At 45.9% G+C, this 143,024-nt stretch overlaps 2 protein-coding genes and 1 pseudogene across 9 annotated transcripts in view; 1 reads left to right on the forward strand and 2 right to left on the reverse strand.

Moving 5' to 3' along the window:
- The first annotated feature begins 10,648 nt into the window (after positions 1-10,648).
- COG7 (component of oligomeric golgi complex 7) lies at positions 10,649-92,433 on the forward strand. Of its 2 annotated transcripts, XM_070484683.1 has the most exons (17): positions 10,649-11,040; positions 15,267-15,415; positions 15,725-15,841; positions 19,552-19,720; positions 42,781-42,863; positions 43,623-43,745; positions 53,595-53,793; positions 57,755-57,882; positions 58,794-58,948; positions 63,439-63,555; positions 65,782-65,847; positions 71,255-71,441; positions 73,565-73,705; positions 78,597-78,680; positions 82,235-82,349; positions 89,275-89,418; positions 92,021-92,433. In XM_070484683.1, the coding sequence occupies exons 1-17, from the start codon at positions 10,872-10,874 to the stop codon at positions 92,185-92,187; spliced, it is 2,313 nt and encodes a 770-aa protein (XP_070340784.1). In that variant the 5' UTR covers positions 10,649-10,871; the 3' UTR covers positions 92,188-92,433. The 2 variants fall into 2 exon arrangements, with proteins under 2 accessions (XP_070340784.1, XP_070340785.1); XM_070484684.1 differs by lacking the exon at positions 15,267-15,415 and having other exon boundaries at positions 10,903-11,040.
- On the reverse strand, positions 37,715-37,829 carry LOC123277059 (U6atac minor spliceosomal RNA; annotated as a pseudogene).
- Positions 92,434-96,649: 4,216 nt separating the features above from the next.
- The window catches only part of SCNN1B (sodium channel epithelial 1 subunit beta), a 56,775-nt gene continuing 10,400 nt past the window's right edge, over positions 96,650-143,024 (reverse strand). For 3 of the 7 annotated variants that reach the window (XM_070484685.1, XM_014864744.3, XM_070484688.1), the window contains 12 exons: positions 119,921-120,239; positions 117,339-117,615; positions 115,062-115,252; positions 106,244-106,347; positions 104,295-104,458; positions 103,859-103,966; positions 101,433-101,550; positions 100,258-100,333; positions 100,102-100,159; positions 99,352-99,413; positions 98,068-98,143; positions 96,650-97,801 (listed from right to left, as the gene is read on the reverse strand). In XM_070484685.1, coding sequence (XP_070340786.1) covers positions 97,421-97,801; positions 98,068-98,143; positions 99,352-99,413; positions 100,102-100,159; positions 100,258-100,333; positions 101,433-101,550; positions 103,859-103,966; positions 104,295-104,458; positions 106,244-106,347; positions 115,062-115,252; positions 117,339-117,615; positions 119,921-120,231 — 1,926 coding nt within the window. In that variant the 5' untranslated portion in view covers positions 120,232-120,239 and the 3' untranslated portion in view covers positions 96,650-97,420. Of the gene's footprint in view, positions 97,802-98,067; positions 99,238-99,351; positions 99,414-99,761; positions 100,160-100,257; positions 100,334-101,432; positions 101,551-103,858; positions 103,967-104,294; positions 104,459-106,243; positions 106,348-115,061; positions 115,253-117,338; positions 117,616-119,890; positions 120,240-143,024 lie in introns of those variants that run through there. The other 4 variants (XM_014864743.3, XM_070484687.1, XR_011494225.1 and 1 more) reach the window with 3 other exon arrangements.

A 143,024-nucleotide genomic window follows, 5' to 3' on the forward strand; every position in this document is an offset into this window, starting at 1 on the left:
TTCTGATAGTTTCCGTGTATCTCCAGCCTCTGCCTCCCGTGGCTCCATTCCCATGGCCCAAGAATGTTGGCATCCTCCCTAGCAACCCTCCCCTGCCTCCTGCCTTGTTCCTGGCAGCCCTGCATGGTAGAGTGAAACAAGGATGGGCTTTGGAGTCAGGTTCAGTGTCTAGTTTTTTGCCACCTGTAGTATCTTGGGCAAGTTACTTAACTCTGGGCCTCTGTTTTTATGTTCTTAAATGGTGAAAGTGTTAAAAAATATATATATATACAGCATAGGTTTTGGTGAGGATTTAATGAGATCAACAAAATACCAGACACAATTGATACTCTATAATTATAGGTGCTGTTATTTCTCAAGTCGCCTCATCTGAGATTTCTCCTTTTTTATTTACCACCTTAACTGTGGTGACTTCTCTTTCGTCACTTTGTTCATTTCACAACCTCTCCTGTTGTTATGGAAACCAATAAAATTTTACTAAGGATACTAATAACCTAATATTTGCAGAGGCAGCACAAAGGTCAATGCTTTTGGTAAAATTAGACCATCCTCTGTGTTTGTTAAGGTTAGGATCAGCTGCAAGAAGTGGAAAAACACCCAAAGTAACAGTGGCTTAAACCAAAGATATTTATGTTTTTGTGTTAGTTTCCTGGGACTACTGTATCAAAGTACCACAAGGTGGGTGCCTTAAAACAACAGATTTATTGTCTTGCGGTTCTGGAGGCTAGAAGTCTGAAATCAAGGCCATTCTCACTCTGAAACCTGCAGGAGAATCTTGATGATTTGCAGCAGTCTTTGGCGTTCTCTGACTCGCAGCTGTGGAACTCCAGTCTCTGCCTTCATTGTCACGTGGCGTGCTCCCTGTGTGTGTCTTCACATGACCATCTTCTTATAAGGAAACTGATTATACTGGAGTAAGGGCCCACCCTACTTCAGTATGACCTCATCTTAACTAGTTACATCTGCAATGACGCTATTGCCAAATAAGGTCACATTCTGGGGGTCAGGGGGTTAGGACTTCATATCTTTTTTTGGAGGGACATGATTCATCCCATAACTCAATCCAAGATAGTAGAGGTAGTGAGATTAGGACTGGTATGCTGTCCATGATGTCAGGCACCTAGATACCTTCGATCTTGTTGCTCTGCCATGAGTGACTTCCATTCCTAAGAACACTTCATGGGTCAAAAATGGCAGTTGTAATTCCAGCCATCACGTCCACCTTGCGTCCATCAGGAAAGAAGAAGAGTGGCAGGGTATACCCCATCCTTTTAAGAAAACCTCCTTGAAGTCCCACATGAAAGTTCTGCTCACATCCCCATGGCCAGAACTTAAGTCACACAGACACACTTAACTAAAGAAGACTGGGAAATGTCTGTTCTGAGGCTGTGGACCCACTGGGGAGAACAGAAATCAGGAGATAACTAGCTGTGTCTGCCAACACTTCTGGTGCTTTCTTCTCCATGATTTTTTGACACTCTTCTGTTTCCTCCCCAGTTCTCTTTTTCCTCTAAAATTCCAAATATGGGCATTTGTAAAGGTTTTGTCCTCAACCTTCTTCCCTACTCTACTAATCTTCCTGCAGTACAATTCTGACCCTAGTACTCTAATCACAACTTTTTGATCATTTCTACTACCTTTTTTGATTAAGTAAAGCCAATTTCCCTAGCATTCAGGGTTCTCCAAAGTATAGTCTCATCTGAACCTCAGTTTCCTTTTTTGAAAAGAGAAATAATACCTGCCTTAGCTCCAAAGGCTGTGAGGATTAAAATGGAGGTGTAAGAGAAAGCAAGTTTTAATCTGTACAAGTCTGTAAACAGATGAAGAATCTAGTGCTCTATTCCTTCACGTCATTGGGCCCTATGCACTAGCCAGTCTGGACTCTTCCCTGACCTGTGAATCTGTCTAATAGAAATGAAGAGGGCTTCCACACAGCTTAGCTCTGAAGAGGAAGCCACTGTCTCTTCTAGCAAACCTGGTTTATGCCCATGACCGAGACATGCAGCTGCAACTTGAGTCTGATCACTGGCATTTTCATCAGATCTTGTCAGTTTTCAGCTGTTTCCTTCTGTCAAGTTCCTGTGCTCTGCTCATGGGACAGAAACACCTATTAGACAATAGTATTATACCTCTGGCAGTGGCTTTCGTGGTTTGTGCCATGTTATGATGTGCTGGCACACCTCTTCGTACATGGGATAGCAAGGAAATGAATTAACTGAATTCAAGAACCCCAGAGATAGTGAGACTAGGGCTGGTATGACAGTCCCAGATATTTGTGTCCTCTCCTTCCACTCCCAAAAGCCATTCCTACGTGTCCATAAGAGTTCCTCATGGGAGTCAGCCTGGTGGCGCAGCGGTTAAGTGCGCATGTTCCGCTTCAGTGGCCCAGGGTTCGCCAGTTCGGATCCCGGGTGTGGACATGGCACCAGTTGGCAAGCCATGCTGTGATAGGCGTCCCACATATAAAGTAGAGGAAGATGGGCATGGATGTTAGCTCAGGGCCAGTCTTCCTCAGCGAAAAGAGGAGGATTGGCAGCAGTTAGCTCAGGGCTAATCTTCCTCAAAAAAAAACAAAGTTCCTCATGGACAGGTGTGGTAAGAAGGAAAACTGTCCCACATGAAGCTAATCTGGGTGATCTGGACATGCATTAGGCCTGTGTAAGGAAGGGTAACTCACTTTTGGCATGTCTCAAAAAGTGTGGGCTCGGGGCAGAACTTTTGGCTATGGCCCAATAAAGAGATTGGCAAATCCTCTCTCCAAAAAGCAGCTATAAATATCAACAAATTTGACAAAAATAACCATTTCAGTGCCCTGGAAGTCAAACAAAGGCAGATGACAATCTGAAAAGCCACTGATGTTTGGGTAAGAACATTTGCAGTCTCTGTCGTTCTTCCCTGGGCTGATCCCAGCCTCTCCCTTGCCCCAACTCTGTAGGTGGCAACTTCTTTGTCATGATGTTAGTGGAAGTGACATTTGCAGCGGTCGCCAAGTGGAGAAGGGCCAACAGTTCTACTAGTTTGATGTTGTGGTCATTGTTAGAGAAAACATTCCTGGGTGAGGCTGTATACATTGTACACTGGGGACCAGGGAGAGGCTAACCACACAATCCTAGCTGATGCTGAGGCTGTATTCACATGCTGAGGAGATACAAAAGGGCACAGTGGGAAGGAAAAACTGGGACAGACTTGGCCAGAATTTTGAATGTGCTCCCTTACCCACACACACATCCATTGACAAGATTTACTGGCTCAAAATTTGTAGCACAACTTTAGTTTGATCATTAACTGCCACTAAGCTATGCAGACACAGGAAGTCAGGTTTTAAAATAAAAATGAATAAAAATCGGAGACATTAGCTACACACCATAAAGGAGGGAGATTCTATAAATGTAGCCCAGGCAAGCTACAAAAACAGGAACAACCTTCAGGAGGTTCAGAATCTAGAGGTGCTACAGTGTATTAACTAAAATATCTAGGTTTCAACAAAAAATTATGAGACATGCAAAGAAACAGGAAAGAATGATCCATACTGAGGGGAAAAGGCAGTAAATATAAAGTGATTATTTCCAGATGATGGATTTAGTGCACAGCCTTCAAAGTAGCTATTATATGTTCAAAGAACTAAAGTAAACCATGTTTAAAGAATTATAGGAAAGTAGGCAACAAATAGTGATTCTCAATAGCAAGACAGTATAGGGAAAAAAAGGAAATACTGGAGTTGAAAAGTACAATAAATTGAAATAAGTTCAGTAGAGCCACCCAGTGGCAGATTTGGGTTGGCAGAAGGAAAAGTCAGTGAACTTGAAGATGCATCAATGGAAATTATCCAATCTGAAGAATGGTGATGAAGAAGAAAAACAGAGCTGCAGAGACCTGTGAGACACCATCAGGTGTGTGCTGGCAATATGTACACCAACATACACACAGTGCTAGTCCCAGAGGGACGTGTGAGAGGAAGGGCAGGGAAATTATCTGAAGAGATAATGTCTGAAAACTTCCCAGATTTGCTCAAAAACATTAACCTACACATCCATAAAGCTCAACAAACTTCAAGTAGGATAAATACAAAGAAACTCACACCTGGACGTGTTATAGCCAAACTTAAAAGCCAAAGCCAAACTTAAAATCTTGAAAGCTTCCAGAGAAAAGTGACTCATTGTGTACAGGAGGCTCATAATAAGATTAATAGCTGATTTCTTATTAGAAACATTGGAGGCCAGAAGGCAGTGGGAGGAATATTCAATGATCTGAAAATGAGAAGAATTCTATATCCAGCAGAAGTGTCCTTCAAAAATGAAGGCAAAATAAAGACATTCCCAACTAAAGACATAATTCGATGCTAGCTAATCTGTCTTATGAGAAATATTAAAGGAAGTTCTTCAGGCTGAAAGGAGATGAATGATGTCTACATGAAGAAATAAGTACTGGTGAAGGCAATCATAATATAAATAGAATTTTCTTTTTAATTTAAAAGAATAGCATAAAACAATTAAAATCTTGTGTTTATAGCAAAAAAATAATATATACAACAATAACAGGGGAGGGAATAGAGCTATATACTGAAGCAAGGAGTTGATACCAAGTGGTACTCAAATCCACAAGCAGAAATGGAAGAGTATCAGAAATGATAAATATGTACGGTAATATAAAAGATTCAAATATATAAGATTGTGTAAAGCAATAATTATAACATTGTATTTTGGGGTTTATTATATATATGATAAAAGCACAAAGGTGAGAGAATGGAGCTATATTGGAGCAAAAATTTCATATTTTACTGGAATTACGTTATTATGCATATTGTAATCTCTAGATTAGCAACTAAGAAAATAAAAACTATAGTGTAAACAAGAAATCAACAAAGGAATAAAAAATCATACATTTAAAAATATTTAACTCAAGGCAGTAAAGGAAGAATGGACTAAAGGGCACATAGAAAACATAGCAAAATGCACATCTAACTGTATGAATAATTATATTAAATTTGAGTGATCTAAATACCCCAATCAAAAGGCAGACATTGTCAGACTGGATTAAAAGCAACAACGTCCAGACATATGCTGTCCACAAAAGACCCCCTTAAATCCAAAGACACAAATACATTGGGCAATAAAAGAATGAAAAAAGGGAGCCAGCCCTGGTGGCCTAGTGGTTGAGTTTAATGCGCTCTGCTTTGGTGGCCTGGGTTCAGTTCCTGGGTGTGGACTGACACTGCTCTGTTAGCAGCTGTGCTGTTCTGGCATCCCACATACTAAATAATAGAGGAAGATTGGCACAGATGTTAGCTCACTAGGGTGAATCTTCTTCAGTTAAAAAGAGAATGAAAACTGAGGCAGCGTCCCACATGCCACAACTAGAGGAACCCACAACGAAGAATACACAACTATGTACCGGGGGGCTTTGGGGAGAAAAAGGAAAAAATAAAATCTTAAAAAAAAAAAAAAAAAAAAGAATGAAAATGATAGGCCATGCAAACAGTAACCATAGGAAAGCTGGGGTGGCTATATATTAACATTAGCCAAAATAGACTTTAATAGGTTAAGAGGAAGGTTTAATGATAAAAGGGGAAATATATTAAGACATAACAATTATGTATGCACCTACCATCAGAGCCCCAAATACCTGAAGCAACAATTAACACAGTTGAACAGAAAAGTGGACAGTTCCACAATGATAGCTGGAGATTTCAGTACCTCACTTGAAATAATTGGTAGAACAACTACACGGAAATGAAAGATATGGAAGACTTAAACACTGTCAACCAACCTAACATACACAGAACTCTCCACCCAGTGACTGCAGGTACATATTATTCCCAAGTGCATCTGGAACATTCTCCAGGATAGACCAATGCTAGCCTATAAAAGAAGTCTCAATAAATTTAACAGGATTTAAATCATACCAAATACATTTTCCAACTACATGGAATTAAGTTAGAAATCAACAACAGGAAATCTTGGAAATACTCTAAGACATTTCTAAATAACCCCTGTGTTATAGAAGAAATCACAAGCGAAATTGGAAAACATTTTGAATTAAAACATCAGAATTTATGGGATTCAGGTAAAGCAGTGCTTAGGGGGAATATATAGTTTTAAATGCCTGCAGTATAAAAGAAGAATGGTTTTAAATGAATAACCAAAGATTCGACTTTAATATGCTAAATACAGAAAAGCAAAGTAAATTCCAAGCAAGCAGAAGAAAGGAAACTGATTAGTGGAGGAATCAGTGATAGAAAACAAACAAACAAAAAAAATAGAAAAGAAATCAAGTCAAAAGTTGGTTCTTTGAAAAAAAATCAAAATTAACAAACTTTAGCTAGACTGACCAACAACAACAAAAAGACAAATTACCAAAGTCAGGAAAGAAAGATGGAATTTCACTACTGATTCTACAGAAATTAGAGATGATAAGGGAATATTGTGAACAATTTTGTGCCAACAAATTTCACAACCCAGATGAAATGGACACATTTCTAGAAAGGCCTAAATCACCAACTGGTTTAAGAAGATGTAGAAAATCCGCATAGATCTATAACAAGTAAAGAAGTTGATTTAGTAATTTAAAATGTTCCCACAAAGAAATTTCATGGCCCAGATGGCTTCACTTCGAATTCTGTCTAACATTTAAAGAAGAGGCATTACCAATCCTTCACAAATTCAGAAAATAGAGAAGGAAGGATCACTTCCCAACTCATTCTATGAGACCAGTATTATTACCCTTAAAATTAGAGAAAGATCACCAATAAAGAATATTACAAACCAATTTCCCCTTTGAATAGACCAAAAATCCTCAACAAAATATTAGTAAAGCAAATCCAGTATAAAATCATTATACACCATGACCAAGTAGAATTTATCCCAGGAACGCAAGATTGGCTTACCATCCAAAGATCCATTACTATATAATATATATGAATAGAATAAAGGATAAAAAACACATGATTATCTCAATAGGCACAGAAAAGAACATTTATAAAACCCAACATTTTAACAAACTCAAACTAGGAATAGAAGCGAACTTCCTCAACTGAAAAAGGGCATTTATGAAAAATCTACAGCTAGCATTGAACTTAAAGACTAAATGCTAAAGACAGATGCTTATGATCTGGAAGAAGGCAAGGATGTCTGCTTTTGCCACCTCTATTCAACATCCTACTGAAGATTCTAAGTAGTGCAGCTGGTAGAGGGGAGAAAGAAAGGCATCCAAATTGGAGAGGAAAAAGGAAAAGGGTCTGTTTCACAAATGTCATGATCCTGTGTGTGTACAAATCCCAAGGAATACATAACGCACACATAAATATTAGAACTAATAAATTTAAATGTTCACAAGATAAATACACAAAAATCAATTGTATTTCTATAACAAGAAACTATGAAAATCAAGACAATTCCATTCACAATAGCATTAAAGTGAATACAATACTTTGGAATGAATTTAACAAAAGAAGCACAAGGCATTTACAATGTACATGTACAACTCCAAGATATTGCTGAGAGAAATTAGACAAGATCTAAATTAGAAGTTCTCAACCAGGGGTGATTGTTCCCACTAGGGGACATTTGGCAATGTGTGGAGACATTTTTGGTTGTCACAACTTGGGGGAGGAGATGTTATTGGCATCTAGTGGGTAGAGGCCAGGGATGCAGCTAAACATCGTACGATGCATAACATAGGACAGCCCCCACAGCAAAAAATTTTCCAGCCCCAAATGTCAATAGCACCAAGGTTGAAAATCCAGATCTAAATAAATGGAGAGGCATTTCATGTTCATAGACTGGAAGACTCAGTATTGTCAAGATGCCAATTCTCAAACTGATCTATAAATTCAACATAATTCCCATCCCAGCAATGTTTTCTTTTTGTAGAAATTGTTAAGCTGGTCTTAAGATGTATATGGAAATGCAAAGGGTCTGGAGTAACAACAATTTTTTAAAAGAACAAAGTGAGAGGAATTAACGCTACCAGATGTCAAAACTGACGATCAACTACAGTGATCAGGGCGGTTTGGGATTAGTACAAGAAGAGGCACGTGGGTAATGGAAGAGAATTAAGAGGCCAGAAACCCTTCCATTTATATTATTGGATTTTTGACAAAGATCTAAAGGCAATTCAGTGGAGAAAGGAAAGTCTTTTCAACAAATGGTCCTGGGATAATTGTATATCTGCATGCAAAAAACAAAAAAACATAGATCTTTACCTCACACCATACACCAAAAATGAACTCAAACTGGATCACAGACCTAAATGTAAGAGTTAAAACTTTAAAACATCTAGAAGAAAATTTAAGAAAAATTCGTGATCTTTTATTAGGCAAAGATTTCTTAGATACAACACCAAAAGTATGATCCGTAAAAGAGAAAAAGTGATAATGCACTTTATTGAAATTAAAAACTTTCGCACCTCAAAGACACCATTAAGAAAATGAAAATATTAGCTACAGATTTGGAGAAAATATTTGCAAGCCATATCTCTAATAAAGAAATTATATGTAGAATATGTAAAGAATTTTGACAGCTCAATAATATGAAGACAGGAAAGCCCATTTGAAAATGGGAAAAAGATTTGAATAGACATTTCACCAAAGAAGATGTAAGAATGGCTAGTACGCACATGAAAAGATGTTCAATTTCATTGGTTATTAAGAAAATGAGAAAGCAACAATGACTTATCACTACATATCAAATATTGGTGAGGCTATAGAGAAAGTGGAACCCTCATACGTTATTGATGGTAGTGTAAAATGGTAATAGGCACTCCAGAGGAGTTTGGTAGTTTCTTAAAAATTTAAACATAAATTTATCTTACAACTTAGCAATTCCACTTGTAGAAGTCTATTCAAAAGTAATGAAAACATGGGTCCACACAAAGACATAGCAGCATTATTCAGAATAGCCTTAAACTAGAAACAGCATAAATGTGCATCAGCTGGTGAATGCGTAAACAAAATGTGTCATATCCTCGCAAGGGAATGCTATTCAAGCAGCAAACTACTGATAACATGGTACAACATGGATGGGCCTCCAAAACATTGTGCTCAAGGAAAGAAGCCAGATGCAAAAGACTACATAGTGTATGATTCCATGTATCTGAACTGTCCAGAAAAGGTAAATTTATAGAAACAGCAGATTAGTGGTTTCCTAGGGCTGGGGGTGGAAGCAGAGATCAAATGCAAATAGACAGGAAGGAGCTTTTTTGGCTGATGGAAATGTGCTTGTGGAGATAGCACAACTCTCCAAATTTACTAAAAAACATTGACTTGTATGCTTACAAGGGGTGAATTTTATGTCCTATCAATTAATAATCAATAAAGCTGTTTTTAAAAAGTGTCAGCTGGGGCCGGCCCCATGGCTGAGTGGTTAAGTTCGTGTGCTCCACTTTGGTGGCCTAGGGTTTCGCTGGTTCGGATCCTGGGTGTGGACATGGCACTGCTGGTCAGGCCATGCTGAGGCAGCATCCCACATAAGCACAACCAGAGCACTCACAACTAGAAGATACAACTATGTACTGGAGGAGTTTGGGGAAAAGAAGAAGAAGAAGAAGAAGAAAAGATTGGCAACAGTTAGCTCAGGTGCCAATCTTAAAAAAAAAAAGTGTCAGCTAGTCGGGGAGGGGCAGGGCATGTCATAGGGGCACTTAAGGCTTTGAAGCATGCCACAGGACCTAATCAGTTTGCTCCTACCAAGGCTAGTATACTAGCTTTCCTAATTTGTGGATTTAAGTTCTTACATATATATTGTCTTCAAGAATTACCATATGCATTGAGTCAGAGTATGCCTAGGGTAAGAAAGAATGAAAGAATTATTCACGACTCTACACAAAGAATTTTTTTGTTTTTGTTTTGGTGAGGAAGACTAGCCCTGAGCTAACATCCGTTCCCTATCTTCCTCTTTTCTTGCTTGAGGAAGATCAGCCCTGAGCTAACATCTATGCCAACCTTCTACTTGTATGAGGGATGCCTCCAGAGCACAGCTGCTGAGTGGAGTAGGTCTGCGTCCGGGATCTGAACCTGTGGACCCAGGCTGGCAGGCAGAGCTAGGGAACTTGACCCACTCGGCCACAAGCCGGCCCCTGTTTTCGTTTTTCTAAATTTTGGCTCCTATGACAAAGGAGGCCCTCCCAGGTAGCCTCTCTTTTCTGAGGTGTCACGCTGTCTTAATCTAGGGGAAGCAGTAAGTGCAGACTGGAGATTGCCAGCGTGGCGCGTTTCGGGAAGGGACAGGAGGCCAGTGTGGCCAGAGCTTTGAGACAGGAGCAGGAAGAGCAGGGGGCAGAGGCCAGATCACGTAGATTCCTCTGCCCCCTGTAGCAGGGCAAGTATCAGAAAGAGTCAGGCTCCAGCGGCAGGCTTGCCTGCGTTCAGATCCCCACAGAGCCACTTTCTCGCTATGTGACTTTGAACCAGTTCTTCTTGACCTCAGTTCTTCATCTTTACGCTGGGGAGAACAATAGTACTCAGAGGACTGTGAGGACTAAGTGAGCTAATGTGCGTAAGGCCTTGGGAATAAGCACATATTTAAGCGCTCAACAAGCACCAAGGTTAGCATAAGAAGCGGGACGCTAGTACCGGCCTGCCGCTCCCAGCCCGGGGCGTTTCTCTAGAAGCTTGCTCCCCAGGGCGCCCGGAACGCCGGCGGTCGCCTCGGTAACGGCCACCTACTTCCGGGAGAAGTACGGCGCGCAGCGAGGGTCATTCCCAGCCGTATGCTTCAGCGAGTTGACGGAGGGGCCAGTTGCTGGTGCTGTGGACTCCGGTGTGCGCCCTCCCAGGCCAGCCCCGGTGCTCTTGCAGGGCCTCCGGAATCTGCAGTCTCGTTGCCGCCCGGAGACAGCCTTGAAGGCCTGGACGCCGAGGCTGAAGCGGGGCGGCCATGGACTTCTCCAAGTTCTTGGCCGAAGACTTCGACGTGAAGGAGTGGATCAACGCGGCCTTCAGGGCTGGCCCCAAGGAGGCGGCGGCCGGGAAGGCGGACGGCCACGCGGCCACCCTGGTGATGAAGCTGCAGCTGTTCATCCAGGAGGTGAACCACGCCGTGGAGGGTGAGCGGAGCGGGGCCGAGCGCCCCGACGGGGCCGGGGGCGCACGGAGTGGGCCGGTCAGTGTCACGCTTCCGGGGGTCAGGGGAGCCGCGGGCCGCGTCTCCTCAGTCCTGGGGACGCGCCGAGCAGGGCTAGTCTGCTGCTTGGCGGTCTGCAACGCTCGCTGATTCGGGATCTCGCTTTTCCACCTCTGGCGGTGCCATCAAGTTTCCTTTTATAAACCTAAGCTAAAAGAGTGAATTTTAAGAACAAATAAATAATAGTCGATTGATCCTTACATTTGGCAGAAGCATATTGAAGGTATATGAGAATGACACAAATCTGGGAAACATTGTTTAAGTGGATTTTCATGTCGGGGAGGAAGGTGGGCTGGTCTGAACGGAGACTTTAACCGTCTTTTAAGGACAGTTAATTATAAAAAATAATGCACGCCAGCAACCATTTCATTAACTCCTCGACTTGATTTTTATTCACTGTATGTTTATTCAGTACGTTCTGCACACCAGTCTCTCTGCTAGGCTCTGTGGGAAAGACGGGTCAGACAGACTGCATACTGGAAGCTTCTGGTCCAGTAAATGGAACTTTGTTTCATAGAGGTGTCCAGGGTTTAAGGAAAGGTGGTGGTGGTGGTGGGGTGTTGGTACGTGTCAGGCCCTGTTTTAAGTGCTTTATATGTATTAGCTAAGTAGTTCTCAACCAAGGGTGGTAATGCTGCCTCTCCTCCTCCCGAATATTTGGAAGTTGGTGGGAGTTTTTTAAGTTGTTGCAATGGTGGGGAATGTCACAGTGATGGACATTTAGTGGAAGGACCCAGTGATGCTTAGTGTCCTGCCATACTCAGCACAGCTGCACAGTGAAGAAATGTCCTGGCCCAAATGTTAATAGTGCCTCCTGTTTGGCATGATTATCTAATTTAAACCTGACCATCCGTAGAGGTAGGTACAGTTATTATTCCCACGTTATAGCTGTAGAAACTGCGGCTGAGGGAAGTGACTTCCCAACGTCACATTGCTAATGAAAGGGAGAGCCTGGATTTGAACCCACACAATTGGTTTCAGAGCCCAGGTTCTCATCCGTTATACTTTATTATATTCAAGTATTAACATAGTATTAAAGGGAGAGGGAACAACACACGCAGAGGCATGTGGTTATAAAAAGGCCTAGTCAGTCCAGAGGGAGGTGAGCTCAAACAGACCTTCATCAGTAGCATCAATAACTATTAATCATTGGTATTATTACTATGGGAGGATCACACTTTCATGGGGGGAAACTTCTGCTGGAGATAAGGCAGAAAAGCAGACTGGGATCACACTGTGAAAGGCCTTTTTGGCCATCCTGAGGAGTCTGGATTCCATCCCACAGGCAGTGAGAAGCCTTTGGAGGTTTAAAGCTTTATTTTTATGGAAGATGAGACAAGGGCCCAAGTCTGCAGTGAAAAGAAGTTATTGCAGAGGTTCAGGCAAGAGATGTTGAGGGCCGCAAATTAGAGGACTGATTTGTTCAGTCAGTCACTCAGCAAATATTTATTGGGCACAAACTGTTCTCCAGCGTGCAGAGAGACAGTGTTGAACAAGACCCAGTCTTAGGTTAGACAGGTCAGCAGGGGCCACATCATGCAGGGATTTTAACGTCACATTAAAGAATTTGGACTTGATTGAAAACAAGTGTAATGGGAAGGCACTGGAGGATTTTTTTTTGCTGAGGCGGATTTGCTCTGAGCTAACATCCTTGCCAATCTGCCTCCTCTTTTTTTTCTTTTCTCAAGAAAGATTAGCCCTGAGCCAACATCTGTGCCAGTCTTCCTCTGTTTTGTATGTGGGATGCCTCCACAACATGGCTGATGAGTGGAGTAGCTCTCCGCCGGGGATCTGAACCTGTGATCCCCTACCACCTAAGCAGAATACAGAACTTTAACCACTTGGCCATGGGGCCGGCCCCAGGCACTAGAGGATTTTTAAGTAGGGAAGTGATATAATTCAGTATGTCCCCATTCAGCAGGCTGTTGCTGTAGTCCATAAGGGAGATGATAGCAGCTTCAACCTGGGTCATGGCAGTGGAGTTGGTGATAAAGATACTTAAGATATCTTTAGGGGCCGGTCTGGTGGTGTCATGGATGTGTTCGCATGTTCTGCCTTGGCGGCCTGGGGTTCATGGGTTCAGATCCCTACCGCTCATCAAGCCACGCTGTGGCAGCATCCCATATACAAAATAGAGGAAGATCGGCACAGATGTTACCTCAAGGACAATCTTCCTCATCAAAAAAAAAAAAAAAACGAAAAAGGATAATTTTAGGAGGAGGAAAGGGGAGAACTTGCTGATGAATTGGAATGAAGGATGAGAGGGGGAGAAAGTCAAGACTGATGGCAAATTCTTGAACTGAGCAACTGTGGATGGAGCTGCCAAACATACAGTAATGTTGAGAAAATTTGTAGTGAACATCCATATACCCACCACTTAGATTTTACAGTTAACAATCTCTGGCTTTATCACAAATCTATTCATTTGTCCATCCCTCCTTCTTATTTTTTGATGTATTTCAAAATAAGTTGCAGACATCAGTATGCTTCCCCCCTAAACATTTGTTAGAACCCTGAACATTATAGAGTTCAATACTTGTTTACAGCTCTTTTTTTACTAGATAAAATCTGCATGAGGTGAAGTGCATAGATCTTATCTGATAAGTTTGATGAGTTTTGACAAATGTATACAGCTAGTATAAACTCAGACCTCCGTCAAGGTATAGAATTCTACCATCACCTAAGAAAGTGCCTCCATGCCCCTTTGCAGTGCAATCTGGCCCTTACCCTCCCAGAGGCAACCACTGCAAGTGATAGTTTTAAAATGGATGCAGGAGTGGACTAAATTTTGGGGGCTGTGGAGAAGGGAAAAGAGGTACACAGGGAACCAGCCAGGCCTGAAGAGTGACTCTGGGGGGCCAGCCTGGTGGTGTCACAGTTAAGTTCACGTGCTCCGCTTCAGCCACCCAGGGTTTACCAGTTTGGATCCTGGCCGCAGACCTACACAGGGCTCATCAAGCCGTGCTGTGACAGCATCCCACATAGAAGAACTAGAAGGACTTACAGCTAGGATATACAACTGTGTACTGGGGATTTGGGGAGAAAAAAAACAAAGAGGAAGATTGGCAACAGTGTTAGCTCAGGTCCAGTCTTCCTGACAAAAAAAAAAGAGAGTGACTCTGTGGTTTAGCAGGCGAGAGACCAGGCTGGGGCCATAGCAGCACTGTGTAAAGGCGGTGAAGTCTGCGCACTGAAGAAATCTTTGTGTGTTCTGCCTTTGTTTTCTTAATCTGAGAACCTTACCTGGAGTCAGTGCTGGAAACAGTGTTATTTTATGTAGAGCTGGACGAACAGGTTCCTGAAGCACATCTTCAAGATGTTAAGGTTCCATTCAGCACGCAGGTGGCGCAGAAGACTCTGGGCTTCTTTGGTCGATTCCCCAGTGAATTGCTCTTTAAAGGGTTATGCTGTTAACCCCCCCAATTCCAGATAACACATCCTGGTCTGCAAAGATTTTCAAATTTTATCCTACACTTGGAAAGTCTGTTAAAAAAAATGCAGATTCCTTGATCTTGCTTGATCTCCCACCAGACTTGCTAAATAAGAATCTCTGGCAGGTGGCCTAGGAACCTGCATTTTAACTGCACTCCACCTGGTGTTGGTGGTCTATGGACCACATTTTAAAAAGACCATGAAAAGCAGACTTTGGGTCCAGGCACATGTAAGACTTGATTTCAGTTCTGTGAAATCTTGGGCAAGTTACTTAACCTCTCTGAGCCTTAGTTTTCTTATCTGTAAGAGGTGGCTGCTAGCGATTGCCATGGACATGAAGTGATATAATGTACGTAAAGCACCTGGCACATAGCCGGCATTCACCCACTGTCAGATTCCTTCATTCTCCTTCCTCGAAAAAGGACTTCAGTTTAACTCAGTGGTGGAAAATGGTTGATGTTGGGTCAGGTTGATGGTTCATTCCTTGTTAAATCACAGGACCCTCACTGTCACTCTGGGGAGGACATGGTCCTGGCAGAGGCCACCTCCCCACTCCTCTCCCCTCCCACCTCCCATTTTTCACAGGCTTGGAAAACCGTGTGGTTGTAGTGCTTTGGGGAGAATTTCCTTCCTGTCTGATTTATTCATACTGTCCCCTGGTGACTGGTCTGATTTTCACGTTTGGTCCATGTTGCTCTTCTTGGGTTCTTGCTACAGAAACAAGTCACCAGGCCCTTCAGAACATGCCCAAGGTGCTCCGTGATGTGGAAGCCCTTAAACAGGAGGCGTCTTTTCTGAAAGAACAAATGATTCTTGTCAAGGAGGACATTAAAAAATTTGAACAAGACACGTCTCAGTCGATGCAGGTATTTTGGCCCCCAGCCTAAATGTCAATTCCTGTTTCTGGAAGATTTTCACTCACATAGTGGGAGGCCAGCCTTAACTCACAATCTGGCCAAGCACTCAAATGATGCTTTCGCTTAGTTCTCTCAGCTTGTTCATCTGTCTTCAGCACTCGCTGAACAAATGTGGCTCTGTGATTGGTGTTGTAAGGGGTACAGAGGCTCCCTGAAGTCAGGAACATGCCATAATACTTAGGTGTCAAGTCACGGGTGGAAGGTAGAGAAAATGGAACTGCCACTTCCTTCATTTTTCACCTCTCATTTTTTTCTTAGGTATTGGTAGAAATCGACCAGGTCAAGTCCAGAATGCAGCTGGCCGCAGAATCACTTCAAGAAGCAGACAAGTGGAGCACGTTGAGTGCTGATATTGAGGAGACATTTAAGACTCAAGTAGGTGTCTTGTTTAAGGGACGTGAAATCTTAACCAGGAATTTCAGCAGGAACTTGAGTTTTGGAGAAACAAATGAGAGAGCTATTCCACTCAAAATCATAAGGGGTAGTAAATAGGTGCGTATGGAAACATTCAGACTTGGGATAAGGAAGAGCTGAGGCTGCTCTGAGTATTTGCACCCTCTTCAGTTTGTACCTTCTGCTTGACCGAAGCCTTTTAGCCACGGAAAGTGAGTTCAGGAGAAGCCTCGATAAAAAGGCAGAGAAAACAGTCAGTGAGAGTGTGGAACATGGGCAGAGGGGCCTGACTCGCACTGGCACCTTGGCAAGTTACTTAACCCCTCCAAGGGCTGCAAAGTGGGGAAGGGAGTAATCCTTTTGATAACCAGTTATAAGAAGGAAATGAGATGATGTCTTATGAAAAACTCCTTTTCAATTGTAAAGCAAAATGAATTATCATCTTTTTTGCTATTTTTAAAAACTTTTAAAAGTTTTTAAAACATTTATAAATGGCGGCTGGCCCTGTGGCTGAGTCGTTGGGTTCTCGTGCTCCGCTTTGGTGGCCCAGGGTTTTGTAGGCGGGAATCCTCGGTGCGGACATGGCACCACTCATCAAGCCATCCTGAGGTGGCATCTCACATGCCACAACTAGAAGGACCTACAACTAAAAATACACAGCTATGTACCAGGGGGCTTTGGGAGAAAAAGGAAGGAAACAGACAAACAAAAGTTATAAATGCACATGGGAAAAATGTTAAGATTTTATTTTTCCTTTTTCTCCCCAAAGCCCCCTGGCACATAGTTGTATTTTTAGTTGTGGGTCCTTCTAGTTGTGGCATGTGGGACGCTGCTTCAGTATGGCTGGATGAGCTGTGCCATGTCCGTGCCCAGGATTCGAACCTGTGAAACCCTGGGCCGCTGAAGCAGAGCGTATGAACTTAACCACTAGACCACGGGGCCGGCCCCTAGGAAAAATTTTAAGAAAGAAGAATAAGTAGTGAAAAATAAATCTTTCTTGTAACCCTGACCCTCCCAATCCCCTAAATTCCCTTCTGCATGCCAACCCTTTTGTCATCTTTAAGCCTGTCCTTCCAGATGTATACACGCCTATATCAGGTATATGTTCCCTGCCCCTTTTATTCCACAAATGGTGGCACATTGTGAACACTGCTTTGACCTTTGACTTTTCACTCAACAATCCATCTATTATTATATATCAGTTATTGTTATCCTTAAGTACGATAGAGCCATACTCCTTCCCATTCCATTTCAGAGCCCCTCAGGGCACCTGACAAGTTTAATTGATCCAGGCTTCCTAGACGGAAGCTGTAAATTTTATTGAATTCCTGGCACATGTGTATGAGAGATTGGATTTAAATATGGTCTCTGATGTTAACAGGAGTAAGCTACTAATGTTAGTTAGCTAGAAGTTATTCATCTTGATTTTGTCCTCCCAGCTATCCTGATATTCAGAATTAACTGCCCACAAGACCACACGCATCCAGTGGACTCCCTCTAGGCACTTCAGACACTGAACTCCTTATTTCTGTCCAAAGCCACTCCCCATTTGCTCTTTCTTTTGGCCTCCCTCTCTTGGTTGGTGATGTCATTTTCCACGCTCTATCTAGGCTAGAAACCTCAGCAGTCCTTAACTGCTTGCTCTTCCCCATCTCTGCCATCTATCTCTTCAGTTATCTGTTCTTTGTATCCTTCTGCCACCACTCTAGTCATGCTTTCCAGTCCTTTTACTGCTAGACCATTGCAACAGCTGTCCATTGGTCTTCTTGCCGCTGAGTCCCTCCCACACTCTGGTTTATCCTGCACATGAGACCAGGGGGATCTTCTAAAGCATAGATTGGCAAATGGCATTTCCCTGTCCCTCGCCCTACTTTTTTTTTTTAAATATTGGCACCTGAGCTAACATCTGTTGCCAATCTCCTTTTTCTTCTTCTTCTTCTCCTTCTCCTAAAAGCCCCCTGGTACACAGTTGTGTATTCTAGTTCAGGTCCCTCTGGTTGTGTTATGTGGGACACCATCTCAGCATGGCTTGATGAGCGGTGCAAGTCCACACCGAGGATCTGAACTGGCGAAACCCTGGGCCGCTGAAGCAGAGCACCCGAACTTAACCACGTGGCCACGGGGCTGGCCCCTCGCCCTCCCATTTTAACCTTGACTGATTCCCCATTTTCTGCCGGATAAATTCTAAGCCTGCTCACAAAGCATAGCCATAGCCTGTCATTCACAACAGGGTTGTATGTGGCCTGCCTTTTCAGCTTTTTCTCTGGCCACTCCCTCCATGTGATTTCCACTTTGTGACTGCTCCAGACTGTTAACACACCATCCCCTTTCACGTCTTAGTTCTCTTCCGGAACCATCCTTCCTCTCCTTTATAGTATAGTACACTCATCCCTCAAGGTCCAGCTAAAGTGTCACCTCCTTTCATAGCGCTCCCTGCTGGCTCCTTGCCTCTCAGGCAAAATTAATTGCTCCCTCACCTGTGCTCCTGTAACACTTGAGCCATACTTCTTAAAATGTACGTGGTCTTTCTGTCCCGATACGTTGTAAACTCAAGCGCTGCGTTGTGATCTTCCTCCTCTCTGTGTCTCACACATTTAATACAGTGTGTGACACATCGCAGACACCTGTTGAATGCTGAAATGAAATAGTTATTACACTCAATTCTTTTTTAAAAGTAGCATTTATTTTTCTAATTATAAACATAATTTACATGTCTTAGAAGATTTGGAAAATTCAGAAAAATACAAGGAAGAAAAGAAAATGATCCTCATTCCTAATCCCTAGTAATGTGTTTTTAATGTCTGTTAGGTATTTTTCTATGTATTTGTATATATTTGTATGTATGTGTTTTGGATATATGCATATGTTACTGGTATGCATACATTTATATATATTCTAGCGTCTGTATGCTTTTTTATCTAGTTTATTTCACTTAATAGTAAGTTGTAAGTATTTTTAAAAACATCATTTTTTGTGGGTGCAGAATATTCCACTTGGCATTATGAGTGACCCATAATTCATATTTTATTTTTTATTATGGAACGTTTAGGTTGCTTTCAGGTTTTTGTTATTATAACACTAAAGTCATGTTAATTAATTATAGTACATTAATATCTCTCTGTCCCTCTGATTATTTCCTTAGGACAAATTTCTTGAAGAGGAAATACCAGGTCAAAAAATGTGAATATTTTTAAGGATCTTGATGCATATTGCTAAATTGCCTTCCAGAAAGACAGTATAAATTTATGGTACCAATAGACTTTTTCTTTGCACCCTCAGCAAGAATCGCTATTACCGTTTTTGAAAAGTTTTTCCAATTTGTTAGGAGGAAAATGGCACTTCCTTGTTTTAATTTACCGTTATTTGAATACCACTAATATTGAACATAATATGTTTATGGGACATTTTCTTAAGAATTGCTTTTTCATGTATTTTGTCCATTCTTTTTTTTCCCTCCACTTTTTTTTTTATTGAGTTAATGATAGGTTACAATCTTGTGAAATTTCAGTTGTACATTATTGTCTGTCAGTCATGTTGTAGGTGCAACCCTTCACCCTTTGTGCCCACCCCCGACCCCACCTTTCCTCTGGTAGCCACTAATCTGTTCTCTTTGTCCAAATTATTTTGTCCATTCTTAATTGAAGGAGTGGGGTCTTTTAAAATAAATATCCTCTATTCTGGTCTTTTTATAGGACATAGCTGTGATTTCTGCCAAGCTAACAGGTATGCAGAACAGCTTAATGATGCTTGTTGATACACCAGACTACTCAGAGAAGTGTGTGCACTTGGAGGCACTGAAGAACAGGCTAGAGGCCTTGGCCAGCCCCCAGATTGTAGCAGTGTTCAGCTCCCAGTCTATAGGTGAGTGATGGTCATTTCTCATCTCTGCGTCAACCTCTTTACAAAGATAGGGCTTTCTGAGTCTTCAATCTTTAGAATGTCTTAATGTTGATTAAAGTATATAGATTGGAAGTAAGTCTGTAACTTTACGGTAGTTGCCTTTTTATCGACAGTTTATATGATATTCTTCAAAATACAGAAAAGTGGAAATAGTTGTCCAGTGAACACACCATCTAGATCCTGGTGTTAGCATTTTGCCACATTTACTTTATCACCTATCTGCCCATTTACTCATCTCTCTGTCCATCCATCTTACTTTTTTGATGCATTTCAAACTAATGCAGACATCAGTACACTTCACTCCCGAACACTTTAGTATTCATATCCATAACTAGAGTTCAGTAGTGATTTATGATTTTTCCTTTTTTGAGGTAAAATTTACGTTTAGAGAGATATGAAACTCTTAAGTATACTATTTGATGCGTTTTGACCCTTATCAAGAACGTGATGGTGCTATGTTATTTTCCGGTGATTTTCCAATAGATACGTTTATCTAACTCTCCCTTTGCCTTTCATCACAAAACCATTGGTTAAATAGGAAGAGGCAGCTGTGCACCTGTTTTCTTACCTTCACAGCTGTTTATATTGGACAGAGTAGAGTCTGTCTCCACTGCTCCTGCTTCCTCCACTCCTGCTTGTATGTTATGCAAGCCCGTCTACTCTGGGTTTATATTCTCCTGAACCTGTTCTGTTGAAGGGCTCCAACAGCGTGTCATCACCACACTTGAAGTCCTGATACCGGTTTATACTGTTCTATTTCTCATTGTCAACAACAGTTCACGATGTTTTTACTCCGTCCTTTCTGGGAATGCTTTCTTCCTTTGGCTCCTGAAATGTAGCAGCACTTTTGTTTATATGATGTAAATTTCTGACGATGAAATGAAATCATAAGAAGTTCTGATATATAAAGAGTTCTGTTTGATGTTTTAATTTGTTTTAGGATGGGTGAGTGTGCTGAGGCCAGGCTTTAATAGTTTTTTTTTGGAAATCAAAGCTAGATAATTGTATATACGACTATGCAGACATATAAACATGTAAACTCTTGTGTGCATGTAAACTCTTACCACATGTATAAACATTATAAACTTTCAGTATACTGAGTGTGACCGTACCATTTATTATTAAACTAGGACACTTTTGAGAGGAAAAGAGAGTGCTTTTACTAATGAAGCTGGAATGAGTGTAAACCAAGACTGTCCTGGGCCAGCTGGTACAGATAGTCACTCCTGTACCCGTTAGTACGGAACCCTCACAGAATGACCCTCTGGATAGTAGAGTTTTCAGTGTGGGTGAGAGCAGCTTAACCTCCTCATGCCAAACACAGTAACACTATTCTCCCTCCAAAGATGATTTCTCCCCACTCCAGTTCTCTCCATAGTCAAGGCCTGCAAAGGTTTGGCCTCCCTTGCCCTGGTGGTGAAGCCACACCAAAATGGGGCCCCGTTGGAACTCAGCCCTGGAGAGCCGTGGACCTCTGCTCCCAGCAGAATCGTCTCTACTGTAATCTCTGAGCTGTTCGGTAACTCCAGAGGCGGGAACAGATCTCAGTCAGCACTCGATACTATCATGTTAGGTAATTTAAAAAAGACAAATATTATTGTCAAATTTTATTAAATGCCCTTTAGTGTCTATCAAGATTGAATGTATTACTTTTATTTCCTCTGATCTACTAATATGGCCCATCATATTAATAGCGTTCCTAATATTATTCTTGCAACTCAAGAACAAATCCTACTTGTTCATGGGTGTGTGTGTGTATGTATGTTAATGTACTGCTGGATATTTGTTGATATTTTATTTAGAATTTTTTCTTTGAGATCCTGTAAGTGAATATCTTTATCAGGTTTTAGTGTCACGATTGTTTTGGCTTCATAAAAACAGTTGGGCAGTTTTCTTTCTTTCTTTCTCCTCTATTAGGATTTAAGTAGCATTTTTATCAAAGACAGCCATGGCCCCGCTGAGTGCTTGCTGTCTGCAGTTCACCTTGGGTGTGACTATTACAACCTCTGCCTTCCTTTTTGTTTGTATTTGCTTTAGTGTGTTTTTGCCCATTTTCTTTCTGCCTTCAAACTTTCTGAGATGTTTTATTGTAGACTTCTCTACTGGAGATGGCATATAGTTGAATTTTGCTTTTGATCTAATCCATGTATTTCTTTTTTAATAAGTGACTTTATCCCATTTAGGTTTTTTTTTAACGGAAATTTTCAGTTTTGTATCTTTCTATTTGTATATTTTCTGCTTTATGTTTCTGTTTCTTTTGATCTTTGTATTTTGCTATATATGTTTTCTTTGTGTTTTTTTCTCACAGATAATTTAAAAGACGTAACTTGATTGTAGTTTATTAGTGATTTGTGACTTCAAATAATAAACTAAGCTTCTTTCTCAGTTTATCAACCTCATAGATGAAACAATATCTGACTCCCTCTGATTAGTGCATTCACACTCCTCTTCCTGCCTCCCACCCTTCCCCCCCACGCCACATTCTAGAATATTGCATAGTCCAGAATTTTTGTCACGATATACTATCAAATTATTAACTTTTTTATCATGTAGCTTTTCTCTCTAAACTTTTAAACATTATAAAATTTTCATATTTTATAATGGTTTTATTTACACATATACTTTTTTTTGAGTTCATAATATATGAGTTTACACAATACAATCAGTTTACATCACTGTGAAATTTCAGTTGTACATTATTTCTTGACTGTCACCACATAGGTGCTCCCCTTTACCCCCTGTACCCGCCCCCCACCCCCCTTCCCCTGGTAACCACTTACCTGTTGTCTTCGTCCATGTGCTTGTTTATATTCCACATATGAGTGGAATCATCTGATGTTTGTCTTTCTCAGTCTGTCTTGTTTCGCTAAGCATAATTCCCTCCAGGTCTTTCCATGTTGTTGCAAATGGGATGAATTTGTCTTTTTTTCTGGCTGAATAGTATTCCATTGTATATATACCACATCTTCTTTATTCAATCATCAGTCGATGGGCACTTGGGTTGTTTCCATGTCTTGGCTATTGTGAATATTGCTGCAAGGAACATAGGGGTGCATATGTTACTTTGGATTGTAGATTTCAAGTTGTTTGGGTAGATACCCAGTAGTGGGATAGATGGGACATAAGGTAGTTCTATTTTTAGTTTTTTGGGGCATCTCCATATTTCCATAGTGGCTGCAGCAGTTTGCATTCCCACCAGCAGTGTATGAGGGTTCCCTTCTCTCCACAGCCTCTCCAACATTTGTTATTTTTAGTCTTAGTGATTATAGTCATTTTAACAGGCATAAGGTGTTATCTTAGTGTAGCTTTGATTTGCATTTCCCTGGTGATTAGTGATGTTGAACATCTTTTCATGTGTTTATTGGCCATCTGTATATCTTCTTTGGAAAAATGTCTGTTCATGTCGTCTGCCTATTTTTTGATCGGGTTGTTTGGTTTTTTGTTGTTCAGTTGTGTGAGTTCCTTATATATTATGGAGATTAACCCCTTATCGGATATATGATTTGCAAAAATTTTCTCCCAATTGGTGGGTTGTCTTTTGGTTTTGATCCTAGCTTCTTTTGCCTTGCAGAAGTTCTTTAGTCTGATGAACTCCCACTTGTTTATTTTTTCCTTTTTTTTCCCTTGTCTGAGAAGACATGGTATTCGAAAAGATCCTTTTAAGTTCAATATCAAAGAGTATACTACCTGTGTTATCTTCCAGGAGTTTTATGGTTTCAGGACTTATCTTCAAGTCTTTGATCCATTTTGACTTTATTTTTGTGTATGGCGTGAGATAATGGTCTACTTTCATTCTTTTGCATGTGGCTGTCCAGTTTTCCCAACACCATTTATTGAAGAGACTGTCTTTTCTCCATTGTATGTTGTTTTTTTTCCTTCTTCTCTCCAAAGGCCTCCAATACATAGTTGTGTATTCTAGTTGTAGGGCCCTCTAGTTGTGGCATTTGGGATGCCACCTCAGCATGGCCCGATGAGCGGTACCATGTCTGTGCCCAGGATCCGAACTGGCGAAACTCTGCACTGCCAAAGCGGATCTCGCGAACTTAACCACTCGGCCATGGGGCCGGCCCCTCCACTGTATGTTCTTGGTACCTTTGTCGAAGATTAGCTGCCCGTATATGTGTAGTTTTGTTTCTGGGCTTTCAATTCTATTCCATTGATCTGTGTGCCTGTTTTTGTACCAGTACCATGCCGTTTTGATCACTGTGGCTTTGTAGTACATTTTGAAGTCAGGGATTGTGATGCCTCCAGCTTTGTTCTTTTTTCTCAGGATTGCCTTAGCAATTTGGGGTCTTTGGTTACCCCATATGAATTTTAGGATTCTTTGCTCTATTTCCGTGAAGAATGTCATTGGGATTCTGATTGGGATTGCATTGAATCTGTAGATTGCTTTGGGTAATATGGACATTTTAACTACGTTTATTCTTCCAACCCATGTGCATGGAATCTCTTTCCATCTCTTTATGTCATTATCTATTTCTTTCAATAATGTCTTATAGTTTGCATTGTATAAGTCCTTCGCCTCCTAAGTTAAATTTATTCCTAGGTACTTTATTCTTTTTTTTGCAGTTGTAAATGGAATTGTATTCTTGAGTTCTCTTTCTTTAAGTTCGTTGTTAGAGTACAGAAATGCAACTGATTTTTGTAAGTTGATTTTGTACCCCGCAACCTTACTGTAGTTGTTAATTATTTGTAATTGTTTTCCGATGGATTCTTTAGCTTTTTCTATATAAAAGATCGTGTCGTCTGCAAACAGCGAGAGTTTCACTTCTTCACTTCCTATTTGGATTCCTTTTATTCCTTTCTCTTGCCTAATTGCTCTGGCCAAAACCTCCAGTACTGTATTGAATAAGAGTGGTGAGAGTGGGTAACCTTGTCTTGTTCCTGTTCTCAGAAGGAACTGGTGTTCAGTTTTTCCCCGTTGAATATGATGTTGGCTGTGGGTTTGTCACATATGACCTTTATTATGTGGAGGTAATTTCCTTCTATCCCCATTTTTTTAAGAGTTTTTATCATAAATGGCTGTTTGATCTCGTCAAATGTTTTCTCTGTGTCTATTGAGATGATCATGTGGTTTTTATTCCTCATTTTGTTAATGTGGTGCATCACATTGATTGATTTGCAGATGTTGAACCATCCCTGTGTCCCTGGAATAAATCCCACTTGATTGTGATGTATGATCTTTTTGATGTATTGCTGTATTCAGGTTGTCAATATTTTGTTGAGGACTTCTGCATCTATGTTCATCAGCAATATTGGCCTATAGTTTTCCTTTTTTGTGTTATCCTTGTCAGGCTTTGGTATCAGAGTGATGCTGGCCTCGTAGAATGTGTTAGGAAGCGTTCCATCTTCCCTAATTTTTTGTTATAGCTTGAGAAGTGTAGGTATTAAATCCTCTCTGAAAGTTTGGTAGAATTCCCCAGGGGAGCTGTCTGGTCCTGGACTTTTATTCTTTGGGATGCTTTTGATTACTGTTTCAATCTGTTACTTGTGATTGGTCTATTCAGATTATCTGTTTCTTCTTGATTCAGCTTTGGGAGGTTGTAAGAGTCTAAGAATTTATCCATTTCCTCTAGATTTTCCATTTTATTGGCATATAGTTTTTTGTAGTATTCTCTTATAATCCATTGTATTTCTGTGGTATCTGTTGTTATTTCTCCTCTTTCATTTCAAATTTTATTTATCTGAGCTCTTTTTTTCTTTGTAAGTCTGGCTAGGGGTTTGTCAATTTTATTTATCTTCTCAAAGAACCAACTCTTTGTTTCATTGATCCTTTCTACTGCCTTTTTTGTTTCAATAGCATTTATTTATGCTCTGATTTTTATTTTTTCTCTTGTTCTGCTGACTTTGGGCTTTGTTTGTTTTTGTTTTCCTAATTCAATTAGGTGTAGTTTGAGATTGCTTATTTGGGTTTTTTTTGGTTTGTTAAGGTGTGCCTGTATTGTGACGAATTCCTTCTTAATACTATTTTTGCTGCATCCTATATGAGTTGGTATGGTATGTGATCATTTTCATTTGTCTCCAGATATTTTTTGATTTCTCCTTTAATTTTTTCAGTGATCCGTTGGTTGTTCAATAGCATGTTGTTTAGTTTCCACATCTTCGTCCTTTTCTCAGCTTTTTTCTTGTAATTAATTTCTAGCTTTATAGCACTGATGGGAAAAGAAGCTTATTGTTATTTCAGTCTTCTTAAATTTATTGAGGCTTGCCTTGTTTCCCAGCATATGGTCTATCCTTGAGAATGTTCCATATGCACTTGAGAAGAATGTGTATCTGCCGTTTTTGGATGGAGTGTTCTATATATGTCTATTAAGTCCATCTGGTCTAGCTTTTCAATTAATTTCACTGTTTCCTTGTTAGTTTTCTGTCTGGATGATCTGTCTATTGATGTGAGTAGACTAATAACACAACTATTATTGTGTTGTTGTTAATGTCTTCTTTTTTATTTTTTTTATTTTTTATTTTTTTATTTATTTATTTTTTAAAGATTTTATTTTTTCCTTTTTCTCCCCAAAGCCCCCCGGTACATAGTTGTATATTCTTTGCTGTGGGTCCTTCTAGTTGTGGCATGTGGGATGCTGCCTCAGCGTGGTTTGATGAGCAGTGCCATGTCCGCGCCCAGGATTCGAACCAACGAAACACTGGGCCGCCTGCAGCGGCGCACGCGGACCCAACCACTCGGCCAGGGGGCCAGCCCCGTTAATGTCTTCTTTTAGGTTTGTTAATAGTTGCTTTATGTACTTTGGTGCTCCTGTGTTGGGTGCATTGATATTTATAAGTGTTATTTCTTCTTGATGGAGTGTCCCTTTGATCATTATATGCTGCTCCTCTTTGTCTCTCTTTACCTGTCTTATCTTTTTTTTAAAATTAGAAGGTTTTATTTTATTTTATTTTTTTTGAGGAAGATTAGCCCTGAGCTAACTACTGCCAATCCTCCTCTTTTTGCTGAGGAAGACTGGCCCTGAGCTGACATCCATGCCCATCTTCCTCTACTTTATATGTGGGACGCCTACCATAGCATGGCTTTTGCCTAGCGGTGCCATGTCCACACCTGGGATCTGAACTGGCAAACTCCAAGCCGCTGAGAATCAGAACGTGTGAACTTAACCACTGCGCCACCAGGCCGGCCCCTACCTGTCTTATCTTGAAGTCTACTTTGTCCGATATAAGTAGTGCGACACCTGCTTTGTTTTGTTTACCATTAGCTTGGAGAATCGTCTTCCATCCCTTCACTCTGAGCCTGTGTTTGTCATTGGAACTGAGATGTGTTTCCTGGAGGCAGCATATTGTTGGGTCTTGTTCTTTAATCCATCTTGCCACTCTGTGTCTTTTTATTGGAGAATTCAATCCATTTATGTTTAGGGTGATTATTGATATATGAGGGCTTACTGCTGCCGTTTTATCACTCGTTTTCTGGTTCTCCTGCATTTCCTTTGTTTCTCGTCCTGTGTATGTTGGTCTACCAATCGAGTTATGTAGTTTTTTATATATTGTGTTTCTTTGTTTTCTCCTTATTTATTATTTGTGTCTCTATTCTGCTTTTTTGTTTAGTGGTTACCCCGAGGTTTGTATTCAAGATCTCATGGATAAGACAGTCCCTTTTCTGATGGCCTCTGATTTCCTTGGACTAAACCAATTCGGTCCCTTTCCTCTTCCCCTCCTAAGTTATGTTTCTCACATCTTATTCCATCTTGTGTTATGAGTTTGTGGTTAAAATGACAAGATTATCTTTGTTTTTGGTGTTTTCCTTCCCTTTGTCTTTAATGCTATACTTGAGTATTTGCTATCCTGCTCTGATTCTGTCTTGCCTATTTAACTCCTTACTCCATGCTTTGTAACCCCTTTCTCCGTTTTTTTTCCCGAAGTGTGAGGGCCTTCTTGAGAATTTCTTATAGGGCATGTCTCGTGGCTACATACTCCCTTAGCTTCTGTTTGTCTGGGAAAGTTTTTATTTTTCCGTCATATCCAAAGGATATTTTCACTGGATAGAGTATTCTTGGCTGAAAGTTTTTGTCCTTCAATGATTTGAATATGTCGTTCCACTCTCTCCTAGCCTGTAAGGTTTCTGCTGATAAATCTACTGAAAGCCCAATAGGGGTTCCTTTGTAGCTTATTTTCTTCTGCCTGGCTGCCCTTAGTACTCTTTCTTTGTCATTCAGTTTTGCCAATTTCACTACTATATGCCTTGCAGTAGGTCTTTTTACATTGACAGATCTGGCAACTTCTTCCACATGGATTTCCGTCTCCTTCCCTAGGTTTGGGAAGTTCTCTTCTATAATTTCTTTGAACAAGCTTTCTACTCCATTCTCTTTCTCTTCTCCTTCTGGAATACCTCTAATTCTTATGTTGCGTTTCCTGATTGAGTCAGATATTTCTTGGAGACTTTCTTCATTTCTTTTTAGTCTTAGATCTCTCTCCTCCTCTGTCCAGAGCATTTCAACATGTCTATCTTCGATTATGCTGATTCACTCCTCTATGATGTCTGTTCTGCTCGAGTGTTCAGGGAATCCGTATTTTGTTTTATTTCTTCCATTGTGTCTTTCATCTCTAATATTTCTATTGATTCTTCTTTATAGTTTGACTCTCTTCTGTGAAGTAGCTCCTGAACTTGTTGAATTGTTTCTCTACATTCTCTTTTACCTCATTGAGTTTTTTGATGATAGCTGTTTTGAATTCATTGTCGTTTAGTTTACTTATTTCTGCACCCTCAGGACTGAATTCTGGGTACTGGTCATTGTCTCTCTGGTCCGGACATCTAATATAGTGTTTGATATTGCTAGAAGGAGTTTTGTTCTTTTGCGTCCTGGCATTATTTGGTCACAGTTACCGCCTGTCACCACTGGGTGGGGGTCAAGAGCCAGGTATTCTGAGCCCTCTGCTTTCAGCCGAAATCCCTGGAGCCCCGCTGAGTGGGTGGGGGGAGGGGTGCTTTCTCCTGTGTGCTCTCCAGGCTTTCTGGCTCTGCTCTCACTCACCATCTGCTTTCCTGGGGTGTTGGCCTGATAAGGGCACCCCCTGTGAAAGCTTTTTCCCCCGTAGAGGGCTTCCCTCTAGGCTGCATGCAAGGATCCTTGGGAGTCCTTGATGTTCCTGTGAACTGCTGTCCCCTCCCCTCTTCCTTCCCTCTTGGGGGCCTCCCGGACCTGATGGCTGTCTTTAGGGGAGGGAGCGAAGATTTCTCTTACCTTCTTCCACCTCCTCCGAGGAGGGCTGCAGCCTCTCCGCCTTCCATCATATGGCTGTGTGGGTCTCTCTGATGTTTTTTGTGTTGTATTTGGATGTCCTCTTTGGATTATGGATGTTTTTTGGTTGTATATTGGAGGGGAAAGATTTCTGAGAGACCTCACTCTGCCATGATGCTGACATCACTCTATAATGTTTTGTTTTTATGTGACTATTTTATAATCAATAATTGCCATGATTATTTATGCTTAATATCATGTTTAAGTGAACTCAGTACTCACTTCCAGACTTTTCATCGTATATCTCCCCCATTTGTTAATCCTTTATTTTGAGGCTTTTCTTCATCAGTAGGATTTTGTTTTCAATTAGATTTTTTTTCCTTAGGAAGGGCTTGGGGATTATGTTTATATACTTGGTATTTATGTAGTAAAGAATGTCTTTCTGTTGTTTCATGTGAGGAAACCGCTAACTACTTTGGAATTCTTTTTTTTTTTTTAAAGATTTTATTTTTCCTTTTTCTCCCCAAAGCCCCTGTGGTACATAGTTGTGTATTTTTAGTTGTGGGTCCTTGTAGTTGTGGGATGTGGGATGTCACCTCAGCATGGCCTGACAAGTGGTGCCATGTCTGCGCCCAGGATCTGAACCAGCAAAACCCTGGGCCGCCAAAGCAGAGCACATGAACTTAACCACTCTTTGGAATTTGGAATTTGGCCCCTACTTTGGAATTCTTGGATCACACTCTTTTTCCTTCAGAATTCTAGAAACTTTGCATCATTGTTTTCTGCCATTTGTTTTCTGTTTAAATGTGTGACTGGCCTTGTAGGTATTCTGTGTCTTATCCTGGAATAGTTAAAACAGGAGTTGGGAAACATTTCCTGTAAAGGGCCAGATAGTAAATATTTTGGGCTTTGCAGGCCATATGGTCTCTCTCATAAATACCTAACCCTTCAGTTGTAGCATGAAAGCCCATATGTGAATGAGTGGGCATCACTGTGTTCTAATAAAACTTTGTATAAAAACAGATGGTAATGTGGCCAGCTGGCTCATGGTATGCTGACTTCTGGTTGATAAGATTCTTTCTTTTCCCTTGTAGTTTAGTTACTTCCCTAGGTTATTTTTCAGTTTTGAAAATTTTGATTTTTTTTTCTCTAACATAGTATGAACCCTTTTTATCTACTGGTTCATATCTTTCTTCATTTCTAGAAAATTTCTTTCTTAAAGATATTTTTTCTATTCCATTTGTCTTCTTTTCCATCATTGAAAACATCATCTATCTGTTCTTTAGCTCTCCTTTTTCCCCCCTTCATATATGTCATATTCTTGCTGGTCTGTTTTGGCTCTTTGCCAACTACCCCCGTACCCCGGTCTATGTTATTTTTCAAAAGTTTGTCTTCCAAAATGATCAATAGCATTTTCTAAAGTATCTAATCTACACTTTGTTCTTCTGATTTATTTTTTAATTTTTGTGCTATCATTATTTACTTCCTGGTTTTTTTCCCTTAGCTCTACCAGTCTCCCTTTATATCTCATTGTGATACTTTAGATCCTACTAAAGAAAAGATATACCTTGTGTAATTTCCTTGAGAGTGCGAAGCAGCTGTAGCCTAAAATTTTCTTCTCTTTCCTAGGGTAAATCTTTGAAGTGCTCTTTTAAAAAAAGTTTTTTAAAATTGTGGTAAAATACACCAAACAAAATTTACCATTTTAACCATTTCTAAGTGTACAGTTCAGTGGCAGGATGTACATTCACACTGTTGTGCAGCTGTAACCACCAGCCGTCTCCAGAACTCTTCTCATCTTCCTCAGTCGAACCTCTCTACCCACTGAACACTAGTTCCCAATTCCCCTCTCACCCTAGCTGCTGGCAACCACCATTCTACTTTCTGTCTCTATGAATTTGCCTACTTCAGGTATCTCATATAAGTGGGAATCATACAGTATTTGTCATTTTGTGATTGACTTATTTCATTAGCATGTTTCTTCAAGGTTCATCCATGTTGTGGCATGTCAGAAGTTCCTTTCTTTTCAAAACTGAATAATATTCCATTGTATGTACATACCACTGTTTGTTTATCCATCAATGGATGCTTGAGTTGCTTCCACCTTTTGACTATTGTGAATAATGATACTATGAACATGAATGTACAAATACCTGTCTGAATCCTAGCTTTCAATTCTTTTGGATGTATAGCCAGAAGTGGAATTCCTTTTTCGCAAGATAATTCTACTTTTAATTTTCTGAAGAACCATCATAATGTTTCCCACAGGAGTTGCACCATTTTCCATTCCCACCAGCAATGTACAAGAGTTCTAATTTCTCCACATCCTTTCCAACACATGTCATTTTCTGTTTTTTGATAATAGCTGTCCTAATGAGCATGTAGTAGTATCCCACTGTGATTTTGATTTATATTTCCCTAATGATTAATGATGTTGAACATATTTTCATATCCTTATTGGCCATTTGTATATCTTTGGAGAAATGTCTATTCAAGTTCTTTGCCCATTTTAAAATTGGGTTACACTTGTCCCTTGGTATCTATGGGGGATTGGTTGCAGGAACCCCATGAATACCAAAAGCTGTGGGTGCTCAAGCCCCTTACATAAAATGCTATAATACAGTGAATATAGTCGTCCCTTCCTATCCTTCATATGGAGGGCTGACTGTATGTGTTTTTTTGTTATTGAGTTGTAGGAGTTTGTTACATATTCTGGATATTAATCCCTGATCAGCTATATGATTTGCAAATATTTTCTCCCCTTCTGTGGGTTGTCTTTTTACTCTGTTGATAGTGTTTTTGATGCATAAGTTTTTCATTTTGATGTAGCCCAGTTTATCTGTTTTTTCTTTTGTTGCCTGTGCTTTTGGTTTCATACTTAAGAAACTATTGCCAAATCCAAGGTCATGAGGCTTTTCCCATTTTATCTCTTACATTTAGGTCTTCGATCTATTTTAAGTTAATTTTTGTACGTGGTGTAAGGTGAGAGTCCAAATTCTTTCTTTTGCATGTGGATATCCAGTTTTCTGAGAACCGTTTGTTGAAAAGAATGTCCTTTTCTCATTGAATGGTCTTGACACTCTTGTTTAAAATCATTTGACCACATATGTGAAGGTTTATTTTGCGGCTTTCTATCCTATTGCATCGGGCTATATGTCTGTCTTTATACCAGTACCACACTGTTTTGATTATTGTAGCTGTTAGTAAGTTTTGAAATCATGAAATGTGAGACTACCAATGTTCTTCTTTTTCAAGATTGTTTTGGCTATTTGAGGTCCCTTGAAATTCCATATGAATTTTGGGATGGATTTTTCTGTTTCTCCTGAAAACACCGTTGGGATTTTGATGGGGATTGCATTGAATCTGTAGGTTGCTTTCGGTAGTATTACCATCTTAACAATATTAATTCTTCTAATCCATGAACAGGAGATGTCTTTCCATTTGTTTGTGTCTTCTTTAATTTCTTTCAGCAGTGTTTTCTCATTTTCAGTGTATAAGATTTTAAGCTCTTTGGTTACATTTATTCGTAAGTATTTTATTCTTTTTGATGCTATTATAAATGGAATTGTTTTCTTAATTTCCTTTTCAGATTGTTCATTGTTAGTATATAGAAGCACAACTGATTTTTGTGTATTTATTTTGTATTCTGCAACTTGGCTGAATTTGCTTATTAGTTCTTTTGTGGAATCTTTAGAGTTTACTATATATAAGATTATCTCATCTGCAAACAAAGGTAATTTTACTTCCTTCTTTCCTGTTTGAATGCTCTTCATTTCTTTTTCTTGCCTAATTGCTCTGGCTAGGACTTCCAGTACTAAGTTGAATAGAACTGGCAAAAGTAGGCATCCTTGTCTTGTTCCTGATCTCAGAGGAAAAGTTTGAAATGGTCTTCTATCAGTTGGGGGCTTTTCATATATAGCCTTTATTATGTCTAAATAGTTTTTTTCTGTGCCTTGTTTGTTGAGTGTTTATATCATGAAAGTGTTGAATTTTATCAAATGCTTTTCTGCATCAATTGAGATGATCATGTGGATTTTTTCCTTCATTCTGTTAATGTGGTATATTATTATAATGATTCATTTTCATATGTTGAACCATCCTTGTATCCTAGGAATAAATCCTACTTGCTCATGGTGCATAATCCTTTTAATGTGCTGTTGAATTTGGTTTTCTAGTATTTTGTTGAGGATTTTTGCATCACTGTTCATCAGGGACATTGGTCTGTAGGTTGTGATGTCTACAAGTTTTAGGAAGAGTGTGAGAAGTATTGGCATTAATTCTTCTTTAAGTGTTTAGTACAATTCATCAGTGAAGCCATCTGATGTGCTTGTCTTTCTTGAGAGGTTTTTGATTACTGATTCATTTTCCTTTCTAGTTTTGGGTCTATTCAGAATTCCTGTTTCTTCATGATGCAGTCTTGGTGGTTGTGTTTTTCTAAGAATTTGTCCATTTCATCTAGTTTATCCATTTTGTTGATGTATAATTGTTGATAGTACTTTCTTATAATCCTTTTTATTTCTGTAAAATTGGTAGTAAAAAGTTCCCTCTTTCATTTCTGATTTTATTTGAGTCTTTTGCCTTTTTCTGAGTGAATCTAAATAAAGGTTTGTTAATTTTGTTCATCTTTTCAAAGAACCAACTCTTTGTTTCGTTGATTTTTCTCTTTTGTTTCTGTATTCTCTATTTTATTTATCTCTGCTCTGATCTTTATTATTTCCTTTCTTCTGTTAGCTTTGGGTCCTTTTTTCTAGTTCTTTAAGATGCAGAGTTTAGGTTGTTGATATGAGATCTTTCTTTTTCAATGTAAGCATTTACAGCTCTAAATTAGCTCTTAGTACTGCTTTTGTGGAATCCTGTAAGTTTTGGTATGTTGCATTTTTGTTTTCGTTTGTCTCAAGATATTTTCCAGTTTCCCTTGTGGTATCTTCTTTGGCCCATTGTTTGTTTAAGAGTTTGTTGTTACTAAAAAAATATTCACAACTATGTGCTTGGGGGATTTGGGGAGAAAAAAGCAGAAAAAAACAAAAGAGGATTGGCAACAGTTGTTAACTCAGGTGCCAATCTTGGGGGAAAAAAGAAAAGGGTTTGTTCTTTAATCTCCACATATTTGTGAATTTTCCAGTTTTCTTTCTTCTGTTGATTTCTAGTTTTATCCCATTGTGATTGGAAAACACTGTATGATTTATATGATTTCAGTCTTTTAAAATTTATGTAGGCTTGTTTTCTGGCCTAAGATATTGTCTATCCTGGAGAACGTTCCGTGGACACTTCAGAAAAATGTGCATTCTGCTGTTGCTGGGTGGAGTATTCTGTACGTCTGTTAGGTCTAATTGGTTTATAGTGGTGTTCAAGTCCTCTGCTTCCTTCTCTCTCCCTGGTTGTTTTCGAAGTGCTCTCTTGATGCACCTTCTGCATGCTCTGTTCTTCTTCTTTCCCCCCCCTGGAGACTTTTACATAGGTCCCATCGTTGAGTGTTTTGTTGATTCATATTTGTATGTGGGTGCTTTTTTCTGGGCCTGCTGTTTCCTGAAAAATAGTGTGCATGGGATCTCCTTGGAAGCCCCTCCTCGTTTCCTGGGCTTTGTTGAGAGGTTTTCTCTCTCCCTTGGTTTAAAGGCTCCGTTCTCCGTTGTGCTCTGCAGTTGCCTAAAGAGAAGGGCTTCATTACTCATCGCCAGCCTTTTCATTCCACATCTTCCCCATTTGTTGGTCCTCGTTACCAGGATTCTAGCTCAGGAGCTAGGCCTTTGGAAAGTCACCGTCTGGCAGCTTTGTTCCTCACAGTTTCTCATGGATTTGTTGCAACTACAGACCCCTGGAGCTCAGTTGTGTGGTTGAGGTGTTCATCCAGTTACGTGGGGTTGGGAAGTAGGAGTTGGGGGGAGATGGGGGCTCCATGAATTTAAGTGGTTTTCCTTTCCTTCTGGGTGAGTTGGCTCCTTGGAGCTGTCATCAGGTTTGAATGATGCCCTCTGGGTCAGGATCATGGGCTTTGGTTTTGGGGGTAAGCTGTATTTGAGTTTTCGTTCACAAGTTTGAATCAGGCTTGATTCCAGACCCGGCTCTTTGTAGGCAGGATGCTGATTCAGAAGGGGGAAAAAGGCACTTTCCAGCCCTGTGGGCTGTGCCCACTGCTGGGCTGAAGTGCAGCCGGGCCTTCTTCCCACGCCTTGCCCAGGCTTCCCTTTGCTCTGGGCCTTTACCCATCTACCACACACTCCATGCTTACGTTTGGGGTTCTCCCAGTCTCCCCACTCATCTGGGGCCAAGATGATCGAATATCTGATTGGCCTCCTTTGAAGTTCGTAGTACAGACATTTTTCTGGCTTCAACATCAGTGAGTGGTATTGGGTTTTTCTTTTGGTGGTTAATTTTGGTGAGTATCAGGAAGGGTCCCTCCCCGCCAAAAGTAATGTGCTCTTTAATTCCAGGAAGGCCAAGCTGCTTCTTTATCTATCAGTTTTTAAAGGGAAATCCCCGATAAATTAGTACATCCCTAGCATATTACCCTTTTCCATCTCTCTCCCAGACTGACACTCTCCAAGTATACAGGCCTAGTTCGTTTTATACAACCAATGAACTCAGTTGTTGAAGCAACTTTTTGTAGTATAATTTTACATGTAGCAGGAAGGTTCATTTACTTAAGTGATCTTATGAAAATAATAAGCATTTTTAAAGGCAAATAGTCATTTTCTAATTTATGGATTTCTGCCAGTTAAATTGAGATCTGCTGGCGGGTCTCTGAAGTTTAGCTGGGTTGTCTCCACAGTGGTTGCTGTTACAGCTTTTCCTTCTCAGAAGTTTATTGGGCTTCCAAGAGATGAAGGGGAACAAAGTAGATCTAAAACAGTTGGGCACCCGTTAGCTCGGCGTTTTTTCCTTTTTTTTTTCTTTCCTTCTTTTTAATTTAATTCTAAGACCGCAGCATCTACATTTTGGCCAGAAGGGGGCAGATGAGAGCCAGAGGCGGTGCTGCAGTGTGTTGAGGGACCGCACTGAAACTGCCTGCCTGTCTTTTCAGCAGTAAGCTGAAAATACTTGGTTTAGTCATTTCCTCTGCCCTTGGGGAGATATGTAAGAAACTACATGATATGAGACCCGTAACTGGGCTCTCAGAACCCATTGCTATGTGTGGAATGCTGATATTTATCAAATTATTTACTTATTCCTCAAATCACCAAATATGTGAATATGTAGGAGTTCAGTTTGTTTGCTTTTTTATAGTTCCCATCTGGTATAATTAGAGTAGGAATTTTCAAAGGGATAACTGATTTATAAATATTATTTTCAAATATTAATTATGTGAAAAACAGCAGGGAATACAAAGATGAAGAAGATATGGTTGCTATCCCAAGGACCTTATAGCTTGGTTGAGGGTGAGGCTGGGAGAGAAAAAGTATGCAAATAATTTTAGTATATAACAGAATGTGAAAATTGCCTTAGGCAATTCCCAGGGTGAAGAAAAGGATGAGGGAAAATTGAGGACGTTTTTATGAAAGAGCTAATATATGTGCAGAATCTTGAAAGGTACCTGAATTTAAAAACTATTTAAATTGGTTTTGATTATAAAATTAATACAGATTATTGAAAATTTGAAAAATATAAAGAAGAAAATGATTTACTAGTAAACTTACCACGCAGCGATGACTATTAGCATTTTCTTCCAGTTTTTTCCCTTTGTGTACATATACCTTTTAAGGAAAATATATACATTGAGTATATACAATTTTGTATCTATTTTTTGCCCCCACTTAGCAATGTAGCATGAGCATTTTGCCATGGGTCTAAGATTTTGATAGGTGAAGTGAAGCATTTGGGGCAGAGGGAACAACATATATTTGAATGGTATAAAAATAGGAAAACTGGGACTGTTTGGGGAATAGTAATTAAACCCATTTTAGTGGAGTGAATGTTGGCAAGTGGTCAGAGATGAGGCTGGAAAGGAAGGGTGGGGGCAGAGCGTAGTTTGCCTTCAACAGATTAAGGAGTTTCTATTCAGGAAATAATTTCATGGCTGTTAATTTATTAGTAAGTCTCCTGAGGTGCGGCAGAGTGGAAGGAGTGTTGGCTTTTGGACAGACCTAGTCTTAAATCTTTGGGCTGCTTGTATTAGCAGTGAGACCTCAGTTTCCTCCTCAGTAAAATGAGGGTGGAATATGCACCATACGAGTCTTGTGGGGATTAGAGACAGCAGGTGTGCAGCTCCTGGTCCCGAGGAGCGTTCAGTGAACATCCCTTCCTTTCTCTTGGACCTCTCATGCAAGACCCTGTAGTCCTCACAGTGGTCCAGAGGGAGTAATTCCCAAAAGGCCAAGAAGGGACTTCTGAAGACTCTGCTTGATTGAGAGCTGCATCATTTCTAAAAAGCCCTGCAGCTCAGCAGATTTAGCTAAACTACAAATTGGAAGTCCAGACCTGCATATGAGTTCGTTGGTTTCCTTTTCCTTTTCCTTGAATTCCGTTAATTTTCCCCATCCCTTGCAGTACTGAGAAGTTAAATAGTACTGAAGGTCTTACAGGAAGAAGTAGCATTCTCTTCCTCTCCTGCCTTGTTCCCCAGTCCCCATCCCAGGAGGCCACCATTTAAAATCCTTAGAGCTGTTTTTCTCTGGTATTTCACTTTATTTTTCTGCATAATAAATTTATTATTATATTTTTTCATGTATAAATTTTAGGCATTATCTATTGATTTTTAGTGTTATAGCTCAGGATTTAATTGTCATTCCACTCCTCCCGCCCTTCCCCCTTCTCCCCCATACCATTATTTTTTTAATTAAATCAATAGTGTTTAAATTATCATAACTTTATAAATGCTTGTTGCGTGTTGTCAGGCCTGAGAGCCACGCTTGTCAAAGGGAGTGCTAACCTTCTCTCCTTTCATACAACACAGTAGTTCATTTGTGCAGAGTCAGGTCATGTACTAGGTTTTTGGTTCCTTTCCTATTAAGCTACGTGTTTGTCCTGAAGTTTCTGATCGCCTTTTTCTTCCCTCTCCTTCTTCCTGCCATCCATACTCCTTAGTTTTTTCCAAATGCTGTGTCATGGGAATAGGGCCTTCTTCTGAGTTCTCCCTTTTCCCTAGAGGCCTTCCTTCTGGAGCTCTCTTCTTCTCTGGTCTGGACAAGCACAGCTCCTGGGATTGTTTGCTAGATCTGAGATTTAAAGTCTTAAATTTCAACTGCTGGGGCCAGCCTCGTGATATAGTGGTTAAGTTCTCGTGCTCTGCTTCGGTGGCCCAGGGTTCACCCGTACGGATCCTGGGTGTGGACCTATGCACTACTTGTCAAGCCACGCTGTGGCAGGATTCCCACATATAAACTAATAGAGGAAGGTGGGCCAGATGTTAGCTCAGGGCTAATCTTCCTCAAAAACAAAAATTCCCCTACAAAGTAGCAAAAATTAGTTTAGCAGAGGTCTGTGCTGAAGTGGAATGGAGCAATGTCTTTAAAGATCTAAGGGAAAAATGCTTTAAATTTCAACTGCTTTGTCAGTTGTTGTTTCGGACAAGTCGCAGAAGTTAGATGATGTCTCAGGGACCTCATCAAGGTCTTGGCTCTTCTAGTTGTGTGATCTAGATCAGCTTATTTATTCTGTTGGCAGATTCTCCATCTTCTGACCTCGTAGGGTAGTACTGAGGTTAAAGTGAGGTTACGTGAATGGAAAAGCTTTGGAAGAAGTCCTGTGAATGGAAGTGGGACAGCTGGCTTAGCCACAGTGAATTTTTAGTGTTATTGCCTACTCTGCGCATTGAGGCCTTTGATATTATCCTCACCTCTGACTGTGTTTACTCCCACATTCAAGCAGATTTTCTCTTTCTTCAGGGAAAATGAGCAACCGAGAGTCAGAGAAGGGTGAAGGACAACTCTCTCTGGCACCTGCCTAAGGGCGTGCTGCCTGCCGTCTATACCTAGGAGGAAACAGGGTGAAGTTGTGCGCACTGCTACAGTGGGGGAAATGTTTTAGGGAGAGATTTAGGAGCATTTTTTCCTATATGTTTATTTCATTTAAGGGGTAATTATGACATACCTCCTATGTGCAGGGCACTTTGTAAGAAATACCTCCTTATGTCTAAGTAGAATGTGAAATCATAGGCAAAAGCAATATAAGTGAATTTGGGGGAACTCTTTTATTTTTTATTGTTAATGTCCATGCTGCTTCCTATTGGTGCTATAAGATTGTTTGTTTTTTGTTTGTAATTAAAAGTCAGTTGTTAAAGCTCACTAATTGGGAAAAAATATTTACAAGCCACTTATCCGACAAAGGGTTAATCTCCATAATATACAAAGAACTCACACTGCTTAACAACAAAAAAACAAACAACCCGATCAAAAAATGGGCAGAGGACATGAACAGACATTTCTCAAAAGAAGATATGAATATGGCCAATAGACACATGAAAAGATGTTCATCATCGCTAATCATCAGGGAAATGCAAATCAAAACTACACTAAGATATCACCTTACCCCCGTTAGATTGGCAAAAACATCCAAAACCAAGAACGACAAATGTTGGAGAGGTTGTGGAGAAAGAGGAACCCTCATACACTGTTGGTGGGAATGCAAACTGGTACAGCCACTATGGAAAACAGTATGGAGATTTCTCAAAAAGTTAAAAATAGAAATACCCTATGACCCAGCCATCCCATTACTGGGTATCTATCCTAAGAACCTGATATCAGATATCTCAAGAGTCCGTTGCACCCCTATGTTCATCACAGCATTATTTACAATAGCCAAGACGTGGAACCAGCCTACATGCCCAGAAACTGATGATTGGATAAAGAAGATGTGGTATATATACACAATGGAATACTACTCAGCCATAAAAAAAGACGAAATTGGCCCATTCACAACAATGTGGATGGACCTCGAGGGCATTATGTTAAGCGAAATAAGTCAGTCAGAGAAAGACGAACTCTATATGACTCCACTCATAGGTGGAAATTAGTATATTGAGAAGGAGATCTGATTGGTGGTTACCAGGGAAAAGGGGGGGTGGGGGGAGGGTACGGAGGGGGAAGTGGTGTACCCACAACATGACTAACAAAAATGTACAACTGAAATTTCACAAGCTTGTAATCCATCATAACATTAATAAAAAAAAAAAAAAAAAAGTCAGTTGTTAATATGACATGGTAAGAACCTCTTGGCCATATATATTGCACTTTGGGTACATGAAATAGAGACTAGGGACCACATCTTATTCACGTTAGACTTGTATCAGTTTGGGATACTTCTGGTTGCAAGTGACAGAAACCCAACTCAAACTGGCATAAAGGAAAAAAACTAGAATACATTGGCTTATGGAACTGAGACATTCAGGTGTAGTCCTTGCTGCCGGCCTGGCTTGATCCAGGAGCACAAACGATGTCATTAGATCCCAGTCTCCCTCTCTTTTCATTTCTTGGCTCTGTCTCTCTGTGTGTTGGCTTTACTTCCAGGCACACTCTTTATGTGGTGGCCATTGCGGTTCTAGGCGTCCATTCTCACAGCTCAAGAAGGGCTTCCAGAATTAATCTTGATTGCATTTGATCACTTGAGGCCCTGTTTGGCCAGACCTGGGTCACATCCTGGAGCCACGAGTGGAGTCAGCTCCACTGGAAATATTTAGATGGAGAATGGGAGGCAGAGGCACAGTTCCCCAGAGAAAAACCAGAATTCTGTTAGCAGAAGAAGGGCAGTAGGTGTGGAGTTGCAGAAATAACAAGTCCACCACAAGGCCCTGTGGTCCCCGGCAGGAAGCCCTGCAGCAGCAGGTGCTCAGGGGTGTTTTTGAATTGAATTGGGCATATTGGCAGGAGTCTGGAAGTCCTTCAGTGGTTGCCAAAGTGGATTTCCTGTTTCTTTCTGTTGTCCGAATCAGGAACTTCCCCCAGTTTTACCAATTTGTCTGTTTAATTTAATGTACTAATCTTGAAAAAATGGAATTCCTCTATAAGGGCTAAAGACCCACATAGTATTACTTCTTTTTTTTGAGGAAGAGTAGCCCTGAGCTAATATCCACTGCCAACCCTCCTCTTTTTGTTGAGGAAGATTGGCCCTCAGCTAACATCTGTGCCCATCTTCCTCTACTTAAATGTGGGATGCCCGCTGCAGCATGGCTCAAAAAGTGGTACATAGGTCCACGCCTGTGACCCGAACTGGGGAACCCCAAATTGCCAAAGCGTAACGTGCAAACGTAACCACTATGCCACCAGGCTGGCCTCCCCACATATTATTACTTTCAAGTTTTTATAATGCTTTTAGTAAATGGGTTTGCTATGTTGGCAAATTATGCTTTATTATTTGTTTCAAGAAATAACAAAGTCTGCTCTGTTGGATAGAAATTTTTTAAATTGTGAGTATATATTTAGAGCAGGACACATTGTAACACTTTCTTTGTAAAAATACTCTTTGAATATACACCAAAATGTTGATAATATTTAACAGTGTGATAGGATTATAGGCAGTTTTTTCTTCTTTTTCTGTTTTCCATTTTTTCCACCATGCATGCTGCTTATAATGCTGAAAAACAATGCTGTTTAAAACAATCGTTAATTTACTGCATTTTTTAAGTACTTGCTGTTTGCTGTGCTAGTTTCTAAGAACAGGGAAACAAGACAGGAAAGGTCATGGTCCTCATGGAGCTGACATTTCCGAGGGTGAGAAAGACGATAAGCTGTTATACAAGTAACTAAATACAATAATATAGATTGTGATTAGTTCTGTGAAGGGGAAGATATGATAGGGAATAGCAGGGGGAACCTAATTTAGGTAGGCCGATTGGGAAAGACCCTTCTAGTAAGATGAAAGCCACACAGAGAGCCAGAAGATCATTCCAGATATAGTAAATCCAAAGGCCTTGGGGGCGGTAAAGAGCATGATTTGCTCTTGACACCTGACAGAAGGTCTGCCTGTGTCAGTACTTTTTTTTGTTTTTTTGAGGAAGATCAGCCCTGAGCCAACTACTGCCAATCCTCCTCTTTTTGCTGAGGAAGTCTGGCCCTGAGTCAACATCCATGCCCATCTTCCTCTACTTTATACGTGGGACAGCTACCACAGCATGGCTTTCGCCAAGCGCTGCCCTGTCCGCACCGGCGATCCGAACCGCGAACCCTGGGCCTCCGAGAAGCAGAATGTGCGAACTTAACCGCTGCGCCACCGGGCCGGCCCCTGTGTCAGTATTTTTTAGTTCATATAAGGATTCAGTTGTGCTGTATGAAATTGTTGTTTTTGTAGATCAGAAATGATTGAGTAGCAGGACTTTGATGTGGTTCAACCTGTACTACAGTTTAGCCGTCCTGCCATTCAGCGGCAGGTGGCTACAGCTCTCTGGGCTGCAGTGTCCTCGCCTGGAAAATGAGGTCGATTCATGCTTATTTTCGATACTCTTCTATTGCTGACATCCTGTTTCTAGTCAGGCCAGGACAAGGTGAGGCAGGTGAGCTGCCGCAAGCACAGAAGTGAAGGAGGAGCTCACCCTGCCGTTGCACAATCCGAGAGCGAGCCTCCTCCGATTTACAGCCCAGCCCGCCCCGCCCCGGCCCCTCCCTGACCTGAACTCATTTTTCTATTCATATGTAGCGATTACTTTGCTGACGTATAATCTTCGTTATATTAATGATGCTTGTTGATGCATTATCCTAAACAAGCCAGAGCTTATGGGTCTGATTGAGTCATGTGTTCTGCCCTTAAATTTTTCATTTTTACGATTTCCATGCATGAGTTAATTCATTGTCTAGGTGGGAACTTCTGAATCCTGGCTTATATATATCCACGTTTATCCTGGAGAATTCTTTTTCTTGGCTGCAGCAGAAAACCTGCTAACAGTATGAACTTGTTTTATATTTTTTCCTTTAGATCAGTCCAAAGCGTTTGTGAAAATTTTTACTGAAATTGACCGGATGCCCCAGCTTCTTGCATATTACTACAAGTGTCACAAGGTGAGAAGCTGTGAGTGATTATGATTGTGGAATGCTTATAACCCTGGGCACAGAATCCCAGTTTCATTCTCGAAGGTAAAAATGTTTGCCTCCTCGTCCTCTGGTCTCTTTCCTTTAATTAGCCGATAGGGGGTGCTCTTGGTCCAGCCTATAGATTCATTTAATTGTCAGTTGGAAAAAGAATAATCAATCGATTTTAGCCTCTCTTGTATTTATAACTGGATTTCATTTACCGACTGAAAAGTTGTTTTAATTTTTCCCATTTTTGTCTTCTAAGGGAGATTCATGTCTTAAGCTTTATTATGGCATAAGAATTTCACGTATTTTCAAGGCTCGTTGAAGTTAAGTTACATTTAAAAACCTTGCCAGCTTCTTGGGCCAACCTAATTCCTTCAGGTCCAATGCTCATGTGTTTTTTAAGCGGGAGTGTTAGGACGTGAAGCTGAAGCACACCTCTAAGGTCTGTTCAGAAGAGTGGCAGCGTGCTGAGTGGACATACACTGCCATGCTTTGGGGGCACGATAGAAAGAGAAAGGATCACTTAGAGGGCAACAGATTCCAACTTTGAGAGATGATCAGAGCGGGTGACTGTAAATGCGTTTTTCTGCCTTCGTTTGAAGTGAGTGGCCATCAGTGGGAAGCAGGTTGCCCGGGGTGATAGGCAGAGGTAACACCCTGGCCTTGGTCGAAGGGCAGGGCAGTTTCACCAGGCAGCGTGGCTGGGTGTACCCAGTAAGGCCCTTTGTTCTGCCTCTGCAGGTCCCGCTTTTAGCAGCCTGGCAAGAGCTGTGTCAGAGTGAGCTCCCGCTGGACCGGCAGCTCACTGGGCTCTACGACGCCTTGCTCGGTGCTTGGCACACGCAAAGCCAATGGGCTACGCAGGTAACAGCTCATTTGGGTTCTAGGGAGAGCAAAGCCCGGGGTCACAAGCAAGTGGGTATGGTCTCTCTCAACTGCAGAGCAAAAGAACCTCCTTGAAGACCCTCCCCATTTGCTGCCATCACCAAAGGGGTTAAAAGACATGCTTTGACACACAAGGCAGTAAAACTTTAGGTCTCCTTAAAACTCTTCTTATCACTCTTATCGGTATCTTAAATAGAATCTAATGTGACAATGTTGCTTGTTCTGTGAGGGAGCCTGGAATTCCTGAAGGCCATTATCTTCTGATCTGAAAGCAGGAGGCCCTTAGTCAGGTGGTGTTTGAGTGAACATGATTGTTTTTATCTTAACTTCGGGTAAAATTTACCTGGCCTAAAGTTAGTTTCCCTTGTTCTCACAGTGCACCAGAGTTAGAGGAAGAGTCTCATTTTAAAGGCATCTTCTGATGCAGGGGAGAGGGGGACCCTCACTTCAAATGGAAGCTCTGCGTCACTCACTCTCCCAAAGTCTCTGGGCATTGTCAGGCAGAAAGGGTATGAGTGAGTCCCTCGTCTTGATGCCAGGAGGTGCACTAGGCCCTCTTTTAGAGTAATGACTGACTGGCCTGTTTATGGTGTGGATTGTTATATTTTTTTCAAGATTAGCTGTGAATCACCCTTCAAATGTTCATCAGTCATTTGCTGGAATGAACTTGACTGTAGTTGGAGAGAGTTCCTTGTACAGGGTCTTGTCATTCAAGGTGGTTAAAGCACTCTTCTCCATCCTTATTTCTTTCTCCTTGAACCAACCTAATTCAGACTTAAAAACAAAAAACAAAAACTCAAAACAAGAAATAGCCTCCTGTAGCAGTTTCACAGTTTTTACGTAATCGTCAGTCTTCAATGACCCTGTCTGTCCATACTCATTTGTGTGTCCTTGCCTCTTCTACTGCTTGTATGACAAGGATAAATGCAGTTCATGTCCATGCATACAAATGTCCTTCATCATTTAAGAAAAAGAATTGAGGCTTCTCAGACTTGTGTTGGGGCCTCATCCCAAATTTTGTAAGATGTGAGTTTGTGCTAATTTATACATTGGCCCATGGCCCATTTTCTTTCCAGATGTAAGCATGATAGGTGGCTGTCATCTCCTGAAGGTCAATATAGTGCGAAAGGAAACCAAAGGCGCCAGGGTGAATCTGTCTCTTTCAGAATTTTTTCCCCAGTAATTTAATATGAAAATTTTCCAACATATTGGAAAGTTGAAAGACTTGTACAGTGCACACCCATGTACCCACCTCCTAGGTTCGACAGTGAACATTTTGCTGTACTTGCTTTATCACAGATCCATCCCTCTATCCATGTGTCTATCCATTCATTGACCCATCTTATTTTTTTGAGTCATTTCAAAGTAAGTTGCAAACATCAGGCATATCAACCAGCTAATATTTGTTTATGGTTTTATTTTGAGGTAAAATTGTGAAATGCAATGGTCTTACATATGCCATTTGATTAGTTTTGACACATGCAGGTACCTGTGTAACCTAATCCCCTGTCAAGATACAGAACAATACCATCACCCCAGAAAGGTCTTTCATGCTCCTTCCCAGTCTTTGCACTAACATCCCTGAAGGTAACCACTGGTCTGATTTTTTTTTCCACCATAAATTAGTTTAGCCTGTTTTAGAATTTCATATAAATGGAATCCTACAGTGTGTGTTCTTCTGGTAAGGCTTCTTTCATTCAGCCTGTTTTTGAGATTTATTCATGTTGTGTGTATTAGTAGTTTCTTCCTTTTTATTGCTGAACACTATTATGTGGCATGAATATACCAGTGTGTTTATTCATTCTCTTATTGTTGGACACTGGGCTGTTTTCAGTTTTGGGTTATTATGAATAAAGCTGCTCTGAACATTATTCTAAAAGTTTTTTTGTCGATACACTTGTTCATATCATATCTCTTGTGTAAATACCTACGAATGGAATCGCTGAGTTTTAGGGTAGGTGCATATTTAAATTTATAAGAAACTGCCAGACATTTTCCCAAAGTGGTTGTACTTTTTACACTTCCACAACACAAGTGTGTGAGAGTTGTGATTGCTCCACATCCTTGCCAACATTAGATGTTATCAGTCTTCTTTAATCTTAGCCATTCTGGTGGGTGTGTTGTAGTATTTCATTGTGGGTTTAATTTGCATTTCCCTGATGACTAAGGATATTGAGCATCTTTGCATGTGCTTATATCTTCCTTTGTGAGGTGTCTGTTCAGGTCTTTTACCCATTTAAAAAAATTGGGTTATTTGCTTCTTTTTATTGAGTCTTAGGAGTTCTTTATATATTCTGGATACAAGTCCTTTGTTTGATATATTTGATAGATATTTTCTTTCAGTTTATGGCTTGAGCAGAGATATTGATTTTGATGAAACTTAATTTGTCAGTTTTTTCTTTTGTGATTATTGCTTTCTGTGTCTTAAGAAACCATTACCGACCCTCAAGTTGCAAAGATATTCTTCTACATTTTCTTCTAAAAGCTTGTTTAGCTTTCACAGTTAGGTCTATCGTGCATCTTGAATTGATTTTTGTATATAGTGTGAGGTAGAGTCCGATTGTTTTTGCGTGGGCTATTAAGGTTAATGTTGTAGCCCTATTTGGTAAGTTTGGTCTTGTAGTCTGTGAACTTTTTGGTTATTCTTTGGCCATTAGCCAGAAAATCCCTTGTCCCAGATCACTTTAAAGGAAAAGGGACACCATTGAGTGTAAGGGACCCAGCGTGCTTTATTTGAAACATGCGTAAAAAAATGCCGCTGAAGTTCTAGGATATAACCTAATGGTTTCAGCTGACTGACCAATTAGAACTCTTCTAGAGGTATTTAGTCTAATTCCTCCTCCTGCCCCCAGGTCATTTAAGTAGGAGATGAGTGAAGTAGATACTCATTGCTCACTCCTTTCTCACTGTACATAGAGAGGAGTCAGGATTTCTTTTTCTGGACAAGAATAGTTTTCATCTCTTCCTTTGGTCCCTTCCTTTCTTGTAGTAAAATGTTTCCTCTGTCAAATGAGGAAGTTGGACTGGGCGATATCTGAAGGTCTTAATGATTCTCTCACATGAGCGTGTTTGGGGGCTAGTGAGGGGTGTGTGTTGGCTGGAGAGGAGGGTTTGTATGGTGCAACTATGTGTGTAGGGACTGGGAACATACAGTGGAGAAACTTTGAATTTAAGCCACAGGAGTTTGGCTTTCTCTAGAAGATGATGAGACTCTGGAGCAATAAGTGAATGATGACATTACTATTTTAAGAATGACTTTGGTGTCAAAACATCACCTATATATTTTGCCCGCCAGGAAGGCTTAACCCTAATGCTATCATGAGGAAACACAAAGACAAATTCAAATTAAAGACAGTTTTGCAAAACAACTGTCCTGGACTCTTCAAAAATGTCAATGTCATCAAAGAAAAAAAAATTGGGGAATTGTTTTCAAATTGGAGGAGACAAAAAAATTTAACAACTAAATGTAATTGTGTGATCCTTGATTGGATTCTGCATGATGACAAAAAAGCTATCAAGGGCATTAAAGGGATAGTTGGGGAAGTTTGAACATGGAATACTGTAGGTAAAGGTGTTACATCAAGGTTGGGTTTGATTAGCTGTAGTGTTGTAATGTAAGAGGATACCCTTGTTTTTAAGAAATACATGCTGAGGTGATATGTCGTGATATCTGTGATAGAGATAAAGCAAACGTGGCAAGATGTTAATAACTTGTGAATCTTGCGATATTTAAACATCTAAAACGTAAGTAAAATTTTGAAGTAACATTTAAAAATAGTGAATTTGTTGGTGGTGTATAGGGTGACTTGATGAGGAAAGACTGGAGACAAGGTAGGAAGCTTTGTCTAGGAGGGTAGTGGTAACGGAGTAAAAGGCATCCAGTTCAAGAGTGAACCTTTGTTATGACCTGGTAAATGACAAAGGGACTGAAAGTCGGAAAGTCAAAAGCGAGGTTTTTATTCTGGTTGAGTGGAGATGCTACTGACAGAAATAGGGAAGTTGAGGGAAACAGGTCTGGGGGAGGTCAATGAGGAAATAATGAATTCCAATTTGGGATACTTCTGAATTCCAAGTGAGAGTGGCTCAGCTTAATGGGGACATCCAGTAGATCATTGGGAGACTGTTGCTCAGGAAATATCAGTTGGTTGTTTTGTTATTTGTTGGGTTTGTTGGGTTCTTTATTTCTTTCTCTCAGACTCTTACAGGGAGGTTTATCAAACTACAAAGGTGTTTGTTGAAGTTTTGTGAATTTTCCAAGAGAATTTAAAAAATTTGTTTTCCATTTTGGTAATAATTTGGGAAAAAATATAAGCATCTTTTGGATTGTGTACATGACCACTTTATAACCAGTTGCTGCTGTGCGATTTCAGTGCGTGCATTTGTGTTGATAGTCACGTGGGTACCCCTGTCCTTTTGGGGGCCAGTGAGAAAACAACAGAGACAAACTCAACACTTATATAAGTGGTGGTGTCGAGTCAGTGCTGTTTAATGCCATAGCCATCTTAAAGTCTTCTTAGTGTTTGAACACAGAGAGAAGCAGTGTGAGAATTCTCATCACACACCACAATGCTGAACTCAAAAGAACTTCCTGTGACAGTCAGATCAAATTAGTGATGAAAGGGCAGTTCAGTTGCAGTACAACATCATCTTCATCTGTCCTTTTATTTTGAATTTTATTGGTTTTATAGTTAAAAATTTTTTTTATTGTAGTAAAATATACATAACATAAAATTTACCATTTTAGCCATTTTTTTAGTGTACAGTTGTGTGTCATTAAGTACATTCACAATGTTGATTAGCTGTCATCACGATCTGTTTCTAGAAATTTTCATCATCCCAAACAGACTTTGTACCCATTAAGCAATAACTCTCCATTCGCCTCTCCACCAACCCCTGATGACCTCTGTTCTACTGTCTATAAATTTTCCTGTTCTAGATAGCTCACATAAGTGGAATCATGCAATATTTGTGCTTTTGTCTCTGGCTTATTTGATTAAGCAAATTGTTTTCAGGCATCATCCATTTTGTAACATGTATCAGAGTTTCATTCCTTTTTAAGGCTGAATAATATTCGATTGCATGTGTCTACCACATTTTGCTTATCCCTTCATCTGTTGATAGACTTGGATTGCTCCTACCTTTTGGCTATTGTAAATAATGCTACTGTGAACATGGGTGTACAAATATCTGTTTATGTCCCTGTTTTCAATTTTGGATATATACTTAGGGATGGAATTGCTGGATCATACTGTAATTCTTTAATGTTTCGAGGAGCTGCCAAACTCTTTTCTACAACAGCGGCACCATTTTACATTTCCACTGGCAGTGCATGAGGGTTCCAATTTCTCTACATCTTAGCCAACACTTGTCATTTCCATTTTTTTGGTAATTGCCATCCTAGTAGGTGTGAAGTGGTATCTCATTGTGGTTTTGATTTGTATTTCCCTAATGACTAATGATATTATAATCTATTCATGTGCTTATTGGCCATTTGTATTATCTTCTTTGTAGAAATGTCTATTAAAGTCTTTTGCCCATTTTTGAGTTGGGTTGTTTGTTTTTATGTTGGTGCATTGTAGGAGTTCTTTTTATATGCTGGATAGTAAGCCCTTATCCGATGTATGATTTGCAAATATTTTCTCCCATTCTGTGGGTTGTTGTTTTACTCTCTTGATAGTGCCTTTTGATGCACAAAATTTTAAAATTTTGATGTAGTCCAATTGATCTATTTTTTTCTTTTGTTGCCTGTGCTTTTGGTGCATGCCTCAGAAAGTATTGCTCAATCCAAGGTCATGAGAATTTCCCCCTATGTTTTTTTCTAAGAGTTTTATAGTTTAGCTCTTTTTTTTTTTTAAGATTTAAATTTTCTCCCCAAAGCCCCCCAGTACACAGTTGTATATTTTTTAGTTGTGGCATGTGGGATACCACCTCTGTGTTGCCCAATGAGCGGCGCCATGTCCGTTCCCAGGATCCGAACCCGTGAAACCCTGGGCCACCGAAGCGGAGTGCACAAACTTACCCACTCGGCCACGGGGCTGGCCCCATATAGTTTAACTCTTAATGTTTACATCTGATTAATTTAGAGTTAATTTTTGTTTTTTTTGGTGGAGGAAAATTCGCCCAGAGCTAACATCTGTTGCCAGTCTTCCTCTTTTTTTGCTTGAGGAAGATTTGCTGTGCACTAACATCTGTGCCAATCCTCCTCTAGTTTTTTTTTGTCTGTGGGATGCCTCCACTTCATGGCTGATGAGTGGAGTAGGTCCGTGCCCCAATCCAAACCCGTGAACCCAGGCCACTGAAGCAGAGCACACAGAACTTTAACCATTTGGCCGCAGGGTCAGCTCCCTGATTAGTTTTGAGTTAGTTTTTGTGTATGGTGTAAGGTAAGGGTCCAACTTCTTTCTTTTGCATATGGATATCCAGTTTTCTGAGCACCATTTGTTGAAAAGATTGTCCTTTCCCCCACTGAATGGTTTTGGCACCCTTGTTGAAAATCATTTAACCATGTATGTGAGGGTTTATTTCTGGGTTCTTTATTCTATTCCACTGGGCTATTTGTCTATCCTTATGCCACGACCACAGTGTTGTGATTATTGTAGCTTTCTAGTAAGTTTTGAAATCATGAAATGTGAGATTACCAACGTTATTCTTTTTCAAGATTGTTTTGGCTATTTGGGGTTCCTTGAAATCCCACATGAATTTTAGGATGGGTCTTTCTATTTCTCCAGAAAGCATATTGGGATTTTGATAGGGATTGCATTGAATCTGTAGATCCCTTTGGAGAGTGGTGCCATCTTAACAATATTGAATCCTCTAAATCATGAACATGGAATGTTTTCCATTTTATTTGTCGTCTTTAATTTCTTTCAGCAGCATTTCATTGTTTTCAGTGTATAAGTCTTTCAGCTCTTTGGTTACATTTATTCCTAAGTATTTTATTCTTTTTGATGATATTGTAAGTGGAATTGTTTTCTTAATTTCCTTTTTGATTGTTCATTCCTAGTGTATGGAAATGCAGCTGATTTTTGCATGTTGATTTTGTATCCTGCAACTTTGCTAAATTTGTTTATTAACTCTTTAACAGTTTTTTTGTGTGTGTGTGTGAATTCTTTAGGGTTTTCTACATGCAAGATTGTGTCGTTTGTGAACAGAGATAACTATTTCTTCCTTTCCAATTTGGATGCCTGTTGTTTCTTTTTCTTGTCCTGTTGCTCTGGCTAGAGCCATATGTTGAATAGAAGTGGCAAAAGCAGGCATCCTTGTCATGTTCCTGATCTTAGGGGAAGAGCTTTCATTCTTTCACCATTGAGTATTGTGTTAGCTGTGGGTTTTTCCTATATGGTCTTCATCATATTGAGGGAATTCCTTTCTATTACTAGTTTACTGAATTTTTTAATCATGAAATGGTGTTGAATTTTGTTGAATGCTTCTTCTGCATTAATTGAGATGATCATGTGTTTTCCTTCATTCTGTTAATGTGATGTATTGCACTGATTGATTTTCATATGTCGAACCATCTTGCATTCTGGAGAGAACTCAGTCATGGTGATAATCCTGTTAGTGTGCTGCTGAACTTGGCTTACCAGTATTTTGTCTAGGGTTTTTGAATATGTATTCATAAGGGATATTGGTATATAATTTTCTTTTAGTGTCTGTCTGGCTTCTGTATCAGGGTAATGCCGGCCTCATAGAATGCGTCAGAAAGTGTTCTGTGTTAATTTTCCAGGGCTGCCATGATGGAATGCCACAGACTGGGTGGGTTAAACAACAGAAATTCTTTTCTTTTTTTTTTCTGGGAAAGATTTGCCCTGAGCTAACATCTGTTGACAATCTTCCTCTCTTTTTTTGTTTTTCTTCCCCAAAGCCCCAGTACATAGTTGTGTCTTCTGGTTGTTGGTCCTGCTAGTTCTTATGTGTGAGCTGCTGCCAGAACATGGCTACTGACAGATGAGTGGTGTGGTTCCATACCCAGAAAGCAAACCCAGGCCGCCGAAGTGGAGCATGCCAAACTTTAACTGCTAGGCCATCAGTGCTGGCTCAGAAACTTATTTTCTCCCAATTCTGAATGGAAGCTAGAAGTCCAAGATCAAGGTGTTGGCAGCGTGGGTTTTTTCTGAGGCCTCTTTCCTTGGTTTGCAGACGGCTGTGCGTCTCCCTGTGTCTTCACGTGGTCTTCCCTCTGTGTGTCTGTGACCTAATCTCCTCTTCTTATAAGGACACAGATCAGATTGGATTAGGCCTACCCGGATTACCTCATTAATTCCCTCTTTAAAGATCCTGCCTCCAAAGACAGTCACATTCTGAGGTACCGGGGGAGTTTGGACTTCAAGATATGAATTTGAGGGGGACACAATTCAGACCATAACATGTTCCTTCCTCTTCAGTTTTTTGGGAGAGTTTGAGAAGGATGGTGTTAATTCTTCTTTAAATGTTGGTAGAATTTTCTAGTGAAGCCATCTGGTTCTGGGTTTTCCTTTGTTGGGAAGTTTTTGATTACCAGTTCAATCTCCTTACTGGTTAGAGGTCTATTCAGATTTTCTATTTCTTCTTGAGTCAGTTTTGGTAAATTGTATTCCTAGGAATTTGTCCATTTCATCTAGGTTATCTAATTTGTTAACATACAATTGTTCATAATATTCTCTTATAATCGTTTTTACTTCTGTAAAATTGGTAGTATTACCCACTTTCATCTGATTTTAGTAATTTGAGTCTTCTCTCTTTTTTCCTTAGTCAATCTAGGTAAAGATTTGTCCATTTTGTTGATCTTTGCAAAGAACCAACTTCTAGTTTTATTGATTTCCTTTATTGATTTTCTGTTCTCTGTTTCATTTATCTCTGCTCTAATCTTTACTATTTCCATCCTTCTGCTATCATTGGGTTTAGTTTGTTCTTCTTTTTCTAGTTCCTTAATGTGTACAGTTAGGTCATTGATTTATCTCTTCTTTTTAATGTATGTATTTACAGTTATAAATTTACCTCTTAGCTTTGCTTTTGTGGTATCCCATAAGTTTTGCTATGTACTGTTTTCATTCTTATTTATCTTATGGTATTTTCTAACGAAATTTTGAATTTGTTGCGTGTACGTTTTTAAACTTATATATTTTTGACCTTAGAGTTACATAAGAACAGTCTTATATCTTATTTCATGTTTGTGCATATTTGAATTATGTTATAAGAAAGCATTTAATCAACAGTGGGGGTCGATGAGAATCCCTCTCTAAATTCACTGCGTCCATTATCCAAGTTTTGTCCAAGATATCTGTAGTATATAGAATGGAAAAAAAGCCTCAATGAATAAGTGAATCTACGATCTAAAAGGCTCTGGATACACTATTCTTGGTGGTCCTTAAGAGTAAAAGATAAATCCATCTTCACTGAAGACCTGTGTCAAGAGGAGAGGTGGCTGCAGGCTGGTCTGCAAATCTGCTTAAAGGCCCTCCAACTCCGATTCAGTGAATTACTCTTCTTTAATTCTGTTTTGTTCCCCTCCTTCCATACCCTCCCAATTTCTGCTTTGTCATCTTCACAATCCTCTCTCTAGCCAATTTTTGCTGACCATCTAAATACTACATTTAATTGATTTGAAAATAGGCACTTGGAGCGAGTGGTAGACAGGAAGTAGCCACTTGTTCTGGACAAGTTGCAGGGCCTGCCAGTTTACTTGGCTTTCTGAGCATGTTCACATTTGCAGTGAGGAAAACTTGGGGCTTATAGCTCTTGACTGGACACCGGAGGGATTCCTTCAAGCCGTCCAGGAGACTGCTGCTTTAAAGGGTATGCTCCTGTTTTTTCCCGGTTGCTGACGCAGGTCCCTCTCTCCCACTGCAGGTTTTCAAGAACCCCCACGAGGTGGTGACTGTGCTGCTGATTCAGACCCTGGGGGCCTTGGTGCCCTCTCTGCCCATCTGCCTCAGCTCCGGTGTGGAGCGGGCAGCACCTGAGCTGGAGCTCACCAAACTGCTGGAGTTCTACGATGCCACCGCCCACTTTGCCAAGGGGTTGGAGATGGCACTGCTTCCCCACCCACGTAAACATTCCTCCTCCCAGCTCTCTTGTTTGTCTTTACTCACACTTTTTGAAGCTTCTGGGGCCTGGGTTTGTTTGCCTTTTCAGGTGACTGATTTTACAGAAATGAAAGGGATCAGTGTTTTCCTTCTCAACAGATATGGAAGGCTTTTCCATGAAAACATTGCTCTTATGGAAATAGTTGTTGCTTAATATGTTTACCTAGCACTAGCGCTGCCGAGGTGCTTTACACACTCTGGGGAAGTGATGGACACTTCTACAGGGGCTTAGAATGTGAACGAGGCAGGTGGGCATTAGTGGCAATGAGTTGGCAGCAAGTTACATTGAGAGGGTAGTGTCCTCTTCCATTTCAAATCATCATAAAACCTCAGACAGTTCAACTTAAGAAGTAAGTTTAAGAGAACAAATGGGTTAGAGTAGCTTTTAGATGGGGCAGCAGCAGGTTTTTAAGGAGGCAGGGACGCTATGTTAGGACGAAGGGTAGCTATAGGGAAGATGGGCTTTTCCCAGCTGCATCTGAGAGCAGAGCACTTCTTGTTCCCATTTGGGCAAACAGTTCAGGGGTGACATTTCCCCAGCTGGTTTCCGTCTATGTTAAAAGCATCGTAAACTTTTAAGTAACACAGACCTCCTGACGCATGCTGCTGTCAAATCAGGAAATCACTTCAGGAAGGCCTTGTTCTACCATTTGGCTGCTGTGTGTCACTAACTTGGTTTGTTTAATAGTTATTCTCTTTAATTACATTCATGTATAATTACCTCGTACATTCCAGGGAGTGTGTTTGTTGTTCGGGTTCCTGATGATTCATAGGTGTTTTTGGCACACTCTGTGGTCAGGCCTTGGTTATGGGAGAGGCACAGTGGATGTGGTCAGCTTCCAGGGGACCAGGATGCCGTTGTCCAAGTGGCTAAAGAGTGTTTAGGCCATGCGTCCTGCTGGAGCAGGGTGGAATGAAGAAGGGCAAGGAACAGATTGCCTTCCTCCCACTCGTGATGGACTTTATTGAAAAAGAGAGAACCAGCCTCCCAAGAACCAGATGCAAAAGGGCTTTGTCAGCCTTGGAAGTTCAGAGTTTTAATGATTCCTACTGAGGTTTTCAAAAAAGTCTATTTTAATATAAAAATACTTTGCAAACAGACTCAAAAATAAAAATAATAGAGAATAAAAATGATCCATAACTTTATCACTCAGAGAGAGCCACTGGCAGCATTGTTATATTTCATCTTAGTAATTAAAATAAAAATATACATTTTCCATATATACACATACTCACACATATACATATTTTAAAATATTGGTTGTATACAATCTTATATTCTCTTTTTTGGTCAAAATAATATGAGCATTTTTTATGTCATTAAATGTTTTCCTAAGACATGGTTTTTAATGACCACTTGATAACTATGGCTTACTTTAATTTTTTTATTCACTATTGTAAATAAAACTGTTATGAACAATGTTACACATTTTTATTATTATTTTGTTTGCTGAGGGAGATTTGCTCTGAGCTTTTTTGCTGAGGAAGATTCGCCCTGAGCTGACATCTGTTGCCAGTCTTCCTCTATTTTTTTTCTGTGTGGGTTGCTACCACAGTGTGGCAGCCAACAAGTGGTGTAGGTCTGTGCCCGGGAGCCAAACCCAGGCTGCCAAAGCAGAGCGAATGGAACTCAACCACTAGGCCACGGGGCCGTCCCCTTTATACATTAATTTTTGAGCCCAACTCTGATTATTCCTTAGGATAAGTTTAAAAATTACAGTTGCTAAGAAATGAACATTTTAAAAATATTTGTCATATTTTGCTCTTTAAGAGGCTTCTACCTATTTTCATGTATATCTGTAGTGAATCAGGGTGTCCATTCCCCCATGCCAGCTCCAGCGCTAGACTCTATCTTGTTTTTCTTCCCCATCATTGCCAGGTTCTTAGACAATTAATGATATATCATTTTAATTTTTTATTTCATTGATTACCAGCAAGTTTGAAAATTTATTATCAAAATTATATTTTTTCTCTTTTGAATTGCTTATTTTTTTGCCTATTTTTCTGTTTGAGAGTTTAATCTATTTCTGGTTAATATATAAGTGCAATTTACTTAAAATAATATATTATTAAATATATTATAAAAAGCAACAAAGTACATGTTCTAAAAATTCGTGATATAGAAATCCATCGCACAAAATGAAAGTCTTATAATCCCACTTGCTAGAAGTAACCAATGTTAAAAATTTATCCTTACATAATAAGAGTTTTTTCCCATTGTTTATCAAGTATGTTGCAGATATATTTTCTAACTTTATATTTTGCCTTTGACATATTTTCTGTTTTAATAATGAATACATGTACATGGTATAATTCAAAATATATAAAAGATTATGCAATCGAAAGTAAATCTTTTAAATAATTTGTTACTTTATAATTAATGAGCAATATGTATTCATTATAGAAAAATCCAGAAAATACAAGGAAGGAAAAAGGTCATTCTTGACTTACCATCCAGAAACAGTATTTTGAATTATATACATATACAGATTTTACATGAGTGTGTATACCTAAATATGTCTTTAATAGAATATTTTATTAGCATTATCAAACCCAAGAAATTTAGTACTGATTTAATATTGTCTCCTAGTATACAATCTGTATTGAAGTTTTCTCACTTGTTCCATATAAGTTTTTATAGCTGCTTCCCCACTTCTTCTTCCCATTAAGATGCAATCGGTGTACACACATTGTATTTGTATGTCCTGTCTCTTTAATCTCTTACTCTGAAACAGTCATCTCATCTCTCTTTTGTCTTTCATGACACTGATATCTTTGAAGGATACAGAGTAGAAGTCTACATTCTTGTAGCGTGTCCCGTATTCTGGAATTGTCTGATTGTTTCCTCATGATTAGATTTAAATTAAACATTTTTGGGAAGAATACTGCATGTGTACTTCCTATGGCATCACATCAGGAGACACATCATATCCAATTCTTGGTGATGAGTTGGATCAATCACTTGGTAAATGTATCTGCCAGATCTCTCTATTGTAAAGTTATCTGTTCCTTTTTGTAATCAATAAGTAATTTATGTGTAGGGTGATGCTTTGAGCCCATAGCAATAAGAAACATTTGCCCAGTGACTTTAGCATCCACTGATAATCCTTGTCTGAATAAACTTTTAACACTGCTGATTATAAAGTAGTGATTTCCTAATTCTCTCATTCCTTCTACATCTATTTGCCGGCATTCTTCTTGTAAAGAAGAGATTTTCCTTTCTTTCTCTTTAATATTACTATGAACTCATAGATTATTTTGGATCATTGTATTATGATCCATTATTATTATTCATTTTGACTCAAATTATTTCAAATTTGGTTAGTGGTTGTGCCTTCAAGCTTGCAGCTGTATCTTTTTGACATATCCTGTCAATCTTTGAGTGCTTTCTTGCTTTTTGGCACAAACTATTCCAGGAACCTGTACTTTCCCTGCCTCAAACCTGGAATCAGCCATTTTCCCAAGGAGCTTGATTTTTTCTAGAGGGAAATTGTATTTAGAAACCAAGATCTGGGCACCAGGGATTCTCTCTTTTTTTTTTTTTTTTTGAGGAAGATTAGCCCTGAGCTAACATCTGCTGCCAATCCTCTTTTTGCTGAGGAAGACTGGCCCTGAGCTAACATCCGTGCCCATCTTCCTCTATTTTATGTGGGACGCCCACCACAGCATGACTCAACAAGCAGTAGGGGGCTGGTGTCTTTGATAGTGCTTTAGGCAAATAATACACAAAGCCCAAATTTATTGAAATATTTACTGACATGATTGTTTACGTTTCCATGAATGATAAAAGCAAATTAACAAAATGTAGTCACCCCTAAGATGAAACAGGAAAAGTTCTAGTAGAGTGCCTTTCACCTGTTGTTTTCCAACAATTAATTTCCAATTCTTTGTTCATTGCTGCTTTTAATTTCTGGTTCCCTAAAGATGACCACAACTTGGTGAAAGTCATGGAACTGGTGGATGCTGTGTATGGTCCGTACAAACCCTACCAGCTGAAGTATGGCGACATGGAAGAAAAAAACCTCCTCATCCAGATCAGCGCCGTGCCTTTGGTAATGTCATCATCCTGCCAGTGGCCATTAGGAATCAGTCTGTTTGCGAGGCAGAGGGTTGAGGGTGAGATGCACTGGAGAAGGTGTGAGGTGGCATCGGGCGTGCAAAGAGGCGGAACATGGGCTCTAAGTGCCTCATGGGCTCTTGCAATCCAAATGTAAAATGAGAGCACAGATATGCTAACAATTTTCCATTTAAAATCCCCAATGAAGGTCTAGCAAAACAAGAGGGATAAGTTGATTATTTCCCTGATTTAGTAATTTCTTGCTTCTGCATTCTTTTGTTTAGGCAGATATGCAAATGAGCACAGGAGCCAAGCATTCATGGACAGTGCTGTAGGGGCGGGTTCACTGTGTGGGCACCCGGGGGGAACAGAGGTCATTTCCGTGGCAGATAGTAAGGTTGTCTAGCATGAGGTGAGTCAACATTGAAGAACTGATCTTACAGTAGTTAAAATCTGCCTCCTGCCGTTTTTCCATTTTCTAGGGAGATACCTAGAAAGTTGTTCCACTTCAGTTACATTCTTGCCCCTGAACGAAACATTTTCCTGTTATTACATTCTTTTGGAGTGTGTGATATGAAGAATTTGAATCCTAGCTTGAGTGCCAGAGTGAGAGATGCTATCTTAGCCATAGAAAAAGAGGAAAGAAATGAAAAATATAAAGATGCATATCAAGATTTGATCATGCTTTGGGCTAGGAGTTAATTTCTCTGATCTCACTGGGCACTGAGACCGTTCTTCCCTGGGTCAGGCTCTTGAAGAGCTGTCGCAGTTTGGGACTGCATCACTGGTGTCCCTATTAGGTGATTTTCTCCTGAGGAGGGTTGGAGGTCTCCCCAGTCTTCGTGTTGTCTATTCACCTGTTCTGGAGTCTGAGGCGCCTTTTGTTTGTCCGTATTTGCTGCCCAGGAGCACGGAGAGGTCATTGACTGTGTGCAGGAGCTGAGCCACTCCGTGAACAAGCTCTTTGGCTTGGCGTCTGCAGCCGTTGACAGATGCATCAGATTCACCAATGGCCTGGGGACCTGCGGCCTGCTGTCAGCCTTGAAATCCCTTTTTACCAAGTAAGGCTAGGGGAGTGGGGACAGGGCCGGCCACAGCAGAGGGCGATATCTGTCCCAATTAAAAATGAGCGTGTCTTCTATTCCTGCTGTGAACCCTGGGGAAGCACTTGCAGCTGAGCCCAAGGGGGCGTGCCGACGGATGTTCGTGGAGCACTGTTTCTAACGGTGGAGCACTAAAGCAAGCTGAATGTCTGTCAGTTTGGAAATGGCTGACTAAGATATGGTCTATTCATACAAGGGAACTCTATGCGGCAGTTAAGGTGTTAATTAGATCACACATATCAACGTGGATAGATCTCAAAAAGATATTGTTGAGGGAATAAAAACAAGTTGCAGAATAATATATGGAGTCTCATACAGTATGTAAAAAAAGCATACAAAAAAATAGGGTATATTTTCTGTAGCAGCATTCAGTAAACTTTTTCTGCAAAGGGCTGAAGGGTAAGTATTTTAGGCTTTGTGGGCCTGACGGCCAGTGGAGACTTTCGGAGCAGTCTGCTTTGGCAGCACAAAAGCAACTGTAGACAACACGTAAATGAATGGGTGTGGCTGTGTTCCAGTAAAACTTCATTTACACAAAGCCAGGAGTGCCAACCCTTGTTCTAGATCTTTTCTAGGACTTTAAAATGAACTATATATTCCTACAGAATAGGAGTCAGCAAACTCTAGCCCATGAGCCAAATCTGGCCTGCTTTCTATTTTTGTAAGGAAAGTTTTCTTGGAGCACAGCCATGCCCCTACGTACCTGTGGCCAGTGACTCCTTCGCACCGTGAAGGTAGAGTTGAGTAGTTGGGACAGGGACTTTGTGATTCTCAAAGCCCAAAATATCTGGACCTTAACGGAAGAAGTTTGCTGAGCTCTGATGTGGAAGGCTGGGCCACAAACTCCAGACACTGGTTGTCTGTGGAGAGTTGGGGAAAGGCTAAGGTGGTGATCATCGGGGATTTAGCTTTATTTGTTGTTGTCTGATTTTTTTAAAAAAGGAACATAAATTCACATATTTCTTGTGAATATCATGCTAAGTTAAAGAAGCCCGACACGAAAGATCACATGGTATTATGATTTCATCTATCAAAATGTCCAGAACAGGCAAACCTATAGAGACAGAAAATAGGTGAGTGCTTGCTTAGGTCTGGGGAGAGGGGAGCATTTGAGGAGATGGGGAATGGCTGCTAAAAGGTATGGGGTTTCTTTTTTGGGGTGGCAAAATGTTCTAAAGTTGATTGTGGTGATGGTTGTACAACTCTATAGCTACACTAAAAAACACTGAATTGTCTCTTTACGTGAGTGAATTGTGTAGTATGTGAATTATATCACAATAAGGTTGTCAAAAGAAAGAAGAAGGGGAAACTAAAGTTAAGTTTAGTTAGAAAAAAGGAGAGAAAGCAGTATAAGGCTAGATTCTTTGACCTGTGTGATTGAGGTGTGAGGGCCCTCAGGAGGTTAGATGCTCCAGTCTCTGGCTTGTAGACACATACATTCTTAGGCTCTCCAAGAGGCCTTCCCTTGGTAGCTTGTTCTAGAATGAAGTTGCCTTGAGTCTCAAGAAATTCCTTTGATTGAACTGAATGCTATTTTGCTGTAGTAAGTTTAGGGAGCTCTTGTCATTCCAGAAATACTGAGCATGCCCCTGTAAGCTCTGGGGGTCCTTGGTGCTGAGGTCCGGTCAGCACCTCCTGAGGGCTGCTCACAGTGTGGGCGGTAAGGGCTGCCCTGCTCACAGATGGAGGTGTGATCGGATGTGCCCAGATGTGTTCCCATAGAAAGAGAAACTCCAGCAACAAGTTGAATCAAATAAAAATGACCTGTTTCTCTCTGCCACCAACCAGGATTTCTGGATGGAAAAAAATTTTTTCAGATCTAAAAATTTTATTATAAAATAACAAAAATAATACTTTCAGAAATAATTTTTTTAAATACAGAAAGGTGTAAAAAAGGGGAAGTCTGCCTCCCTTGCTACCCACCCTTATGCCTTCTCCTGAGAAATACTCAGTTTTTAACATTTTGCTCTTAGTCTTCTAATCTTCCCTCCATACTTTAAAGATTTTTTATTTATCAACTTTATTATATCTTGACTTTCAGCTCTGAAAGGTGAGGAACTGAGCTTACTTAAGGCTAGTGCTCTTATCACCTGCTTCTCCCAGCTCTTGTTAGTGACATGTTTACTTTTACTTCTTCTCTTGGTTATTTTGATTACTTCATTTTTAACAATAATACAAATCCATATTAAAAATCCAAACTGTACAAAAGGCTATATGATGAAACCAGGTCCCCTGCTTTAGAAGGGAAGATTTTGAAGCTACCACAACAGCTGATGTTTATAAAATCAGTCAGGGAAGGTAGTGTGGAGCTAACTCGAGCAGGGTCCGAATGGGACGTTGTTCAGTAGTGGGGAAGGGTTGGGGAGGACATTAAGGCAGGCAGGGGCAGGGCGGGTGGGGCGCACAGGGCGGGCAGGAGGAGACGCGCCTAGCTTGAACTAGGCTGAAGCCGCAGAAGATAGCAGCTGACAAGGTGTTATGCAGTTGGGGGCTTTATAGCTGTGAGGGGAGTGTGGGCTCTGGAGTCAGAGCCCCCTGGGCTCAGATCCTGGCTCTGACACTTACTAGTTGGCACCTTGGGTGGGTTGGTGCTCCTCTCTGAGACTTGGCGATCTTTGCTTTGAGTAAACTGCTGATGATAATACCTTCTTTCCATGGTGGTTGTGAATATTAAGTGAAAACCTGTAATTAAAGCCCCTAACACAGAGGTTCTCACATGGTAGAGACACTTGGAAACATTTATTGTGAGAGAGAATTGAAGGTTTGGGGACAAATGTGATAAAATGTGATGCCATGCACATCACCTGTGATACACACTGTGGCCAAACAAGCCTCCCCTCCCAGCCAAGTGCTTGGGTCCTGCTTGCCATCCCGGGGAGCTCTGTCGTGTGAGCTTGTGCAGAGCACGTGCGCTGTTGGATGGTCCATCCTTCTCATACGTTTGTCGTATTTGCAGGGTGGTGACACAGTTGTTTAACTTCCTACAGCTAAAGCACTGTTATGTTCCCCAATGTTTTCTGGTCAATTTGTCTTTGAGGCCCCTCGCCCTCCCCCAAGGACTAATTCCCCTAGAAAGCTGTCACCTCTCTTGGTACATAGGAAAGGTGCTGTCATTGGAATTTTGGTTTTGTAGCTTTCCCCTTTAAAGCCTAAGTCCTGTGTCAAGGGAGCAGCAGTATCATTTGTAGTTAGTGGAGTGGTCTGGAGCAGTTTCTCCAACTTGGTTCTTTGAATGGCCTCTCTCTCCACCACACAGACTTATTCCTCAGGGTGGTGTCGTGGCTCATCACATTCCACTTGCCTCACTTAGAGCTTATGGTTTGCGAAGGGAGAGAGGGAAAGCCTTTGTGATGTACACACACGTCATAGGTTTTCAGGGAGGCTCTTGGCTTCCAGAGAACATGACCCTCCACCTTTGTCCTTCTTACCACACCCTCCCAAGGACATGCACTTATTTGTTCATGTTCCAAGAACTGTACATCCTTAAAAACAATACCTGCCACGCCAGCTTTTGTTTTGTACTTTTCAGAGAACTTTTGTGTGTATTATTTCATTTATTTCGTTTTATCATCATGATAACTCTGTGAAGCAATGTAAAAGACATCATTAAGTCTGTTTTAAGGCTGAGGAAACTGAGGCCCCAGAACACCTCGGTACTTACCCAAGACTGCAGTGCAAGCCTTTCGTTCATTCAGGAGTATTTCTGGCTGTCTCCTTCATGCTCAGTCCTGTTCTGATTCTTGGGGATGATTGGGAGCTGTTCTCCCAGAGCTTCTGCTCTAGGGACAGCAAGGAATAAGAAAGGCATACATTAAAGAGGCTGTTCAATTACACTCGTGTTGGGTGCTGTGAAGGAAGGTGTGTGGTGTACAGCTGGAGCAAGCAGCACAGTCTGTGAGGGAGGGTTTTGGGCGCTGAATCCAGTTTCATGCTCCTGTGGCCTTAAAGTCGGGCTCTTGGCTGCCATGGAGCTTGGCTGTTTAATCTAAATTTGGGGGATTAGGATGCTGCAGAAGTACCCTGGGTATCAGTGAACTGCCTTATAGTATCCCAGGTGACAGTTGGGTATTATAGTGGGACCATGATGTTTTCAAACAGTTCTTTGAACTGGCTTCCAAAGAAATGCATCTGTTAGGATGAGGGAGTAATTTACCAGTGTCATCTCCTACCTGGTTGGTCACCAGAGTCTCAGTCTTAGTGGCCACCCCCTTCCCCCTCATCTTGAGCATCTCTCTTAAAGCTGCTCTGCCAGGTGAAAAAAGAGGTCTTGCCACACAGAGAAGACCTTTTTATGGTTAGAGGTTTTATAAGTAGTCTCACCCCTCGGTAGGAGCCGCTAAAGGCACTCTCAAGGTCATTAGCAATTTGTCCAAAGCTGTATTTCCAAGTGTCTTTAGGTCTGAGGAGTTTATGACGGCACGCCTGTCATTTTTTGTCTTTCCCCGTAGGTATGTGTCTGATTTCACCAGTACTCTGCACTCAATACGAAAGAAGTGCAAGCTGGATGACATTCCGCCCAACTCCCTCTTTCAAGAAGATTGGACGGCTTTTCAGAACTCCATTAGGTAAAGCGGGGCTGTAACTGAAGCATGTGCCTAATGTAGTAAGCGTAAACATGCACAACAGAGCACGTAAAAATGACAAATGTGTTTGTAAGGGGTTCATTTTTCTCCTTTTACTGCCTTTTTTTTTTAAAGCAAGTACTCTAGAATCTAAAAACAAGCCAATAAACAAAAAACCAAACCAGACACCAAAAAGACCCTTCTGGCTCTTAAAATATTTTTAAAAGTTCTTTATGAACTCCTCATCTTTTTTGGTGACTTAAATTTTTCATATTTGGGTTATTTTTCCCCCCTTGGCATGTAGTTTTTACAGACCTGAAGTAACTTAGAGCCTGATTCAGTCCTCTGTCTGGATCTGAACACATTGTCCCAAGCAGTGAGACAGTGCTGTTGGCCTGGAAAGGGCCGTGTACGAGTTCCAAGAAAGGCACTGAGGTCACCTTCCCAAGAGGTTGTTGACAGCCAGATTCTGGGGTCTCCTGTGTGACCGGTGGGCCAATAGGCAGACACCCTGTCGCCCCAAGCCCTGAGGTCTGGTGGGAGTGTGAAAGCAGTGGCCTGAGAAGTTTGCCTCTTGGTATGTGTAGTCAGAGAGCACAGGCTCCTGGCCCGTGGCCAGATCTGACCTATGGACATGTTTATTTGATCACAGCATTTAAAAAATTTTGGCTTAGTTACCAACATTTAAACCAGATTTAACATAATCCAGATTTCTAACATCACTTAAAAATTGGAAGCTCTGGGCCCACATTGTCTCAGGCCATGACCCACTAGGGCTGGTAGCCAAAGTACACGGTAGACTGGGTGGGTATATGTTCTCTGGGCGCTGTGGCTCTCCTACTCCCATGTGGTCTAACAACTATACTATTAGGCTGAGATGAAAAGCAGTCTAGAAATTTCTTTTCCTTAAAACGATTCTTCATGGATATACATTCTGAAAAGAGAAGCTGTTCCTCACCCACTTACATCTCTTGCCTGACTCCTGGCTTAGGTGGTGTGTGCAGGGTACCCATGACGCATGCAGGTCTCAATGCAGTGGCCCATGCCAGGGCAGATCAGACCCTCTGAAGGCTGTCTTTAATTAGGGTAAATCCAGGACCTCCCAGGACCATTTGGAGTATCCTTATGGGATCTGATCTGGACTTTTACTATTTATTTATTTTAAAGATTTTATTTTTCCTTTTTCTCCCAAAGCCCCCCGGTACATAGTTGTGTATTTTTTTAGTTGTGGGTCCTTCTAGTTGTGGCATGTGGGATGCCGCCTCAGCATGGCTTGACGAGCGGTGCCATGTCCATGCCCAGGATTCGAACCAGCAAAACCCTGGGCTGCTGAAGCAGAGTGCATGAACTTAACCACTCGGCCACGGGGCCGGCCCCTGGAATTTTATTTTTTTGATGAAATTTAATGTTCTAGATGCTAACTATATCCCCTATCATCTGTGCTGACGTTGTATACTAGAAAATGCTATGCACAAGCTTGCTCTGTTGTACCGGAGGTGAGTGAAATATTTCACTTTCTCATAAACCTTTCTTATGATGGAATGCCTAGATACCCTAGTGATGATTGGCACTTTTAGAGAAAGTTAAAAGTTAACTAGACTTAAGATGTTTTTAATCCTTGGATTTGTCCTGACATTATAGTTTGGTGTTGAAGGACGCAGTAGCTGGAATTTGAGGGCTAGCATAAAATTACTTGAAAATTAAAGGATTATTAAATACAGATATGATGACCATTCAGGCTTATCTCTGAGAAACAAATGGATTAATCCTCGTCCGCCTTTCATGTGATCAGAGAAAGAAAGAATTCTAATATCAAAACAGTTTTCTCTTCTATGCCTAGCAAATAGCAGACATCTAACAAATATTAAGTAATGAATTTTGGTTTTTAAATTTTAGATACATGGTATTTCCAACCCCTTTTCCCAAGGACAAAGCCCAAAAGCACCTCTGTATTTTGGAAGTGTAAAATTATTTGAGATCGTGTTGGATAGAACTGTGATTCACAGCAGAGAGGCCTGTGACATGAAGGGACTAGCGTTTACTTTTTACATTAATTACTGATTAATGAAACATTTCAGGCAGGCCATCAAGTGGTTAACTGCTCTCCCAGAACCCAGCACACCACCAAAAGGAGTGAATAGTTAGAATTTTTATGAATGAGACAATGTTTATCCTGTAAACGTAGGCATTCCAGATGCTTGAGCCTGAAGTGCTTTCTGTTTTGTTTAGGATAATAGCCACCTGTGGAGAGCTCTTGAGGCAATGCGGGGACTTCGAGCAGCAGCTAGCAAACAGGTAGGAGGCAGCTGTGGGCGAGTCGCTGGGTTCTCCATCGGGAAGACCACGTTACAGTACCCGGCACAGCAGTGACAGCGTATGGTCAAATCTGAAAGCCACAGAGCTCGAGGCTGTCTGTACCTAGATAGGAGGTGTCATTATTGTCATCATTAAACATTTATTGAGCACCTAAAAAGGGCAAGGCTCTGACCTACTTGGCAATGGTCATATAATTTTGGTTAGAGATGGAAGTTTCAGCCTAAAGGAGGAAATAGTACATCTTGTCTCCAAATTATGAATGGGTTGGGTTCCCACTGCTTGTTTGCAAGTCAGTTACTGGGACCGAAATAAATTTCCCCATAGAAACGGCATTATACGTGGTGGTGAAGTCTCCTGGGCCAGCCCACAGAGTCGGGATGAACCCAGCCAGCCTGCCCCCTGGGTCCTGCGGCAGAATTCTCTGTTGTCCAAGGGAGCGTGTGTCAAAGGAGGGTTTCTGGGGTTGGCCCTGGGAAAAGTCCTTTCTGCCCCCTTTCTCTATTCTGATGGCTGCCAGGGCTTTCCATTGCTCTGAAGGGGCCCCTTTCAGAACAGTTTGCCCCTCAAAGCACTCTAGTCTCCCGCATTTCCTCCTTTCTTCCTTTCAGCTAAATCTCTCGTTCCCTTGGTCCAGCTGAGCTCCCTCTTCTCCAGGAGCTGCTGGAGACGTGTGTCTCACAGGGTGGTGTGAGGGGCTGGCAGCAGTCCCTTCACCCTTCTCTGGGATGATTCTTGATTGTCCTCCAGTACTCTCTGCAGGAGGGAATTTCTGGCAGTGGCACAAAGTGAAATGAAAATTGAGGCTTTAGGGGACCAGATGGGAGAGAGGGATGAGTTGCCAAGGAAGGAGGTCAGAGGTCAGAGGTCAGACCGGGCCATGGAGTCAGTGCTCTGAGTTGGCCATTTCTTCTTCTCACCACTCTTTGTCTTCTTTCATTTCTGAACCCACGGATTGTCTTCAAGTCCCAAGATTTTTCACCATGGTTCTTGTTATGGGGAAAGTCTTGCAGTGGGATAGAATGGGCGGCTATTGCTGTTCATAACTCCCGAATGGCCTAGCACAGAAATTGTGTGACTTCCTGGAATGAATAAAACTGAAGCACCACAGGCATACAATGGAATGTGTGTAAATAGTATAAATGATGAAGTAAACGCCCCCTCCCACCTGTTCCCCTGACCCACACCTGTGCTCCCCTGTACACTTGCACCCATGGTGAAGGGAGCCTGTGATAGAGGGGTGAGTAGGTCTGGGTTCATGGAGGACTTCTAGAAAGAGGTGAAAATTTAACATTTATATATGTAAAAGAAAGGCATGTAGATTATTCTTTTCTTTGTTTCTTTCTTTCTTTTTTTTTTGGTGAAGAAGATTGGCCCTGAGCTAACATCTGTTGCCAATCCTCCTCTTTTTGCTTGAGGAAGATTGTTGCTAAGCTAACATCTGTGGCAGTCTTCCTCCATTTTGTATGTGGGATGCTGCCACAGCATGGCTTGATGAGCGGTGCCATGTCCACACCCAGGATCTGAACCCACAAACCCCAGGTCACCAAAGCAGAGTGCGCAAACTTAACCACTACACCACCAGGCCGGCCCCTTCTTTTCTTAAAGCTTTTATTTTTACTTTTTCTTCCCAAAGCCCCCAGTACATAGTTGTCTATTTTTAGATGTGGGTCCTTCTAGTTGTGGCATGTGGGATGCCCCCTCAGCATGGCTTGATGAGTGGTGCCATGACCGTGCCCAGGATCCAAACCCCTGGGCCACTGAAGCGGAGCGCGTGAACTTAACCACTCGGCTACGGGGCCGGCTCAATTTTTTTTTTTTTTAAGATTTTATTTTCCCCTTCTTTTCTTAATTATAGTAGTAATTACTGCCTGGCCCTAGCACCTTGCAAAAATTAAAACAGTTCACGAGTATACAAAATGAAAACTGAAGATGTACTCACCCCAAAAATTCTTCTCTCCAGGAGAAACATTGTTAACGGCTCCCCCACCCCCTACTTTGTGACGTTCATTGAGCCCTGCATTAAGGACTTTTGCATGAATTGGCTATTAATCCTCCCAGTGGCCAGAGAAGTAGGTACTGTTCTTACCCCCATTTACCGATGAAGGGACATTGAGGCATAGAATTTGGCACAGGTAATAACTTTTTAAGTAAAAGAAATTATTTGCAGAAATAGCTGTGTCTGAGGTGATACAGCTATGAGGCAGTGATTTGAACCTGAACATCAGCTGAGTTATCCAGAGTGTGTGAGTGTCACCCACCACACTGTCCTTTCTCACAGATTAGCATCTGTCCTTAGACTTGGGTTTCTCTGCCTATATATATATATGTCAGAGATCTTTTCATATCAGAGCATACAGACTTTCCTTAATCTTTTAATGAAGACAAATAGTACATTTTAAAGAGTGAAGAAGGATCTGGTTAGGAAGATGAACAGGGACCTGACAGATAAAGGACGAGCCCCTCTAAGTGCATTTTTCAGCCCAGAGAGGCTAAAGGCCTGGCCCAAACTTTGGCATCAGATGAGAACAGACTGGGTGTATCTAGAGGAGCCTCTTTAAGAGGTGATGTCATTCTGGAAGCGCTGAGCCTGGCAAGGGAAAAGAGTGGCAGTCACCATCTGTGTTCCCATCAGGGAGGCCACTCGTGTGGCAACTGCCTATAAAGCTTATCTTATCTCCCCATAAACTTCACCCGCAGAACCCAGACTCCTACCAAGGACCACTCCCCCTGGGTGGCAGAGGCAATAGCTCGAAACGCTCCAGGTTACTTCAGCACCAAGAATGACATTGGCTGTCAGGCTCTTAAGATCAGCTCCTCACAGAAGGGGATCATTTTGTGTTTTATGGGATGAGTAAAGCAGGGCCGAGTTGGGTGTCACCTGAGGGATTTCTTTTTACTGGGCGAGCTGGGTGAGATACATGCAGATTGCCCTGGCTCCTCTGTACCTTCATGGTGGCCACCACTTACTTTCAGAATAGTGGTATTTTTAGCAGGATAAGGTCTTAGTGGGCCAGTTCAATGGGACAATCAGGTTTGGGCAATCCAATATACATTTACAAGTTTCCATGGCTGAGGAGTGGTTAACACCTTTTCGTGGAAAGGAAATGAGTTGAGGAAATAGATGGAATTGTAATGTTTGTCCTCCCCTGCGCATCCTTACTGTATTCTCCTGGCACAGCAGTTGGCACATGGGCACATGTTGGATTCCCCCGTTCATCTCTGAGCTTCTTGAGGTCATAGACTGATATCCCCAGGACCTAGCTCAGAGCTCATTATAATGATGAGAAGATGTTTCTTTGATGAATGAAGAATCAAGTGTTTATTTCAGTATCGTTTAGTTCACAGTACTAGTAAATATAGTAGGAAGTTAGCTTCTAATGATTAGATCGTCAAATGGTGTCTGTCTGGGTGAAGACGAGGCTAGGGGAGAGATGCCATTAGATCCTTGGAGTTGGAGTTATATTTATTCTGACATTTTTTAAATATTAGATTGGGTTTTTATTGTACAGCACACTGTTCTGACATTTAAATTATAATCTTTAATATTTTTCTTCAGCTTGGTTGGCAGACTGATGCCACTTTCCCCCAGCTGACTGAGACTGAGACACATATTGCAGTAATCCTGTGAAGGAGAGCTGACTTCCCAGAGGGCAAAGAGCCGGGGTTACCTATCATTCAAAAAATAATTAGTGAGCACCTGCCAGGTGCCAGGCACTGTGCTAGGCGCCAGGAATTCAAAAATGAAGACCACTCTGTGTTTCATCCTCACCATCTGGTGGGAGAGAGATGAGACAACATGTGATAGAGGCCATAAGAGAGGTTAGAGGCTGATGGGAGCAGAAGACTGAGTGCCTGGGGGGCGTGTTAGGAAAGATGTGGCAGGGGAGAAGTCCCTGGGGCCAGTCCTTGAAGAAGTAGGATTCTCCCAGGTGCACAGATGAGGGGAGCGCATTTCAATCGAGGGAGAATGTGAGCAAGGCATGCCAGTGTGGAAACCACGGTGTGTGGGATGGGGGGCATTTGGCATGAGCAGAGGGAATATTTTTAAGGATATGGAGGGCTCCAGCAATGGAGGGCCCAGGGTGCCATGCCTAGACATTTTTAGTTCTATCTGGGGGGCACTGAGGGATCTTTGAGAAAAAGACAAAATCAGATTTGCATTTTGGAAAGATCATTCTGTTAACCCTTAGGAGGACAGATTAAGTGGAGCATGGAAGGACTAGAGGAAGGGAAGGCTACTGAGATCCAGACAAGGAATGGCCAAGATTTGGAAGTAAGATGGTGGCAGTGACGGACCACAGTTTGACAGATAAAAGCCCCAAAAGACTAAAAAGATAAAAGATTAAGCCATAGGCTGAAGCAACAAGGAAAAGTGTAACTTGATCTTAATGGCAGAGGCAGGTGGCTGCTTGTGTCATCCAGGCTTCCTGAGGAAGGCCCTGTCCGCAGGATTTGTTTGCAAATACAGACATTCCTTGACAAACTCATGGGATTTGTTTTTGCAAAAGTGAGTGCAGCCTGAAAACTGCCGTTTCCAAAGCAGTTTCTTTCATAAGAGATTACAGTGAAGGAGGGGTCAGGGAGTTAGCCTAATGTCTAGTCTCCTGGTTACGTGTGTGCATATCATTCTGTACACGTTTAAATGTGTAGGCTGAAGGTAGAGTTGGGCTGAGGAATAAGTGGAGATTTTCACCATCCATCAGGGGGAGGTCCTCCTACTTGAAGGAGAGACTCAGCTTCCCCAGCAGCACTAGAGGTTGATCATCACGTAGAACCTCATCGAGGCACTTCTCTCTCAGAGCAATTGGAAATTGCCAACTTGTCTCAGTAGATCTCTGTGTAGCACGTAAACCACGAAAGTAAACTTGACAGTGCCGATGAATACAAACACCCGGTGTGCCTGCCAGTGTGAGCCCTGTGGGTGGGGGCATGCAGTGAGCCGCTGTCACTGTTCTCCAGGGACCAGCTGTCTCACTGCTGAGTCTAGCGCCTCTGCAAGTAGAGGTGCTGGTGGCTCCGCATGGCTTTGACTCTTCTGAACAGTGATGCTCCTATAGCAAAAAGGTCTAAGTAGAGAGTGTGCAGTATTCCAGCTGTGGTCAACTGACAGCTGCCCTGGGTAGGCTGTACGTCATATCAGGAAGATGGTGACTTCTGGTGGCTTGAGTGTTAAATAGGACATAAAAACGCCTAGTGTTTATTGTGCATCTGAGGTCCAGCTCACGCCTAAATGATGAAGGACGTCTTCATTTCCTTATAAAACGGACCTTAAATCAATCTGCCTCATAAGGATTTCCTGAGATTTAGTAAGGAGCAATCTGAATGCTCCAAGAAGAAAGTTCCATACAGATAGCTCTGGGCATAATGGTCATCACTTTCATTACAGGATTTTGTCCACAGCTGGGAAGTATCTGTCTGACTCCTACAGCCCTCGGAACCTGACCGGTTTTCAGGATAGCATCTTGACAGACAAGAAGAGCTCTGCCAAGAACCCGTGGCAAGAATATAATTACCTCCAGAAAGATAACCCTGCTGAATATGCCAGTTTAATGGAAATACTTTACACCCTCAAGGTATGGGACCAGACTGATGGCATTCTTGCAAATGAAAGCTTTTCCCTTCTCACTCACCCTTTCCCTGAGCCAAGCTTTCTGGCCATGTGTGTGGGCCCTGGGCGGTGGCATGCGCTGCTGCCACATCTCTGTCTCATTTATGTTGGGGATTTAAGGTGCTAATAAACTACACTGGGTTGGAACCAATTGAAATATAGATGTAGCAGTTGGACAAATAGAGCTTTATTACTGATGAAAGGTAGGTTGGAGAGTGTGGCTTTCCGTCTGCTGCCAAATGGGCTCACTGTATTTTACTCCAGACTTAAACTTGTCAACGGGATGGGCAAAGCTGGACAGCCCCTGGCTCGTATGCACGGTCAGTCCCCTTTTACTGAGTGGCAGAGAGGGGACCAGAACGTGTAGTGCCTACAGGTGGCCAGAAGCTGTGAGGAGGACACCAGCCCAGCAGTCAGATAAGTTGCTTCTCTTCCCCAGCGGGGGACGGGGTGGAGAGAAACCAGGAGCAGCCCTCTACTGCAAGTGCCTCCACATAGCAACACGAGCGCGGGGGAGAAGTGTTCCCTCCTGGGTGTTCCTTTAGTTTAAACTCTCAGTTTGTCTACCGTAAAGCTGCGCTTGGGGCCGGCCCCGAGGCGCAGCGGTTAAGTGTGCACTTTCTGCTTCGGCAGCCCAGGGTTCGCCAGTTCAGATCCCGGGTGGGGACATGGCACCACTTGGCAAGCCATGCTGTGGCAGGCGTCCCACATATAAAGTATAGGAAGATGGGCACAGATGTTAACTCGGGGCCAGTCTTCCTCAGCAAAAAGAGGAGGATTGGCAGCAGATGTGTTAGCTCAGGGCTAATCTTCCTAAAAAAAAAAAGAAAAGAAAAAAGCTGCCCTTGACTTTGAACTTTGGGCCCCTTGGGGTCCAGGGACAGGTGAACCTCCCAACACATGGAATAAGCCACATATGTCCCTGGGAATGGCCCCAGGGTTCTAAGAGAGCAATAGCATCCTTTACAGAATCATCCCCTCATCCCCCTGGTCCAGTTTGAAGCTTACTCTCTTGGTGATAGGCAGAGGAGACATTACTGTTCCCATAGCACTAAATACAATCTAAAATGATCCTGACAGGCCTTGAGCTATGGGGGTGACTGCACAGTGTGCCTCTGCACATGTCTGAGGCCTCAGCATTGCCCTTGCAGGGTCTCCCCCATCCCTCTGCACCTTGGCCCACCAGCTGGCTGCTTTTGAGCTTGACAAACACTTCTTAAAGCAATTCTGCAAGTTCATTCATCCATGCTTCTGTGACTAGGTTACAGCAACTCTGTTTATCTTTATTGCTAATCTGATTTATGTCTGTTTGTTGTTATCGGTTCATAGCAAAACTAAGGTTACATTTTCCATCTCTGTGTTTTCTCAGGCTGTTTGGAATTCCTTGGGACTCACACAGGTTGTACATACTCTGGAGTGCAGCCGAGTGTAAATGACCTGACCTCACTGGGAGTCGGGGCTCTATCCATCAGTCTTCTTTATCCATGATACTTCTGATCATTTTCTCCTTCCTCCTCTATCCCTGAGGGACAGTCACAGGTTAATTTTTCCTAAACTGCGAATCCATGAGCTTATGTTAGCTCAGAATGCATCCGAATCACCTGGGAAAGTGAATTAAAAATATAGGTTCCCAGGTTCCAGAACCCTGCTGGATTCTTTTTTTTTAAAGATTTTATTTTTTTCCTTTTTCTCCCCAAAGCCCCCCAGTACATAGTTGTATATTCTTCATTGTGGGTCCTTCTAGTTGTGGCATGTGGGACGCTGCCTCGGCGTGGTTTGATGAGCAGTGCCATGTCCGCGCCCAGGATTCGAACCAATGAAACACTGGGCCGCCTGCAGCGGAGCACGTGAACTTAACCACTCAGCCACGGGGCCAGCCCCCCTGCTGGATTCTGATTCAGTAGTTCTGGAGTAGAGCCTGTGTATCTAGATAATTCAGCATGTTCCCCAGGGGGTTCTGGGGCACAGCCAGGTTTGGAAACCCCTCTCACTATTTTTCTCTCAGTGGCTTTTCAAAATGTTTAACTTGCTAATACCGTGATTGGATTCAGGGCCTAACAACCTGTCTTTTGCATTTTCTTGTCTTAGGAAAAAGGATCAAGTAACCACAACCTGCTGTCTGCATCTCGGGCGGCCCTGACTCGTCTTAACCAGCAGGCCCACCAGCTGGCTTTTGATTCGGTTTTCCTGCGCATCAAACAGCAGCTCCTTCTCATTTCCAAGATGGACGTGAGTTTTCCACTGACACAGAGATGCCCCTGGGCCCTGCCTCCTTCTCAAGCATATTGAGTATGGGCTTAACCACCCCCCCCCCCCAAGAGCTTTAGGAAGAGCCCACTTTGAGTTTCTTAGGCTAGAATTCCCACCATTCAGAGTCACTGTTCCCTTGCAACTTATTGCTGAGCAAGAATTTCTTATCTTAATTGTAGGTACTGAGATTTTATTTTCTGACCGTTTCTTGGGGTTAGTACTGTCGCTCAGTTAACTTTCGCCATTTGGAGCAGCATAGCCCTCTCAGGGAGAAGTAAGGGAGCTGATGGGCCAATGGATATGTTGGGGCAGGGCAGAGGAGCTAACTGTCTCGGGAAGTTGAATTGTGGTTGTGCCACAAGCATTTCTGGAGTGGTGGTTCTGGCACTTTCCTCAGGGAGTGCCTTACTAGGTTTGCTCTGGTGTTTTTGAGGAGGTTTGAAGGGTTCCGCTCTTTTCTGTCCTTGATGCGTTTTCTGTTTGGCTCTTCCTGGCGTCTCACTTTCCTTGCCTCTCACCCTCCTCTCTTTTCTGTCAGTAATATTTTCTCTACTGGCTCTGTCTTCCCCGGGTCCAGATCTCATCACTTTCCTTTTGAATTCCTGGGACAGTCCCCTGGTTAGTCTTTCTCCTTGAGTCTCTCTGGCTTCACTGTTTTTTTAAAGATAGTCTTTTGGGAAAGATCTAGTTACGAGCCTTTAGTAACCAAGAGATTCTTTTAGGAAGCAACAAGAAATTGTGTGGCATAATTACAAGTTCTTCGCTTTCTGCTACCCTCTGGAAAGCATACTTGTATGATCTTGTCTGAGCCCGTCTCTGGATCTCAGAATCTCCATCCAGAAAATGACATGGTTGAACTACATGATTTCAAGGTTCTTTCTGTCTCTGAAATTCTTTGATTTTCATTTTGATTTTTCCGTGCAAAATGCCATGAGATCCACTTCAACCAGATTTTGCAGTTATAAATGGATCAGGGACGAGGTAAAGCTGGAGGAGAGCCACTGCTGTCACAGTGTAGCAGGAGTGATGTCGATGACGGTCAGCTGTGCCTAGGCACCACCTGTATGTGGTCTCAGTGGACCACATGGCTGAGGTTATCAAGTCCTCTGTGAGCCTCATCGACCTTTAAAATGGGGATGTGGTCATTCTCACTGTGCAGCTATGTGAGGATTAAATGAGACTTTGATTATGCTAGAATTTAGCACAGCACGTGCCACAGAGTAGATGCTTAATAAGTGGTGGTTTTCTTCCTTTCTGTGATTCTCATTTTTTAAGGGAAATGATAATTTTTTAAAATAAAAATTGCATATCTTCATTTTTAGAAATTCAGCAATACAGGAAAGTACAAAGAAAAAAGTAATAAATCCCTTCAAAATCACACCATCTAAAAATGTGGGACCTGGTATAAATGTAAACATGGTGTTTGTCATCCCAGACGTCACTTCCTGCCCACTCACATATTGAAGGCTGGACGAGCATCAGTAGTTATTAGATCCACAAGGAGAAATGGAATTGTGCTACGCATGCTATTTTTAAAATAAAGTGTATACAATATAAATTTTATTTGAATTTAACTAGAAAAAGAGGATAAACTAAATGAAACTAAAGGAATTGTTGAACTTGAGATAATAGTTTCTTCCCCACAAAAGGTGTTAGTTCCCAGAAGATCTCTCCAAGATTAAGAAGAAGAGATTATGAAAACTGTTAAGAGACTGGAGTCATTGTTTTTGTTAACCGCGTTTCCATTTTAGATGGGTACAATATTGATTCACCTGCTCTGAAGGATGAGGGGATTAGCATTCCTTCCATCTCTCATCTCCTTTCCCCAACCTCCAGGTTGGGTTGCTTTTATTATTTTTATTTTGTCAAAGCTTAGTATCTTGACCTTATGTTCTGAAACCTTAATTCTCCCAGTTATTTCGTCTTAGTTCTACATTGAAACGGGTTTGGTGCTTCCCGCCTGTCCTTTTCACCTCTCCTTCTGCATTCCAGAGCTCCTTAGTGTGACTGGCTCTTGGTTGCTCTAATCTCCTCCAGGCCTCACCACCACGCCTGGCTGTTGGGAATGGGCGCAGGCGGCTTTGGGGATTAGGAGGAGTTCTCCGCCGGCCTGAGAGCTCACAATACAAAGGCAAACACTTCCGCCTTAAGGATTTGAAAATTAAACCCTGGTCATTAAATGTTTGTTTTTAATGTTTGCTAGCAAATTGTATTGCCCTTTTATATTCTAAGAATATTAACCAACACTATATTCCATTTCAAAATAGATTATTGAAGTTTACCTGTGTTATCTGGTGACAGATGGGTAGAAAAGCCCATTCAAAGGAAAGCTGAAATAAATTTTGAACAATTGGAAAATAACCTACAGCTTTTCCCTATTGGCATCTTCAAGTCCACCTTCTCTGTCTGTGTTTAAGCCCCTCCCTAACTCGGTGCACTCTGTCTCACTCTTGTTCCAAAGACCACTGCTCCACTCTGGCTCTTCTTTCCCTCTCCCCTCACCTGATCACCGCTGCCATCACTCCTCCCATCTCCTCTCTGAAGCCTTTCCCAGGGCCTCCAGCCACAGTGCTGGCCCCTTGAATGTACTCCGTCACGCTGGGCTTCCCCACAGCTGGGCCCTGGCTCCTGTCCTGCCCCGTGGTCTTGCTCCTCCCCAATCTCTGCTTAGCTGACCGTCACCACCTCTGCTCCTTGCTGCACCCCTCTTTGCCAATGACTTTACCACCAAGTTGTATTGTTCCTTCTTTTTCAGTATGTCTCCCATCTGTTTCTGTGGCCACTGCCCTAGTTCAGATTCTCATCATCTCTGAACTGTTTCTTGAGCTTTTCATCTGCCTCCTCACCCTTAGTCCTCCAGAGTTGCTGCATTAACCTTCATAAAGCGTTGCTCTGATTTTTGTCTCTCCCCATTCAAAACCCTTACCTGGCTTCCCAAGGCCAGTATGATAATCTAGTTTTTAAAACTTTTTATTATGGAAATTTTCATACATATGTAAGAGTAGAGAGAAGAAAATAATGAACTCCACGTCCTCATCACTCTGCTTCAATGACAACTGACTCCTGGCCATCGTGTTTCATATATACCTCCTTACCTAAAATAGAAGAACTCTAAAAGCAATCACAGCACCATCATCACGCCTAAAAAGGAACATTAAAAATAACTCCTTAATACCATCAATCAGCGTTCAAATTTCCAGTTGTCTTATAAATGTCACATTATAACTGTTTGAATCGGGATCTAGATGGGTTCTGCACGTTGAGATTGAGAAGTCTTTCATGTCTCTTTTGAACTATGGTTGCCCTTCCATCTCTTTCGCTGTCATTTTCCCTTTCAATTTATTTTTTGAAGATAAAGACTTTCCTTAGTCTAGAATTCAAAGCTACATCTTCTCTTTCCAGCCTTCTCTCTTGACACCTCATGCGTCCTGTGGCCAGCCCCTTCCCTAGTCACCCTGAGCTCTTGCTCCTGTGAACTCTGATTGCATAAAACCTTGCGTCTGCCACTGAAAACTCTTGAGGTGGAAGTCTGCATGTGTGTGTGTGTACGCGTGCGCATGCACGCCAGTGCGTGTGCAGGGGAAAGAGTGGGGGTTACAGGGTAAGAGTGTGTCAGGTGGTCTTGGTTCCCCAAGGGGCTTCTGGAGAGCAAGAACCACGTCTTAAATTTCCTAGTCTCCTCTTGACAATGCCCAGCACAAGGTGCTATACATCTGGGCACTTGGTACCAGAGGATGATGGGAGCGCTCCTTCTCAGTGGGGTGGGAGCTAACTGAAAGCAAGTAGGACATTTTGAAATGAAATAGGATTCTCAAGCTGGAACAAGTTTATCAAACTGTAGGGGCAGGAGTCGGGGAGAAAAGAACTCGTCCAGAGCAAAGAAAATTTGACAGAACTGCGTTGGTGCCAGAGAGCCTGGGGAGGACAGCTGAGGCTTGGCCTGGGGTAGAAGTGCAGGAGTGGATGTGATCATTACATTCCCGGAATGCTACTTAAAGGATCAAGCAACCAGGTGGGGCATCAGGTGGCTGCAGAGAGCTCCTGCAACAGGACGTGTGTAACTACCTGTGTGCCGGTGACTGGTCTCCCTCTGTAGGGAACTCCGAGAAGGCTCGCACAGTGGTGTCACAGATGTTGCCACTTTAAATGGCGAAAGAAGACATTTTGGTGCTGGGAGTCTCCCCAGACAGAGGGCTCATGAAGAGGGCAAAGGGCCGCTGATGGGCTTGCAGGCTCCCTCCTCTCCCTTTCCCTCTGGGCTCTGAATCAGATGAGAAGGGGGTCCCGAAGCCAGGTAGAGATGAAAGCAGCAGCTTTCGCCTAGTGAAGGAGTGGTGAATGTGGTTTGGATATCCCTGCAGCTGGAGAGGGCTTCCCAAGCCTCCCCCGAGAGATGTGGGATTTACATGTGGTCTCTGTGGAGGATTTTAGGGGTCCTAGTCTCTTTGGAGTCCTGAAGATCCAAGAGTTTGTGGGGCTCCCTGCACCCAATAGCTTTTTACTTGATGGCCTTACTCAGTAGAGAAACTCAGGCCAAAGGATATCCAGCTCTCTTCATTTCTCGTTCAGAATGAGATAAACAAAAGGGATTGATTCCCATGAAATAGTTCAGTTGAGAAGGCGGGAGTTGCTATTTTATGGATCTCCAGGAACGCAGAGAGAGAGAAAGGATTCCGTTCTCTGTGGCAGGCTTCAAAGTGCTGATTTAAAGAGGAGACATCCCTGGTCTGCCAAGTGGTGGTGATTCCAAAGGCCGTCTCTGAGCGAAGATGACACCTTTGAGAAGGCTGCGTTCTTTGTGTATTTTCTGGCGTGTAGTACTTTCCTGTGCTGCCATGACAGTGATCGCTTCCTCTTCCTCCCTCCCTAGAGCTGGAACACAGCCGGCATTGGAGAGACCCTGACCGACGACCTGCCCACGTTCAGTCTCACCCCTCTCGAGTACATCAGTCATGTAAGAGCTTCTCTGCGGTTTTCTCCATGGTGGTCGTAGCATTTCAGACCTCGCCCTGGCTTTTGATTCCGGCCCTTCTGAGTAAAGCAGTCATTATCGCATCAGTGCTGTCTGGACCTTTGCTTTTGGGTAATCTACATCCAGATCCAGCATTTTCAGGAAATGCAGCTGATTTCCTGAAGTCAGCTGATGAAACAAGCTGATTGCAAAACCTAACATGTTCCCACCCCTCCCCCCTCCCTCCAGTATGAGGTGTAGCCGTACCTGAGGGCATCCGAGCGTGGGTCCAGGAGGGTATTCTGACTTGGGAGAACAAGAAGCAGATGGCCAGATTCTTCTCTCTGACTTTTCAGGAGAACAGTGTGTGTATAGGGGTGAAGTCAAATTCAGCATACTTTTTGTGAGCACCTACTGTGTGCCAGGCCCTGTGCTGAGTGCTCTCATATTTAATTTCACAGCAGCAAATAAATCTCTTAACAAGAATTGCAGTTATAGAGGCTTAACATTAAAAAAGAACAGAATAAGCCCCGCAGAAGAGCAGGGGCGCTTGAGTCCTTTCTTCCTTCTCCCTTCACCCCTGGAAGTTGAGAGTCACCCAGACATCTGCACATGGCCTTTCCTTTCGTTCCTTCCTGCAGTCCAGCTCAGCTGCTCTGAAATGTCAGTGTACATAAGAAATACTCGAGAGGAGGAATATACCCCAGTCGTGTGTACCGCATGTTGTGGGGGATTTCTGGGATTCTCGGGGGTGATCTTGAGATAGACAATTTCTGCCTCATTGTCTCACTTTAGAACCCACCCCTATGTAAGGAATGACTCTGTCGTAATAGATGCAAAGGGATTTTAGAAGTAAATATTGTATAGGCAGAAGATGTGCGCGGTGATCCTGCTAGCAGGTAGAATGGAAGGCATTCTGCGCTCTGCTCAATGGGAGCAGCGTCAAATCCAAAATAGCAACCGTTTTCCTTGTTTTCCAGGACATTACCCAATATCCTGTGCTGATGAAACTGTTAAGATGTGGGTTGGTCTTTACAACCAATGGAATAATCTTATTTTTGGAATCGAGTCCATATGCATTATAATCTAAGTTAATTCAGGAAATGATGTTGCTGGAGGGACTTGAGAGGTTGTTGAATTGATTTTCAAGTTGAAGAAACTGAGAGGTAGAGGAGTAAGGATGGCTAGAGTGAGCTTCCAGACCAGGGCCCTTTCCCACCTGCTGTGACCCTCCTGAGTTGTGGATACTGTCCTGGGGGCTGATGACCTGAACTCGGGAAAGGAGCAGTTACTGAACATGCAGTGTGTGCAAGGACGGTGCTGGGCTTTTATCGGTGCTGTGAGATAGTGCACGGTGTAGACAGAATTTTGTGTTAACAACAACTCGGTGAGCTGGTTGGCAGGAGTCCTGTTTCACAGGCAGGCCCCGAGGCTCTGAGGAATGGGAATTGGGTGGGAAGCCCTTTATCCAGCAGCTGCTCTGTTAGGACACCAGGCGCTTTACATATGTATCACACAGTATCAATTTCATTCTCGCCACAGCGCTTTGAAGCTTTGAAGTAAGTATGAGATAATCCTCATTTCAGAGATGATGAAACCAAGGTCCAGACAGATTAAGTAAATTGCCCAAGGTCACACAATGGTAGAGCCAGAACACAACCCAAGTCCTTCTGACCACAAAGCTTTTTATTTTTCTTGAGTCATTGAGCTACTCAAACAGGATATCAAGGAGCATTTATTGAATATGTGAGAATAGTGGACAACTATCCACAGGTGTGATCATAAACATCCCTTTCCACATTGATTTCCAAAAAATATATATAGAACTTCTGAGAGACACCAGGAATCATGGAATCTGTCTAGGAACCACAGTAATCCCCACAATCTAAGGCCAATTAATTGAAGTTTGAGAGGTCCTATTATTGAAATTTTGTACCTAAATGACAGTTTGTCTTGTTACTGAATGCCCTCACCACACAGAACGGTGTGAGCATTATAAAGGGTGAAATAGGAGAAAATGCTTTGAAAAATTAAAAACAGCAAAGATGCAAGATGTCATGATGATGATGCTTTATTTCAAGTAAAACTAGGTCTGTGGATTTAGCCAAAAGGTTATGGCTACAGATGAAAGATGTACCCAACTCAGGAATATGCCCAGGGTCTTTGCATGTACTAGGTATTCAGGAAGTGCTTGCTGAATGGAATTAGAATGGAGAAATTCGAGCTCCAGAAATCAGCACCCTTCTCTTCCTCCAACCTTGTGGAAAAATGATGAATTTGTTGCCATTTTCAGGCTGAAATGTACAGTGTTGGTTGTTATTAGTGAGGTAAGTCGCCACTTCTCTGGTTTGAGTGAAAGATTATACTAAGTAAATGAAAGGAAAAATGCTGATTTAATTTATTTTGCCATCTGTGTACCCCTTTAAAGGGAGACCAAACTAACAATTTTTTTATTAGCTCCATGGACCATAGGATGTTTAGACTTACTGCAGCCAAACTACACGACATGTTTGGAAACGAGAGTGTCATCTCCTGCAGTCCTCTGGGCTGGGTTGATTTTGGAGTCTGCGCTCACTTGTGGACGCCACACTCTCAGAGGGGCCTGCCGCTGTGTAGGTGTGAGTGAGGCCAGACTGAGAAGATCTCACTTTGATAGTCCTCAGACCTTCAGCTTGGAGAAGCAGTATCAACTCAATGTCGAGATGGTTGTATGGAATGAATATGGAGCCAAAAAGAGCATCAACAGCCTCAAAGACCTTTTTTAAAAAAATATATTATGTTGTTGTAACCTGAAAGTGAGCCGTATTTTGAAACAAAGCATATACTTACCTTAAAACACAAAACAGTTATGAGTTGTACTTGAAATAGATGTCTAAAATATATACATGATGACAGTCATGTGCATCTGACAAACACATGACAAACACTATTATTTGTGGGCTCGTCCCAAATGTCTTGTAACCGTACCTTTTGCAATTCCCCACCAGCTAAGAAGGTTTTGTCAGTTTTTGTTTTCCGTAGTTTATGTTATGAAAACAATATAGTTTTCTTTCCAAATTAATTTATAATTATAAATGTCTTTTTTCCCAACAAAATTCCTTCCTTCTCCTGGTTAAATCACCTAGAAGGGAGAGACCTGGACCCAAACACAGAAGGCAGGATATAAATTCTTTCTTGGCCGTGTGCTTGTTGACATTAGCAGCTTACTGGTTTTTTGTCTATGAACAGTGATAATAACTGATATTTACACAAAGCTTTAAATTTTACAAAGCACTTCGGTATCTATTACCTCATTTGGGGTAGAGCTGGCGTTGAATGCATTCCGGAAATGCTGAGGCCGTTAGTGAGAAGGATGACTCTGTGATCTCCACGCAAACTGCCATTGGTTTGTAAGCTGTTGCCGTAACAGTCCTACTACACACTGGGAAGATCGGACTTGGGTTGCCCCAGGTCTCGTAGTTTTGTCTGTCCGCCATTTGCCTTCACACGGATGTACTGCACGACATAATTACCTGTACACATCCATGCCAGGCTGAAAGCACTTTCTTTTGTTTCAGATCGGGCAGTATATCATGTCCCTCCCCCTGAATCTCGAGCCGTTTGTGACGCAGGAGGACTCTGCCTTAGAGCTAGCATTGCACGCCGGAAAACTGCCATTTCCTCCGGAGCAAGGTGAGAGAGACCTGCGGGAAAGGGCTTATGACTCGCCATGCATGCCGTGCTCAGTTTAGCGCCTTACCCTCAGCACACACATCTCCAGACTAGGAGGATTGGAGTTCCCTTATCTCACCCTCTGAGGAGCTTCTGCGGGATGGTGCATTAAGTAAAGAGCCGTCCTGACTTTGTCTCACCCTATGCAGAGCGCCCTTCGGTGAGCTCCACCAGTGCCCCTCAGCTGGGGAGGCAGGAGCAAGTGGGCCCCGGGTCATAAGCACTCGGTGGTGGTGGAAGCGAGGTCACAGGGCAAGGGTCCCACTGAGCGTGTTCTTGCTATGTGGGCCACATGCCAAGTAAAGTGGCACCTCATAAGAGCCGTTTTCCTTGTTAGGACAGACATCAGCTCTTCAGCACAGAGGTAACATTTCTTCTCCAGATGCCTCTGGCTGTAGCTTGCTCCCAACTCCCCAAGGCTCCTGGGTCTCTAAATTGACAAGGTAAAAATATAATACATTAAAACTTTTCCTTTTTCTCAATATCTGGGCCTGAGAGATTTGAACAGGGACCCCATACTCTGATCAAAAATCATCTTATTCCCAATATTGGGCATTATAGGCTTCCCTCTGTAAGATTGATCAAACAGAAAAAAATCACTTGGTATATAAAAGATTCAGTAGCTCAAGAGAGGGTACCACACAGAAAATAAAATCAGGTCAACAGGTTAAAGATAAAGAGATGCTAAAAGACATCCTATGTAAAAGCAAATAAAAAGAAAGCAGATGACTGCGTTGCTATTAGATGAAGTTGACTAAAACCGAAAGATGATAAATGGGATCAAAGTGATTCTTTATGTTGGTAAAAGGTGAATTCCACAGTGAGCCTATAGTAGTCAGGAACGCTGTGTGTCAAATAAAACAGTGCTGAAATATATAAAGAAGAAACAGTCAGACATAGAATGAGAATTTGACAAAACCACGTTAGTATTGAGAAAATCTTGTACCTCTCTTTTAGACTTTGACACATCAAAAAGGAAAACTAAAGAGGATAAAAGAGGAATTATTCAGGATAATCAGTATGTTTGATTGAATCAATAATCAAGCTTTTTATCCCATAGAGATTAGGCATTGTTGTTGAATTTCCATAAATCGTTTGTGAAATAATATGAATAAAACCTCCATAAGTTTCATGGGATTGTGAACATTAAGGACTCATATAATTTTTGAAAAAAATAATTCTATTTAAAATGTGAAGTAAGCTAAAATATGAGTGAATATAAATTTATCTTAAGGGTAGGGAAGGGAAGACTTTTTGAAATGAAACAGGTAGAAACTGTAAAAGAAATTGAAAGGTAAGTGATAAACTGGAAAAAATAGCAAAATATATGATTAATGATGGTTAATATCCTCATTTTATAAAAGTTTCTTACAAATCAGTAGGAAAACGATGAGTACCCCACAGAAAAATAAGTAAAGAACATGAAGGCATTCAAATAACCTAAAAACATAGGAAGAAATGTTTAACTTCAATATCCTCAAATAGCTGCAAGTGCAAGTAGGATATACCATTTTATAACCTATTAAATTGACTATATATGCATATATATATTTTAAAGTGTTTACACTTAATATTGGCAAGACGGGGGAGAACGGTTTAAATTGTACAGTTAGAACGTCTGGAGGGCTGTTTAACATCCCAGCAAAGACCTTAGAAAGGTGCATGCCCTTTTAGATCAGGAATTCTACTGCTAGATAACTATGCTAATAAAATAACCGTGAGTGTAACTCTATGAATGTTCATCCTAGCATTGTTTATAAAAGTGAAACACTGAAGAGAAAAACAAATGTAAAACTGTAGAGATTGGTTAAAAAATTTGGGTACATCCATGTAGTGAAATGTACATGTGGTTTTAATTTAATGTACATCCATTGAAATGATATTATAAAAGAATATTTGGTGACTTATACAGATATTCTAAGCATTTAAGTGTGAAGAATAGATATAAAATAGTATATACGGTGTGAGTCTATTTAAGAAACTGCTGTGCATATAAATGCAAGAAGAAAAGACTAGAGAACTTTCATCCACCGCTGTAAATTGGTATATCCACTTTGGAAACAGTTTGGCATTTTCCAGTAAAAGTGACATTGTGCATACCCTTTGGCCCTAGAATCTCTTCCATATACATATACATAGACATCTATAAGGATATTCATGGTGACTTGGTAATAGCCCCAATCTACTGGCAACCCGAATGTCCAGCAACAGCAAAATGGATACCTACATTATGATACAGCCATGCAATGAAATAGTGTGCAATCTTAAAAATGCATGAGCTACAACTACACATGACATGGATGATTCTCACAGTCACATTATTGGGTAAAAGAAATACGACGAAAAGAATCCATACAGCCAGAGCTGGAAGGCATGCTCAGGGAGGAGAGAGGCTGCAGAGCAGGGCGGGAGAGGGTTCCCTGGGGTCTAGCTGACGGCCGGCTGCCTGCTGTGCTTGAGGGGCGTGTGGGAGCTTGCGGGTACTGGCAGTGGCCTTTTTCTTACCAGAGAGGTGTTTGCAATGGCATTGGCTTTATAGTTGTTCTCTAAAACCCATGTGATGGTTTTTATACGTTCTTCCGTATGTATGATAAGTCTCATGATGTAAACAAAGAAGAAAACCACAGTTCAGACTCTGTCAATGAGAGAATAAATTGACAAAGGCTGTCTGGGGGACTGTCTCTATCAAGGGTCAAAGTAAACCCACCCTTTTTGACCCAGCAGTGCCTCTTCTAGATGTCCATTCTAGAGAAATCCATGTTTATGTGCCCACAGAGGTGCATATGAGGAGCTTCATTGCAGAGTTGTCTGTAATGACGAACAATGAGAAACAACCGGAATGTCTATTACATGGGCAATAGGGAAGTATATTGAGATGTATCCATAATGTAAAAATTTTCTTTAGAAGAAAAGAGGTAGAACTTTTCTTTTTGGACTTTCAGGTGAGATTTTGAAAAATATTATTAAAACAAAAAAGCAAGAAGCCAAATAACACATATAATATTACTTACATTTTGAAAAAACTCAACCCTGTGTATTTCTACATGTATGCATGCATGTGAAAGCATGGAAAACAGGTGTGGAAGGATACGCACCAAACTGGTCTCAGTGGCCCCCCTGGGCAGGTTGTGGGAGGAAAAGTGTGAAAGAGATTTACTTTTTACTCTCTGTATTTCTGTATTTTCCAAAAGTTTTTTATAAGAATATATTTCTCTATTGTGTGTAAAAAATATATGTATACCAAAATGTTGATAGTAATTATTGAAGGGCTATGAGGTTATATAAGTGATTTTTATTTTCATCTATTTGCTAATATACTTTTTAAATGTAAAAAATTTAGAAAACGTTTTTTCATAGAAGTTTTCACATGCACATGCAAAAGTAATGAGACAGTACAACAAAGCCCCAGACACTCATCATCCAACTTCAGGAATGGCTTCTTGTTTCATATATTTCCCTCACGTTTTTTGCTAGAGTATTTACGTCAGATGTCAGGCATCATGTTATTTCACCCATATATACTGCATTATGTATCTCTTATTGATAAGGATTAAAATCAGGTTCAAATTCTTTGGCAAGAAAACTGTGGTGCTCTGTCTGCTGTCTGTTGCATCACACCAGGAAGAACATAATGTTTTATTGTCCCACTACAAATAATGTATACAGATTTAGTGAGCATGTAATTGTTTGTACTCATTCATTCGTTCACTTAAGAACTGTTTATTAACTGTTTACTGTGTGCTAGGCACTGGGTTGGGCATTGTTAAGAAGGAAAAGACTCCAGCCATAAAGTAAAATTGTAACAATGGTTGAAAACGTTAACAACCACCACCACAACAAGCCAATCTGGGTATTTTTTTTTCCTCAACATTTTATTGCAAAAATTTTCAACTATACAGAAAATTGGAAAGAATCATACAGTGAACGCCTGTATAAAATCTAAGGATTTCTGGCATTTTAATAATGCAAGTTTTAAGAACCAGATAGTGAACAGCCAGTAGCTTTTTGGCTTAGATAAATGGCATTTTCTCAACAATATGATAAGTAGAAGGGAGATTTAAAAGTCTTTCTGAGTCTTTTTCCCCACGAGGGAGGTGAACTTGGGAATTTTGAAGTGGTGTATCCAAGGGTCACACACACACAGTGGGTTATGGCAGAGGCCCTGGCAGGAAGACTTGAATCTCTGTGCTCGTCTTGGTCCTCTTCCTTAGTAAGTTACCAAGTTTGGGCTGCAGAGGGGCGGGAGGTCTGCTCAGAGGTGGCCAGCAGCTGGAGCTGTGATTCTGGGTTGAGGAGGGAAGTGCTGCCCGGGTGAGTGCTGGGCCCTGTGGATGCTCCCGCACTCTCTGAGGCCTGGATTACTGGCAGAGGGGGCAGCTACTGGTTTGGGTGTTCAGGCTCTGGATGGGTCGTCTGGTGGGCAGGTGCGGCCTCTCTGATGAGCTGCTGTTGCATCGTGGGCACTCGGGAAGGGCCAGCCCTGTGGGAAGTGCGGCTCAGGAAGAGGCCACCTTCAAATGACTTGAAAGTGCTTGTGGCCAGACCATTCCCAAAATCAAAGAGAAGCTCAAATGTTGCTGAGCCCAGCACTTTGTCTGCCTGGCCTTTCAACACCCTGCCTTCTGGAGATTTCTTCTCTCTCCTGCATTTTGTCTGTTTTGCTTACATTTCCTGGCTCTTGTCCTCACCCTCTGGCTGATGATTCCCAGCCTGCTTAAAAACCTCCGGTGGCCCCCTAGAACCTATGGGATACTATCCAGCCCCTCCCTGGCCTGGCCCTGGAGGCCCTTCTCACTCCTGCCCAGAATGTTCGAGCCTCATCTCCTCCCTTTCCCTCACTCCTCTGCCTCCACAGGCTCACATTTCAGCCACTCAGAAGGAATTTTTAACTTGTTAAAATTAAAAAAATTCCTAATTAAAAATCTGCCGTGAGGTAGCCCCTGGAGACATGTGAGACGCTCATTCCCCACGCGCCTTTCTCTGCAGGCCCACATGTACACATGCTTCTTCGTGAGTGGGAACATCTCACATGTGCTCTCGTCTGTCGTGAGCACTCTTTAAAGATGATTTTTGTGTTCTCTGCCCGGAAAGCTCTTTTTCCGCATGTGTTTGGCAAATGGCCCATCTGTCCAGGCAAAGCGCGGCTATTTGCTCCTGATTCTGGGCTCCCGTCTGTCTTGGACCGCGCCCTTACTGCAGCCCTGGCGTTGCCGTGTTGAGGGCCTTCTGACTCCCCCGGCTGGAGAGGGCGTTAAGGGCAGGGCCACCCAGCACCAGCACCCAGGGCAGCACCGGACACAGCAGGGCCTCGGCAAATGGGACTCATGCAGTTAACAAATGACTGCCTGCCACCCTCTGTCCAGTGTGGGCGCCTCTTCCCCCGACCCGGAGTGTCTCCCGAGGCAGCAGCCTCCTTCTCTGGTTCGTTTCTATCTGAGAGCTGTCGAATCTAGGGAGTTGGTGCTGTGGCCTGTGTGTTCAGCCCTTTCTGGCTGTTCTACCATCAGGTCAAAGTCGGTGGGAAGGAGCTTCACCCCTAAACCAGCCTCCCTGCCAAGCTGCGTTTCTGGCCACGCGCACACTGGTCCAGCAGTCATTTTCCAAAGTGGAAACCCGAGATTACACACTGTTATCTTTGCACTCATTTATGTTTGTCCTGTTTTGTTTTTTAATTAAAAAACAGGACAGTTTGTATTTGTCATATAGATGCTAGATACAAAACAAGATCACAATTTTAAAAGAATAAATCACCACATCCCACCATTGAATGCATTGCTATTTCCATTTCGCAGGTGCCCTTCAGGCTCCACTCTATGCAGATGGAATTTGACATGTAACTTGATATTCTGTATTATTATTAGTGGAGGCAGTAGTGGTAGCATTTTGCTTATCTTCTCCTAAATGTATTATTTTTCACTGCTTGTTCCCATACTTGTTTTTTAATGTGGCTCATTTTGTCCCTTCTTTCCATTTCTGCCCTGAGGTGTCTCCCCCTTTCCCTTAGAGACCAGGCCCGCCTCTCCTTTGCCTGGATGGCTGCCCCATCCTCTCCTTCACCTCGCACAGACTGACTGGCTGTCCCTCCAGGGCTTGTCATGTCATAACCTTGCTGGGCACCTGCAGTTGTAGCCTGTCTCTTACTGCCTGGGGTCCACATGATGCTTGGGGTACCCTCCATGACCAGGGCTATGCCCTCATCGCTGTTTCCCGCTGCTCCCTATACATACTCTCTTCCTCCCCATGATCATTCCATCACTAACAGCTACTGTGTGTATAGCACTAAGTGTGTGGCTGGCCCTGTGCCTGGGGCCTCGTGTAATTCCCACAGCAGCCATGTAAGCTGGGACTGTTGCTGTCCCTGTTTCACCGATGAAGAAAACAGGCCCTGGGAGGTTAGGTCAACTTAGCCCACTGGCGGTAGTGTTGGCCTCGAACCCAGGTCTCACTTCTGCTGTGCTGCCTGTGTCTTGACCGTTGCTGTCTGTCTCCTGGGAGGCTGTGCCAACCTCCCACCTTCTCACTTTTCGTGTGGGGCTCTCCTCTCACTGGGTCCCCCTCCTACCCTCCCTCTTACTCTGTCTGCAGAAATCCTCCTGGCCTGCATGGCCGCATTCCATCCCCAGCCTTTGGGGACGCAGGTTGTTCTGCTTCAGCTGATTGCTTCCTTTTCGGAATCCTCGCTGTCCTTAGTCAGTACCAGTTGACCTAAGATGAACTTGTTTTCTCTTTCCTGTGTTTCCCACCGAGACCGTGAGCTCCCTGGCAGGTTTGCGCACATAGCAGATGCTGTGGGCCAGGTCACCCAGCAGGTCTCCGTAAAAGCTGTTGGTGATGGGTTTTTCCTGAGCAGGTTCTGTTTCTGTGGTGACGCTCTTTCTCTTTCCAGGGGATGAATTGCCCGAGCTGGACAACATGGCTGACAACTGGCTGGGCTCGATCGCCAGAGCCACGATGCAGACCTACTGTGACGTGATCCTCCAGATCCCCGAGCTGACGCCACACTCCACCAAGCAGCTGGCCACTGACATTGGTGGGTCCCCAGGGACAGGCGGCGGGAGGGATGGCTCTGGCCATTGCATCTGTCGGTTCCCCTACCCTCCAGGGATCTCATCCCAGGTTTCCTCTTACTTTCAACTCTGGGTTTGGCTATGATGCTTGTTAAAAATGCAGATTCTCCAGCAACCCCCGCACCCCGAGATTCTGACTTAATAAGTCTGGGTTGAAGCCCAGACATCTATATTTTGAAAATGTCCTGGGGGATTCCGATAGGCTGCCGAGGCTGGAACCCTTAGGGGAGCTTCAGTGAGCTGAGTTGAAGTGAGTGACGCAGTCTCGTGTATGCTGCTTTGCCCTGCCTTGCCTTCTGCCCATTTATATAATAATCACCTGAACTAACATTGATTAAGCTCTTACTGTGCACCAGGCATGCCAGGCGCTGAGCTAAGCGCTCGTACCCATCACCTGATGCAATCTTCAGAACTCCCCTGTGAGGTCGGTGCCCTGGCCTCCATCATGCTGATAAGGAAACAGGCGTGGGGCAGCTGCATAACGAGGCCATCTAGAATACCTGCCCCCCACCCAGGTCAGAGAGGAGCGTGCCCACCTGCTCCTGATGGCACCATCACTGAGGTCGCCACTGCCTGGTGGTGCTCTGAGGGTGGGGGTGCTGTGGGCAGGTGGCTGGGGAGGCTCCCCAGCCTCTGGGTATCATTCTGTTGACTTCACCCGAGGCAGCTCTTGGGGTGGTCAGGGGAGAGGGTGCTAGCAACCTCACAGATCGGCTCCCTGGGGACCCAGCCAGAGCTTTGGCCTGGGTGACCACAGGGCCAAGCCAGCCTCTTGTTTTGCTGAAGAAGGCACAGGAGTGAGGTGCTTTCCTCCGGGGCCCAGAGCAGTCAGGGATGGAGCCAGGCCTAGAATCCAGCTGCCTGATTTCCTGAGCTGTGCTCATTCCATGGTCAGCTCTCAGCAGGGAGCAGCCAGCTTTTCGTCATCTCACTGGGCACAGTGTTCAGAGAAGAGAGGTAGGGAGATTCAGGTGCTCATTGGTGGTCCCTGTTGGTACAGGCAGGAGCGTTGAGGAGAGAACCAGCCGGAACTAGTGAGTGAAGTGAGATTTGGAGATTGCCTGTGGATTTCAACTGTCCACGTGATTTCTCCCTAACCCTGTTAAGCTCCCCCTCCATATGCATCATTCCTCATGCGGCATTGATTGAGCATCTGCTGTGTGCCAGCCGTAGTGCTGGGAGATGGGATACAACAGAGAAGTAGACAGCCCTGTGCTTATTGGGCTTGCACTGGAAGGGAGTGTGGTTAGGGGCCAGGAAGAAAAAAGGCTAATGCATGAAGCTCAAAGTGTAACACGATAGAGTGGTGAGGTCTGTGGCAATGTGTGGCCACCTCCAAGATGTTCGCATTAAATGTTAAAATAAAACCAAAACCACTGTGCTGGCCAAACAGAAACTGTCATGGTAGACCAGGGGCTACCTTTGCAGCTCCTGGCTGACAGTCGCATGGAGCTCAGTTTTACGGGTAAACTCGTGCAGGAGATAGGTGCCTGACTGACTGGTGGTGCCTTTCCTGGGATGCAGCTCACATGAGCTGGACATGAGTCAGCCAGAGGGAAGCACCCTCTATGGGCTCTGCCTTGAGCTGGGTCTCCAGAAGCAGACACAAGGGAAAATACAGGCCAGGCGTGGAACTCCCATCCAGTCAGGGAGAAGAGATTAACCTGGGCAGTGATCAGAAAGTTGGGAGGGACCCGCTGGGTGGGGCCTGCTCCAGTGCTTAGAGCTGGAAGAGGAGGAACAGAGGGCACTGTGGAATGCTTCCCTTCGGGTTGGGCTGTCCCCGCCCAGGAAGGAGGAAGGAAGGAAAGGCAACACCATTTATTGATCACCTACAGCGCCTCAGGGGCTGTCCTGGCCTTGTCCCATTCCATCCTCTTAACAATGCTGCAGCACCAGGTGGAAGCAGGGACTCGATAGGTTGGAGGACTTCCCCGAGGTCACCCCGACCTTGGAAACGTGGTTTTCCTCTTCTCCATTCTGCCAGTGTCACCCCAGGTTGCCTGCTGGTTAGAATCGTGGGGCTGCTTTTTAGGACAGACACCTTGGACCCTCTCTTTGAGATTCTCTACTTGGTCTGGGCTGGGCTCCAGAATCTGTATTTAACTAGTACCCCAGGGAGTTAGCCGGGAAGTGGGGGAGCCTGCACTGTATGTACCAGGCCACCACTTGTCTTCGCTGGGGGCATTCTGCTGGGAAGCCTTTGGTAGCTGCTCAGAAAAGCTCATGTGTCTCCTGGCACCTTGGGGGCAGCGCTGGGGACCCAGGAATCCCCCGTGTAGAGCTTCAGGCAAGGGCGGCTGTCCATCTGGAGAGCTGAGTGTGGTGGGTGGTGGGGCTGGCAGTGACGTCAGCCGCTTGCGTATTCCATTAGTGTTCCTGGACTCCGGCCAGTGCACCGTCAGGTTTGCCCCTCTTGGAAAGCCCCACTCTGAGAGCAGCGCAGGCACCAGCATTTGGGGGTTGGGGGCCGGTCTCTGCTGCTTACTCAGGGGAGGGCTCCTGGGGCTCTGTCCCGCTTGGTGCTGAGCCTGTCGAGCGTGTCTCTGCTCCCCACTCCCGCAGACTACCTGATCAACGTGATGGACGCCCTGGGCCTGCAGCCCTCCCGCACCCTCCAGAACATCGTGACGCTCCTGAAGGCCAAACCGGAGGATTATAGGCAGGTCAGCAAAGGCCTGCCCCGCCGCCTCGCTGCCACGGTGGCCGCCATGCGGAGCGTGGACTACTGACCTGCCGCGCAGCTGCTGAGAGGGGGTCAGGGCTGGGGCACTGGCTCACAGCAACTCTCCAGAATAGAATCGCTCTCAAACCCGCCCAGGAGTGGGCAGTTTATTTCAAAAAGACTTGCTTCGTATTATAATCAAAAAAACCCTTGTAAATTAGAGGTTTATTATTTATAAGAGGGATTTTCAGATGATTTTTTTAAGTGATCTGATCTTAAAAATGGAATTAATAAATACTGTGAAATGAAAGAAGGCTGTTTTCATCCTTCTTGCTTCAGTGAGCGTCTGTCCTTCCCATGTGCCGTGCTGTTCACACTGGGGACGCGGCGGGAAGAAAGCCGGCAGTGGGAAAAGGAGGGAGGGAGAATCAGCAGATAAACCAAGAGGAGATGGTGTCAGACGTTAGTGCGAGGGACAAAGAGGGCGTCAGGGTGGAAGGCGGCTGGGATAAGGTGGGGGGGCAACCCCGAGACCTGAAGGATGAGAGACACGTGTGCTAAAGAGCTCTGGGAGGAGCATTCTGGTGGAGGGAAGAGCTCAGGCCAGACCCTGCGGTCCGTGGTCAGCAGCGTGGAAGCAGGCGTAGGAAATAAGGTCAGAGAGGAAGGGGGCCAGAGCCTCGAGGTCCTGTAGCCAAAGGAACAACTTGGGCTTTTCCTTTTTCGTTTTTTAAAACTCACAGGATGATGTGGATTCTGTCAGGTTTTTTGCCAATATCTTCTGTATCTGTTAAGATTGTATTTGGCTACAAGTAACAGAATAACGTAATTTGAGTGACTTAAACAAATAGGAGTTGATTTTTCTCAGTAACAAGAAGTCACATGGTGGCGGCTATGGGCACTGATTTAGTGGTTGGGCGGCCAGGACAGGGACCAGCCCCGCTGTGGTCTTGACCTTTCTTTCCCCCAGGCTGGATGCCTCATCCTCGCAGGGCGACTCCTGCAGCTGCAGGTGTGGCATCCGTGTCCAGGGAGGAAGAAACCAGAGAGGGTGCGGCCGAGCGGCAATCCTGACCCTTCCACAGGGGGAGGCAAAGGCCTTCCCAGAAGCCCCCGCCAACTTGCTCCTAGGCCTCACTGGCCATTTCTGGTCCCCAGGCATCCCCCACCTGCAAGGGAGGCTGGGAACGAAGGGAACAGGACTGCTTCTGCCAGCCTCGGTGCTGCTGCCCTTTGGGCTGGAGAGCTGTTGTTCTGAGGCTGTCCTGTGCGTCGTAGGATGGTCAGCAGCATCGCTGGCCCCTCCCTGCTGGATGCCCGTGCTCCTCCTCTAGTTGTGACCGCCAAGAATGTCTCCAGATGTGGCCCAGGGGCCATGTCACCTCCAGGAGAGAAACCCTGGCTTAGACAGTCAGGATTGGTTGCCTGGGCTGGGCTTGCTGCTGCCCTGAACAGATGGGGCTTCTGTAGTCCTTTATGGGAGCTGAGCACGCACTGTGTTCCAGGACGGGCAAGCTTGACTTGTCTCTCCCCCACGCCTCATGTGAGCCTCGGGAGGCAGGGAGTATTGTCCATCTTACACAAGGAACAGAGGTGTGGAGACGGTTAGGAGTTCCCCAGAGTCACTCAGCTGCCACGTGCCAGGCCTGGGGTTCGGAGTGAGCCTGGCGACTGTGCGCCTGCATCCTGACTGTTGGATGGGAGGCATGCAGCGTGACACCGACTCCCAGCGGGTCAGCCTGCTTGTGACTGCCCTCCGGAGCAGCAGCCCCCCAGCCCAGCCTTTCGTGAACCAGCCCCCCAGCTGCCAGGGCAAGTGTCCCACTGGGTCTGTCGTCCAGGGGTTCCCACACATTCTGTCCTCACATCCTTGGAACCAGTTTTGCTGGCCCGGAAAGAGCATCAGCTGAGAACCCACACAAAGAAAAATATTTTGGTTTCTCATGTGGTGCATCACCAACTGTCCCTGGCAGGGGCTGAGCCCAGCTCCTGCTCCAGAGAAATGAGAGCTGGAAACCTGGAAGGTGAGACGTGCCACTGGGAAGTGGAAAGCTCTTCGGGGTGACCTTTGGGCCAGTGTCCACGAGAGCCATAGGTGTTGAGGGGACAGGCTTGGGCTTAACTCCCAGCTTTGCACCTCCCAGCTGTGTGACCTTGGGAATGTCACTTCACCTCTCTGAGCCTCATTTCCTAATCTGAAACATGGGGGTCATAATGGCACCTAACCATAGGGTTATTTGAAGAGCCAGGGAGACAGAGCAAGGCAACAGCATGTCCTTAGTGCCTGATAAACGTGAATTTCCTAGTCCTCCAGTATCTATAACCTGCCTCCCCTCTGGGGTAGAGGTGGGAATTCAGAATGCCATTTTCTGGGGAATTCGAGCCCTGCCAGCCTCATTTTTGAGTCCTCAACAGCTCTGAAGTTCCCAGTGTAGGAACAGAGCAGCACTTGTCTCTTCCAGACCTGGAGAAATGGAGGAAATGCCCCTCTGTCTGACTCAGAGCCTGCTTTCAGAGATGGGGCCATTGTCCATCTTCACTTTGGGCCTGAGCACTGCCCTGAGAGCAGGGATGACAGCTGACGCCCACTGTCACCTGGCCCCGTCTCATGCACCTACAGGCAGCTCTAGGGCAGGGAGCGCCCTTCTCGCTCCTGCTGCAAAGTGTCTCTGAACAGAACCTCTCGCAGTTCAGGATGAGCACGTGGCCCAGGAGGATCAATGAGCCCCATTCTTGGGGCTTTTGCTGGGACACTCTGAAGGAGGAGCTTTCTTCCCACTGTGGTTGCTGAGCTGAGGGAATGGAGCCTGGCACAGTGAGGGGAAGAGCAGCACATGGAGAGAACCAATTTGAGAGGGACATCAACACAGAAGAAAGTAAAGCCAGTAGCTAGAGAAATCACCAGATCTAGGTGAACCCCTGGATACAGCCATGCCTGAAATCCCTGTACTTTTATTACAAGAACCAATTAATTCCCTTTTTTTAGTTTAAGTCAGTTCAAGTTAACTTTGGTCAATGAGCTGGCAAAAGGAGACAGATAACAATTTGCTCTGCCTGCCCCATGGCATCAGATGAGACAATAAATATGAAAGCCCCAGGCTCCTGTAAGGCACTGGTGTTCTTATGACCACTGGCAGCAAGAGGATGAGTCTAGAGTCTCATCTTTGTCACTTACTATGATAGTGATCTTGGGTACCTTATTTCACCTCTCCAAGTCTCAATTTACTTACCTGTAAAATGAGATGATAATATTTCTCAGTGGTTATGAGAATTAAATGCAGTAAGATTATAAAGTACATGGCCTGGTGCCTAGCATGTGGTCGGTGTTTGATACAATGTAGCCATTGTTTAATAAGAACAATAAATGGTCATCTGTGTGGTGACAACCACCGCTAATAATAAAGTTGTCGTCATCATGGTAAATATGGTAACCGCCAGGAACGTGACTCCAGCCTGTAGCCTTGCCGGCCCTGAGCAGGGAGACCTGGCTCCCCAGGCTTTCCCCACTCACTCCCAAGCGTGCTCCCTGCGGCTGGCTGGAGTGGCACCAGGTCCGTGGCACCTCCTTCCTCCACAGGTGCCACCGTGGGCACTTGATGGGGGGCAGCTGGTCTGCCTTCCGGCCAGTAAGCCAGGTGTTCCAGAACAGCAGGGCTGTGAAGCCCGAGTGCCTTCACCTCCGCGTCCGGCAGGTGACAGCAGGGCCCATTCCTCTTTGGTGACAGCTCCCTGATCTCTCTTTGGGGAATCATTAGTGTTGCCATATTTAGCAACTAAAAATACAGAATGCTCAGTTAAATTTGAATTTCAGAAAAACTAATGATTTATTAGTATAATAGGTCCCCAAATATTACACGGACATACTTCTACTAAAAAATAAATGTATTGTTTATCTGAAGTTCCTATTTAACTTGGTGGCCTGTATTTTATCTGGCACCCCTAGATGCCATGTCCCCACCACCCTGGGAACACATGATTCTGCTGGCAGCCACCTGGCCTCAGGGATGGGCAGGGTCTGACCAATCGGAGCAGCCCCCCAGCTGGTCACACTGATTGGTTCAGAGACAGCATGTGACCCAATCAGTGACCAATGGGAATGAGCCTGGGAACTTGGGGGATAATTAGGACAGAGAGGCTCGCCCCTAGCTGTTTGCTGAGCTGGAGAGGTGTGAGTCTGGTGTTGCCCATGGCCTTTCTTTTTTTTTTTTTTTTAGGAAGATTAGCTCTGAGCTAACTATCAGTCCTCCTCTTTTTGCTGAGGAAGCCTGGCCCTGAGCTAACATCTGTGCCCATCTTCCTCTACTTTATATGTGGGATGCCTACCACATGGTGTGCCAAGCGGCGCCATGTCCGCACCTGGGTTCCGAACCGGTGAACCCTGGGCCACCGAGAAGCGGAATGTGCGAACTTAACCGCTGCGCCACCAGGCCGGCCCCCGCCCATGGCCTTTTTTGCTGCACTGTAAGGAGAGCCTGCCTGGGAAAGCAGAGAGAGACAGGGGGCCTGACCTGAATTTTTCCTTCCCTCCCTCCTTCTTTCTCTCCTTCTCTCTCTGTTCTTATAACCCAAAGAACTAAGTTGGGTGGCACTGAGAAAGTCATAAGGCCACTGCTTCAGGGACAACTTGAAAGGACTTTAACAACCACCTGCTTGGGGGCCTTTCCCCTCAAGGCAGTACGGATGCCCTTCCACCCCAGAGATGCTTCAGGGTGCTCCAGCCTGAAGTTGGACCGAGAACCAAGCTCAACTTGGTGTCTTCTAGTTTTATTTTCTAGAACAAAACATGTGCCACCTGGCAGCCCTGCCCCACACCTGGTGCTCATCCTGCCTCCACAACCGCTGCCCTCACCACAGCCATTCACAGAGGTCAGCCGAGGCCAGGGAGGAAAGGACTGCTGATTCTGGCGACAGACAGCCCGGCGTGCCCATCTGTTCACCTCTGGAGAAGATGGTGACTGGCATTGGGAGGGAAGTGGCCTGCCACCAGGGGTGGGTGTTCTAGGGTCTCTGGGGCCTGGCTGGGGACATCCCAGGCCAAAGATCAGGACAGGTTGGGGGTGTGGGCAGGAACCAAATGAGCACACAGTGCCCGCATCTGTACCAGCACGGTGACCCTATGGAGCTCTCGGCCTGGGACTGGCTGGGAGATGCTGGTCTCCCTTTAGAGGGACACAGACTCTGGCCTTGGACACCTATTGTCCCAGCCCTTTGGAGAGGGCACCATAAAATGAGGCCTTAGGCAATGATCTTGCTTCTCAGGTCTGAGTTCTTTGGCCACCCGGGGTGGGCAGGAACAGGGTCTAGATGGCATCGCCCTCATTGTCAGACTCCACGACGTCCAGTGGCTGCAGGCGCAGGGAGTCATAATTGGGAGGTGGGGTGCCCGGGATGGGCACAGGCTGCTCATCAGGGTAGGTCCCGGTGGTGGGGCTGTGGCTGATCACGTCAGGCTGGAAGCCAAAGTTGGTGTGGGCCTCCACCAGCTCAGCCACGGTGGGCGGCGGGCTGGCATAGTGAGCCTGGGCCCGCCTCCGCTGCAGGCTCTTGGAGAAGGCCACCAGCTTGATGACAGTGATCCACACAAAGTCGATGATGATCTCTCCAAACTCAATGAGGCACAGCACCGAGCCCCCCATCCAGAAGCCAAACTGGCCACCCAGATTTGAGAGCAGCCAGACAATCTGTGGGGAGCAGGGGGCTGAGGGCCTGGCAGGAGCGGGGGTCAGGCCGCAGTTCCTGCCTCGAGCCCAGCCTCACACGCTCCCGTGTGGTGGGTTGTTAGCTGGGAGGGGGGGAAGGGTGACTATCTCGGCCCAGGGAAACCATTTGGGACTGCTTTAGGGATTTTCCTAATTCCTCTGTTGGGCTTGGGAACCCCCCCCCCCCCAGAGTGCAGGGCAGAGGGGTGGCAGGGCCAGGCTGGGGCGTCAGAAGCCGCCAAACTCACATTATTGGCCGCTGATTCCTCAATGGTGCGATAGTTGAATTCTTGGAAGTAGATGTTGAGCTTGACAATTCCCTTCCTGCAGGAGGCAGCAAGAAGGGCTGGTGACCTCTCCCCGAGACACACACACACACACACGCGGGAAAGGCTGCCAAGGGGCCGCCCCAGCCCTCCTCTCGCTCAAGCTTCTCACATGCCCACACCCAGGAGTGGTGAGGTCCAAGCAAGAGCCAATAGTGCTGCCCTTCCCAGCCCCTCTGAGCCCTGAGGCCACAAAGGGCATCTCTGTCCAGCACCCATCCTGTGGGCCCCTTTCTGAACCAGCTTCCTAAAGGATACTCCGGCCAAGACAGCCCCAAGGATCCGCTGAGCTCCTCTCTCCCACCCCCGGGGTGGCCAGCCCATACACAGTAGATGCTGCAGAGAGTCCTAAGCCCTGCTCCCCTGTCAGGGGCCCTGGGGCAGAGAAGCGTGGCTGAATGGGCTTCCCCCTTACACCTGATGGTCCTCAGAAAGGCTATGCTGTCTCCCACCTCCAGAAGCCTGGACATCTCTGTCTCTTCTTATTTGTCTGAACAGTTCCTATTCTTCCTCAGAGGATTAGCTCAAGTGCCACCTCCCTATACAGACCTCCCTTGTCTCGCAGGCAGACAGAGGCTCCTTCTTTGCCGTGCTTCCCCAGGAGGGTCTTGTACAGACTCTCATCACCATAAGCCCTATTTGCAGATCTCTGTTCTCTAGCCTCGAGCTTCCTGATAATACGGACTTTGTGTCTTTCTTGTGCTCAATGCATGTTTGTGTTGAATGGATGGAGGCTAGGTGAGTGGAAGAATGGAAGGATGGATAATGGAGGGATAAATGGATGGATCAGTGGATGGATGGGTGGGTGGGTGGGTGGATGGATGGATGGGTGAGTAGATAGATGGATGATTGGAAGATGGGAAGGATGAAGGATGGATGGATGGGTGGGTGGATGGGTGGATGAGTGAGTGGATAGATAGATGGGTGGAAGAATGGAAGGATGAGTGATGGGTGGATGGATGAGTGGATAGGTGGATGAACAGGTGACAGATGGAGGAACCGGCTCTCCTTTAGGAAGTGGTAGACTCTGAGTCCCCTTGGCTGGCCTCTCTGTCACTGCCAGTGCTTCCTCCTCCAGGCTTGCTCCTGGATCTGACCAATATGAGAAGGTGTCTGAGTAGCTGCCCTATGTCCAAACCCCTCCCCTGAGGCTCTGGTTCCTCCCCTCTTCTGCCTTCCCCAACCCTGCCCAGACTCCAGGCTCACCTGCTCAAGGTGATATTAGTGCTTTGGTCCCGCTCCTGAGACAAGACATGCAAAATCCAGTCCTGGAAACCAAGAAGGCAGCTGAGAAAAATGGTGCCTGCAGCATTCCCTCCCAATCATGCGCCCTGCTACCTCTGGGAGGCAGACCACAGCCCTGTATCTTCCTGAAGCCCCCTGGGGACCATGTGTTGGCACGGGGAGGAGGAGGAAGGTAATGGTGCACGCTGTGGCTGCTGCTGGGGGAGAAGGCACTCAGGGCTCCGGACTCTTCGCCTAGAGGCCCAGCCGTCCCATGCCAGCTCTTTCCCTTCCCTGGCCTTGGCATCTGCTGCTCTCTCTGCCCGCATCCTCCCTCCCCAGCCCACCCAGGCTGGTGCAGCCCCATCCTCCGGTTTTAACTCAAATGTCACCTTTTTAGGGAGGCTTTCCCTGACCACCCCCTCTAACGTGGTTTCCCTGGTGACTCTCTCATCATCCGGTTTACTTCCTACACAGGCGTCATCACACTTTGCAATGGTCTTATTTCTGTGGATTGTCGTCTCTCCCAGGAGAATGTAAGCTCCGTAAAGGCAAAGGACTGTCTGTCTCGTTCACAGATGGGCCCGCACAGTGCCTGCGGGACACTGGTGGAAGGAAGCAGGGAGGGAGCGAGCACCTTCTCCAAAGTTCCAAAAGGCCTGCAGGCCTAGGCCCACACCTGCCCCTAGCCCGGGACGGGCGGCCAGGAGCTCGGCCGCCCCACCGTCTCACCTCGGAGGCCTCGGAGGGCCACTCAGCCATGGAGATGGTCATCTTGTACTGGGTGTCACTGGAAGAGAGAAGGCAGCCCTGTGACTGTCCCCGCCAGCACCACCCCGGCACGCCCCGCCCCCACCACGCCCGCCCTGGTCTCCGGGCCACACTCACTTGCAGGACTCCTTGCACAAGTTGATGCAGGTCTCCCTCTGGGCCACGTTTATGCGCAGGTCTGAGTAGCAATAGGCTGAGCAGGAGGGGGAGGGGCAAGAGACTTTGAGCAGGGGGTTTCTGGGTGCTTTCCTCCTGCTTTGAGCCTCTGGCACCCTCTGCCCTCCGGGCCCTGGGCCACCTAGGCCTGTGGTTAGGTTGGGTAGGGGAATTATCTCAGTGCAAACTCTCCTGTCATGGGAATCGTCCCTCCCCGCCAACTCCAGTCACTGTGCCTGGCCTGGCCTGGAGGAGCCTCTCCCCAGACACCCCAGACTCAGCCCAGCAGGATCAGGCAGCCTTCCCTCCGCCTGTCGTCCCCGTTCCTGGCCGGGGATGGGGTGAAGGGGTCATGTCGAAGGGATGGGTGGGTGGAAGAGAGAATGTATTCCCCTCTTGTCTACACATTTTGTTGGTTGTAAGAAGCAGTGGGACTCTCTGTGCCGCCCACACCCATCGGTGTTTGGACTCCAGGCCCCCAGGGCTCCAGGCCTGGACCCCACCTCATGTGAGCCCAGCAGGGGCTCCTCCTCCTGTGGCTTCAGGTCTCAAGCCCTTGGAGGCCACTTCACTCTTCCTTCCCATCCCAGCGCCTCACAGAGAGACCTGGTGAGCCCACACAGACACAGACACACATGCTGAGGCTAATACATGTGGTCTTGTGTGTGCATGCACACACGTGCACACAAACCAATGTGCACAAATGCAGATACTGGAAGCAATCCATGTCTGTGCATAAACATATGTGCAGACACTCATGGCAGTCCAGAGTGTTCTTGTGTATCGAGACACAAACCCCAAATGCCCTTTCACCTGTGCACGTGAAAACATAAATGCATGCACACGTGTGCATTCGTCAGCAGCCACACACCCAGGTTCACACGTGTGCAGGCATCTACGTGGCACGTAGACACGTGCCCAGGAGGACAAATTCACTCCTGCACATTTCAAGTGTGCACTTCATGGACTGGAGGAATGGAGGGGGATCTGGAGGGAGGGACTGTGGACGGCGGACGGCGGAGGGGCAGGCGTGGGCACACCCCCAGGCCCTGCTGAGGGCGTGGAGCTCTGTGGTCAGAGCCTCCGTGGGCAGTGGCACAGCTGGCTCGGGCGCCTATGCCTGGGGCTCCACTCACCCCAGTCTGGGAAGTCCTGGTTGTTGCAGTATTTCTCCCCACGAGGCAGCGGGTACAGGTAGTGGCCACAGCTGCAGTTACGGATCATGTGGTCTTGGAAGCAGGAGTGGATACAGGCCTGGCGGGGCAGGACACAGACATGACTGGTGATGGGGCCCAGGGAAGTTCAGATCCAGCCCAAGGGAGAAGGGTGCCAGGGGAGGTGTCCCTCTGGCTGGGAAGTGATGAAAGCAGCCAAGCTGAGCCTACTGACCCCACAGTAAGATGTGACTGTCCTTCCCTGTCCCTGGCCCCCGCAGAGGGACTCAGGCCAGACCTCAGCACCCCAGCTCTCTGAGGATGGCCCCCACCACCTTTCAGAGTTGGGGCCTCACAGGGGACATGGGGAGGGAGGGCTTATTCCAAGTACTAAAGCAAACACTGAGAGAGCTCCTGTTACAAGGCTGCAGCCACCTTCCGAGCCCTTTTCATAGAAGGACCCAGAAGGTCAGTCTTGAGGCAGACAGACAGGTCTGCTCTATGTTCCTTCTTCCTGGAGGGAAACGCTCAGGGAAAGCAAGGAGAAGGACCATCTTTGAACGCTCAGAGCTGATGGATGAGGAAGTGAGCTGCGCTGGTTGGCGGAATGTCCCCTGGTTGTGGGGAGGGGAGAAGAGTGGCCTCAGGTCCCCTCAGGGATGTGATGAAATGTGACGGCTGTCTACTCATACTGGGGTTGAGGTCATTCTGACCTGGTTTCAGTCCACTCGGGAGTGAGCCCCAGGCCAGTGTGTCCCAGGCCAGTCATTAACCTCTGAGCCTCAGTTTCCTCATGTTGTACATGTGCGGTGAGGTCAGGAGGTTCAGCTGGCAGGTGGCGCTCAGCAAGCACTCGGAGAATGGAAGCGGCTGTTGCTCAGGTGTCTTCGCCTGTCCAGTTTCCTAAGTCCCGACATGGGGGGGCTCCTCGCTCCAGCCCCTGCCTGCTCCCTCCACTTCCCTGGGCCCTGCCTCACCCAGCCCGGCCAGGGCTCTGGTGGCCTCTCTCCAGCTCCTCCCGCCTGCTGCTTCCCTGGCTACCATGTCTGGTCCTCCTGTTCTCCCTGACAAGCCCCTGGGCTCCCTGCAGCCGGCAGATGAGATGGCCCAGCCGGGAGCACAGCTCTGGGGCGGGGCGGGGGCACAGACGAGGAGCCCTGACTGTGGGCCAGCGTCCTACGTCCTTCCAGACCTCCTTATCTCTCCCGGAAGGTAGCAGTCCTCTCCAGGCCCCAAGTCTGAGCCCGGGGATGGGGCAGGACCTGGTCGGACAGAGCGCCTGACCAGGCCTGGGTCTTTGCCAAGGTCTCTGGCCAGAGTGGCTACTGCACTGGATGAGGCAAAATTGAGGTTTTTCCAGAATGAGGTCCGTACGGCTGGGGCCGGAGGCCTCTGCGGCCCCGTTCTCCATGCTCCCCACTGCCCTGTGCTGCCTTGACCGTCTGTCTAGCCCTCCAGAGACTCGGAAGATTCCCCGAGTTCTCCATTGCAGGCAGAAGCCCCTCCAGACCAAACCAGCCGGGTCAGACGTGGGGTGGACGGGGTCAGCCGGACAGGGTGGGCGGGCGGGGGCCCACGGAGGAAGGTGGATTTCCTGTGACTAAGGCAAAGGGACAACCATGCCACACGTGGGGCTCTCAGCCACGGAGAGGGGCACTGGGCTGCCCCTTGTCGTGCCATACTTTCCTCATTGCCAAGGCAGACTGGGCTGGCACAGCAAGCATCAGCGAGTGGTCATTTTGTACCTTTTGCAAGGATTCAGACTGTCCTCTCCACTGGGGCCGGGGCCGGGGACAGGCTTCCCGGGCTAACCCTGGAGATCAGGATGAGAGGGAAGCCCCCCAGCTGCAGCTAGAGGGATGGAGGCCAGACACAAGAGGGGCGTCTCAGGAATCTTAATGAGGGCTTCAGCCTGGGGCTGTAAATCCCGACTTCCTCATTCCTAATAACAGTGGCCACATCTCGGGGGTGTTGTAAGAATTAAATGAGTCAACATATGTGAAGCACTTGGAACAGTGCCTCCCTAGCCCCTGATAAGCCTGCTATTATTAGTATATTAATAAATGCTAACAATAATTAATAATTAGTGTATTATTACCCCGTTGGGGGTACTGAAAGGATCAAATGATAATGTAAAACAAGCAAGCCCTTAGCTCAGCATCTCACACACACCAGGGTCCTTTTTGAGGGACCCCTGAGTGAGACCCTATAATCCTGGGCATGCCCAAGGGCACACCTGCTGAGTGGGAACCCAGGGGCCCGACTGGCTCTATAGCCCCGAGGACACCCTGGGGTCACAAAACTCCAGCAAAGCTGGCCTTGCGGGGACCAGCTCTCCCAGAGACCTGAGGCCTCGGTCAGGGCGATATGGACAGGCCAAGGTCACGAGGCCTGCCCCGTCTTCCCACCTGGATGGAGTAGGTGGTGTTGTGGTCGCTGTAGAGGTTTGGGATGGGGACGTCAGAGCCGTTCTTGGTGCACCGGCTGTAGGGCTCGCCCTTCCGCTCCAGCCTGTCCTGCATCCAGAAAGGTTGCTCGTGGGGGCCATGGTCACCCTAGGAAGCCCCCTCTGGACCCCTGTACCATCAAGCATGTGGGTCTAGGGGATGCTGAAGGGGGCTGGAGAGCCATAGGCCCCAGCAGGCGCCCGAGGGGGCTCATCCTCCACAGAGCATGGCTGCCCTGGCGGGTTCCAGCCAGAAGGCGAGGCAGCAGTGGACCTCGAGGGAGGGCCTGGGCTTGGGGAGGCCTGGATCCCTTCTTCTCAGGCCGTGGGAGGTTGGTCCTGGGCAGGTGGGCTTCCACCCTCAGTCCCCCATTGCTGCCCTTGGGCTGCGGCCATACCACCAGCACCCCGATGGACGTCTCTGTCCCCGACATGGCGTAGATGCCTTCTTCTTTGATGAAGGGGTACGACCTCTGCTCATGAAGCAACAGCCGGGCGCCGGCTGTGGACGTGAGGAAGGGCACGTAGTCCTCCTGGCCTATGTCCAGGATCAGCTTCAGGCCTGCAGGGAAAGTGGGGCCGAGGGCTGCCTGAACTCACTCCCTGAGGCTGAGGGGAGACCCCCACCCACTTGTCCAAGCCCCCTCTAGCCAAGGGCAGCTCCAGCTTTGCAAAAATCCAGACTTCTTACCTTCTCCAAGGCCCCCACCCCAGTCCAAGCCACCACTGTCTGACTTGGGCTCCTCTCCCCGCCATTCCCCCCCCATAATCTCTTTTCCACATGGCGGGAAGATCTAGGGCACAGCACGGCACGGCCCCACCTCAGACCACAACGGTCTCCATTCTCTCTGTTCAGTCCCTCTTGGCTTCCATGCCCTTTTCTGCTGCTGGGCCTTCACAAATGCTATTCCCTCGAGAATGCTGTTCCCTCACTCCGGAATGCTGTCCCTGCCCTCACCATTCATCTAGAAATTCCTGCTCTTCTTTCAGATCTTGGCCCAAGTGTCACTTCCTCCAGAAGCCTTCCCTCACTACCTGGACTAGGCCTCAGGGTCTTTGTTATATGCTCTCCTAGCTCTGAAACTTTCCTTCCAAGTACCTGCCCCACTCACGCGACTCTTCGTTTATTGTCTGTCTTCCTTCCCTACTTGACTGTCCCCTTATTGAGGGCAGAGACCACATATGCACCACAGGACTGTGCTAGGTGGTAGGACAATAAGGCTAGCATTTATTGAGCACTTGCTGCATGCTGAGTGCAAGACCAAACGCTTTATTGTACGTGATATCACTGGTGCTCACAAGAGCAGAGGTACTGTTATTATCCCCATTTTACAGATGAGGAAACCGAGGCACAGAGAGGCGAAGGGACTTATTTGAAGTCACCCAGCGAGGAAGTGGAGTTGCTGGGTTCTAAGGCAGACAGCAGGCTCCCGGATCTTAATCACGCACGCACTGCTGTAGCACCTGAGATACACAGTATTTTCAGCAGCACAGGGTACGGCGCGAGGGGTCAGCCCCCCGTCCCCTGGACCAGCAGCCCTGACAGTCACTGAATGACAGCCCACCTCATGGTGGCCGGGAGGTCAGAACCTGAGTGGGGAGGATTTGCTCCCGCCTATCCTGGCACACAGCCAGAAAGCACAACCACCCTGAGTCCACCAGGCTCTCCCCTGGGACAGGCTGACACGGCGCCTCTGTCATCACCACCTCCCACTTCCCTGCTGCTGTTTGCTCCTTGGCCCTCTCTCTGTCTCTCTCAAGAAGTGCACAGCAACGAGGCTGAGGAAGGACTCTGCCCCACGTTCCCTGTGTGATCTTGGGCGAGTTCTGCACAACTCCTCAGAGAATCCGGCACGGATGGAGTATCAACCAGACAGGCACTGTGTTAAGAGGTTTCCCTGCGTTACGTCTCAATGACTCAGCGAGCCGTACGCTGGCTGCTAGGTTCCTAGAGACTATCTTCGCGTGGGGAAATCAAGGCTTGGAGAAGCTGGGCCTGGACTCAGGCTTGCGCAGACGGTAAATGGTGGAGCTTGGCTTGCACCCGGGCAAGAGCTTGAGCTCTCAGCCACTGCGCTGTCCTGCTTCGGAAGCCTCGCTTTGCTCGTCAGCAGACTGGAAGCAGCAGTCGCTGCCCCAGGGATTCCCGAGTGGCGGGTGAGGGATGGCTGACAGGGCACTGCCCGGCCTCCCCTCGCCCGGCAGAGGCTCAAGCACGGCCACTGCTCCCGCGCCGGCCTCGGCTAAGCCAGCTCCTGCCCTCAACGGCCCATGGTGATTTGGTCTTTGATTTGATTTGATGTGGTGGGTTCTTCAAAGCCCTGGCCCCAGGAGGAACAAGACTTACCGAACTCAGCTCCGGGGTTGGATGAAGGGAGGGCCTTCTCCGTCATGCCCCAGTTGAAGATGTGACAGTTGCCATAATCAGGGTGGAAGATGGACGTGAAGTTCCTAAAAGAAACACCACCAGCTGGAGGGCAGGGCACACCCCAGCCGCTGCCTCCCCTGATCGTCCACTGTCCAGGGCTCGTGGCAGAGTGGAGCTGCTCAGAGAGGCTCAGGAAGGGAGAGGCGAGCAACAGGTCGTTCCGTCCATCCCCCTGCCTCTGTGAGAGGAGATTCCCAGACTCCCTTGGGAAGGAGGGCCGGAAGCAGTCTCTCTGGGGTCGGGGCTCAGGCTCTCTGGCTTAGCCATGAATTATGAGAAACACATTTCTTTGAAGTTTTCATGTGTCTCATCTACAGGGTCTTGTAAGACTGTGTACTGCATCGAATGGTGGCCCCAAAAAACCTATGTCCACATCCTAAGCCCAGGGACCTATGAGTACTATCTTATTTGCAGATGTCATTAAGGATCTTGAGACATGATCATCCTGGATTACCCAGGTGAGCCTTAAACCCAATCACAAGTGTCCTCATAAGGGACAGAAGAGGAGAGACACGCACAGAGGAGAAGCCCCGTGCAGGTGGAGACAGAGATGGGAGGGAGGCAGACACAGGCCGAGCACCGCCTGGGCCCAGCAGAAGCTGGAAGAGGCGACGAGGGCTTCTCCCCAGCACCGTTGGAGCGAGCCCAGCCCTGCTGACCCCTTGATTTGGGACTTCTGGCCTCCTCTGTGACAGAATACGTCTCTGTTGTTTTAAGCTACCTAGTTTGTGGTACTTTGCGATGGTGGCCACAGGACACTAATAGAGACCAGAAGAGAGGGGAGCGCCGGGCAGGGAGTGGTCCAAGGAGCTGCCGAATCCAGCAGGTGGGCTTGTCTGGGAAACTCGGAAGCCCAGGGGAAAGAGGGAAGTGGATGCAGTGGAGGGTCAGGGAGGCGGGGGACGCAGGCGAGGGCGGAAGCAGAGGCCAAGGAAAGAGAGGGCTGCGAAACGAGGCGTGAGGAGCCCCATACGAGGTTCTCTCTTAGGCCGTGGAAACGCTTCCTAAGGAAATAATTCAACAAGAACCGTTTCCATACAGATGTTCGCACAAGCAGCAACTGCATGATGTAGTTTCAAAGAATTCAGTTAAAGTTTTTTTTTTGGATATGGAACATTTCAAACACGAAAAAGTAGAGAGAACGAAGCCCACACCAGCTTCAACAACCATCACCCCACGGCCAGTCATGGTTCATCTCTGCCCGCCCCCGGCTTCCATGTTATTTTGAAGCAGATCTCAGACATCAGAATTTTATTTGTAAGCATTTCCATAAGTATGCCTAAAAGTTAGAACTCAAAAAATAATACTATTACCATATTAAAAATAATTAACCAAAATTTCTCAATATGATTAAATATTCAGTTCAAAATTCCAGTTATCTCATAAATGTCAATTTGATTTTTACAACTTATTTGTTTAAATCAGGATGCAAATGATGTTAACACGGGATTCGTTAGTCTCTTAAGAATCTTTTAAACTATGGCTCGCTCCATCTGACTTTTTTTTTTTCTTGCAATATAGCTGTGAAAAGAGCTCTGGTTTGATCCAGCTGATAATTGAAGACAGAGTGATACAATTAGAGGATCATCATTTTGCACCTCTGATGAAGGGATGGCTTTGGGCAATAGGCACCAGTGGTGACCAATGCTGTGTGCCTTCCATGTGGAGAAGCGGCCTTGCCAAAAAAAGTCAGCCCTGACCAGCATCGAGCGTCTGTCTCTAACTACCACTTACAGGAAATACCGGAGACAGAAGAACAGGTTCAAAGACACCACAGAAAGTCCGTCTACACAGTCCAGACCCCAACAGGATAAATAACCCAATTTCTTCAACAAATAAATTGTGAGAGAGGGAAAAGAAGGCAACCTACAGATTAACAGAAACTTAAAAGACTTGGTTTACACTTGAAATATGCAGACTTTAAGTGGATCCTGATTCAAACAAGCAAACAAACAAACAGGTGACATTTTCAAGTGTGAACATGACTAGATAGTCGATGATATTGGGGAATTATTGTTAATTTTTTTCCAGGTGGGATAGTGGTATTGTGGTTCTGTTAAAAAAGTCTTTCTCTTTTACGGATACGTTCTGAGCTCAGTACAGAGGAGAGAGTGTGCTGTCTGGATTTGCTGCAGAATAAACAGCAGAGGAGGGAAGTGAGTTACGGTCCTTGGATCTGGGTGGTGGGTCCAGAGGAGTTCATCGTACTCTGTTCTGTCTATCTGTGTGTTCTCAGGTCTCCATAAGAAATAGTTTTAAAAATGTCTTTGGAAGGGGCTGGCCCCGTGGCCGAGTGGTTAAGTTCGTGCGCTCCGCTGCAGGCGGCCCAGTGTTTCGTCGGTTCGAATCCTGGGCGCGGACATGGCACTGCTCATCAAACCACGCTGAGGCAGCGTCCCACATGCCACAACTAGAGGAACCCACAACGAAGAATACACAACTATGTACCGGGGGGCTTTGGGGAGAAAAAGGAAAAAATAAAATCTTTAAAAAAAAAAAAGTCTTGGATGTTTTTATATTGTTCTTCTTACTTTATCAAAAACAGGAAAGAATGGGGCCAAGAGCATCAAATGCTCCAGAAACATCAGCGAAAAGGCAGTCATCTTCTGAGCCTCATATTCCACGACAACATTTGCTGAGCAGCTTTTATGGGCCAGGCCTGTGCTATTTCTCTGTACATTCTCTCATTTAATTCTCAAAATAACCCCACGAGGTCAGCTGCCACTCGTCGCTATGTTCAGATCAGGAGGCCATTTATTTCCTCTATCTTCTGTCCCAGCCTCTGCGCCAGCAGGAGGGGAGTGCAGAGCAGGCACGGAAATCCCATCTGGGAGCTGACCCTGTCACACAGATCCAGCCTGCTTCCCCAGCCTCCGAGGCCAACAGGACAGTCCTGCCCTCGAAGCTCCAGGGCGTGGGAGGCCACGGAGCAGCGTCACAGCAACTCTCTCCTTCTGAACTCTGTCTCTGGCCCGGCCAAGTCTCTCCATCCCCGAGGCTCCCTCCCGGTCCAGCCGCCAGCACCCGGCCTGGGTTCCTGCAGGAGCTTCTGCCTCCACTCGCTCCCCCATGATCTTCCTCCTGCTCAGTGGTCAGGGCGACTGTTTCAGTCATGAATCAGAGATGGCATGCCCCTGCTTAGAACCTCCCAGAGGCTCGTGGCTGCTCACAGATTAAATGCAAACTCTCTCCTTTGGCCTTCTCCCCCTTGTTTGTTTCACTCCAGCGACACTACCAGATATTTTCAAATCCAAGGCCTTGTGGCCGCTCCTCCTTGTGCCTGGAATATTTCTCTGCCCAGCTCTTCAAATAACTGGTCTCTCCTTGTCCCTCAGGTTTCATCTGCACTGAGCCCTCCCCTGACCTCCCCATGCAAAGTCACCTCCCTACCCAGTTACTCCATCGTTTCCACCTGCTGTTCCCTTGACAGCATGCATCCAAATCTGAAACCATCTTCTCTAGTTCATCGCTTACTTATCAGTTCCTCCTGCTTTAGAACGTAAGCCCAGTGTGGGTAGAAGTCTTGTCTGTCCTCAGGAGGAAAGAACTTGGAGGCTAAGAGCCCAAGCCTGGGAGCCGGCCTGCTTGAATTCAAATTCTGGCTCTGTCATTTACTAGCTGGTGAGCTTGGGGAAGTTACCTCCCCTCTCTGTGCCTCGCTTTCCCCACCATAACACTGGGGCAATAATGGTCCCACCGAAAGGACTCGGGTGAGGGTCGGATGCCAAGCATACTGAGGTACTCAGCACAAGCTGGCTGCCACGGCTCACTGCGCTGTCCTCAGGTCCCGGCACATGGTAGACAGACACTCAGTAAATATTGTGTTGGATAAATTATAATATGTGATAAGGGCATCAAGAGAGATAAGACCGGAGGTGCGACACCTAATTCTCCCTGGGGCTGGGGGGTGGGGAGCGGGTCAGGGGAGGGTTCTTGGAGGAGGTGAGGCCCGCGCTAGACTCTAAAGATGAGTAAGAGGCAGCCGAGCCTAGAGGGTGGAGAGGAGAAAGGGCACATGCGGCAGGTGGCAGGGCACAGGCGAAGGCCCGGAGGGAGGAGGAAGCTCTGGGCGGGCGCTGCCGAGTCTGCATTCTGTGGAATCAGGGCTGTGGCCACAAGGAAGGAGCAGAGCGGAGCGAACCAGCTCGAGCTGGGCACGGCTCGAGAGGGAGAGACCCGCCCGAGAGGCGTGCAGACACTGTGTCCCCGAGGAACTGGGCCATCTGCAGCCAGGAGCAGGAGGCTGCTCGGGGCGCGGAGGGAGCCCTCCTGCCCAGGTGGCGCTCTTGGTCTCGCCGTGCATGCCAACTATTTGCTTGTTGATAACGCTCTTTCCCTGGAGAGGCTGTTCCCAGTCCCGCCACCTCCGCCTCCAGAGCCAGGGGCTTCCCTCCAAAAACCTTTCCTGGGCCAGGGACCAGGCATGCAGACAGACAGCAAGCCTCCAGAAAAGACCGGGAAATAGAGCATCCTAGCAGGAAGCAGTATAACAATAACGGTACTGTGTGGTGGAGGTCAGGAAAGGCTTCCCAGAACAGAAACTAGCTAGCCAGTCCCTAAAGCAATAATAATATTAATAATGCTTATCTATGTCTAGATCTTGGTTCCTAAATACCATTCTCCCATAAAAGGAACCAGGGCTCCTCAGAGAAATGGCTGATTCCAGGGCGGGGGCATCTGGTAGTGCCGGAAAGTAAGGAAGTACTCAAAAAAAATAAATAAATGGATGGGGACATGTCAAAGGGACACAGGAGCCAACTGAAGGAGCTCCCAGTGGCCATGGCTGGAAGAATTTGAGTAAGAAAATAAATAATGTGCTATTGGATTACAACCCAAATATACCCGAGTCCACACGGGTATAAATAAATGATTGAATAAATAAACAAACGGAGGCCAGACAGCTCCTCCTTACAGAAGCATTCCGAATAGCACACTCTCCCCTCATTAGGAGAGGTGCAGCTCAGCCCTCTGCCCCTAAGACCCGCGCCCCAGGTTCCAGGCTCGGCTTAGAGACTCGCTCCCACCGTTCGGAGCGCGGGCAGGGGAGGGGGTCCCGCAGCTCGCAGAAGCCTATCCAGGCGAGGAAGGACGACATCGTGCGCCGGCTCGTGTGGGTACCAGGAATGCCCTGAACTATGTGATGAGGAGGGCACCTCATTTCTGTGCATTCCTCCCCCGAACCCAAACCTCCAGTTGAGAAAAACAGATAAACCGAAATGGAGGACTTTCTGTAAAACACCTGACCTGTCCTCTGAAACAGTCACAGTCGTCCAAAGCCAGGGAGTCTGAGCAGTTGTCACAGCCCAGAGGAGACGAGGGGACAGGACAGCTAAGGCCGTGTGGGCTCCTGGATGGAATCCGGGAGCAGGAAAAGGTCGCTGGGAGAAACTGATGGAATCTGAATAAAGTGCTAAGTTTAGTTAATAGTAACCTGCCCATGTTGGTCTCTTAGTGCCGACAAATTGCCACGGCGATGGAAGATGTCAACAATAGGGAGACTGAGCGAGGCGGGTAAAGAAACTCTCTGTACATCTTTGCAGCTTTTTTATAAATCCAAAATTATTCCACAATTAAAAGTTTATTTTTAGGGGCCGGCCCGGTGGAGCAGCGCTTAAGTGCACACGTTCCTCTTTGGCGGCCTGGGGTTCGCCAATTCGGATCCCCGGGTGGACATGGCACTGCTCGGCAAGCCATGCGGCGGCAGGCATCCCACATACAAAGTAGAGGAAGATGGGCACATATGCTAGCTCAGGGCCAGTCTTCCTCAGCAAAAAGAGGAGGATTGGCAGCAGATGTTAGCTCAGGGCTGATCTTCCTCAAAAAAAAAAGTTTACTTTTAAAATATTCATATAATTCTCACCATGTGCTAAGCCCTGCTCCAAGCACTTTATCTTAATGTTAAGTCATTTAATCCCCATGAGAGCCCTGTGAGGTCATTTCACTGTCTCCATTTTCCAGACAAGAAAACCGAGGCCAGAGACGCTAAACAGCGCGTCCAACAGCACACAGAGCTGGCATTTGAGCCCAGGCGGTTTGGTATCAGGGTCCAAAGGTGGCTCATGTTTTCCTACAATGGCAGCTGCTGTCTTGAGCATTTGCTATGTACGAGGCGGGAGGATGGAGTCAGAAAGAGAGTGAGGAAGCTCGGGCTGGCGTTTGAAGCCCAGCATTGGGAAGGCAGAGAGGCACGTGTCCTCCGTGTCCTCTGGCACCACGTCTGAGGCTGACTCAGGGAGGCTGGGGACCAGCCAGCTGTGAGAGCGAAGGGGAGGTGAGAGATGAGATGGACTGAGGTTTCTGTGCCAGGTCGTGGGTGCACCTTCCGCTCAGACCTGCCAAGGGCTGGAGCACGAGGCTTGGGAAAGGTGGGCGGGGAGGGACAGTGAGGTTCTCGATTTCTGATGAGTGACGCAGGGTGGGCCTGGCCCAGACTGCCAGCTCTGCCACTCACCAGCTGTGTGACCTCAGAGACTTTGCTTAACCTCTCTGTGCCTCAGTTGTGTCATATAAAATGGGGCAAAGTAATAGTACATTTCTCACGAGCTCATTGCCAGGGTTAAACTAATTTTACACACGTAAAGTGCTAAGAATAATGCGTGGCACGTGAGAAGGGCTCAACAGATGTTAGCCTTATTGGGGGACCGGCCTGGTGGCACAGTGGTTAAGTTCCTGTGCTCTCCTTCAGTGGCCAGAGGTTCTTGGGTTTGGATCCCTGGTGCGGACCTATGCACCGCTCATCAAGCCATGCTGTGGCTGCATCCCACATACAAAAAGTAGAGGAAGATGGTCACAGATGTTAGCTCAGGGACAGTCTTCCTCACTCACCAAAAATTAAAAAAAAATAAATGTTAGCATTATTATTAAATAATGAGTTCCTTGTCAAATGTGGGTTTGATGATAACAATAACTACTAGTTATGGAGCCCAGCACTATCGTCCGCCTCTCATGCATATTCACTCCTTTAATATTCGCAATAACCCTGAGGCAGGGTGTGGCGGTCACCCGCTTTCAGGGAGCAGGCAGGCTGCAGCCCTCAGGGCTAAACTTGCTCCAGGTCACGCAGTGTATAAGGCGGAGCGATGATTTGAGCCTGATGGTCTCACCACCAGTGCAGCCTCGACCGCTTCACCAGACTGCTCCCGGCCACAGAAGCTGTGTGGCCAACACTGGGTGTTCTGCCTGCCCATCAACCACCTATTTCCTCTTTTTCTGCTCACAGCTCCTCGGCTTCTCTTTGGGGAATCACCCACCCCCACCCCCAGTCCATGTGACCCACGTGGGACCTGCTTTGGGGGGACCAGGTCGGTCCGGCCCAGCCCGGTGGCCTCCAGAGCCGGCACAGCCCATGAGTGGTGGCTCAGTTCAGGGACTGTGTGCTGCGCAGAGCACATGCCTTCAAACACTGGGGTTGGCTGGGTGAGACAAGCGCCCACTTCAGGCACCAGGGACATGGCAGCAAATCCCCCTTTGCCGGCCCGCTTGCCCTCTGGGGTGTGTGCATCCTCGCTGAGCTGATGGGCCCGATCATGGAAGGCACAGTAGTCTCTCTTTTAGCTGAGAGGGGAGAAATGAATTGGGGGCACGACGACACTAGTCCCCTGGGCACCCCCCAGCATCCTGGCAGGGCTGCCAGGCGTGTTTGGGTAAGGGTGCCCTGAACCAAGTCCCCCGGCCAAGAGAGGGGCTGGACCTAGCCTGAATCAGCCGGCCCCGAGGCAGCCCATAAGGCAGGACATGTCCCCTCGGAGGGGGGCCATCTTGTCCTTCTTCCACCTGTGGGGCTTGCCTTCCCGGATTCACACCAGGGGGCCAGGTGTGCAGCTCCGCCCGCTCAGGGAGCCTTGACACCACCCAAAAAATGCCTGCCCGAGTGCGCCTACGCACACTGGGGGCCCGAGGATCCAGAGCTGTCAGCAGCCTCTCAATAGAGCTTCCTGAAGGTTCAGGAGCTGAGAGAGATGCACCGAGGCCTGTCCCTGGAGGGTGACACTGGAGTCTGTCACTCATCCAGAACGGGCAGACTCAGCCAACAGCCCCCTCTCCAGAGGCCTGGCGTGGGAGACCCTGAAGCCCCAGGCCAGGAGGACCGGGCAAAGCTTGGCTCGCAGGCCCAGGGGAGCTGTCAGGAGCAGGGGAGGCGAGGGAGGTGTGGGTCTGCAGCCCAGCCGTCAGAGGACCCAGGCGTCCAGGGTCAGTGTCACCCTCATTCTGCCGTCCTCTCGACATTGGGGTCGTCTGGGAAAGGATATGCAGCGAACACCTCCAGGGCCCTGCTCTACATGCTGACGGAGCTCACTTACTCTCCATGGTAATTCTAGGACGTGTGCACAGTTTTGCCCATTTTAGGGATGAGAAAACTGAGGGCAGTTGGTGCTGGGCTGTCCGCCCAGGTCCCCGGCTTCGGAGTGTCAGAGGCTAAGAGCTCCCGGCTGCCCCTTCGCCAGCCCCCTTGCTTGGGGAGTCAGGAGACCCGCGCCATCCTCTTGGGGGTGGCACACAGCCAATGATGGGTGACGGGGACACGTACAAAGGCTGGCCCCTCGCTGGTGCTCCAGAGCCCCTGTGAATCAGGCCGGGCCCAGACGTCTCCTGTGAGCCCATCCTCGCTTCGCCCTCCCTCCTTCCCGATCCTGCTTTCCTTACAGACTCTTCCTAAAGCCACGCCGTCAGCATGTCCCAGGGCCTTCAAAGCACCCCTTGCTCAGGCTCTGCCCCAGGAGCCCCGGGTGGCTCTCACCTGTGACTGCAGGGCTCCGCCCCGAACAGGCAGGCCAGGATCAGCTGCTCGCCAGGGTAGCTCATCGCCACCAGCTCCTGCCGCGGCACCTGAGAGAAGATGTTGGTGGCCTGCAGGACATACCACTCCATCACGGCCTGGGTGGCGCTGGTGAAGTTCCGGAAGGTGCACACGGTCCCGTTGAGGCTGCACTGTGGAGGCCAAGAGGGGCTCCTGTGGGTGCCGGCGAGGCTGGCAGGGCCCCAGCCACCGCACCAGGGTACGGGTGCGAGTGCTCTGCCAGCACCCAGCCTCTGGCTGCACCTCGGGGCTGGGGCCACCAGCTGCTGGGCCAGTGGCACCCCCATGTACACTCTTGCTTACACACGCTCAGGGACCGCGTCCTCACACATGGCCGCACAGTCACAAGGACCCACAGAGCCACCAGCCAACCCCAAATACAGCCTTACACATAAGGGAACATACACACACATGCACTCACACACGTGCACACACGTACACACACATAGGTACAGAGATGGACGCCCGCTTTCTGACATCACAGCCACATGACGGCATGGTCACAACTACGCACACACGCATCCACATGCCCCCCAATACACGTGGGCATGTATAGGGACAGGCCCCCTGGAGGCCATGTGGACCACGAGGGAATCAAGTCTCTGTGCTCTGCCCCCCACTCCGCGGGGGGAGGACCCGGGCCTTGTCCGCCTGTGCCCCCGAGGCAGGGTGGCAGGGCCCCCCCTCTTTGCTGCAGCCAACCAACCTCCCCCTCCCCCAGAAGCCCAGGTCCCCAGACACAGCACAGACTCGGCCCTGGGTTCCGGCCTGGGCCACTCTGCCTCTGTCGGCCTCAGAGTGGGCCTCCCTTCTGGGGGCCAGGAGCCCTGACCTTCTGAGACAGCCCTCGGGGCGGCCAGAGCACTGTTCTCAGGCCTCCTTGTCACCCCCAAGGGAGACGACAATAACACTCACTCTCTGGGGCTCTGTCCCAGGGCTTTACTAACCCGCCCACTTCTCACTGCAACCCCACCCCATCACCGCGAGGCTGAGGCCCGGGGAGGCAGAGGGGTTAAGGAAGGTGTGGCAGCAGCAGCCCCCCACTGCATGCACACACACGCATGCACGGGCGCCCGCACTATGTGTTCACACATGCATGCATGCACACGCACACACAGGGCCTGACCCTGAGAGTCGGGGCAGCACCAGGGACAAGCCTGCTTTACAGATGAGGACATGGACACGGGAAGCTGGGTCACTGCACCAAAAAGACGTCGGGCTCTGGAGCCTCATGCTATTTTCTGGTTTGTGTAGCAAAATGACGGGAGGCCCCAGCCTGATGGATCCCCATCCAAGGGGATCATCAAAGTCACTAGAAAGCCCATGAACAATACAGATTCCTGGGCCCCGGGTCCAGAACTGTCCACTCGGATTCCCCGAGAGTGGGGTGCAGGGACCGGCAGAGTCATGCAGCTCCCCAGGGGATCCAGGCCTGACAGGGACCATCTTCCCACCTGCGGGCTGCAGGCTCCCAGCATCCCAGTGCAGGGCAGTTACGCTACGCATCTGTCCTGCACAGCTGTGGGTTTTCACTGCCCAACATTTATGTCTATGTCTTCTGATAATGAGACTTAATTCCTCCTTCAGGGAACCACCCTTTGCCTCTTGCTCAGTCCACGTGGTCTGACAGAGGCTGACATCACCCCCAGCTCCAGGAATGACCTGGACTGGTCCATCATGAGAGCCCATCCTCCACCCCACAGGGATAGATTTAGGGGTGAGCATGTGACCTGATGAGTCAGCCCCAGGACTTTTGCTGGGGCTGCTGGGAAAGAGGGACTCTGTTTCTGGGGAGAGTGCTGAGTTGGTGGGGTGTACTTCTGGCATTGTCAGCGCCCTCTGCATGGGGAAGGCCTGCCAGAGAGTGAAGTCAACTGAGAGAAAAACTGAGCCAACATGGAGAGAGATCAAGTCTCGATGACAGCATTTGAACACCTGGATCCAGCCATACCTGAACCCAATGTGCCAAGACTTCTTAGTATGTGAGCCAATGAATTCCCTGTTTTGCTTAGTTTGAACTGGGTCACTTGCATCCAAAAGCATCTTGACTAACATACCAGCTGTTTCTATGTTTCAAAAAGCTCAGCAAACATACAAAATAGGCCCTGGCTTCCAGCCTGCCTTTTCCCAGTTAGACCCAGATCGTCAAAGGAAAGAAACTCCCATCAGCCTCACTGGATAGACCCCACTGCTTGACGTGTGCCCAGGGCCACTTACTAGTCTCATGGCCACTTTGCACCCCTGGGCATCACAGGTCCTTCCTGGTGCTGGGCTGCTGCTTGCTGAGCTGTTGTGATTGTCCCCAAAGAGGTCAAGGACCACTGGCTTGTGAGGATTCTGCTCATCAATAAGCACCAGGGGCGTGTGGTTCCAGATGGTGAAGTTCAGGGCCTCGGTGGCGTTGGCATGGCTTGGCTCAGGAGCCAGGATCCTCTCCAGAACTGCGTCCATCAGTTCATCCAGGTCCTTCAGCAAATGCCTGACTTTGGAATACCTGGGTGGGGGAGAGGGCGGGTCGGGGGGCAAAGGCTAGCTGTGAGGCTGAGCAATGACAGTCTGGGGTCCCCTCCTACTCCACGTGTGAGAAGAATTCCCTGCCCAAGCACCTGCCCCTCTATCCACCCACCAGTGCATCCATGTGTCAATCTACCCACCCACTCGCTAAGTATTCAGTGAGTACCTACTATGCGCCAGGCTCCCTGCAAGGCACAGCAGACACAGTAGCAAACAGGACCAACTGGGTCTCTTTCCTTATGAAACTCACATTCTAGTGAGGAAGAATCATAGGAGCTACGGATATTGATCACTTAGCATGTGCCAGGTGCTAGGTGCTGTCTGTGTCTTATTTAATCTTTGCCACAATTGTATGGTCATCCCCACATACAGATAAAGAAACTGATGTTCTGGGAGTTGCTTGATGTCCCAAGCTCGCCCGCTGATGAGGGGAGAGCCAGGGTTGGAAGCGGGTTTGGCGAGTTCCAGAGGGCGTGCTGTTTGTGCACAGGGGTTCTGATCCCCGCTCCCGGGAGGGGATAGGAAATGCAAGGAGGAGGGCAGGTCTGCGACCCCGAGGTCCTCATCCTCCAGCAGTGATTCTGGAGACAGGAGCATGTTTCAGAAGGGAGAAGATGGCTGCGACTGCAGGGCCGGGCTCCAGGATCTGCTCTCAGCTCCTGCAGGCTCCCGTGCTGGACACGACGACCAGGCAGTCTGGCGGAAATGTGTCCATACCGCGGAGTGTCCCCACCAGGCACTGTGTGGGGGCCCCAGGCCCTGCACCCCGGTCATTCCAGACCCAGTGTACCCCAGACCTTGCCCCAGAATGTGGTCTCCAGGGTGGTGTGTGTCAGCACTGGCTGGCGGATGTCCTACAGCAAGAGCACTAGACCCTGGACACAGGCCCAGGTCCTGGCACAAAGGTGACATTGGCCACAGAAATCGCCTCTCCCCAACCATTAAACCAGCCACCTCTGTGCACACAGGAAGAGGAAATTGGGAAGGGTGGGGGCCGCAGAGGGGGTCCTATTACAGCCTCAAGGGCCACAGTGCTGTGGAGCTCGTTGGGTCATTGCAGGGGCTCTGGGTTCAAATCCCAACATGACACTCAATATCTGTGTGACCTAGGGCAAGTTAACCTCTCTGAGGCTCTGTTCTCTCATCTACAGAGTGGGGGGGATTAAAATATGTACCCTAGAGGGCTGGGGGGATTCAATGAGGAGAAGCTCATAGAGCACTTGGTACAGAGCGTGGACACAGCGTTGTTATTATAATTATTAAGAATCCTCTTGGGTAGCACCAAGGACTCACTCAAGCAGGAGCCATATTATTAGAAAGGAGGGAATTTCTGATAACTGGAAATGTAATTGGGAAGTATGAGTTCACTTCCAGGACCTTCTTTGGGTAAGAATGTTCTCTGTGACTAGCCATGCTGGCTTTTCTTTCAATTCCTTGGACACACCAAGCTCTGTCTCACCCCAGGGCCTTTGCATGCCCTGTATCCTCCAGTTTGGGTCCTCTTCACTCTGCTTGGCTAACTTCTACTCATTCCTTGGGGCATTTTCTCTGACTGACCCCCTGCCTCTCTTCAATGTTGACTAGGTTGGGTCCCCTTGTGCGTCCCTGTCATAGGACTTGCCATCAAGGGGTTAAACAGTGGCAGCTCTGGAGTCAGGTCAGGCCTGGGTTCAAATCTCACAGTTGTCCACTGTGTGTCTCTGGGTAAGTTCCCTCACCTCTCTGAATCTCTGTTTCCTGATCTGTAAATTGGGGCCACATCAGGGTGGTTGTGTGGATCAGAATTACACAACTTACCCAAAGAACACCCAACATACTGCCTGGCATCTCATAAGCACTCAAGGCGTGGTAGCTACATATTTTTTTATCATCACAATTATAATTAATTCAATATCGATGGGGGGGAAGATTAATGTCTGTTTTCTCTGGCAGGCTGTGAGGAGGGCAGGGACTTTGTTTTCTTCACTGACGTAGTCCCAGGGCCTGGCACATAGTAGGTGCTCAAAAAATGAATCAATAAATAGGCACCAGCATGCCTGAAGGGCCTACCCGATATTTTACTGCTTTCTTTAAGCCTAGGAAGTTTATGAATTTTGAATCTTACTGGCTGCAAAGGGGTGGAAACAAAGAGGGAAAGAGAGAGAAGGAGAAAGAGAAAGGAGAGAAGGAGAGGAAGGAGGGAAGAAGGGAGGGAAAGAAAGAAAGGAAAGGAAAGCTGGAAGGACAGGAGAAAGACGAGAAGAAAAGCCGCGCACCAGCCTGCCGGTGCTCCGGGGACCACCTACTGGAAGGGGCTGGCGTTGCAGATGGTGACGGCGGGGAAGTCCATGGTCTTGAAGCCGACGGAGAGGGAGACGCTGACCTCCCAGCTCAGGTAGGTCCTGATGAAGATGCCCCACTGCCAGCAGACGAGGGCCGCGAAGAGCAGGGTGAGCAGGAACCACATGGCCTTCTTCTTGGGCCCCTCGCAGATGATGCGCTTGGGGCCGTGGGTGTTGGTGTTGTCGCAGTACCACACCAGCAGCTCCTTGTACGTGTAGCCGGGGCCCTTCTGCAGCCGGTGCAGGCCCTTCAGCAGGTACTTCTTCACGTGCATTGTGGCACCTGCAGCGGGACACGGGAAAGCCACGTCAGACACAACATCAGCCTCGCATCCGAGGATGTCCCAGTTGTGACCGGAGCGTGGGCACGCGAGACAGACACACCAGGCTGCACACCCCAGCCCTCCCTCCCTCCCTTCCTTCCTGCCAACTGTCATCTATCCATCCAACCAACCAGAAAGCATTTATTGAGTCCCTACTGTATGCCAGGCACTGAATTAGTCCCTCTGACTCAATGATGAGCAAAATGGACAAGGTTTCTGCCCTTTAGGAATTTCCAGCCTAGTGGACGAGTTACTTAAGCTCTTAACTCCTTAGGTATGCCACCTGTAAAATGGGGACAACTGTACCTAATTTATAGGATTGCTGAGAGGGTGAAATGAGGTGATGTGTAAAAATGCTGAAGATAGTACCTACCACAGACTAAGTGCTCAATCTGTTAGCTGCCATCATGACAAGCTGTTAGCGGGTGAGACAGATGTTAATCAAACAACCCATCAAAATCACATACTTCCAGAATGTGCTGGGCAGGATGGGAGCCTGGGCCCTGAGATCCCAGAGGCAGTAAAGGGTGGCGGGGAAGAAAGGATGCTGGAGCCAGAATGTCTGGCTTTGAATCTCGGCTCCACCACTTTCTAGATGTGTGACTTTGAGCCAATCATTTTCTCTGTGCCTCAGTTTCCTCATCTGTAAAAGGGGGATAATAACAGCCTCCACCCCACAGGGTTGCTGGGAAGACTGAAGGAAAAGATGTAGCGTGTGGATTAATGCCAGGCATCCAAGTGACAGCCATTGTTATGACAGAGGGGAGGGCCAGAAGCCTGAGAGTCCCCAGAAAGGCAGAGAGTCAAAGGGCAGCAGCGTTAACTAGGTGAAGGGGGGCACTCAGGTGCAGGGACAAAGGCTGTGAGGGGAAGGTAGCCTGGGGAGGTGAGCAGGGCCAGGCCATGCAGCGCCTTGTGGCCAGGATAAGGATTTGGGTTTCAATCCTAGAGGATTGGCACATTTGGAGGCGTGGAGGTGTGAGGCTGTCGAATCTGCGACTGGAAAAGAACACTCTAGCTGCTCTGTGGACACGGATTGGAATGCGGTGAGGGGGTCCAGGAGCCTCGGCTGCTGGCTGTGGTCGTGCAGGAATGGCTAGCCTTTCCGAGACTCTGTTTCCTGTCTGTATGAGCAGACAGGGTTCCTGTGGAGATGAACCAAGATGCTTGCCACAGAGCCCGGCACAGGATGCCTTCTCAGGAAATACCTGCTTCTCCTGGCTTGTCCCCGGATACAGTGCAAGAGCACCCCAGCCCTGTCGAAGGTCACCTCTTTCATGTAGCTGTCCTGACACCCTGGCTGGAAAGACCCTGGCCTTCCTCTCGGAGCCTCTGTCGTTCTGGGGGCACTGTGGCAGGCAGTGCAGGGCCTGCTTGGCCAGCATCCTCTCCCCTGGCTCCGATGTTTCCTCAGGCGAACTGCTCCTCCCCCAGTCTCTGTGAGTTGCCAGATTGATCTCCACTCCTAGTCTGGGGAGGTGCTCACACAACCCCAGTTAGGACCACCGGGACTCAATTCTGTTACTTTATGCTGGAATAACTGAAGAAGAGACTCCTTTTAGCGAAGAATACTAAGCTGGTGGTATTTGGCACCACAAATGCCTGGAACTCCGCTGAACAGCCAAATGAGTAATTGCAGACCTTCATACCCAAACAGAGATCTTAAACGTGTCCGACCACGTTCACTCCTGACCTGACCTTCTCACACAGTAACATCCCTCGCCTTCCCGGCCGAAGCATTGGAGGCTTTCCCCTCTACCTCCAGCGCCTCTGCTGTCTGATGGAAATCCAGCTCCGTGTGCTGGCCCTGGCCATCAGGGCTGTAAGACAGACATTCACAGACTCATCCAGCCCCACCTTTCCCCAGAGGGCCCGTTTCCTGCTCTGGGGTAATAAAATAATAGTAATTATGATAATGACAACTACGAGAGCTACATCAAGGTACTAGATGTTTACCCCGATCCAGGCACTGTGAGGGGTGCATATGTTACTTCCTTCTTATACATCATTATCCATGACTATAGACTTGGGAAGAACCGGGGCTTTGTCTGTCTTGTATCGTGCGGTACCCCAAGGCCTCATAGGTGAACAGCACATAAGGCTCCAGTAAACAGTTGTGAAAGAAAGAGACAAAGGGCCTCTTGAGGTCTGCCCCTTTCCATTCCCACCCGATCGTTCTGATTCAGTCAAGGAGAAAGTCTCAGTTTGGTACAAACAGGTCGTTAACATCTCCCTGGGTCCTGCTAAGCTCCCAGCTGAACAATGAGGCCTCAGATTCAGAGCCGTGTCAAGCAACAGGAGCCACTTAGAATAAACAACATTCTGTTTCCACTGGGCTTATTTTTAAGAGAGATCTTCTGTTTACAGCAAGAGATACTGGCCTTTGCTTTAAGTTCATAAATACACTTAAGTGGAAATAAAAGGGAAATGCACTTAAAGAAAAATCTTCAGTAAACCATTGTATTACGTGCAGCAAAAACTGTGACAATGGTAGGCAAATAACAGAGAAGCCTGTTGAGAATTGGCTTATCTCCTAACTAGTTTGGTCCCTTGGGCCATTCGCCCAGTAAAAATCAATTAAATGCTCCAAACAACTTTATGTCATTCTCGTCAGATTTTTACCCCCAAGGTGACAAATGGTCTGTGTTTGGAGTGTATACACAGCTTGCATAGAAAAGCCTAAGTCAGTCTGTAGCTTAAACCAACCCAAACAAGCCAAGTGGCGATTGGGTCCACGTATGGACGCAGAAAGTGTGCACACCGTCATGCTTCAGGAGTCACAGATTGCTATCTACAAGTTGACCTCGACCTCACGGTAAAGGTTCTCGGCAGCAAATGCAAAAACAATGCATGTTGCATACCGTGGCTGCTGTTGTCTTACGAGGGAAAACATCCACCCACTTTCAGAGACGAATTTTCCCTGAGACTTTGACTCAGTCTCCTGGCAGAAGGAAAATTAGGAACCCAGTGTGGGTCTCTACTTAATATTTTGACAAAAGACACATAAACGCTATTCATGTGGCCAATTCTTCTGAATCTCCTGAATGAGAGGGTGCAAATGGACGACCCAGGAGCTGTACTGGTTTTGCAAAATTTTTTGTTGTTGTTTGCACAGTATTTTTTTTTAAAGTTCCCTTTTAAAAATAACAGCTTGATGAGATGTAATTCACATACCATATAACTCATCCATTTAATGTATAGAATTCAGCAGATTTTAGTATATTCAGAGTTGTTCAACCATCGTCACAATAAATTTTAAAATTTTTTCATCTCCCCCAAAAGAAACCCTGGACCCGTTAGCCTTCCATCCTCATTCCCCCCTTCCTCCACCCGCCCCCAATCCCAGGCAACCACTAATCTATTTTCTGTCTCTATAGATTGGCCTATTCTGGATGTTTCGTATAAATGGAATCAGACATTATGTGGTCTTTCGTGACTGGCTTCTTTCATTTAGCATAATGTTTTCAAGGTTCGTCCATGTTGTAGCATGGATTATAACTTCATCTCTTATCGGCAAATAATATTCCATCTTATGGATGCGTCACATTTTATGTATCCATTCGTCAGTTGATGGACATTCGGATTGTTTTCACTTTCTGGCTATTTTGAGCAATACTGCTTTGAGCAATCACGTACAAGCGTTTGTGTGGACATACGTTTTCATTTCTCTTGGGTATATACCTAGGAGTGGATATACCCACTGGATCATATGGTAATTCTATGTTTAACCTTTTGAAGGAATCCCAGACTGCTTTCCAAAGTGGCTGCACTATTTTACAATTCCAACCACAGTGTGTGAACATTCTAATTTCTCTACATCCTCCTAATCCTTGTTATTATTGACTAAAAAATATTATCATAGCCATTCTAGTGGATGTGAAGTGGTATCTTATTCTGGTTTGATTTGCATTTTCCTGATAGCTAACGATGTTGACCATCTTTTCATGTACTTCTTGGCCAATATATTCATTATATTGCCACTATATCTTCTTAGGAGAACTACCCATTCAGATCCTTTGCTCATATTTTAATTGGATTGTCTTTTTATTATTAAGTTGTGTTATTTATATGTATATTTCTATATATAAGTCCCTTATCAGATATAGGATTTGCAAAAATGTTCTCCTAGTTTGTGGGTTATCTTTTCACTTTCTTGATGGTGTCCTTCAAAGCACAAAATTTTTTAATTTTGATGATGCCCAATTTGTCTATATTTCTTTTGTTGCTGGTGCTTTGGTGTCATATCTAAGAACCCACTGCCTAATCCAAGGTCATATAGATTTATTCCTGTGATTTATTCTAAGAGTTTTATAATTTTAGCTCTTATAGTTAGGTCTTTGATTCAGTTTGAGTTAGTTTTTGCGTGTGGTGTGAGGTAGGGGTTCAGCATCATTCTTTTGCACGTGGATACCCACTTGTCTGAACACTGAGACTGTTCTCTCTCCATTTATCTGTCTTGGCATGCTTAGTGTTTTTGAAAAAAATACTACTAAAAGAAAACCTAAATAAATGGAGATATACCATGGTCATAGGTCAGAAGACTCAGTATTGTTAAGATGTCAATTAACCCCAAATTGACCTTTAGAGTTAATTCAGTCCTACTCAAAATTCCAGCAGACTTTTGGCAGAAATCAACAAACTGATTCTGAAAAGCAAAAGACCTAAAATGGAAAAAAAAAACCCACTTTTGAAAAAGAAGAACAAAATTGAAGATACTATCTGTTATCAAGACTTACTATCAGGTACAGTAATCAGAACAGTGTGATACGTATTGATCAATGGAGTAGCACCGAGAGTCCACAAATAGACCTCGAAAGGTGCTAAGGTAATTTAAGGCAGGAAGGATAGTCTTTTCAATTAAAGATGCTGGAACTAATGGACGTCCATAGTAAAAAAAGGGAATCTCAACTCCTACCCCACATTATACACAAAAATGAGCTGCAATGGACCAGAGATGTAAACATGAGAGCTAAAACTGTAAAACACCCAGAAGAAAGTACAGGAGAATGTCTATGCAACCTTGGGTTAGGCAAAGATCTTTTAGATAGGACACTAAAATCATGACTAATAAAAAAAACATAAATTGTACTTTATTAAAACTAAAATCTCCTGCTCCTCAAAACACACTGTTAAGAAAACGAAAGAGCAAGCCACTGGGAGAAGATATGTGTCATAATATGTCTGACATAGAATTTGTATGTAGAATATATAAAGAGTTCTTACAACTCAATAATAAGACAAACAACCCAACAAAAAATGGGCAAAAGATTTGAAAAGACGCTTCATAAAAGAAGATATATGAATGACCCATAAGCACGTGAAAAGATGCTTACCATCATTAGTCATTGGGGAAATGCAAATCCAAACCACAAGGAAATACTATTTCCCACCCACCAGAAGAACTGACAGCACCTAGTGTTAGTGACGCTGTGGTGCAATCAGAACTCTCCTACACGGCTGGTTGGAATGCAAAATGGTGCAGTCGTTTTGGAAAACAGTTTGGCAGTTTCTCATAAAGTGAAACGGACATTTATCTTATGACCTATCGATTCCACTTTTATTTATCCAAGAGAACTGAAAACATATGTTCACACAAAGACTTGTATATATATATTCACAACAGCCTTATTCATTAATAACTCCAAATTGGAAACAATCCAAATGTCCACCAACAAGTGAATAAATAAATAAACTGTGGTATATCCATACAATGGAATACTGTTCAGCAATAAAAAGGAACCAACTACTGATACATACAACAACACAGATAGATAAAAAAAAACTTATGCTGAATAAAAGAAGCTAGACACAAAAGGGTACGTGCTATATGATACCATTTATATGAAGCCCTAGAAAAGACAGACTAATCTACAGTGACAGAAAGTAGATCAGAGATTCCCTGGACCTGGAGTGAATAGAGAATTAACTAGAAAGGTACACAGGTGAACTTTCTGGGGGTGATGAAAACTTCTATATCTTGAGTGGGATGATGATTAATTTGAGATAAATATATGATAAAAACTTATCAAATGCTACATTTAAAATGGAGATATTTTATTGTACATAAATTATATCTAAATAAAGTTTTAACAGAACACACAAATCTATTGCCGTTTCCAAATCATGAAAATTAAATTACTAAATTATTTCACAATTATTAAATTATTTCATATTTTTAAAAATCCAGATTTTCTCCATCTTTTGAAAAATCAGAAAGATCTGCCAATTGTCCACGCATGGAACATCCTGCTAGAACTGAAGGGCAGCTGCCCTCCTAAGATGCAGCATGTGCTCCGCACGCAGTTCAGCCCGGTTTACCCCATTCTCTATTTGCTTAGCCCGCTTTACTCATTTTTTTATTCCTGCTTTGGCTTACGTGGACATCAGACTTTGTGAGCCTTGTAAATTATAGGTCAGACGCTTTCATTAAAATCCCTTGTACTTATTTTTGCAGCAAAACCTCAATTATCCAAAGTTATCAGGGAATAAGCGTTCTGGATAGCTGGATTTTTACTGTTAATTGAAGGTTAACCTGAAAATGGATTTGACTCTGGTTATTGAAAAATCTTTCATGTGTCCGTCTCTGCTAGGGCAACTCCAGATCATGACTGACTCTTTGTTCTCAAGCACCTCACCATGGCCCGGGCCACAGATGGGGCTCGCTGCACCGGGCTAGACATGGTGAAGGAGGGCTTTTTAGGGGAGTGGTCAGAATTCTCCAGGGGCCAGGACATACCCTGGACATCGTTTCTATTTACAAATGTAAATATTATCTGCTTTCCAGGCACCAGGATCTTGGTCTCTAAATACCACTCTTGACTAAAAGGAACCAAAGCTTCTTAGAAACATGGTTGATACCAGTTTTGGTGCAGGAAATGTACAAAACGAACCTGGGGTGTCTATTCATCCCAGAAAGCAAAGGCAGGTATGAGAGGTCAAAAGGACTCCTTGAAGGGGTTCTCACTGGCACAGAGGGGACAATGTGAGCATCTTTAAAAAAAGCAACACACAATTAATTGAAACATATTAAATGCGTAAAAAAATCCATAGGTTCATAATGATACTAAAAAAGGGAGCAGTGAGTAAAACAATAATGTTATTAATAAATAAAAGTCCCATTCATAAATGGGTCCCATTCAGTTGTTTCACCTGTATTTGGGGCTCTAGCAGCTATTATGTTCAGTAAACTCCTTAATTCAATGCAAAGGTCTGCAAATTTCAACTCAAGATCCAGCCCAAAGCCTGTTTTTCTATACATTCGCGCTAAGAATGGTTTTTATATTTTTAGAGGGTTATAAAAAAAAGAAGTCTATGTGACAGAGACGTAAGTGGCCCTTTACAGAAAAAGCTTGTCAGCGTCTGATTTACCGTGTCCTATATGTTTGCATGAAACACAAAGAAATCTTTAAAATAGGTTTTCATATAAGTACGCATAATTTTTTTATTTTTCCCCAAAATATCTGCTAATTTAATGTTTCCCAAACATCAATCATTTGCATACCACCTTCACAACTTTTGCTAAATCCATGTTAGCACTTGTGTCATTATTTACTTGATAAATAACATTGCCTCAACTCACTTTTTTTGCTTAAAAAAAATTGAGTGTTGTCCTAAGCAATATTATGAATACAAAGCAACACTATGCCTGTGAAATAAGTTTGATGTGCTAAGCCATTCTGCCTAATACACATTAAAATAATTTCCCTATTTAAAAAAAGGATTATCTGTGTACCACTTAAAATCATCTTGCTTACCACCCTTTAGGAAATTCTCTGATAACCGTTTTCTCCCCAGCTGAAGCGTACAATCTCTTCTAAGCATCTTCTCATGCATCTGCACACCATCCTTTTAAGTATGTTGGAGTAGGCATAATTATGCCCATTTCACAGAGAAGGTAACTCGAGCACAGAGGGACTTACTCATGGTCACAGAGAGCCAGAGGCAGATCTGGAAATAAAAACCAGGTCGCCAGGCTTCCAGCCACCTCTCATCGATACGCTCCATGGGACACCGAGACTCTTGCCCCAGCTCTGGCGGGTGTCGGGTAAGTCCGCAGCGTGGCAATGGTGGGGCCGCAATGGTGGGGCCGCCCGCCTTCTGCGCGTGGGCATATGCGCCTCGTTCGCCCAAGGCTGCGGCTCACCGACATCCCGGGGTCCCGCCCTAAAGCCAAACTCAGCGCGATTAATGGAGGTCGTAAGAAAAGTCGCGCCCTCCATGGTCCTCCAGGAGGGGCGACCCGCAGTGGTCTTATCTGAGCTGATCAGAGACGGAGAACGTTGCCAACGCACAAGTGAAGAAAAGACAGGGCAGGCCTGCGCGCACTTGTGTAAAATAAAGGCAGCAGAAGCGGCCTTGCCATATTTACCGTGTGTGCATAGCCGTGGCCCTCAAGAAAGAGGACTAGGTGGCTGGGGAACAGACAGGAAAGAGACTTTTAAAAATGAGCTACTCCTTTTGCATCTTTGGTATTTTGGACCATATCAATGTCTAACCTATTCATTTATTCAGTCAGCAAATATTAAACACCGACTGTGTGCTCAGCGTTGTTCTAGGTGCAGAGGGTCTATCAGTAAATAAACAGGAAAGAAAGAAATCCCTGCCTTTGTGTAGCCTACATGCCTGCAGGAGACAGAAAAAAGTATTAAAAAGAGCAATTTTAAAATTTATGCTGATTCGAGTTAAGTTACAAAGAATCTATACGGCAGCCATTAGATTCACGAAGATCAAAAGGCTTTGTAATATCCAGTCATCGGCCAAGCTTTGGGGAAAAGCACACCTCTCCATGGCGGCGGGGTTTAAGTTGGTGCAGCCCCTAGGACAGTAATCTGGCGGTTTCTGTTACATTTACAATGGGACAGCCATGACCCGTCGGTTCCACTTGTGGTGCGCGTGCGCATGCGTGCTTAAATGCGCGGGTGCTTGTACGCCCCTGTGTGTGTGTACAGTAACCATGGGGATTGCAACACCGTCATACCCTCAAACGGGGAGCAACCTGACTGCCCAGAATGAAAAGTCTGCTGTGTGTGTATGGAGCGCAAACCGCTCCACTAGTAGCCGTGGGGGCAAAGCAGGGGAGACCGGCTGCATGTCAGGCTTGCTGGGGGATTCGGCTGCAGATAACAGCTGGACTAGAGCAGTCCCGACAGGTGTGCCTTGAGTGCTTCAGGTCAGGCAAAGTGTTGACGCTCTTGGCCTTTGGGTGGCTGGGCTGGGCTGAGGCACTTGGAGCACCCGTTCCACTCCTCCCCCCGGCTCCCACCGCACCCCACCCGCCATCGGCCACAGGCTGCCTTGTCTTTTTACCATAGCACGTGATACAAAAACTAGATTATTGGTGGTGAGCGGGATGCGGTCTGTGCAGGAACTGACATATAATAATATACACCTGAAATTACACAACGTTATAAACCAATATGACCTCAATAAAATAATTTTTTAAAATAAATAAATAAATAATAAAACGATAAAAAGAAAACACAAATACGCTCATTCTCTGTCCGCCACGGCATGAGAGGTTGGAAGGCAACATGAGAGGTTGAGAAGTGCTTTCAAGTTCATTCCAGCCCCGAAATGCTAAGAATGTACGGCAATGTCACGCTGAGGTCACCTCTGAGTTCTCTGTGGCTGGGTCGTGCCTGGGTCACTCTCCTCCCCCTCTCTGGTGTCAAGGCAGTGGCCACGCTCCCGCACTCCACGGAGATGTCTTTGAGGTCACTGCCCCGTGCTTTGGGGTGGTGTCTGGGGTGGTGTGGGGGAGTGTTGGTAGATCTCCCACGGTTTCACCCCACGGTGGGGTGATGGCTCTCATTCTCCGAGGGAGGGAGCATCCTCCAAGGACAACGAGGAGTTCATAGTCACTGCCTCCAGCAGGCCACCAAATGCCCAAGGTTAAGGACCCAGAATTGACTTACATCCAACAGGGAGTGGGTGGCACAGTGTTTGGGAGTCAGATCCCAGTTAGGATCTGGCTGTGCTGTTTCTTCAAAGGAGGGGCTCAATCCACAACAACAATAGGTCGGCCTTTTGGAGCCTTAATTTTCTCATCTGTAAAATGGGGATAATAGTACCTGCGCCTTCTAGGTTATTGTCAGGAGTCAGTGAGATAATGCATGGGGAGCACTTTGTGCCTGCACGTAGTAAGTCTTGATAAATGGTAGCTGCTATTTTTATTATTATCATTATTATTTTGTGCAAGGAGCAGAAATACTCAAAATAACCCTGAATATTCACTCTGGGTTGTGGTTGTTGGGACTGTCATTTGTGGGGAAATGACCAGCGGGAGAAGTGGCACCCAGGCTCGACTTCTTGTGGGACTGAGTCCTTCCTTGACAGGAAACTCCCATGGTCCCCAAGGTCTCCAGTGGTCCCCGAGGTCCCCAAGGGCTGGCAACTGACTGTCCCAGACAACTCTTGTAAACAGCTGCTCCTAAACCCAGCCTGCCTGGCACCAGCAGCCACGTACGCATCCCATGGGTACTTGCCATTGACAAGACCACCTTCCACACTTGTCCCACGTGAAGGAAGACCCAGGTGGCTGGGGGTCCCGCCCCTGGAATGGAGCCATCACCACCCCAGCAGGTGCCCTGGCCCCAGCATGCCTCTCTGCGGGGTGATGGAAGCCTGAGAGATCAAAATATCCCTATGCTGCTGTCTTTGACTTTGTGGGTGTCCCTGTAGAGCCTTTTCCTTAACCCACACCTCGTGGTGGCATATTCATCCCACCCCTCCGCAGGGCCAGCGCCAGCCCACAAGGATGCAGGGGGTGGGGCAGAACCCAGACCTGGAGCACAGACTCCCCTCCTGCTGTGCCAATCCTAAGCTATCCTGGGAAAGAGGCGGTGTGGGCTCCTGTTGGAGGCTGGCTGCATTGAGCTGGTGGGCAGGGGACCCCACCCTGTGCACTCTCTTCCCTGCACCTTCTTTAAGACCCAGGGACATCCTGTGATGACTCGGGTGCCAGCACTGTCCCTTCATCCCCAAGCAAAATGAACCCACCTTTCCCAAGGAGGCCGACTACGACACGCGCTTTGTGATCTGAGGTGCTAGGAAATGAAGGCAGCCTGGTGGCCAATGTTGCAGACACTGAACACAGCCCAGGAGGGCTAAAAACAGAGCAAGGATCTTGAAAAAAGCTAGCACGGGGGGTGGGCAAGGCGCGAGGGGCAGAGGCCCACCGCCATCTTCACCCCAACCCAGCTCACAGTGGCCCCGCTGTGCCAGTCTGGCTGGTCCTGGGATGTAAGATGAGTCACGATGTCCGATATGTGCTCAGAGCTACTGCTGGGCATGAAGAGCGTGCGCCACACTTTGCAGGGAGCAGGTGCCAGGTCCCTGGAAAACCTGGTCTGGTCTCCAGATGTGAAGCCGTAACCGAGGTCCCCCAGAGCTCCATGGAGGCCTGGGGCACAAGAGACCCCAATGCACAGGGTCCGGTACGCCACACACCCTCACCCCTCAGGCACCACAGGGAAAGCAGGCTCAGGATCCAAAAGAGAGAGGCTGCTGGGAGAAAACGCTTTGTCAACACTTCAGGGTGGACTGATACACCCGGTGGGGACGGGGCCTGAATGGCCCCAAGAGCCGCCACTTACACCAGCTTTTCGCCCTGACCATGGGGGGGACCAACAATGACTGTGTAGGTTGGGCCTGTTCAGGTTGGAGGCAGGCAGACAGGAGTGAAGTCCAGTTCATGCTCCGCGGCCCTGCAGTGCATCCCCACAGATGGGGGCCTTTCTCTAATTTGCTCGAAGGCATCATATAGGCTGGCAGGGGTGGTCCTGCCAAACACCAGCTTCTGCCTGGAGCCACGGTCACCAACATCTGGCTGAGCTGGGCCATATTTTCCAAGGAAGAAAGTCTCCTAACCCTTGGCTGGAATGTGGGGGTGAACTTCCCCTGATATGGGAAAAAGTCAATAAAAGAGTTGCAGGAAAGGCTTACCATAACTCCCCGTAGAGGGAGCAGCTCAGGACCTAGGTGCTGCAGCCAAGCTTTGGGTTTGAACCCAGACGTGCTGTGCAAACTTGGGCAAACTACATGGTGTCTCTGTGCCCCCATTTCCAGGAACAATATTACAGCTCCCTCTGCGGGTGCTTAGAACAATGCGTGGTCCACAGTGCCATATGTGTGTTAGCTCTTACTGGCTTTTATTCTTTCAAGGGTCTACGCAAGAGAAAAAAAAAATGATTGTTTTCTGAATCCTAAAAGAAAACTGCGGCATTTTAAATGTACAGAACAGTTAAATAAACGTTGGCAATGTGATCCCAGCCAGACAAGTGCCACTCAGTTCTGAGGTACTGATATGCAAATGATATGGGAACTCATTGTCTTGATAGTGGAAGTTCCAAAGGTCACACGCAAAAAAATGATCCCAAGGATGAGGAACCTCAGTCTGCACTTGCCTCGAACTTGGGGACATCCTGAGGGCACAGACCTGGGGACCTCCTTCCTGGTGACGGTCCATCACCCACTTCCTAGGAGTCACTTCTCCCAGCTCCAGCCAAGAGGTCAGAGTCGAAAGCCTAGAACCTGTTTTTTTAAAGACTCACACATACGTAAATGGATCACCAACGAGAGTTGGGAGACCACTGGGACCCCTTCGTATGCCGACAGGATAATCCAAAGTCTGAGGAAAACCTCAAATACACCAACCCACTTAAAAAACTCACTTCAGAAATAAATGCTCGAGTCACGGCATGGCTGGTGAAACCACAGCCCACAGTTCAGAGGCATTTACCACAATGTCGCAGGACAGGACTTCCACGTTCCAAAGTGACGGGACCAGACCAGCTTCCAGGTTTCAGGAACCCGGAGGATGAGTCTGTGCTGACTGGTTCTTTCCAGTACCTTCTGGGTTCTTGATCCAGCTCACACTGGAGGGGTGGAGAAGCCCTTAGAAGCTGCCTCTCAAGACAGAGGCCTCTTGTAGCAAAGACAGGTCAAAGATTGGAGCTGAAAGTGGCTGCCGGCGTTCTCTTCCCTGGGGACTGCCTGCCTGATGCACAAGGACCGGCCTCCACGGCCGCCTTCAGAACTTGGGCCGGATCTGGGTACCAATTATACTCTCACTGACTTAATGTCTTTCTCTATGTTGACTCACTCTTGTTTTTACTTTAATACCTACTTACCTTGGTCCTAAGCAAGAAAGTCCACAAATCACAGCTTTGATGTTACTAATTATATATGTTTTCTAATACACCTCAACATAAATAATTACTAATGAGATGAAAGACATTTGTCTGCGCACCATCTAAAAATCATCTCCACACGCCACACTGCACAAGAAGACGGATTCAGTGGAGGTCCTCCCTGGTCTCATAAACTCGCCAGATTAGATGTAAGACCTTGCCACTTGCTGCTCAAAGACACCCCACCGTACTGACCCTCCCGCCCTCGGCGCACGGCTGTGTTCTTACAAAACCCGTTCCGTAGGTTTCTCCACCCCTGGGTCTAGGATTGTATCAGCCTCCATCCCAGGAGTAGCCGGACACACATCCTGCCACCCCAGCCAGAAGACCCCCAACTCCAAGACATCAGATGTGGCCATAACTGCCATTCTTTTTGAACGGTCTTTTAAAGGAGAAATGAGCGTGCATCTGGCCTTTGGCCAATATGCTAACCCTTGGAGGACCTGTCTTGTCATCAGTCCAGAGTGCTCCTGGTTTGCCATTTCCTTGTTCACCTGGTGGCCAAGTCTCACAGGTAGGTTTGAAAGGTGACCATACCTTGTGACAATAGAACCCTCACTGCCTGGCTTCTCTGCGTGGACACAGATGGCAAGAAAACCCAAACGTAGAATAGGAGTAGAAGGATGCGACAAACCGTGATACAGGCACATGATGGAATACTGGGGAGCTGTGAAGAAGGAGCGTTCATTATTTTTGTTTTTAAAAAACTGTGGATTTATAGGTATCTCTGTGCACAAAAAAAAAATTTGGATGGGATTGACCAGAATGTTTATAATGATTATCTTTGGGTAGAAGGATCTTGGGTTATTTTAAAAAATGTTTTTAGTTTATTGGTGTTTTGAGGCTTTCCTACAATGAACATATATTGCTTATATTATAAAAAATAATAAATGAGAAAATGGTTTTTTATAGCAACATGGAAAAAGCTTATGATAGAATGTTACATGTTAAAAGTGAGGCTGTAACTACGTGGAAAAATCGATTGTCAAGGAAAAAGGGTTGTCAGGGCAGTGGGAGTTATAGAAGGACTTTTTTAAAATGTGGGCTCCCTAGAATTTAGATGCAGCTCGAGCAAGGGGCAGCGGGGGCTGGACCAGCCCGGACAAAGTGGCTACTCTTTGGGAGAATGGGGACTTGGAAGAGAAGTTCCGATCGGATTGTACGCCTCAGCTTGTGTTCTAATGTTTCTCACTGTTTTTCCAAAATTTTCTGTTACTTTTATAGATTTTTTAAAAATTAAAAAAGAAAAACAAAACAAGAAGGAGGCGTGTGCATCAACTAGGAAAACCAGCCTGGGGTCTCCAGGAGGCCGGCAGTTCTTTCCACAGTTTATACAGGGGGCCCTTTCCTTCCTCCTGGGGACGAGGTGAGCCAAGGATGGGCTTCACAACTTGTGCTTCCTGAATGGCTCCTGTCCTCCCAACCCTTGTTGACAGAGTCTCAATGCTGTGTTTGCTTTCCTTATTGCCGAGGACGTGTCTAACACCAGGCTTCATCCTGCACAATCACAATTACGTGGGAAAACACCTCACCCACTAGGCCTGGCGCCAGGAGCCGTATCCTCGTGTCCTCACGGGCAGATGCTTTGGGGGTGCCAACGGCGAGCACACAAGCCCACAGCCCTGCCCCTACCCAGCCATGCAAGGGGTTCCTTGCCCAGAGTGGGGGGCGTGTGTTGACAGCCGACAAGGAAGAATGTGGTGAGTGTCATAGGCTCCCTACTTCCCTCCCCGGCGAGGCTGGAAGCAACCTGGTGCGGAGAGAATGTGCCGAGCCCTGGAAGATGCCAGGGCTGTTCGGGGTAGAGAGGGAGCAGGGAGGCGGTATCCCACTGGAAATAATAAAATGCAGCGTCCCTGCCCAAAGTCGGAAAAATAAGGTCCACATGGTAACGTCTTGAGGCTCACACAGTAGGTCCAGCTCTATAGCCGCTTTCTCTGTTTGCCATCGGGAAACGTGAAGTCCTCGATTATTACTAGAGATGCAAGCTTTGCGTGGAGTCTCCGAAGCATCGTATCACCCCCGTGAGCCTCGGCTGTCTCATCCGTAACTCGGGCCAGTACCTCCCTCCCTGGGCTTTTATTTTCAGTCATGATTAAAATGAGGTAACGCATGTGAGGCACTCAGTGTGGTGTCGGCTCTGCTTCTCATTATTCGGGGAAAGAAGGATGAAAGCGCATAGGTGGCTGGTGGGTTTACACGCTTATCTGCAAAGCTGCTGTAGAAAGGGCAGGTGCTGGAAGGGGAGGTTCCCAGCTCCATAAATGAATGATTTGGTTTCGGGGCTGCACTTCCCGGAGGCTCAGCCGTCACTGTGTCACATTCTTGTCAGAAACTTTCAACAGCTCCAGGTGTCAGCAGAATGAAGGCCAAACCTTTAGCTGGCTTTCAAGATGCCTTACAACAGACCCCCCACCTACACATCTCCTCATAGTCCCCTCACTTCCTTTCAAAATGGGGTAGTTAAGAACCTGGGTTCGAATCCCCGCTCTGTCACTTACTTGCTATGTGACCTTGTGGAACTGACTTAACCTCTGTGCCCTGGTTCTTCCATCTGTAAAATGAGGGGAAAATAGTGCCTACTTCATTGGGCTGGTATGAAAATGAAATTGTGACGCTGAAGCACCTTGTAAAGCGTCTGGCACAGAGGGATAAATGTCGGTGAGCAACTTCTCTCGTGCTTCTTGTACCTGTGTCCAACCGGACCACTTGCTGGATACCATGGACACTCTGGAAATTCCCATCAGCATGTTTTTCCTTATGCTCTTTCTCTGCTAGAGAGCCTTCCCTTCAGGCCCAGCTCCCGTGTCACCTCTTCTGAGAAACTTCCCAGTCCCCACTGAATGGAAGTCATCGTCCCTCCACCGTAGCCCCGTAATATTTTCTTCACACCAACCCCTCCTATTTTATTTGCCCCCATCTGCCTCATACCACGGCTGTTTATATTCCTCTCCAACCTATGCTACTGGGCGGGCAGCTCCCTGCACAGACTCCCTGATGGGTGACCTTGGAACTCTGGCACACAGTAGGTGCTCAATAAATACGTCTGGACTTCAGGGCTGGGATCAGTGTAGACATTCAGCTGCTATGCCCTGGTATGCAACCTGGTATGGTTGCAAGGGGTGGTTACGGTTGGAAACCTCTGCAACTGGAAGGTGCCTTTCACCTAAACATTCCAAACATCCCCTCTGCTTGCGGGCGTGAGGGGCCGTGGAGCGGGGGGCACCCGGTCTCCCTCCATCCTCCTGCCCCTTTGAGCAGGGAGAAAGCTACCCCGCCGCCACCTTGAGCTCGCACTGCTGGCCTCCAGACCCGTGAGAAAGTGAGTTTCTGTTGCCTCACCCCCCAGGCTGTGGTACTCCGTTTCAGCAGCCCTAGCAGACCAACACAGGCTGTAAAGACGGAAGGAGCGGAGACTTGACGGTGAGTGGGGGTGCAGGTGGAGGAGCCTGGAGGATGGGCAAGAGGCAGCAGGGTGGCCTCCCCCGTCCCGTCGCAATGGTTTCGCCCTAGGGGGGTGAATCTATTCTTTTTTTCCCCCAACCGGGGGATGCCAAACCTTCTGCGGAAACACACTCCCACGCCTTGGAAGTCCCTCCTCCTTGTCAGGTTAAAGGCAACATGGGGCACGTTAAACCTGTTTGTTTGTTTGTTTACTTAGGCAGAGACAAAGAGTGAATGTCCAAAACTTTTGGCAAGAAGACCTTGCAGTTTTTCCCACGAAGAGGCCAGCCATGGGTTCCTGTGGCACTCAGAACAAAACCCAAAGTCCTTACAAAGCCAGCGAGGCCTGGGCCCCGCCCCTGTCCAGACTCACCCCCCCTGCCCCCCCGTCCCTCCCTCACTTCTGCTCCTCCAGTACTCCAAGATCGTTCCACCTCTGGTCCTTTGCACTTGCTGTTCCCGCTGCGTGGGACAGTGCCCCCTGGAGCACGGGGCCCCGGCAGCCTCCCCAGCTCTCCCCGCCGCCGTGCATCGGCATCGCTCAGCGAGCTCCGAAAAAACACATGCCAGGGCCTCCTGCACAGCGACGCTGACTCGGCAGATGGAGGCGGGGCCTGGCGTCTGTGTATTAATTTAATCTTCCGCACGGAATCTGATGCACAGGCAGGGCTGAGGCCATCACCCTAGATCTTCATAGAGCTGGCTTCTTTGAAGCCTCAGTTCAAATGTCACCTCCCAGCGGTGACCCGCATCCCCCAGAGCGCTCTAGTCCACGGCCCTATTCCCCGCACCCCCTCCCCCCCCCTCAGAACCGCATATCATCAGAGAGGATCTAATCATTCGCAGGTTTCCTCTCTCCCTTCACTGGAGTTTTACACTCCCTGCGAGAGAGCCCCGGGCTCCCTCCTTCCCAGCTTTGCCCCTGCAGCAGACTTTCTCTGTCCCTTACAATAGCCACTATCCACATGTGGCAACTATTGGGCGCTGGAAACACCACTAGTCAAACTGAGATGTGCTCTCGGTGCAAAACACAATCCAGATTTCCAAGAAATCGTACAGAAAAGAGAGACGTAAAATATTAACCTTTTGCAAGACCAAAAGAGTTCTGGAGACGAGTTGCACAACACTGTGAATGTACTTAACGCCGCTGAACCGTGGGCTTAGAAATGCTCGAGACGGTAAAAGTTTATGTTATGTTGTTTTTTACCACAATTAAAAATTTTAAAAGACGCGTTGAACATAAAAAATCTCATTAATAATTTTTCATATTGATTACAGCGAGCCCCTGCTCTCAAGGGTCCAGGAAGAGAACTAAGTAATTCATAATCTCTGATCTCCTCCAGCTCACCCATCCAGATCCGCCTGCCAGCCCTCTCAAGTTCAAGGACTCCGCAGAACCGGTCCTGGCCCAAGTGGTCATTCTTGTTCAAGGCAGTTGTGGCGGGTGGCGCTGGGCCCAGCCCGATCCGCGAGGGGGCCCTGCCCATGGCCCTGAAGCTCGTGCGGCCACAGCTATGCGTAGGGGTGGCCACTCCCCTCTGCCCTGTGGCTGCAGGCCTGGGCCCACCCAAGACCCCGTATCTGGGGCTCCGATCCACTTGAGCAGGGCTCCCTGTGATATCTAACGTGAGACCGCCTTGGAGGGCCTTTGTCGTAAGAGGCACAGATCCGAACCCCTTGGAATGGGGAAGAGGTTTGCAATGCACGGAATCACAGTTCCGCCGTCTCCAGGCTCCCATTATGTCTTTAAATTGTGCGTTTGAACTTGAGGAAACCGCTCGGGTCTGGTCAAAGAGACAGTTGACAGAAGAAGCCAATGAAGACCTGATCCCCTTGGTGACAGCTGGGTGTCCACGAGTCTGACCACAGAAGGAACAAAAATCCCGCTATCTGGGGACCTCAGAGCACCCTGCTGTAGGGGAGAGCCCACGGGCCGAGCGCCCAGGGCAGGGCCTGGAGCAGTCATCCTCGGGGGGAGATGGTGGCCCCGCAGAAGTGTGAGACCAAGGCCCGCAAACTTGCTACTCAAAACACCGACTCCAGCAGCAGAGCAGTGCCACCCGGCAGCTCCTTGGAGACACCACATTTGGGCCGAGAAGAATCTGCTCTCACCAAGTGCCAGGGGACTCATGTGCATGTCAGAATTTGAGATGTGCTGGCCTGGACTTCGTTACCATTAAGTCAGGGGTCTCAAACTCAAATGTTTTCAGGCGCGAAGCAGGTGATGTTAAAAAAAAATGAAGCCGTGTCAGACCCAGCTGATTATTCCCATTTAAAAATGTGAGCTCAGCATGACCAGATCTTCCAATTTTTCAAGAGAATCTGGAAATCCAGATGCCAAAGTGAAATTTCCCGATTCAAAAATTACTGTGTGGGTCACACAAAGTAAGGCCTGTGGGGCACCAGCCTGCAACCCTGCCCACAGGCCTTGGGGCAGGCAAGGTGCCGTAAGCTCTGGGCAAGCTTTCTGAGCTTAGGGCAGCCTCCCAGGCGTGGCAAGAGGACACAGTAGGGACTCAAGAGGGGCCGGGACAGAGGTTCTGAAACTCGGCTGCAGAATGGAACCACCTGCAGATCTTTAAAAAAGTCTGATGGGGCCGGCCCGGTGGCGCAGCGGTTAAGTTCGCACATTCCAGTTTCGGCGGCTCAGGGTTCGCCAGTTTGAATCCCAGGTGCGGACATGGCACCACTCATCAAGCCATGCTGTGGTAGGCGTCCCACATAGAAAGTAGAGGAAGATGGGCACGGATGTTAGCTCAGGGCCAGTCTTCCTCAGCAAAAAGGAGGAAAATTGGCAGCAGATGTTAGCTCAGGGCTAATCTTCCTCAAAAAAAAAAAAATGTGTTTAAAAAAGTCTTATTTACTCCATCTGGGTGTGACCCGAGCATCCAGCTTTTGACAAGTCCCCCGGGGCACACCAACCGCAGCGGAGTGTGGGAGCCACAGCTGCAGCGGGCAGCAAGCTCTCTCAGGAAGGGCCCAGCAGTCACGGTTCGGCCTCTCCGGTCACAGGGTCTGGGTCGCAGCCACTCAATGCTGCCGTGGCAGTATGAAAGCAGCCACAGATAATGTGAGATGATCGAACGTGGCTGTGTTTCAATAACACTTGATTTATAAACACTGAATTTTGAATTTCATTTAATTTGCACGTGTCATGGAATATTATTTTTCTATTGATTTTTTTCAACCATGGAAAAACCATTCTTAGCTCGTAGGCTGCCCCAAACAGGTGGTGGGCCGAACTTGGCCTTCGGGCCGTGGCTTCTGCCCCCTGGGCTAGAGAAGTGGATTGTGGGCGTGCTGGCCTGGGTGGCAGGCCCTCGCCTTCCCAGTATTTGTCTGCACAACCTCCCCTGCATGACCTCTGAAACCTCAGTGGCACCTGATGATGAAAAGGTTATGTTGACAAGGGCTGATCAAATTAGGCTTGATCTGGCTCCGGGCCAAAGACTTCAGATTGCACCCCAAATCCTCCATTGCCCTGGCAGGGGTTCAGGGAGCTGCCTTCCTACAGGTGACTCTGAGCCCCACCTCCCTGGCTGGCGATTTCACTGACCTTTAACCTGTAGTGACCATTTAACTACGCAGCGGACACTGCTCAGAGTTCTACCTGCACCATCTCATTTCCTTTTCATGGCAGCTCCGACAGAGAGAGAGAACCAGTGTATACCCATGTGTTCTGTTATGTACCCATTTTTTAGATGAGGAAACTGAGGCACAGAGAGGTCAGGTGATTTGCCCAAAGTCACACAGTGAGAGTACATCAGAATTGAACCCATGGCTGTCTGACTCCAGAACCTGCTCTCATAACCACTTTGCTATATTGCCTCTCAGTAACCTATGTTAAGGGCGATCCATAATCCATCACCATCACCAGTCACCCCAGTGCCCAAACACAACCTTCTCAAGGACGAGCCTTGGGCAGCAAACCTGGGCTCTCTGCACCTTGATTGGCATCCAGATACCACTCAACCTTCTCTGCCTTGAGCTGCAGCCAGACCTGGAACACCCATGACAGATTCTGCACCCTCTCCAGGAAGAAGGAAGCTGGCAGAGCTGCCCCGCACGGTTGTGCAGGTCGGCACTGCACAGCTTTGGGGGCATCATTCACAAGGCAGTCTGTGTGAACAACACGCCTGGAGTTGTGGAGCACTCGCCCCTACAGCGGTCCTCAGCAGCCCTGGAGGCTGGAGCTGAGATGCTCACCGTTGCCCGGTGTAGGATTGACTTGGGTGCCCACCGTTACTGCTGTTCAGAAACAAGTCATCAAAAAGGGAGAGGGGTCCAGAGGAAATGCTGCCATGCATGGTCGGGGTCTGGGCTGGCAGCTGTGGGGAAGCCTTTGGGTCAGGAGCAGGAAGTGGCTGACTCTTCCTGGGATCTCCTCCATCCAGCTTGGACCAGGTACCTGAGCCCCCCGCCGATCTCTCTCAGTCTGGACGGATGGCAGCTGCAGCTCTGAGCTCTCAGTCCTGCTCCAGTGAGAGCTGCCCTTCTCATCCCTCCCACCCCGGCTCACTGGGAAGAGAGAAGGGCCCTGGAGCGGTCTCTCCAGTCCTGCCCTCCAGCTGCCCTGTGTGAGCCCTCCAGTGCCCGTTCTCACGCTGGGCAGCACCTGCCCCTCACCATTCAGAGCTGCTGGGAACTCCCAACCAAACTCCCCAAGCTCTCCACTTCACCGCTGCTCCCCTTGCCAGAATGTTCTCCTTTGTTTGTTTTGCTTTTATGATTTGAGCCAGGCCCTGTGCCAGCGCTTTACATGCAGCAGCTCTTGTGACCCTCACCACAGCCCTATGAGGCAGGAACTGTGATCATCTCCCTTTTTATTTTTTGAGGAAGACTGGCCCTGAGTTGACATCCGTGCCCATCTTCCTCTACTTTATATGTGGGACTCCTGCCACAGCATGGCTTGTTAAGCGGTGCATAGGTCCGCACCCAGGATCTGAACCAGTGCACCCCAGGCCACTGAAGCAGAGCGCAGGAACTTAACCACTACGCCAAAGGGCCGGCCCCTCCGATCATCCCCATACTACAGACAAGGACTCTGAGGTTCAGAGAAGTTACATTACTTGCTCAAAGTCACACAGCTAGAAAGTGTCATAGCTAGGATTCAGATTTGCGTCTTCTAGACTTTAGAGGCCAAGCTCTTAACGATCTTTCTAGGGGACAGATGTGTCATGTCCTCTGGGTCCGTTTCTCCATCTGTAGGTTGGGCCTTGAGTCTGGGAAGCCATGTGAGTGAGCATGATGCTGCTGTTGGTGATGATGGGGATGACAGTGATGATGATGATGATGGGAGTGGTGATGATGGTGATGATGATGTGATGATGATGGGGTAGTGATGGTGATGATGATGATGGGGATGATGAGGATGATGGTGATGGTAAGGGTGGGGATGATGGTGATGCTCATGGGGTGATGATGATGGGGATGATGAGGATGGGGATGATGGTGATGATGCTGATGACGTGATGATGATGGGGGTAGTGACGGTGGTGATGATGATGGGGTGAAGGTGACAGTGGGTATGGGGAAGATGGCGATGATGATGATGATGATGTGATGATGATGGTGGTGGCAATGGTGATGGCGACAATGATGACGGTGATGATGATGATGTACCCACTTGATAGGGTTACTGTGCAGACTAAATGAGGTAACTCAGGCCAAACATTGCTCACTGCCTCTTCTATAGTAAGCACTCTAGAAGTGTTGGGTCAGCTGTGCGCCCTGTGCCCCAGACCTCCGGAGTGTGTCCGCTGCATTGGAGTTTATTAAATAAACACCTTCCTCTGCAAACACTAGGTGAAAGGCATGAATCAGAGACAAGAAAGGGAAAAAAGGGTGACACTTTTCTCCCTTAGCGCCTCCTGTTTCCTGCTAAGTCTCTGTTTCCTGCCAACTTCTGCAATCCAGCTTGGTGTTTCTGGGCCTCGGGTCCAGGCTGTGGAGCCAAGACCTTGGGAGGCAAGCCCAGCCTTGGTGGGCTTCCTGGGCCCCTGGACGGCCATCTCACGGCCTCCAGGTAGATTTGGAGGCTGAGAACCTGGTACCCAGGAAAGTGAGGGGCTGCTGCCCTGAGAAGCACGGCCGCACGCAAGCCGGCTCTGG

Source organism: Equus asinus, chromosome 14 (assembly GCF_041296235.1).
Source record: "Equus asinus isolate D_3611 breed Donkey chromosome 14, EquAss-T2T_v2, whole genome shotgun sequence".
NCBI lineage: Eukaryota > Metazoa > Chordata > Mammalia > Perissodactyla > Equidae > Equus > Equus asinus.

What these genes read in the sequence shown, in the direction of transcription:
- COG7 (XM_070484683.1), top strand. Translation starts at nt 10,872, where the DNA reads ATGGACTTCTCCAAGTTCTTGGCCGAAGACTTCGACGTGAAGGAGTGG. An exon ending in GGTGAACCACGCCGTGGAGG is followed by an intron (nt 11,041 to 15,266) that starts GTGAGCGGAGCG and finishes TTCTTGCTACAG; the next exon opens with AAACAAGTCACCAGGCCCTT. An exon ending in AGGAGACATTTAAGACTCAA is followed by an intron (nt 15,842 to 19,551) that starts GTAGGTGTCTTG and finishes GTCTTTTTATAG; the next exon opens with GACATAGCTGTGATTTCTGC.